The sequence below is a fragment of the Nyctereutes procyonoides genome, unplaced genomic scaffold (genome assembly GCF_905146905.1).
Source record: "Nyctereutes procyonoides isolate TBG_1078 unplaced genomic scaffold, NYPRO_anot_genome, whole genome shotgun sequence".
NCBI lineage: Eukaryota > Metazoa > Chordata > Mammalia > Carnivora > Canidae > Nyctereutes > Nyctereutes procyonoides.
Window position 1 is genome coordinate 44,595,903 of NW_026575047.1, and position 144,179 is coordinate 44,740,081.

Here is a 144,179-nt window from a genome sequence, read left to right on the forward strand (position 1 = left end):
GTAAAAGAGCACTGTGGCATTTTAACTTACCTACCTGCTATCTCCCTAGCTCATCAGCAGCAATAGGGATGGTGGCACACATTCCTACTGTGGCTTGCTGGTGTCAGAAGAGGAAGAAATGTTGGTCTCATTCTCCAGGAATTGTGGTTGTGTGATTTGATCCGGCTGGTGGATCCTTGAGGAATTAGTCTTGGCAATTTCTCATAGTTAAAGCAGCCTTCTGGGTGGTGGTGTCAAAAGCACCCAAAGGTAAATGTTCTAACCACAGCTGCCAGGGGCAGGAAATGGCAGACGAGTAAGCAATGGATGGACTGAGGAGCTTGGGAAGAAAAAGCTCAGAATGCATGGGGAGGATGCAAAACTATTGGAGCTAATAAATGAATTCAGATAAGTTACAGTTTACAAGATTGACACACATAAATCTACTGTATTTCTATACACCTGCAATGAACAATCTGTAAAGGAAAATAAGAAGACAATTCCATGTTTAATAGCATCGAAAAGGATAAAATACTTAGGGACTAAATTTAACCAAGGAGGTATAAGAATTGTATGCTAAATACTACAAAATACTGCTCAAAGTAATTAAATAGCTAAATAAATGGAAATATATCCTATGTTCGTGGATTAAAAGACAATATTTTAACATGGCAATACTCCCTGAAACAATCTAAAAATTCAACTCAACCTCTACTAAAAATTTCAGTGAACTTTTTTTGTAGAGATGGAAAGGATGATCCAAAAATTCATATGAAATCACAAGGGACTCAAAAATACAACCTTGAAAATAAAGAAGAAATTTGAAGAACACATGCATCTCAATTTCAAAACGTAGTACAATGCTAAGAATAGTCAAAATAGTGTAGTAGGCATAGAGATCAATGGAACAGAATTAAGAGTCCAGAATATAAGCCATACATCTGTAGGCAACTAATTTTTTTACAAGGGTACCAAGACCAATTAATAAAGAATCATTCTTTCAACAAATGGTGTTAGCTAGACAATTGGATAGCTATATGTGAAAGAATGAAGTTGGACCTTTACCTCACATCATAAACAAAAGTTAACTCAAAAAGGATCAAAGACCTAAATATAAGAGCTAAAAGTAAAACTCTTTGAAGAAAACACTAATAAATCTTCATGATCTTAAATTTGGCAACAGATTCTTAGGACAGCAAAAGCAGCAATGAAATAGAAAACAAAATAGAAAAAATAAATCAGACTTTATCAAAATTTAAGACTTTATCAAAGAACACTATAAAGAGAGTAAAAAAAAGACAACCCACAGACTGGGAGAAAAATATTTTTAATCATATACCCAGTAAATGTCTAGCTCCAGAATACATAATAAACAATTACAGGTCAATGACAAAGAGTCAACCCCATTAAAAAATGGCCAAAGGACTTGAATAGACATTTAAAAAGATATACAAATGACCAACAAATGCATGAAAAGATGCTCAACATCATTAGTCATTAGGAAAATGCAAACCAAAATCACAAGTTACCACTTCACACTTGTAGAAACTAACAAGCGTTGGCGAGGATGTGGAGAAATTGGAGCCCTCATACATTGCTTGCGGTGATTTGAAATGGTGAAGCCAAAATGGAAAACAGTGTGGCGGCTCCTCAGTAAGTTAAACATAGAATTACCATATGACCCAGACATTCCACTCCTGTATATACACCCAAAGGAATTGGAATCACATATTTAAACGAAAACTTACAAATATTCATAGCAGCACTACTCACAATAGCCAAAAGGTGGAAACAACTCAAATCCCATTAACTAGTAAATCAATAAATCAAATGCGGTGTGTCCCTACAATGGACTACCACTCTGCCATAAAAAGAAATAAAATACTGACATGTATTATAACATGGATAAACCTTGAAAACATTACACTAAGTGGGAAAAGCTAGACACAAAGGCCATATATTGTATAACTCAAGTCACATGAAATATCCAGAATAGGCAAATCCACAGAGGTAGAAAGCAGCTGAGTCATTGCCAGGGGCTAGGGGCAGAGGGGAATGGAATGATATTGGCGATGACTTACAATCAACAATTGTAAATGTAGAAAATGCCATGGATTGTATATTTTAAATTTATTAAAATGGTGACTATAATGTATATTCTTCCACAATTAAAAAAAAAGCAACTAAAAAGAAAACACAACAGGTCTTAGTAGTACAGCAAACATAAAAGGTGAAGGAAATGGGATAGACAAATATCACGCTCAGGTTGTCAGCCACCACAACTTGATGGAAGATGCATGTGGAAGTTTGAAAACATGGCAGCAAAATGTGTTAATACTTACTAGTAGGTGAGGTCTTTGATGCCTCCACCTGAATCTGGACTCTGTGACTGTTTGACCAATAAAATATATCAGAAATGAGGCTGTGCCAGTTTCCAGGCTCAGGTCTTAAGAAAATGTCAGTTTCCACTTCCTGGCTCTTGGGGCACTTGCTTTGGAACCCAAATGCTGTGCTATGAGGAAGCACACTGCTCCATTAAGAGATCTATGAACTGAAAGCCACCACCAACTTGCCAGCCATGTGAATAAGTTATCTTGAAAGCGAACCTTCCCATCCCAATAGAGCAGCAGAGCTGTCATACAGAACAGAGACAAGTTATCCCCAGTGAGCCCTGCCCAAATCACAGACTCATGAGCAAAATAAATGACTGTTATCCTAAGCCACTAGGTTTTGGACAGAGCAATAGTATCGAAAATGGTGTGACTTTGTCTTATGATTCAGAGACAGAAGAGTTCCCACTGCTCCCTAAAGAAGATCTCTATTAAGTACATCACTCTTCACTTCATCATCTTTATTGGCTTTTATTTGGGGACTACCTAAGTCAAAGGATCGGAAATTCTGCCTTTGCCTTGACCGCTTGGCATTCTGGTTTGGGTTTATGTAGTTTTGAGTTTTCCTATACTGATTGTATTTCTATTAAATACAACCTCTGGTTGGTGTAAAAAAAAAATGGGGTGGGGGGTCAGATCAGACTCTGGGCTGGGAGGGGGAATGTCAACTCCTAGCTCACCAAAGCCACAGGAGGGATGGGAAGGATGCACAAAACAGTCAAGGATGTCCCAGGGCATAAGGGCAATACATTGAGAATGCCTACTGCATTCAACTTGTGATGGGGGAGAAGAAAGAAGTTCATGATATAGACCCATCAAGTATATTCTGTGCACCCAGAATATTGGAGAAATCAGTGAAATTCCACACTAGTGGAAATGGTCCAGATGGGCAGCCAAACACAGGTCCCCAATCAGCGGGGCACTAGTCTTACCTTGTGACACCACTCTTCTTTCCCCATCTTGGAAGAAAATGCCTGCTGCCATTGGGTTGTGCCACTTTCATCAAATCTTCTTTGAGCCCTTCTTGCCTTCCCAGAACCTTTAGCCATCAGCTATAATCCCCTTAGAGGGCCTTAGAGGGACTATAGCCTGCAGCTTGACCTGTTCACTTGTTGAAAGTGGGCCTCCTCTACCTGCCACTAAGGGGTTCAGTTTCACCTAAGCCCTTTGGCTTTCCTACAACACACACTAAAAGTCATCACCACTAAACAAAAAACTTAGAAAAAGGAAATAAAGAAACCCAATGCCAGCCTCTCTTTTCTGAGCTGAGGAGGAGAAAAGAGGTCCATTTCTCTTAACCTATTTTTCTTATAATCCACCCTGTTATATCAACTTCATGCCTGCATTTTTCAATAGTACAACTATTGCAGGCACTAAGCTCTTAAGACAAAATTTATATATATATATATATATATATATATATATATATATATATATACCACATTTTTCTCAAACTGTGTGCCAGAGAAACAATTTTCAGATATTTAATATCAGAATAAAAAAAGTTTCCTACCAAAAACTGGATTGAGTTCTAAAAAGATGTCTATACCTTGAAGTAATCAGAACACATTTTCCCCAAAAAAAATAATGCGATTGGTTGTGTTAAGGTTCCAAGTCTAGCCCATAGAAACTTATATAAACTAACATCAATGCATTTGAAGAGTAGAAAGTAATACTACAAAAATTAGTAACTAAGTCACAACACCACAGAATGGATAGAAAATCATTTATTAACTTGAATTCAGTTACTTCAGGAAAGGCAGGTCTAACCAGAGGATGCACACAGAGGATTTCTGGGACTTCTGAATCCTTTGAGGTGTTTTTAAATTCCTAAGAAAGTCTATAGAGAATTGATTTTTAATTTAATCATTAAATTTACTTTTATACATCAAAATAAAATGCTTTTACACAATGAAGGAAACCATCAACAAAACAAAAAAAAAGTAGTGAATGGAGAAGATATTTGCAAATGATAAATGATAAATATATCTGATAAGGAGTTAATATCCACAATATATAAAGAACTTCTAAAATTCAGCACCAAAAGCAAACAGACAATTTGATTAAAACGTGGGCAGAGGGCCCAACTAGACATTTTTTTTTCAAAGAAGACATACAGACGGCCAACAGACACATTAAAAGGTGCTAAACATCACTTATCAGGGAGATGCAAATCAAAACCACAATGAGATATCACCTCATACCTGTCAGAATGACTAGAATTAAAAAGACAATAAATAACAAGTGTTTGTGAGGCTATGGAGAAAAAGGAACCCCCATGCAGTTGGTGGGAATGTAAATTGATACAGCCACTATGGAAAACAATATGGAGGTTCTTCAAAAAATTAAAAATAAAAGTACTGTAAGATCCAGCCATTCCATTTTGGGGAATATATCCAAAGGAAATGAAAACATTAATTCAAAACAATATATGCACTTTTACATGTTTATTGCATCATTATTTACAATGGCCAAGATATAGAAGCAACCCAGTGTTTATCCATAGATGAATGGATAAAGGAGATGTGGTATATCTATATGTATGTATATACAATGGAATACTGATCAGCCATAGAAAAGAATGAGTTCTTGCCATTTGCAACAACATGGTTGGACCTAGAGGGTGTTCTGCTAAGTGAAATAAGTCAGAGAAAGATATATATCATATAATTTCACTTATATGTGGACCCAAAGAAGCAAAACACAACAACAAAAAAAAAAAAACAAACAAACAGACTCATAAATACAAACTGGTGGCTGTGGGCAAAATAAATTAAGAGGTACACACTTCTAGCTGTTAAAAAATCATTACTTTTAAAGGAGCACTGAAGAATAAGGAAAAGCTCAAGACCCTGCAATATTGGCCCTAAAAGAGAACCCCTCCCCCATGAATGCATTCATTATAGAGATCAGGGTTTGGGGTGCCAGGCAGACCAGGAGCTTGAGCGAAGAAACTCATGTTTCTACCATTTACCAAATGTCTGCCATTTACCAGCTCGTGCTAGGGGACAAACGACCTCCCTCTGTGTGTACCTCCACTTTACTGGCCACAGAACCAGCATGCGGCAAACACATGAGAATAGTCGAGGCCATGAGAAAGTGCAAGCAACACACATGACTCTACAACATTGTCCTCCACCCCTTCTCTTCTTTGGGCAGTGGCCACTTAACTGCCTTCAGGGCTGAGTTATTAGGGACAAGGTGCAAAGAGAAACCAAACACGGTCTTTGGAGAACGGATTGGAAGGCCGAGTCCTGCCATAAAAATAGTTTTGGAATAATCTTGCTAGAAGTATCCCTATACCTGCCTCTACCACATCTACACCTTGGAGGGGGAAGTATTGCCAGGGCAAGGCCAGCACCTAAGCTGAGAGCACAGTAAGAGTGACCCAAAGCCCACATGGGCTCCTGGGGACCAAGGCAAGTAGCCAGGCCAGAGAACATGCCCACAAGCCCAGAGCAATACTGTCCAAGGGCTGAAATGGACACAGAGGGCCTGCCATCTCATGGAGGTTTAGGAGGGGGAAGCCAAGATGATCACAGACAGAAGTGGCAGGGAGAAGGCCCACAGGCATCCCAAATTTGTCAGGGTTGGGACCCAAGGGAATAGCTCCCAAAACTACCACTCCCCTCTCCCTGGCCATTCCCCAGCCCCAATGACTGTTAAGGCTCTCAGATCTCAGGGGCAAATCCCTAGAGACAAGGGTGATAGGCTGCGAAGGAATAAAGCTGCTGCATCCCAAGCATGCTCAGAAAACTCAGAGTGGCTGAATCATCATGAATGAAGTTTCCACTATTCAACAAAATGAGAGCTCTAGATACAAATTGAGTTGTAGGAAGTGTTCCGTAATCACCTGGGTTTGCGACTTAAGAAATCCATACCCAATGAGAGCACTGGGTAGCCAGCACCAGGTAGGTAATAAGCACTCAAAAGCCATTATCATCTTTACTATCATCTGGATGGTACTCTCTTTTCTTATTCCACTCTAGTCTCCTTTAAAATAAACAAGCCTGTCTCCGCAGCTTCAACTGTTGTCCCGTGTCCCCGCTGCCACCCAACATCCATTTGGGACACTGGAGAAGCAGAGTCTGTTTCTCACAATGGGAGTGGATCAATTGGGCCAACAGCTACTGGGGAGTCCCCATGCCATTAACTCAGGGAGAGGACATCCCAGGACAGACTGGGTCTTGGCCAGTTTTTGCACAGGACCCTAAGGTCCTCCCCTCCTCCAGCCATCAGAAGCTCAGAAGTTGTCCTTCCTGTATCTCTCCATTCAAAGGAGCACCTAACAGCCCAGGGTTTGGGAGGATGGAGAGTTGCGGGTTAAAGGAGGGAATCGAACAGGTTCCATTTGCAAGCCGCAAGATAAGGACCCCTGTTCCACACCCGCACCCCACCTCTCTTGGGGGTGAGGTACAATGAGTTGTTAGATGCAAATATATCAAAAGCTTTATATAAATGAAAGCTTCTTTATTATGATAACAATCCCCCCCCCCCAGGATCATAGTAAAACATTTAAGGTGTGTAAATGCCAAGAAATTTGTCCTGAAAAAGAAAGCATTAGAGATAGCTTTTGTTCATTGAGATTTAAAATTTTGAAATATGTTACATTAAGTTCTGTTTATTGTGAAGGCCAATTTGCCACTTTTCATACTTTCAAGACATTTTTATAGACACTATCCCATCAATTGGAAGAGACAGGCAGGGAAGTGGCTCCAACCATCAGGCTCTCAGCACAGACCTCAGGCTCTATTCGATGCTACTATATCCTTCACTGTTGATAGGAGAACAGGTGGGCCTCTCTGCCAGGGAGGATGTGAAAAGAATTTTGAAAGAGACAGAATATACTCCATTGCAGCTTTAAAATCTTATTTTTATATGCCAGTTTCCCAGCTCCAGAGGATACCTGAATAGTAGAGGGAGGGAAACTGTGGGATCTCCATGCTAGCTACTCTCCAATGACATTTTTCCCAGACTCTGGACCTAGAAACAACCAAAAATGATTTGGTGAATGTACTGAAATGATTTATCGACCATTTACCAAGTTCACACTGTCATAAAGGGCACAGGGCTTAATGCTGAGTATTGATTAAAAGATACTGAAAAATTCCATTCCCATGTATTATCCCTAACATCTTGCCAGAATCATCTGTCCCAAAACAAACCATCTTGTTTCCCAGGCATGCTGTCAGGTCAGGGAAAAGGAGTAAATTTTCCTTAAAAAAATATAGAATCCCACAAAGGGAATACAGTTTTTAAGAACTGAAATAAAATTAGGGATAATAATTAGTCATTAACAAGGAGTCCTCAGCCCCGCCAAGCACAGTGCTAACGTTTCACATCTATTAACTCATTCAACCTTCACAGCAATCCTATGATTCAGCCCCACTTTACAGATGAGAAAACCAAGGGACAGAAAGAATAAGGCATTTGCCTGTGGTCACAGAGGCCAAGTAGGGACCCAAGCCCAGGCAGTGGGGCTCAGAGTCCATGTGCTTAACGGCTACCCTCTGCCTTTTTACACAAGCTGCTCTGGATTGAAAATGCTGAATCCAGTGACAGTGGCTTCACCTCCCAAATGAATCTCTATGTGTGATGTGGTTACAAATGATCCTGATGGCTACGTTATAGACCTTGACAAACCATACTCGAGCTTATCTAAAACAATAGCCAGTTGGATACATGCTAGAACTTTAAAATAGTGATGCTGGTCTTGGCAGACCAGGTTCTCAGACATACCACCTGATGACCATTATCAAGCCCCTGTGCCTATAACTGGGCGAAAAACCAGGATATTTAACTCGTGCTTTGGGGACAGAAATTCTAGAAATGAATTCTTTCTCATAAGTTCTTAGTTCACAGGAGACCAGACGTAACTTGATAGCACCATGCTGACCACTGGGATGTCTCAGCCAGGCCCACTCCAGCTCCCAGAAATGCCCAACTTCATCCCCTAACTTTGGAGATTCTCCTTGTGCCAGGCCAGGACCTGCAGACATTCTCTGCTCAAGATCCAGTCTCCACTCATAGGCAGTGACACCGGAGTGGCCGGCCAGGGTCCCTCTGAGAAACACACAAATACATGTGTGATGTATTACTGATGAACTCATCAGTCCCAAAGAGGCCACCCTCTGCCCAGAGGCCATGGGCTTCCTTGGTGGGCTTTCCAGGGCGCCTCCAGCTCTCATCCACCAGGAAGAGGGTCTCAGAGGCTGCCTCCGTCACAGTCTCGTTACAGTTACAGCCAGAAACCTTACCTCTCACTTTTCTCTCCATTTCTGCTGAGTTCTCTTATGCCAGTTTGCCCATCTCAGAGACTGTCAGGAGCCCCAAGAGAAAAAGAAAGAGCCATCATAGGTCACTGCATACTTTCGGGCCAAACACCAAGTTCCCAAAGGAGAATCTTAGTTCTCAGCCTTCCCATGCCAGGAACTGCTGGCAGAGGAGCCCGGCAAGGCACCAAGTAGCTGCTACTGAGCCTCTGAAAGGGCACGGGAGCCTCAGGTGGCTACAAGTCCAGGGTGCTTACAGGGTGGTGATCTGCCCTTTCTTTAGAACTCATTTCCACTAGAAGGGCTCACCTCTGAGAGCCTGTCGAAGGCCCAGGCAGGTAGGAACCAGGGGCTGCCCTAGGGGCAACGGCTCCTGTGCTTCTCAACTGACTCTCCTTGGGAAAGGCAGGCGCCCTGCCATCTTGTCTGCAGCTGGAGGTGTAGACAAAGTGTATCAAGCCTTTCTCCTCCCCAGGGCTGGCAGGTTTTCAGCACCATTGTGGAGGCCAGGCTCCATCGCCGGGCTCCATCCTCACTGCCCGGTGAGCATCCCTGGCCACCCCGACCCAGGCACAAAAGAAATGTCCCTCAGGCTGATGAATACCCCCTCCTCGTTCTTCCTTGTCTCCTCAGAAGCACCTCCTGCCCCTCAACCCTCTGTCGTCCTTGACTACCATAATCACCAGAGCAACCAGCCTCAGCCTCAGCCAAATCTCTGGCCCATTTCCCAGTGTTGTCCCTGGGTTCATCCACACACATTTTCCTGCAAGCTCCCTCTGCCCTTTTGGGCCCTAAGCTCTGTCTCTTTTGGGGATGCTAGGGCTTATGGTCCATATCAGGCTAGAGACTTTCTCTCAATGAAGAAACGCTTATGGTCATCTCAACATCCCCTGGCACTTGAACACAAGGACTTGGCCTCTTGCCTGGGTGGTAGGCACTTTCTCTCTTTACTGCCACCTCTGGGGATCAGGTCAGGGTTCTTCTCACCGCCTATCAGCCACTGGGGATGGAGGGGGGCTCTGGAGTCCCACACTGAGGTGACTTTCCCAGCCACACACTTTGGCCCCTGTGTGCTTCACAGAACCACATCAGCCACCTCCAGAGGCCTGGCCTGCCTTGCTCAGTGGTCCTGTCTACCTACCCTTCAGCACCACCCCACCTTCCTCCCAAGACTGGCAAGTTCCCAGAGTTCTGAGAAATTCACTTTCCAAGCAAGGTCCTTAGGCCCTCATGTCCTTGGCCAAAGGCCAGGGTCTTGTTGGGTTTCCAGCTCTTGTTATATGGTAAGGGTAAAGGGGGTAGCCTTCAACATAGAATGGAATGACATGGAAGGAGGAGACTCTAAGAACAAGACCTGAGCCCCTCCCCTGGTCATCCGCTCCCCCAGATCATGATTTGCTCTTTCCAAGTAGATGTCTCACACAGTAAGTCCTCCTGTGTCTTCTCCTCTGGCCCTGACCTTGAAGGGAGACCTGCTCTTGTGCCTCCTGGACTACCTACTGCCATAAACTTGAACACTGATGCCAGAATCACCAGAATTTCCTCAAAGGACACTCAGCAGCAGGAACTCTCTTTTGCCAGGAACTGGCCCTGGCCCAACAGTCTCCAGGCTGAGAAACCCATAGCAGCTCACCTGGCAGCAATATCACTGTCAGTTGTAAACCAACCAGTTGGGGATCACCCTCTTTCTCTCCCCTTGTGGATGCACTAGGAAGGAAATTCCAGGATTTCAGACTCTTGGGGCCCCTGCTCCCAGAGTTCAATGCCCCAATTAGGTACCTGGCAGCTGTAAGAGCTCACACTTCTGCCAAAATGACAGGGCTCTTATGGATGGGTCCAATCCATTTTCTGACCCCATGAAATGACCACTCTGCATTCAGTCTGGACATGGGTCAGGTGTACCATACCTCCCAACACACACACACACACACACACACACACACACACACACCTTGGCAACACCCACCCACCCCTCCTCCACCCCGAGACAGGGCAGGAAAGCAACAAGGCACAGGTGTAGAAGGAAGACCTGGAGGAAGAGAAAGCCAGTGGCCTCCCACTGAGTCTGGCTTAGGGCTCTAGGTGCAGATGATTTGGCCTCAGAAAATTACCCTCCCATGGAGGAAACAGTTGGAATTCATAGGAACTCTGTGAGCTCGAGTTTCCTCAAGAGTAGCACGAGGACACTGGACTCTATGACCCCCAAGTGTCCTTCTGTGGTAGACAGAATAATGCCTCCCCGCCAGAAGCCCTCCATGCCTTACTCCCCAGAACCTGTGAATATGTTACATGGAAAGAGGGAATTACATGGACATCTTAGATGGAATTTAGGCTGCTAATCGGGTAACCTTGAGATAGGGAAGTTATCCTTGATTATCTGGTTGAGCCTAGTGTAATCTCAAGTGTCCTTATAAATTGAAAGAGGAAGGCAGGAGTAGGGTCAGGGTCAGAATCAGAAAGAGATTTGAAGATGCTAGCCTTGAAGGTGGAGGAAGGGACCATGAGTCAAGGGATGCAGGGGTCTCCTAGAAAAAGGCAAGAAAACTCTTCTTCTCTAGAGCCTCTGGAAGGAACACAGCCCTGCCAACACCTAGATTTTAGCCCAGGGGGAATCCACTTTGAACTTCTGACTTCCAAAACAGTTAAGATGGTAAGTTTGTATTGTTTTAACCCACTCATCTTGGTGTAATTTGTTACAGCTGCTGTAGGTCCCTAACATCCACACCCCAATTTCCCATTAGCTTTACCCTTTCCATCAGAATTCCATCTCCTCTCTAAGTCCTGGATCCCCAGGTAGCAGCACCGCTAGGAGTCAGGGTCCCAGTCCTGGGGCAAACTCCTACCAAACATTCAAAATAGAGGCGTATAATGTCCTACATTTACAGAGGACCTTGCTTTTTTTTTAATTACTTCATTAAAAATTTACTGTGTTTTATCAGAGTGTTTTTATGAGCCAATTACTGAGCTGGTCCCTACAGATGCAAAGCCAAGTGGACATCATCCTTTCCCTCAAGGAATTCACTGTCTAGTTGGAAAAAAGAAACACAGAAGCAACTACCTAGAATCCTTGGATGTTTCGGAAATAAGACTAGAGTTGGATCAGCCCAGCCCCCATTGATGGAAACAGCTATTGGCAAGAGAGCGATGTTAATGGACTACGTGGGCTTCAACCTCCTAGGGTAGAGGAATGGCACTGGGCTATGCTATGGAGCCTGCCTAGGCACGTGCATTCTTTTTAAAAAAATCTAATGAATAATCCTGAGTCACAACAGGGACACTAACCCACTGAAAGATCTTTTCATGTTTTACATTGTGTCAAATGTTCTTTGTACTTTTGTCCCAGGTAGATGGTAAATTCCAGTATCAGGGAGCAGTAAAATAAAATCACTGCTTAAGAGCACAATCATCCTTTTCCTTTTCCTATTCTCAAAACATTTCAAACTCATGTATATTCTTTATGTACATGGACAAGAATAACTCAAACTTGGGTCGTTCTTTGTTTGATTGGGGTTTTTTGTTTTATTTGAACCTGAGAAAAATTGCCTTTAGAACCTGGAAGCAAATATGCTGCACAAAATACTTAACTGACAAAGGAAATTTGACTAAAGCCATCCCCTTTGTAGAATGTTGGCTGCCGAAATGCCAAATTGGCAATTTGTCAGGAAGAAAACTGGCAAACCTTTTAGATGAGATGTCTAAGAAAATATAATTGTTTAATGGAAGCAAGGGTTTACTGCTTTTACAATAACATAGATATTTTCTGAACCCAACCAGGTGAAACCATGCATGAGGAGTTAGGAGTCAACAGAGTAAGGAGCAGAGCTACTATTACAAGCTGTCCATAAACGTTTCCAGGGGCAGGCATTCTTCCTCGCCTCGTGTTATTTTCTTTAGCCTCAGTTTCTAAACCTACAACATGAAGGAGTATTGCCAAGACCCAGCAAGAAAGGGCCCTGGTGGTTTCTACGATTTTGATGTTACAAAATATCCTGGTACCTGAAATGCAGATTGTCACAGGTCAGAGGGCTCGGCCTGCCACCCACACCTTGAGCATCTGCCCAAACTCTCCAATTATTTACACCTCCACCATATTCTTTTTTGAGTGGGTCACTTCTTGACCCCCAGAGACAATGCCTGTGGGGTTTTGATGCAACTGAGGCATAAGCAGAAGGGAAAAGACAGAGTACAGGAGCCATGAAAGTTTAGAGGAACCTGCTTCCAGATGAACTACATTTCTCATGTGTCTCCAGAGAGACCCAGTGCTTTGGAAGAGAAATGGAAGAGCCAGTTGCCAATGGTCGATCACTGCCACTTAGGAGAGGCTAGAAAAAGACACTAGCATCAAACATTGGAGTGAAAACCTCCTTGTTACTTTCAAGTTTTCGGAGCATCCGTGAAATCTGATAGTGAAAGGAGTTGGAAGCTCTGCTGTTCACTGCGCTCTAGGTCTCCTTTTTACCTCCCTCCCCAGCCCTACCCCCATCAAGCCATCTTGCTCACCAGCCCCCCAGCAGGGAGGCTGGAGGAGGGTACCCGCTGGATACTGGATAGGGCTACAGCTCTTCCCACTGAGCCTTGTGCCCCTCGGCACCCAGCCCCAGGGAACGGTCCTGCACCAGTTCTGCCCGTTGTCTCTTCCTTTGAAAGACCACTGCCCTGGACTCTCAAAGCAGCAGCCATTGTCTCCTTCCCCTCATTTCATCTCAGCATAGAGCTCTTCATCTGTGTCACACATCGCGGGGTTGCAGGCATGGAGTCAAAGCACTGAACCATGAGCATCCCAGTCACTTGGGGTCTAAATCCCTCGTGTGCTTACAGCAGCCAAGAAGCCACAAGACTCAGTACATCATTTTCAAATCCAAGGACACAAAGAAGTATAAGACATGGGCTCCTCTTTGGGTAAAAATGCCACCCCGGCAGAGAGTAGCATCGTTCCACACTGAGGGGTGGTGAAGAGTGGGGCGGTGGCTCATCACATCAAGCCAGTCTGTGGGTAGAGCTGAGCCTGTGACCTCGACCGGCTAGCCATGTCCTTTTCAGAGTAAAAAGGTTTAACATGACTTGGATGCTTGAGAAGGAGAGCATCTAGGCAAGGGACAGAGGCCTGAGCAGGAAGCGAGAGCCCCTCCAGCACGTGCCATGGCATACGAGACCTTTCAAGTATGACTGCAGAGTGTGTGTAGGACAGTGGGGAAAAGGAATGTGAAAAAAAAAAAAAAAAGCTGGGACCAGACTAGGGGGAGTCATATAAAGCTGAGCTAAGGAGATAGGACTTTACTCTGTTGGCAGTGGGAAGTCACTGGAGGTTTCAGAGGGAGGGTTCTGTTCTCCTGCTAAGCGCAGTTTGAGAAAAATGGCTCTGACAAGGTGTGTGGAGTGGATTGGTGGATGGAAGGGTCTGAAGACCGAGACAGTGTGGTGGGTAGACTGGTGATCCTCAAAAGTCCATGGGCACCCAGAACCTCAAAATGTGACCTTATTTGGAAATAGGGTCTTTGCAAATGTAATTAGCTAAGATGAGATCATACTGGATGGGATGGGACCTAAATCCAGTGACTCTTGTCTTTATAGGAGGAAGAGAGGACACCTAAAGACACATACAGAGAGGAAAACACCATATAAAGACAGAGGCAGAGGCTGGAGTGACGTATCCACAAACCAAGGAAAGCCAAGGGTGGACGGCAGCTACCAGGAGCTAGGAGAGAGAGGAGGGGCATGGAATGTTCTCTCCCTCAGAGCCTCTGGAACGAACCAACTGGCTGACACCCTGACTTCTGACTTCTGGCTTACAGAACTTTGAGATAATACATTTCTGTTGTTTTAAGCCACCTGGTTTGTGCTAACTGGTTATAGCAGCCCTGGTACCCTCAATGCAGAGACCAATATAGAACTTAGCTGGGGTGCAGGCTCTGGAAATGATGCCTGAGACAAAAAACAGGGCCTCAGAGAAGAGAAAAAAAAAATCAGTATTTGAAAAGACTTACCCACGAGAATAACTGGGGAACAAGTGAGCTGCAGCAGCAAGGTCCTACTCCAGGTTTGCAGAGATTGAGGACTTGCAACCTTGGCCAGCTCCCTGGGGTGTGAATTTCAAGGGAGCTGACAGTCCTTGAGGGTAGTTGGGTTGGGTGGGGGGTGGGCACGGGTTAAATGTGGCCTCAGAAACTGAGGAGTCAAGCTGGCAGCCAGGCAGGGCAACCTCCAGCAATCCTAACCCAAGACAAGTAACTTCATACTGTAAACCAAATTATATTATTTCTTTGTATCTCTTTTGGGGAAAAAAAAAAGAAAGAAAGAAAACACTAGTCTGGAAAATGGCCTGGCGTCCCCAGTGTGGAAAAAAAAAAAAAAGGCCAAAGAGAAGCAACACCCTTTGGGGGCAGCATGGTAGAAGCAGGGACTTTCCAGAGAGTCTCTAAGGCAGGGTGAATGCAGAAGGATATACAGCCCCTCCAACAGCCCGCTTCCCCCCCCCAGTGCCGATTTTTCAAGGCTGGGAACAGATCAATGAGGCAATGGCAGGTTTCCTCAGTGCTCTAGCTGGCACATGTTGCAAGCAGCCCTGGCCTCCCTTCTGCAATCAGGAATCATGCAGCCCTGCATCTGAGGGCACAAGGACACATGCTCTCCCCTCAAAGCCTATGTCAGGGGCAAAGTCTAGGGAGAGGGGGATTGCACTCACTCAAAAGACCATTCACCCCCCCTTCACCCTGTTCCTGGAAACCCTCCCAGTGCACCCAGATGCTGTCAGTAAAGAACCCGCAGTATTGCCTCTTAAAAGGAGGAGAACAAACAGAAGCCCAGGCCATGTACCAGTTGTCCCTGGACCTCGCCTACAGGTTCCTCCAGTTCTCTCAAAGCTTCCCGCTCCACATGGTCAGGGAGTTTCTGAAAATTCTGAGAATGAAGGGCCTCGTCCCCAGGCTTGGGGCTCACTGACCATGCAGCCACCTGTGTCTTGACTCAGTCCTATTTTTTTTTAATAAATTAATTTTTATTGGTGTTCAATTTACCAACATACAGAATACCACACTGGATACCCAGTGCTCATCCCGTCAGTCCTATTTTTTCTCCAGCGCTTCCCAAACTTGGGACTGCCCTTGTGACACCTGCCCCTCCCCCGACTGTCCCCCATGGTGCCATTTGTTTCTCCTAAAATGCAGCTCGCAGCAAAGGCTGGGGGCTCTCACGCAAAGCTTTCACCCACTGAGTGGAGGAAGTGAGTGTGGATACGACAGATGGAGGAGGGTCGGGAAGTGGGGGGAGAGGGATGTTCTCATGCTCTACAGCATGACCATGACCATCAACGAACATTGATTTCCTTGGAGTTTTGTAAAAGCTGGCATTGCAAGCTTTCTGTTGTGGTTCTACATCCTGACCCAGAAATTCCACTTTTGGAAACGTAGTTCTAAGAAAATAAGGTATGTGTGCAAGGATTTAGCTAGAAGAATGTTCATTATAGCCTTATACACGATAGCAAAATAAAACGAGGTAACGTCTAAATATCTAAGAGGAGAAGTTATTTAAACAAATTTTGAAATATGCATGCATTGGAATAGCATTGAGTCACCAGTTTGGAGGTAATACCCTTATTGGCATACCAGTTGCCTCCAGGGCAAACTGAGTGAGCAGCTCAGAGGCAAGTGATCACTTTTGTATCTTTCGTGTTTTGAACCATTTGGACCATTTAGGTAGAATTTTAAAGGACGTTTTGGAAGAAAAATAGCTCAGACAGAAGAAGGCATTCAAGAAGTAGTACGTGAAGAGGGTATGATGCAAAATAAGAACGTACCGTGTGATACTTTACTACTAAAAAACAACAAAAAAGTCAGGAAATGACTCCAAGGCTCAACAGTATACATTGCCAGTGGATGGAATTACAGGTGATTTTTATATTTTTGCTTCCTTATCCTAGCTTTTCTATAAGCAACAGGCAGTGTTTGGGGGCACAGGGGAAGCCAATAGAAGTTATTTTTAATTTCCAAAAAATGCTTCAACCAAGAGTCTTGCACTCTCTCTCCTTCCTGTCATGGCCAAGCTGCTAGAAGGAATAGAGACTTGCCTTCTATTTCCTCACCCATCACCTAACCCACCTCCACCCAAAAAATTGGCCTCCTCCATCCCTCTCTTGCTCGGCTGAAATCTGGCTTCCGCTCTCAGCTCTCCCACAGAAACGCCTCCGCTGCTGGATCCACTGGATGTTCTCAGCCCTCCTCTCACGGGGCTCTGTGCTATGTTTCATTCAGGGGACTGAACAATAATTTAGTACCTACTGTGTGTCAGGCACAGTGTGAGGCAGGCACTGTCGGGGGATACCAGCCCTGAGAGCTCTTGCCCTGGCTGGTGGGACAGACTGTCTGAGTGGGCATATGAGGGACAGCCCACCCACCGTGCCCTCTGGATTCTCCACCAAGCCCTCCTCCCTCCGATTCTGGCCCCCTGCCATCACCCGGCTCTTCGGCCTGTCCCTGACGCACCTGTCCCCAGGGATCTCTCCTCTCCCCCTGTTCCTCTCACCCTCCCAGCTGCCTCCCTCCTTGGCTCTTAGGACAGAAACCCCGTAAGTGCTGATGCCCAGGGTTAGCCTGGTCTGACCACACTCCCATCCCCCCAACCCCACCTGAGGCCACAAAACACCTTGTCATGGTCACCCCAACTCCCAATTCTCTTCCCCACCTACCAATTCTGTTCCTTCCTTAGGCAGTGGCTTATCCCCAGGGGCCACCCCTACACATACAATCACCCATCTCCTCCCACTGAGCCCTACCCTGCCCTTCGCTGGCCCCTCACTTAGGGCTTCATCTGCTGCCCTGTCCACTGCCAAGGCCTGCACTCATGCCCTCACTTAGACCTGTCCCTGCAGATTGCAGCAAAGAGTTTCACCCAAAACGCCCACCAGATCCCCTTGCTTTCCTGCTGCTCACCAGTTTCTACAGGATGAGACCCCCACCTTCTCATTCCCTCTCTACACCCACCTCCCACTTGCTCCCTCGATACTCAGCATCCCCAGTTTCTCCACCCTTGGCTCTGTTACACTCTGCCTTGGCCCAAGCTGGGTGCCCCCATCCCTTGGATTCTCTCACAGCCCACTCCAGGCCTGGCTATGTCCTTTCTTCATCAGGATTCAGCTCGGGCTCCCTCTGTTCCAGAGCCTTCTCAGGAACCCCAGCACCGGGTGGACGGCCCCTCCACTGTGGTTCGGTCACAACTGGAGTAAAGCATTCCCTTGGTTATGTGGATGTGACTCACACACACTTCTTTTCTCCCACATCAACCTTCAGCCCATCCAGGAGAATAATCACTGTCTTTTCAGCTCTTTACACAATGCCTGGCCAACTGAGGTATGCCATGAGGTGAACTGATGGCTGCTATCATCACAGAAGGAAACCAGCAGAAAGCTGGCCCTAATGGTGAAGCTATTTCTTAGGTCTGAAAGCACCACAGGCCCAAGGAGAAGCCATTTGTAGAAGTTCTTTGGCCCAGTGATGAGTCTGAGGATCAGAGGAGGAGGAGATACCAGGAGAAGGAGGCACCGTGTCCTAGACACTGCTCAGGTATGTCCCTCTGTTTGATGTTCAGCCCAACCCAGCAGGGAGACCCTCCCTGTCCAGGCCAGGCCAGCCTGAGGGCTCCGCTCCCCAGCCCAGAGGCACAGGGTTGGTCTGAAGGCCTTTGTCTCCCCAGGAGAGTGGGGAGGAACCCTCCAGCAGGAGGAAACCCACCACCACCACCAAGGGCACCCATACCTAACATGGAGCTGAAGGGGAGCAGAGCACCAGGAGTGCCATACATTACAAATCTCTTTCACAAAGGACCTCAAACCGTACACAAGTGAACCTTCTCTCCAAATGAGGGTCAATCTAACCACTATATTTATATGAATGTTGTTGAAGCCTTTTTTTATTAAGTATTTAAATAGAATATACCGCCTACAATTTTTTGTACCAATTTTTGGCATTTTTTCTTTTTTCAAATATTTAAGGTACTTAAAAAATGGAGGTGGCCAAGCCTCTGTCCATCTCTAAAATGGTATGGGGAGATGGGGAGAAGGGGACACCTCCACCCTGGAGATGTAGGTCTCCTCTGTCGCCCTGAGGAGGGAAAATGATTATTGAATCAGCACATCAATCCCTGTGCATCCCTGCCCCATCGCTGGGCTGGAGGTACTCCACTGGTGGTCTGCCTGGAAAGATCCAAGAGCCCAAGGGGGGCAGGACAGGGGCCACACGGGGAGGCCAGAGTCCCCCGGGCCACGAGTCTTGTCTGCTGGGCCTGCCAAGGCTGCTCCATCAAGATTTTCTTCAGCTACGGCAGAGAGAGCCCCCCCGGAAAATGACCAGGCGGTGACGAGAGGGTGTGGCCTGGTGGCCTGGACCGGCCGGAACCCACGCTGGAGTTTTATTAAGCTCGTAACTGCGTCCTCGCGACCTCCCCGGGCACTTCCAGCACGCGAGCTGCCCGGTGCCCACAGGATGGGCGATGCGCTGGACCTCACCCTCGAGGCCTGGCAGTCCAGCCCACGCCGCTGCGGAACCAGGGCACCAACTGCTGAGAATTTTAGAGAGAGAAAATTCCAACGGCAGTTGAAGGCAAACGGTCAAGTGAAGCCCGGAGAAGGCAGAGCGCACAGTCCCAGGAGGGGTGCCGGGGTGACAGGCGGCCTCAGGGCCCGCAGGATGGGAGGCAGGGAAGAGCGAGCAGGGAGCCGGCTGGCATCTGTGGCGGGGAGGCCCAGTACGAGGGCCGGGAGGGGCTGCAGGCACTGCTGTCAGATGGCTCACAGGCAAACCCTGCCAACCTCTGCTGTGTCCATCTGACGCAGTTAGCCGCTGTGCTAAGTGGTTCTTCCTGGGCCCAAGAGGCAGGGGTCCTGGCGGCCTGTGGCCCTGAGCCATTGGTAGGTGCTGTGAACGAGGATCAAGCTCCTGCCAAACCACCACACAACCATTTTATAGAAACAGATCAGCAACGGCAAGTTCAAAGGAGCTGGCCAGGGATCAAACTGAGTGGGGGACACGCAGAAGAGGTGTCTGCCAGCGGGCATATTGCCACATGTCCGTCAGATCGTGTCCATGCGGATGCAACACGAAACCCTTAAAGGGCTGCTGAAAGTTCTCGGCTCAAGATGCCCTTATTGTCCCAGTGATACTTTGCCTTGCCCCCAGATGGTCCCATGAATAGGTAGCTAGGTCCAAACAACTCTACAGCATGGCGCCTGGCAAATGTCACTGTGTTCACTTCAAAAGTTTTCAAATATTCTGTGGTGTTCTTTGTGAACTTGCTGCAGTGCCCTGGGGCATCCTTGGCACAGAATTTGGGACAAAGGGACGCAAACCATTGATGAAGAATCCTGGTTGAGTCCTTCAGTACTCTCTACCCTACTACCAGAGGGGAGAGATGGCAGGCACGTGCTGTCTCAGATTTTTCTAAGATCTATTTCATAAAAGGCCACCAATGTTAACCCATGTGGTTTCTGAGTGAGTTTCCTTTCTCCAATCACTTTCCATGGGATCCTTTGCCCAGAAGAAATAGTTTCGTTGAGTCAAGTCCACACTTGAGGCAGCTGAAGGATGCTCCTAAGGGTCTAGAAAGCGTTTCCCGTTCACACTGATATCTAAGCTCCAAAGGACACCTCATGTTAAAGCAACACTAACAGTGAAATCCTATTTCAGACCGTTGGACTCTTGATGTCATCCCAGTTGGCACTGTCCATCCATCCCATGTCCGTTTCCACGTTTCCCCACTCCAGACAAGCTTCCCTTCTAGAGGGCAAAGGTTTTGGCCTCCGTCATCCTCGCATCCTCCCAGCCCAGGCATAGCACCTAGCCAACAAGAGTGCTCCGAAGTGCTTGTGGAAATAGTTGTGGGACATGGCTGCTCCTGAGCAGTCACCGCCACCTCGGGGTGTCCCTGTGGCTGATGGAAATGACAATAACGGGCTAGACACCTTACAGACAGCTTCTGCTGCCTTACATGATCTCAGTAATGAATGTGAGCCAGTGAGGATCCTTCCTTGTTACTCCCAAATGGGAGTAAACAGAAGTTCCCATGGGTTCAGGACCAGGCCCTGGGAAGTAGCCTAGACTAGACCAGAGCCACATCTATCTTCTTTTAGTCCAGAGAATTTTTCTACCTTTTGCCAGGGGTGTTGAAAGCTGGAAGATGGGTAGGGGTAGCCCTGGGAAGCAGGGAGGGGCATGTGAAGGTACAAGGGTGGGGAGAATGAGGGAAGAAGGTTTTCAGTGGGGAAAGAACCAGGGTTTTGAAAGAATCAAAGAGCGCACGCACTATATCTAAGGTTCAAAAGCCAGAGCTCTCATTTCACACTGGAATCCCAATTTTAGTTATTCTTGCCTGCTACCCACACCCCAGGCACCAACTTTGACTCACCCTCTTTCTCATCTCCACAGCAGCTAATAAGCACAAATAATTCTGCAGTCGTTGGTAAAATCATCCCAATTAGGCATGTAGTATATATTCAGGGTAGTGTGCTAGAGACTTACAGGATTTTTCCTTAGTAAAACATGCCAAGTCTTTGTGTAGCATCCCCACCACCCTGATCCAGGGATGCCCCCCACAGGGCATCATCCTCCTACCCATGCACCGTCACCACCAGCAACCCAAACACACGCACACACACACACTCATTCAAATTCTTTCTCCTCTCTCTCAGCATCCTGGACACTAGTCTCTAATCCTTAATTTGTGAAGCCTCCTTCCCATGCATGATCAAAGTCTTACACACTTTTTCTCTTTCTCCAATGCAGCTTGCTTCTAGCGGAGATGATGGATTTGTTTTTGTTTTTTTGCTTTTTTAAGATTTTTATTTATTCATGAGGTGACGGGTTTAACTGAGCAGTTGGGTGGGACCTGTCCAACCACCTCCCACCCTCCAGACCCTCGTGCTTTCACTAAGGGTCTCCCAGCAGGGCCCTTTGAGGTTGATCTGTCAGCACAGAGGTCTTCAGAACGGGCACCTCCAACTCTTCCAGCAGATCTTGGGTTTCATTATTTTAGCTGAGACACGTGCTTGTCCCCACCTGTCCCCTTAACTCAAATAGCAGCAGGACCCAGAGGGCTGCTGACACTTGCCCACAGACTCCTGTTTTCCCATTCTGCCCCACCACTACCCAGCTCTTCCCAGTTCTTCCCGGCTCTTTTTCTAGTCCGTACATCTCAGAAGCTTACGTGAATAGCCACAGTGATAGAGAGCCACAATATTTGGACAGCTAGAGATAACACTCAGAGTCCTCTAAAGGAGACTTTTCTGTCTCAGTCCTGCTCATCCAGTGGCCCCCACATGTCCTCACTCCAAGGCGAGATGGGGCCCAACAAGGTGGTCACCTAATCCCAGGCTGTTGGGTCCATAAGGCTACAATAGGACCTGAGCCTTGGGTTTGGTCTCTCTCTGTGCTCCTTCAGAGTCAGCTGGGTCCAGCAGTGACATCCTAGCCTAACCCAATGTTCTTCCATTTTTTTGACCCTCAAACCATGGAAATAGATTCATTTTTCATCTCCACCCAGTACAGATATTTACAATAAAGATACAGATATAGGTATAGATAGATGTACCATTGAAGGGAAGAAACCCACTTACCTTTTCTGTAAACGGTACATGGAGGGTTTTGTTTTTGATCTGTTGTTTAAACTGCTGGCTGTAAACCACTAAATTGATTTCACAACCCACTAATGGTCTGCGACCCACAGTATGAAAAACAGTGCTGTGTAAAACAGGTGGTGTGTCACATTTGGCTTACACCCTGACAATCTTTTATTGTCAAGGGATACCAAGGAAAGTTCCAGATCTGAACTGATCTGAGAGCTCCCGCCCTATGTCCCCCACCCCCTACCCCCCCCCAAGGGTGGGAAGGCTGTGAGGCATCCTGCTGCTCTCCAGTGTAGGGAGCTGGGCTCCCAGCAAAGTGTCAGAGGGGCCAGGCTTGGCGTGGGAGGGCTCGACCCGCATCCCTCTCTATGGCTGTCTTCCCTGAACCTCCCCACCTGCCTCCCCCCCCCCCCCCGCCGTTTATGACTTGCTGGCGTGAACGGCAGCTGAGCTGGGGTCCCCGCAGCTCTGGTGGGAGGGGAGCAGGCAGGGAGAGGTGAGCGTGAGCTGGAGGAAAGGAAGGTGCCACCCCAGCCCCAGGACAGCTGTAGGCACGGCAGCCTGGGGACCAGGCTTAGCTCCCCTGGCTTCCCGCCAGGCAGAGGACCTCATCTTTCAGATCCCAACCCCTTGTCTGCACCCAGACGACCCCTTCCGCAACAGAGGCCATCCGTGACCCTGAGAGTCCAGAGGAGGTCGGGTTATCACCCACACCCTGCATGGCTGGGGTTTCGGGACCTCTGTGAACGGCATTTGGTTCCAGCTTGAAGAGGGTGAGACCTTAGGAATCACTCGATAGTCTTTTAGTTTTGACAGAAGATATTTGCCATCTTCTGGCCCTCCCCACATTGCCACTGGCCCCTGGGGGTGGGGGGCGAAGCACTGACCCACATCTGCACCCCCCCACTCTTCTTCTCCATTTGTCTCTGGATAGTGAGGGTTGCCCTCTGTTGCTCTGAGGCATCCAGTCCCCTGAGAGCGACAGGATCTGTTGTGTCCACGATACCATTTCCAGCCACACCAGCTTCTCCGCTGACCCAGAGCCATGCCACCTGGTACCTCGTGGCTCCCGGGAAGCCCAGCTGCGTGTGATGAGTGCTCCTCCATCCAGAGACAGGGACGGCTACTTGGGCCACACTCTGGGGCTGGGGCAGTATTGGTATTCCCTGTTGATGGGTACTGAGAGGGTCCCCTTGTTCCTCAAGAACACATGGAGCCACCCCAGACTCCTCTTTCCCCTCATCCTTTCTCCCTACTCCTGTCATCTCCACCTGGGCTGCTTCTAGTCTGCACTGGATTTCAGTGCGCATCCAAAAAGCACCCCTCTCCGAATGCAGGTTGCAATCCCCCAGAACCAGTCCTGGGGCACAGCAGCCTTCTGAAGGCCATCGGTCAAGGCTGAGGCCAATCCATGCCCTCAAGGAATTTACAGTGTCTTTGGGAGAGAGATGGACAAACAAAGACAACCATAGAAGGCAGCAGGAGGGAACAAAGCCATCCCTAAGATTCCTAAAGAAAGCGGGATGACTACAGAGGTGGACTTCAAGGAAATCTGAGTGAAATTTGATGCTTAAGGGAGAAGGGGACGGTGAGGGGAGGGGGAGGTGGGGGGGGCACAAAGTGCTCAGGAACAGTGGAAGGAACATTGAGACAGGCATGGAGGCTGTCTGCAGAAGAAAGACAAGGCAAGAGAGCGGGGAGGCAGGGGACTGCCGACGGTCAGGCCACTCACACCAAGTTAGAGAGTTTGGACTTTAATCTGTGGGCAATGGGAAGCTGTCAAAGGTTTGTGAGCCTAGCAGGAGGGTGCTGATGTGGGGGCGGAGGGGGGGGGGCGGGGGGAGAATCGCTTGTCAGTGGTGCATGGAATGGACTGGAAAGGTTGAGCCTGGAGCCTGGGAGACCAGCTGGGAGCCTGTGCACAACCTCAGGTACCTAGCCACTGGGGTGGGAACTCTTCTGGAGACTGCAAGGTGGGCGTGAGGTAGTGAAGGGCACCTTGAAGGCACCGTGGAGTAGCAACCGACGTGATTTTGTTGACTGTCCTGGGGTCAAAGATGACATCGAGGTTTCTGGTTTGGAAGAACTGGATACCGTGACCCAGTGGGGGATCAGCCATTATTTGCGAGCACAGCCCAAGAGTTCTTTGCAGGCAGGTTATATGGAAATGCTACATCCTTGATGCACTCTTAAAAACCCCACTGGAGGAATGAGTCAGGTCGTGTATTCAACTTCCTCCCTCTCGAATCTTCCTCCACCTCTCACCCCCATCTCTTCAGGCATGAGACAATGTTTTTTCCTTGGACCTGGGTCATTCTGCCCTAAGCAATACTGGTGTCTCTCAGCTGACAGAGTTGCAACCAGCTGCCCCTCTACCAGGTGGCCCAAGCCGAGGTGAGGCCATACACCACCCCCAACATAGCAGGGCCTCACGGTGCACAGAGGACAACTAGACCCTGGTCCTGAGGACCCCTGGAAGTTGGTCCGCGGGCTGTGGGTTATTGTTAAGCTGAGGACCCCTGGACCCTGACACTGACTTGTCCTTGGGGAACGATTAGTGCTAAAAGCCGTCCCAGTGCTTTTTCTGTTGGCTCAGTGGAGTGGCCAAGAGCCCCACCACTCCCTCTCCTTGTGATTCAGTCCTTTGTTCTTGCCAAGTAGGTTGTGGAGAGTGACAGGGATCTCCACAGAAAAGCGTGTTATGCTGGGAACAAGGCTGAACCTATTTCCCCATGGTCTTGATCATCTATCTACTCTTGCTTCTCATCATGCACACAGCCAAAGTCTACCTTTACCCAGAGATCAAGGTCACTTCTTGTGACACCTGAGTCTGGCTGTTTCCCCCGAAGTGCCATTTCTATTCACACTCGATGGGTACAAGAGGCCCTTTGATTTGTCAAATCTTGCCCAGGCCCTCAGCCTCTGCCTCTGGAATAGCATCTGTGTGGTCCCTGGAACCACTCAGATTGGTGGGGGCAGGGGGCAGGCAGGGGGAGGCAGGCTTGGCGGCAGTGGGCAAGGTTGGAAGCAGGTAGCAGTTGCTCCAGAAGATGATCAGAGAGAAGGCCAACCTGACCTCTGGGGACTTCTTCCCCAGTCCAGGGCTTGTTCTCTGGAGGGTAAAGTGTTCTGGAGTAAATCCTCCTGTGTCTTCCCCTCTGTACTTTGGTCTTAAATGGCAGCCTTCCTGCTACCAAAAATGAGCTGCCTCTGCTGACTCAGGCTCTCAAAGTCCCTTATGCCTGGGCCTGAAGAGGTGAAAACCAGTTTGGCCCCACCTGGTGGGAGGCACGTAAGCCTTGGAAGCCATTGTAGGCTGTGACTACCCGGTCACAAGGATCTGCCCCTGTGGGCTACACCTGGTGTCAGTGCACACTGGACCCAGCCGCAGGATGGCTTGCTCAAGACTAAGGAAATGCACAGCCCCCGCCCCCCACCCCAGGCCACAGTTACTTCCAATGTAAAATGAGGTCTTTGAACTTGGGGGGACTGGAAGGGGCCCTCCTAGCACTATCAGTCCATGGTTTTCTGAAACCCATCAGCTTTTTCTTCACCCCACAACTCAATTTTTCCTACCTCCTACACGTCAAGCACAGAGACAGGAGTCCAAACACCATGGCCCAGTGCCATAGCCCTGGCACTGTACAATATATCATGATTGTATTTCACATTTGCCTGAATAGAAGAAACCAGGTGACAGCACTAGAAGGACTCCCACTCTGAAGGCACTTTAATCCCCTGCGCATTGGTCAAATGCATCTGGTGGGTATAGGGTGCTGGCCGTGGGGATGCAGAAAGGGACAAATGGCAGATCCCTCTTCCAGACACTTGCCACTCAGTAGGAGAAACAGACAAACCACAGTCTAAACAACATAGTCTTTCCTGGTGGGTCTGAGCCAGGCCCAAGGCCCTACCTTATCCCCAGTTAGCGTGGGATAATGGACTTTCAAGTCCAGCATTGGGGAGAGTTCAGCCCGAGAGCCAGAAACACCCGTTAAGCTTCTACTTTAAGCTTCGGTGCTTTCTTTCTTGGTTTGCAGGTGATTAGGATCTTTGACGTGAAGAAACTTTCATAAATTTGGCTGATGTACACTGATTCTTCCTGGAACCTAGTCCCAAGGCCCATGACCTGATTGATGGGCATGGACACCTGGGAGCCCCAGCTCCAGATGAAACATGAGGCCGTGGAGTCTCAGGGATGGGGCTCGCATCTCAGCACCAGGAAAGCAGGAATGGTGGAGATGGTGGCAGAAACTGTTCCCAGACTTCACCCCAGGACCTCCCAATTTCACCTTTATTCTTTGCCCTTCTCTTCAGCCAGCTTTCCTCTCAACCAGATGCCAAGCTCATCCATTCGGGTGATGTCTTTAAGCTATGGCAACTGCTCCCCTCGCTTGCCCTAACTCTCCTGGGGCCTGGGAGGCCCCACTGTTCTTTTTCTCTATCCACCTGTCCCAGCTGATCACGACAAGGAAGGCCTAGAAGTATGAACAGTCTAATAGTGAGGGGGGTGTACCTTCCAGAGATAGCTTTGAAGCTGCCATTGAGCACATGTGCCCTAACTCCATATGGCCCCTCAACCCCAAACGAAGTGGCTGTAAATGGCCCCAGACACCACCTCCCCACCCTGTGCCTGGATATCAACAGGTGATTGTCTCCCAAAAGTTCGCGGGGACACCTCAATTTTCTATGCCTTCGTAAAGATAAAAAGTGACTAGCAGACCGACAGGATCTCCACCCACAGGAAAGCAGTAATCTAGAGCGATGAGACAGACCTTCACGAAATAAGGACTCAAGTTCATACTTAGAATTCTAAGAGGTGGGAGGGAAAAATGCCCAGGGTTCTGTGAGCATAGTGAAGGTTAAAGTGGAGAACAGACCTCTAGAAATTTCTAGTTCCTGCTTGTCGCAGCTTAATTTACTAGTCTGATGCTGATGATTTCTGCCCTTCTTCCTTCCAAAATGTGAGCTAAAAGGGTTCCTCTCCAGCAGATAACTCCTGTGTTGACGCAAAACAGAAGCAGCCCCTTAGGGTCTGAATGGTCACTGGGCTTCCAGAGACCACGGGCCCCAGGCTGGCCAGACAGACACAGCAATCACACGACAAAGAACTGACAACCTTGCACAGGGAAGTCTGGGCCCCTTTACTGTTAGGTTAGCTTATTGGGGGCCCTTCTCCGTTCCACATGTCTTATCATTTGTTTTCGGAAGGCCAGGATGGTTTTGAGCCTGAATCCGGAAATGGAAGCTGAACTCACTTTGTGCCTGCCCCTAGTGCCTTCCCCTCCCCAGAGAGGCCCTGCTAGCTTGGATCTTTTCCCCCCAAGAAGCTTGGGTCCTTTGTCTCCAAGTAAGGGTGTGCTCTGAAATCTCTCCAGAGACATAAGCTCCTTCATGGTGTCCAGTTTAATAGCTTATACCCCCTTACCTGTGGCTGCACACCTAATCATGGGGTAATTTACAGCAGGAAGGCAACACTCCTTGGGGTGGATCTAAATGGCAGTCTGCCCCGTATAACTCCCAGCGAAATCTGTTGTGCAGCCTGCCTAGGACCCCAGGCAGCTCAGCGGTTCAACTCCTAGAATGTGCAAAGCTTAGTATTAGTCTTTAATTCTTGCCCAACACCCTTTCTCCAGAGGGAGTCCTTGAAAAACACCTCATCAGACAAAAAAGGAGGCCAGAAAGTTTGGCTTCCAGAAGTGGATTCAACAGGTGCCACTCTGACTTGCCCTTCTCTGGCTGATTGTCCTATGGTGGACTATGTGACTCTCAAATGTCACCGGAAAAGAAAAGTGGAGTGTAACCAGTTCTCTCTCTGTATTGGGTCTGACCACCACATGGTATCACCATTGAACATGGACCCTGTGGAAGGTCTCCAGGCTTGAGCTGGTCCAGCAGTGATGATGCCCTGGTTGGTCCCTGAGCAGGCTGCAGACTTCTTAAAGAAAAGGTGGCCTTCCTCCTTGGTGTTAAATCCCATCTTGGGTGCCCCAGCTTTGAGCATACACATGAGCACATGCACCCACACGTGCACTCAGTTGCTATTTCCAAAGCACATCCAGTGTGCCTGATTGGCTGTGCTAGGATCCGATTCTTTCTCCCAACTCACCCTCTCCTTGTGCCTTACTTGTATTGAGCCCAGGCCAGTAGTCTTTTCACAAGGTAATACTTTAATGCCTGAATTTGTCCCACCTTTATCCAACCCAAAAGACCTCAGGACTTCAGATATCAGGAATTAGGGTTTAGAGTCTTTCCCAGAAGGTCCTAGCTCTTCTGCAAGTAGATTTACCTCCTCACCTAATTAGCTTTGCATCCAGGAGACTTAGGACAAGTCAAGGAAGGTTCTGTTAAGAGTCTAAATCCATATAACACAACTGCTTGCTCCCACTACTCTACATAACTAAGAGGGACTTTCAAATGGGTTTTTTAAAGGGGAAAGATTAGGTTCTCTCAATTAAAAAAAAAAAGAAAATTGAAACCAGCTACATTTACACTCCTTCTGTTTGTGTGGTTCATTCTGTCTGCTTGGGGGAAATGGTCTCCTCCAATGATCTTTGATTTCTATTTATTCCACTAAAAAGTTAAGTATCAAAACCTAAATCTTAAGACTTTTTTTAACATAGGCAATGAATGGCCTTGCCTGTTTAGAATTGAGAAAGAGAATACTTTCCCATGAGCTGTTTTTCTAGAAACAGATTATGAATCTAAGCAGAAAAGCCCCCTTACTCATAAATAGCATGAATAGTCTTTGCTGCAATACATAGGATACATCTTTTTTTTTCCTGATCAAGTATTCTTTTTTTTTAATAAATTAATTTTTATTGGTGTTCAATTTACCAACATACAGAATAACACCCAGTGCTCATCCCGTCAAGTGTCCCCCTCCGTGCCCGTCACCCATTCACCCCCACCCCCCGCCCTCCTCCCCTTCCACCACCCCTAGTTCGTTTCATAGGATACATCTGAAACATAAAAACTAACCTTGTTTCTCCTTGGGGGCCAGCGCCATAGATGGTATCCCATTGGGCTGCATTTCCTTTGCTTCTTTAAACTTTTGAGGTATGTAAGTGGGATGATTAGAAACCACAATGCAGGAAAGAGTACTGGCAGTGTGCTGTTTTGTAGCAGATCCATACAGCTCTCTCCAGTAAACACGTAAGAGCTGGATTTCTTACCTCGCTGCCTATCTAGCAATGGTTCCTTGAACTAAACTCTTTGGCATTGGCTTTGTAAGAACCGTCGAGAACCAGCCTACAGCCAAGAAAAAAATAAAAATCTTCCTGGTCAGAAACTACATCTAATCTTATCACATTGGCATCATAAATTTCTCTTTGCCATAAAAAAAAATCTCAGATAATATAAGTCCTTGAAGGAGGACCAGCATCCATTTCTGAGATCTGAGGAGGAGAGTTGTAAGGGGGAGGGAGGGGAAGGGAGCCAGTCAACTAGAGTGCTCACATATTACATACAGTGTCAGATTACTTTGACATTTTTATAGTAAGCAGTCACTTCATGCTTTACTTTTAGAATTCTTCATTTTTTTTAAAGTTTCCATGTCATTTCTTAAGCCCAGGCATAGCTCTTTGGCTCCTGTCATACACAAGAAACAAGGATTTAAACAGTGGTCTAGAGACAAATTGGCTGATTATCATCCTGAGGAGACATCTCTTAGGAACAGCATAAGGCTGTAGCTTGAGTTGATTTTTGGCTCTATTGATAAGAAATGCTTTGATATATGCTGAATGAGACCAATTCAGACACCCGTACTAATGCATATAGGAAGTCTGTGCTTCACCATCAAAACAAGGCATACAGAAACTGTCATTTATCAGATAACAATTTCCAGTGTGGGTACATAGGATGTAGTCTGATGTCCCTATTTATGAATGACTTGGACCCACTTTGAGATGAACCAGATACAAGCCCCTCAGTGTAGAAGAGTAGGGATAGTTGAGCTCACTGAGCTCTTCTCTACACAGATTATATAACTGCATTGTCATGATTAGAAATACCTTGATAGACAACTGGTCCTGGCCCTACTTTCCATCAGCTATTACAAAATCTGCTCCCACACTTTGACAAATATCCCCATACCTCATGTCAACACTTTTATTTACTGGGGTGATATTTTGAAAACATGTAATTTCTTTTTGTTTTGTTTTAGAAAACAAATTTCTTGAAGATACAGGAAACCACTTTGCTTAAAGTTAATTGAGCATCTTAGAGTAATTTCAGAAATGTGTTTATAGGCTAAGGGGGCATCTGGTTACACCTGTTCTCAGAATGATTCCAGCTAGAAGAGAAAAAGCACAGTCAACAAATATATTTAAATATATATTGTGTTTGGTTTGGAGGAATCAAAAAGATGTAAACTGAAATCTAACTACATGTTACAGCCTGAAAAATAGATCAAAGCTGCAGAAAGATGTAATTCTTTTAATTGTGTGAATTTGCTCTCATAATTTTTGTTTTGGTTCTAAATGATAATGATCACACGTAGTCCACATTTCCACATACAGCACACTGCAGCAAAGGAAAGCCTTTCCCCCTGCCTCGCTGAAATGCATGTTCATTTTCCTTTTGAACAATGGTTTTTGAGGGGTCAGAGACTTCTTGGTGCAAGAGTACTTCAAAATGCTGTTCAAACTGAGGGATAGTGATGAGATGAATACAATGTGAGGACCTGAAAAGGATTATCCTGCATACATCTGTAGAATAAGTTACATGTTTGCGCTTTGCAGTAACTTGTAATCCAGCATCAGGATTCCCTTTGCTTCCTATTTTTAACTAACAAGTCTATTGTGGGTCTATTGCAAACAAGGAGGGACCAAAAAGAAGAGTAGCGACTGTGTGTGTTGGTCAGAAAGCACCATGGCAGCTGGCAGTGAGAGCCAGGCCACCCAAGTACATAAGGCCAGAAGGTGCTCATGGAGTCTCTCCAAGCTACCCCACAGGTGCAACCAATACATGCACAGAGCATCCACACTCTGCCTTAAAGGGGATTTGTTTAAAAATTCTTAAAGGTTTTTTAAATTGGGTATCTGTCTCCTTGATTCCCTCCACATGCCTCTCAGAGTTCATGAACCAACAGTTGGAAAACATCCTCTAGAACCAGCTGATGGTAAGGCACAATGATTAGAACTTTGAAAGGCTTCCAAAGGATTTGTTTGGGGTTGCTTTTTGCTGCATGGCTCTTTTGGGGACAGGGGAAAATTTTTCCTGCTGGCCTGTGCGTGCTTTCTCAATCCTGTGCTCTTCCAACCCATAGCCTTATTGTGATTCTCAGCTTTCCTTTGAAGGTCTCAATCCCACTGCCTATCAAAGCACCTAATGAGCATCGGTAGTAACCCTACCTAGTCCCATCATTCAGCAGAAACCTGCACAGTAGGGGGACTATCTGGAAATGACAGATCCTGTATATCTGGCACACTAGAACAGCACTATTCAAGCTTTTTAAAACCAGTCTGCATTTTGATAACCACCCCCCACCAAATCACATACCATTCTTTCAAGTTATTTGAAATTTCAAAATAAATTCAACCCCCCTAACTTTGAAATCCAACCCTCAAGGCAACAGGACCACACATCAACTTGCTTTCACACTCTACAACAGCTCAACAGCTATATACCTGTTAGAAAGGAAGAAACAACATGTTATCTGTAGACTATAATATGACTACGCATCAAGATAATAGAAGAGCATCAAATGGAACATTCTCGGTATTTACAGATGTTAAGGAAGTGTCAAGATACATGATAAAACATACCAAAATCTCCCAGATCAATACCTTCCCGATATTCCAGCAACAAGCAGAAAATCTAGAGGGGGAATTATATTTGTGAGAGGATTGAAAAAATTTAGAAACAACACTAATGAGAAATGTTAAAGGCCCATATTAAAAACATAAACCTTATGGAGATTGATAAAATAGAAAAGTGAACGGAAAGACATAACCTTGGATTGAAACATTCAATATATTTATGCTGTTAATCCTCGCCAAAGTAATTGTTAGATGAAATGCAAGTAACTAAATCCCAATGGGATTATTTTTTAACTTGGTGAAAGATCCTAAAGCTGATTTGGAAGGGAAAAAAAGATGAAAATAGCTAAGAGTTGTTTAAAGAATATCAAGGAGGTACTTTCCCTAAGAGATATGTGACTATATTGTTGTTGATTAAAATAATGTGCTGCTGATGCAAGATTCTGTAGTCCAATCGAAGTAGAACCACACAGTCCTGAAAGCTATTATATGTTTTTTAAAAACTTAAATCTGAGAAAGGAAATACCAGAAAGTAATGGCTAATGGTTGAATTATATCTAGGAGTGAAATTGGAAATCTTGCTGTTCGGGAAGGGGAAGGAACCAAATTTCATCCCCACCTCATAAAAACATACACTCAAAAAAAATTGAAGGCTCTTCTGCTGGCCCTGACCCTCCAGCTTTCCCATTCACACTGGAATTACCTCCATCCAAATCCATCTGGGTGCCTGCATCTCAGACCCCATAGTGACAGATAAAGTGACGTGGGCACTCCCCTATGCTGTTAATGAGGGTGTAAATGAGCACAGCCTTTTTGGGAACTACAAACAATGAAATTATAGTGCGCCCTCCTTCAGTAGGATATTGTGTGGTCAGTAAACATCAGGTTTGGGAAAGAGCCCGGACCTGGAAAATACTTGTGTTATAACCTTCCCTGGATAAGGTGAGAAACTATATTGACAGCATGATATCATTGTAACAAACTATCACATATAATAGACCCACAAAGAAAAGACAGACAACAAACCCACCAAGATGTACAGGATGGCTGTGATCGAGGACAGGATTATGAATGATTTTTTTTCCTCCTATTTTTCTGCGTTTTTTGTATTTTCTGCAGAAAGTAGAGATCATTTCACAATCAGAAGTTGTTGCTTTAAAAAAACAAGATTCCAACGTAGGCCAGAACAGGAGGTGGTGATAGAACTGGAGCCCAGAGTAATAATGTCCAAAAACCTCTGTGATGGACAGGAAAGGGAAAGGGGGCCCCTGCCCCGGCCTGATAGAAAGGCTGACATTCAGATGACTGGAGTGGCTGTGGCCACAGAGAGGAATTAAGGTGCCTAGGGCATGGCCTGAATCGTCAATGGGACCAAAGGTCTATGAGAAAAGTAACAGGAAATATTAAGAAATAAGTTCAAGTCAGAACAGCAGTCTTCAGGTGCTAAGCCAGTCAATAGAAAGCCTCAGAAGGTTCTTTGGTGTTGCCAGCTGACTGATGCTCCCTTCTCCCTCCTATTCCTCTGAATCCCCCAGATTAAATCCAGAGAAAGCACCCATATAGCCAGAAGCAGCTAGAAGTAGTTTGGGGCTTAGCTTAGCCATCATGTGCTTTTCTGTCTCAGCCAGTGGAGCCTAGGCAGCCGTGGGCTCCCCAAGGAAACAGAAACAGGACTGTAGCACTGTCCCCACCTGCTAACCAAGGGAGGACAGGCTTCCCTTGTAAAAGCTATTTCTCGGGATTTGCTTTCCTTCTCTTTTGCTTCACCTGCGTTTCAGTTTTGAAGAGATATTTGGGAAGGATTCCATCAGCATAGGTCATGTTGTGGAACACATGTCCCAAGGATGTGACTCTGAACAGGCCACCCAGTTAAGGATGTGGCCGTGTCATCACATTCTGGGATGAGGAGAAGCCCTAGGAAGGGTTACTTTGAGAGTGTAATGTAAACAGAGTCCATACAGATGCCTACCTGGGGTGGTAGCCCTTTGGAGTGTTCTCTCTGGTACAAGTGGACAAGCAGGGCAGGCACCCATGCTTCTCAGTGAGGTCAGGTTCCCTTGCTAAAGAATGGAGACAACATCTGAGAAGGAAATGGTCAAGCACATTTCCACTCTCTCCCTCTTCTCACAAACACTGGGCCCATGGAGACCGCTTCTCACTCAAAAATGAGCAAACCAAAAAAAGAAAAAAAAAAAAAAAGAAAAGTGGGAACAGAAGATAAATCCCCAACTTGGACCTTGAAGACTTGGAGAAAGAACATACTTCTGGAAATTATCCCAAGCAATGTTTCTCATCCACGTGTTAGCCTCTGGTTTGGGTATACCATGACTACTGACCTAAAGATGCTTCAGTCTGGAAAAATAACAACAAAGCCCTGGTTCTCGCTGGCATGTCTATGCTGAGAAGACCTCCCCAGCCTCTGGGACCTCTCTCATGGCTCCTTTTTGACTCATAGGGAATCGCACAGAGCCACCCTCTGTCCACTTGGCTTTTTACTTTTTTATTCCTGTATCTTATGGCAAGCCTTACCTGCTGCTCTTAGACATGAACCATGAGCTCCGGTCCAGGAGGAGGGTCCCAGCTCCCCAGAGGCTGGCCATTCTAATCTGCCTCCCCCTGCGGAGGAAGACAGGAGGGAAGCGTGGAGCAGGGGAGGCAGGAGGCAGGCCTCCTCTTCCTTCTTCCTCCTCCTTCCAAGCTACAGCAGACCCCTCTTCTAGTTTGTGCATCACAGAGATCCACGGGGATTCTAGAGATAAAGAAAAGCCTGGACATGTCATTTACACTGAATCCCTCTTAATCAAACTCCCAAAGGGCAGCCCCTCTTACCCAGGACCCGCTCCAAGATGTGATGGAGCACAGGGCTCCCGGACAGTCCCTTGGGCCCAGAAAGGCTGTGTCCAAGGATCTCAGATGCTCAAGGGGTGAGGAGGCATAGAGGGCATGCTACACCTAGTCGAGGAAGCAGATGGGAAGGCTTGCCCCTTCTTCTGGGACCTGCCCCACACCCTATTCTGGGCTTGGCACTCACTCTGCACAACACCAGGATTAATCAGGGTCCACTGAGACCCTCTAAGAGGCAATCAAGATATTTTGTGAACCAGGACCACAGTAAGAAGCTCTATTATGTGGGTAACCATTACGCCCACTTGTGTACTCACAGCCGAACCATAAGTTTCACAAAACAATACTTACCCTACTTTGTGAGGTGCACTCTGGTACTTTCTATTACCATTTCAACATTATTAAGACCCACTAAACTCTGTCATGGCTCCCTGTTGGGTGGTAGCTGGCGGTTTAAGGAGCCCTGCCCTAGGAGACAGGGCCCCGAGCACTCTGACAGCCTCCTCTTGGGTGTTGAAGAGGAACCATGAGAATTGGGATTAGAGATGGGCTTCCCATACTGCTGTTTCTCTGTGCTAAGTCATTGTAAGCAGCCAGGACTCCCAACAGAGCTGCCAGGCCAGGGGATTAGATGCTGGAAATTTTGATAATGGAATCTGGACCAGAGGAAAAAAAGGCACAATATAGATTGTCTCAGCAGCATACATTCTGTGGATATCATTCCAGGATTTTATACTTTGCCAACACTCATCCCTGAATACTTCCTGTCACTTTTTAGGTGTAGGGGGGCCCCAGGTGGGGGTGAGGGGCCAGTGCCTGTGGGAAAGGCTCTGGGAGGAGACGGAGACTCTGAGGGAAGCCACTTCAGAGTATGTCCCATACCCAGGCCAGGGATCAATCTGCACAGCAGGAGCATGGGCACCTGTGTTTTCCAGACCATTTCTGTTCCCATGCCAGGCACCCATCCTCCTCCCTACTAAGGAAAGATTATTTACCCTATGGGATGTCCTTCAGGAAATTCTGGGCTCCCAGTCCCCAAGTCTCAAATAGAGTCGAGCTTGTCGCCCGTCCCTAAGTGACCAGAGTTTAGGGGCAGATGGGACTCCTTTAAATTCCAGCTGGAGGAGGACAAGAGTGAGTTCAGCTGATACTCTTTCACTGGGGACACAAGAGCTAAATGACTACTCCCTCTCCCGGCACCCGTCTTCACTCTCTCAGAGCATGAAGCATCATCTAAAAGGCAGAGAATGAAGCAGAGAAAGTGGCACAAAGCCCTGCCACCAGCCCTGCTTCAGGCTGAGGGCCATTCTCATCATCCTGGCTTTGCCTTGCCTACCCATCTTTCTGGGAAACTGGTCCTACCCACTGAGCTGAGTGTTTTCAGTAATGTGGTTGTCAGTCTCCAGCAACATCCCTCAGACTGCTGGCCCCAAGCCCCGGGGTGGGGTGGCAGGTGGCACACTAGGCTCTGACCCTGCCAGAGCTGGGCTCACTACTGCTGAGCCACTAGGCTCTGACCCTGCCAGAGCTGGGCTCACTACTGCTGAGCCCAGTCAGAAGCCCTTCCTTCTGTCATGCTCTCCTCTTCTGCTCCTAGCCACCAGGGGGGCCTGCCCATGGGAGGGCTGTCATCAGTCCCTGACATCCAAGAGTCACTTTCATCTCCGGCTCAAGCCAGTGCAGGGTCCCCCAAGTTCTCACAAGCCACCATCATCATATTAAGTATTTACAGAATATGTACTATACTGCGTGCAAGCTCAAGGAAACAAGGAAACAAGACAGATTCCAAACACTCAAGGAGCTTACAGTGCCACCGGGAAGACAGCAACCCAGCCACGTATGAGTGGGGGTGGGAGCTGGGCAGGGTGACTGGAAAGCCATGCATGGGGGATCGGCTCTGAGCACAGGTCCAGTAGGGCAGGAACACACAAGTCCAAGAACAATCAGCAACCCCATGAGGCCAGAACTGAGGGTTTGTGGGAGAAAGTTCATGGGAAGGTAGATGGGGATAGGGGGGAGAAGGAACACAAGGGGAAGGGGGGGGGTGGGCGGCCATGCCTGAAGAAAAGATGCTGCCTTTTCTTCAAAATAACAAAACAATAGCTAGCCTTCTAGAAACGCAACCACAGCCAGCCAGAAGCAGCAATTACAAGTCAAATCACTGCAGGGCCAGGGATCCTGTCACGTCATCACTGACACTTCTGTGAGCTCTAGGATAACTCAAGCATGGGGATAGCACCAATCCCAGTCTCCCGGGGCTCTCCCCCATGCAAGTACCTTCTCCCTCCTCTGTGTTATCCTTTTTTGTCAAGTGACAAAGAATGTGTCTGAAAAAAAGAGATCCTTCCTGTTTCCTTCCCATAGATTGATGCCTAGCCTTCCTCAATGTTCCAGATCAGGAAGTCAGCTTCAAATCATAATAGGGGCACAGAGCCCTGTGAGTCTGAGGGATTAGTACTTGTAACTGGGTTGGCCAACAGACAAGGAGACACTGAAGATCTCTTCCAGATCCTCTGTTTCCAAGATTATAAGGTGTCTGGTTGACGAGCTGCCATCCTGCTTCCCAGTCATGATGTTGGGTGCAGCTGCGTTCTTCCCAATGTGAGCAGAAGGGGTACATGACTTCCAAGTAGCCCAGGAAAGCTCTATGCTTTCCCACATCCCATGAACTGGAATGATGATCAGAAGAGCAACCTTGGAAGTCATTTGTTGAATATGGCAGAAGCATTCTATGCCTGGGTCCTACGGGAATGCATTGAGAACTTCCTTCCACATCTCCAACTCTCCAGGACGTGTGCCCTGGACTATCATGTGAAAATTAAATGTCTCTTGCCCTTGGGCCATGGTATTTTGGGTCTATTTGTTATAGTAGTTTGGCCTATCCTAACATAATCTCAAAGACCTGAGTTTTCCTTTATCAAACAAGTGGCTCAAGAAAAATTAATAAAACTCAATTACTTATAATTCTGGGTACTGTTAACCTACAGAAAGAGAAACTTAGGTGGTGATTTATTTTATTTTTTGGTGGGTGATTTAAAATGAAGGGTTACACATTCACAAACTTGCTCTAAAATATTTTGGAGGTGTCGACCTTAGCTTTGTATATCTCCATTTGAATTTGAAGGCAGATCTGGAAGTTGGTTCTAAGGAGATGTGTAACTGAGGACTGTTGATTTCAACTCAACAAACATCTCCCAAGAGTCTCCCAGGTAAAGGCAGCTCCTGGAAAGGGAGCTGGATACAAAATGGAAGCAGCAGCCAGTTCTTACCCCAGTGAACTTGCCATGTAATAGATAAGTATCAACAGTTTATTGTAGGACTCTGCCCTTTCTTCCAGTTTGAGCCAGCTGCTTCTTGGCTCTGGGCACACCTTGTTTGATTCTGTCTGAAGCCGTTTATGGGAATCTTTGAAGCTAGAGCAGGGCTCTATGAGGGCCGGCTTCACCCTAGTCCTTGACATTGTGGTTGCCAGAGAACCACATATATGTTTCAAGTGACCTCCTAGAAACAATGGGACCCTTTATTGGGCTCCAAAAAAGGCACTCAAATAAATACAGTGACCCAACCAGTTCTCTCCTGCCAAACTCTTCCTCCAGGCCCTGGAGAATACTGACACCATGCAAATGTGTTGTATAGAAGGGAAAAACCACGGCATTCTGGAAGGAAAGGCAGTGCTCTCCACCCTTAGAATTCTCCTTTGGGGGAGAATTGTGTCTTAGGAAGAAAACTACTGCTGTCAGCACAGCACCAATCAGGACCAGTAGGAATGCAGGGGGATCCCTGGGCTGGGGACAGAGCTGCTAAGATGTCCTCCTGAACCCTCAGGATACTTTCAGAGCTTACATTTTAAAGCACGCACAAAGTGTGCGTTGGCATGTATGCTGGAACCTGATATACACCGTCTCCCCAAGTCTCAACTAAAATATCCCAAAAATGTGCTTGCACTGGGGGAGATCCTCACTACCCTCTGTATTCATGGTGGCAGATGGAGAAGCGTGTCCCTGGAGACGCACCGATGGCCCTCTTACCTTACCTTCCCCTAGGAAGGCGCAAAACAACCCTTGCCTCCTCCTCACCTGTCTGCGCCTAACTCTGGGACACAGGAGCTTCACCAGACCTGAGGTGACTCCTCCCTACCCTGGAGACTGTGTTCTGTGGGGGGAGAGGATGGAGCCCCAGCCTTGCCCTCATCAGACCCATCCCTCGTATCCCATCCAGACCGCAGAGAGTGGCTGCCGATGCGCTGGCTCGCAGCCAAATTTGGCAGGCAACAGGTGTATTGCGTCCTGGCAAAGCGATTCTAGCTGAGCACCCCCTGGCCACCTTTCCCGACCCTAAAGTTCTAATCATTTTTATTACCTCCTCAGTGGAGCTGGCTTGATGAATGGAAAGCCCTCTACTTTCCCGTTAAGGGCGAGGATGAGCAAGCTGGTACCTAACACAGGAGGACGTTCCCCCTCCCCTCCTGTAGTAGTGGGGGAGGGGGAGTCGCCATGGTGTGGGGGAGGCGGGCACTGGTGACATTGCCGGAAACTGTATGTGGCTCAGCGTGACCCGCCACAGAAGCAGCCACATCTACAGAAGAAACCAAGAAATATCTTGGTGTGGCGGGTGGGGTGGATCGGCTTACCCGGGGCAAAGATGAAGGGGCTGTGTTTCACGCTTGTTGACATGGACAGCACGAATTCAAGTGGAAGTCAGAGGCCAGGGGACAGGGAGAAGACCCTTTCCAGAAACTGGCAGGAACACTTACAAGGGTGTGCTTCGGCCGTCTGTAGAACTGTGGCCTGGAGCAGGGCTGATAATGCGGTCCCCCAAGCTACAGCTAGTGCCCCTCCTGGTCTGGGCAAGAGGGAGGTGTCCTGCAGACCAGCCCTCCTGCCTCAAGCCCCCACCCCCCGCCGTCCCCATCCTGCAAGGCAGCCTCATGTCTTAAGTGACAGGCATGTCTTAAGGACGCTCTCAGTCACTTACACATCTTGAGAAGTGCTAAATTGCAATCATGCAAATAGGTTACACATCCCATTTCTTAATCCATGTAATGGAAAGAAAATGCAAATGAAAGTATCCAGAAGAGAAAAAAAAAAAAAGAAGAAAGAAAGTATCCAGAAGATATTGTGACTGCATCACGTCTTTTTTCAGTTGCCAGCCTTCTGAAGAGAGACCTCTAAACCCCAGCAATGCCACGACCCCGAGTTCTAACCGTCCAGCTAAATGAGCTTTGACTGTAGTTCTCTTAACTGGCATCTGAGCCCCCGGCAATGAGTAGCTCACAGCCCACCCCCCGGCCCTGAAGTCCTCCCTGGATGCAAGCCTGCTGGTGCCACCCTGGAGCTCTGCTCTACCCCACTGAGGGAGCTGCCCAGCCCCACAAGGCTAGTGATAGAAGCTAAAGAAACTTTACCCACCTAGACTGGCAAATACAAGTCCTGGAGGGGATGGTAGTTTCTCAAGAACAATTAACCTTGGGTGGGAGGTGATGGGAAGGAGCAGGATTCTAGCACAAAGAGGGGGGAATCCAACTCTGATTATTTAGGAGAGTGAAAGATTCCTACATGCATCCTCATGCAAGAATATTCCTGAGAATGTTAAATCTGCAGGGTTTTTTGGGGGGGTTGTTGTAGGTTGGTTTGTCCTCAGTGCCCCAAACTGGACTTGGCACATAGTAGGTGCTCAGTAAATATTTGTGAAATGAATGAATGAATGAATGAATTGATCACGATGGGTTCCTTACCAACTGAAAGTAGAAGTGTGGAATTATGAAGTTGAAGAGGGTCCATGCCAGTTAAGCAGTCCAAGGCAGGTACCAAAAAGGCCAGCCGACTCACCACCAAAATTCATGTTTCCCTCTAGAGGCCATGGGAGAATGGGAGAAGGAAGGAGGACCCAGCCTCTGCAAGCTCAGAAACCTGGTTTTCCTGGGTATCCAAAATTGATAAATTCCAAGGCCAAGGGTAATCATTAGAAAAAAAAAAAAAAAAAGACTTCTGTCCCAGGTGACATGAGCATGTCCTGCAGGCATACCTCCCTAGTATCTGCACCCTCCTCTCTGATCCTCTGAGGTCTGTAGCGCCTCTACCGCCCTGGAATGCCCCCCCTCTCCCCTCTTGGGCTATATCCAGGACAGCCAGGAGGTTTACCTTGGGGGTGGGAAGTGTGGAATCAGGACAAGGTACATTAATGCGGGGCACTTGGGCAAGCTTTACATCATCGTATGTGGCTCCTTAGAGTGCGGAGTGGTAGGAGGAACTGCCTAGAAAAAGCAAAAGCGATGATTTTATATACCAAGAATCTTTGCCCTCCATGAACCCACTTCCAGGAATCTATCCTTAGAAGTGATGAGAGAAGGTGGTCGTAACACACCTGCAAAAGGATGTTTTTCAAAGCATTAATTATAATGAGAAGTTGGAAGCTACATGAACATCCGGGAGAGAAGGGGTAAATCAGAGTCTGGTCCTTAGGAACCCACCCATGCCCCCAGCATGCCAGAGGACCAAGAGATGACAGGAACCTCCAAATGTAATTAAACCATGCCTGCAAAGAATTTTCTAAATTTGCAGGCAGTGTAGGGGTTTGCAGAGATGACTTATATTGCAGCTTGCACAGCATGTTACTCCAAACAGGAAAGAAATTCCTATAGTCAGCTTTTGGCCCCGTGTCTCCGGGCTCACCTCCAGCTATGGCTGGACTATGGGCTAGACTCTCTGGACTCAGCAACCCCCATGGCCTCTCTCTTCTTCCTTATTAGATATTTATAAGAAGAGAGACCTAAACACAATGTGCCCAGGGCGAATTGAGGCGGGGGATGGGGGTCATTGGCACATCACTTACAAGCCATGACAGAAACAAGCCACAGTCAGAAGGCACTATATACATATATATATACCCTTTAGTACATGTAAAAGACATAAATATATGAGAAAAGAATTGAGGTGAATCTGAAGAAATATAAATGTAATTTGATTTCCACATGGGCCTCTTTTTCTATACCAATGCCTAAGTTCAGAAAAACACAGAATACCCTACCTAAAGGCCTAGGTAGGAGTCCCCTAGAAATATGCCTGCCGGCTCTTTATATCTGCAGGCAATTTAATCCCTCCTCACTGATCCTCTATGGTCTGCAGGACCCTCCAGCTCTCCTCACTCCTCCTCTCTCCTTGGGGGCTGTCCTTGTCCCCAAGAACCCTTGGAGAAATACATACTCGCCAGCTGGTGAATGAGGATGCCAGTGCTGGAGGCTCCCTTCCTTTGGAGGCCCCGATGCCAGACCCTCCAAGCCTTCCCGGCAGGTTTGGGCTTGAGGCTCTACCTCCTTAGCTCTTCCTCCTCTCAAAGGCCAGGATACACCAGGCTCAGCCCCTGCCCCAGAGCCCAGCCAGCCTTCCTCCCAAGTTCCATTTCCCCAGGGTGAGCATCTCTCTCTGAAGCTGAAGAGAAGCCCATGGCCAGGAGGAGCCTAGAGAAGTCACTAAGGATTCAGCTGCTGGAAATGGCCCACGAGGCCATTGAATTAACCCCAGAAAACAGTTATTTAAAAAAAAAAAAGATGAGATATTATAAAAGAAAAACTCTTTTTAAAGGCATCAAAGAGATGACAAGATAGTGAGGAATTATTGAGCAGAGTCGCGGAGAAGAAAACCCAGAACAGTAAACTCAGCTCTTGAAGCTGCTTTTGCCTTGAGGGCACCGGAGGTTCCAGAAGAATCTGCTCAGAAACTGACCTGTGCTTCAAATGGGCTCAGGGACAAAAGTCACAGGCCAGCGACACCCACTGTAGCCTGGGGCCCTGACGAGCCCCCCCCTTACCACCACCACCTCCTTCACACTGACCCCAAAGGGTTACATCCCCAGAGCCAAGGAAAACTAGGAGTGAGTCAGACCTCCTTGGCCTCTGGCTGACCAGGAAACCCCAGGCCTCAAGCCACCATGGTGGCGGCCCCACTCCTGTCCTGCCAGCAGGCATTTCTCAGGAGCAGAGAAGAGTCTTCTCTGAAAGAAGGTAACATCACCCTGGGCCTTCAACTGTTCCTACAAAGAAAGAGCCAGCCGTCTTGAAGTCTTTCCTCCCCAGGAACTAGTGACAGGCCACCTCCCTAAAAGGACATGGCGGTCACCTCACGAGGACACTGGGCTGTGTGCCCCACAGGAATGGACAGACACAAACAGAGCCCCTCCCCACGCTACAGTGAGCTCTCACTGTGCCCTTTTCTGGGATGAAGCTGGAACCCAGATGCAGGCTGTCTGTGAAATCAGCTGCGTCCATGCTGGAGGCCTCTCCTCAATGAGAGGATGTCAAACACTTAAAAAAATGAGAAACCGCTAAAACCCATGACCATCTTATCCCCCGGTTTTCTTTGCAGGGAGCCATGAGGATCTCTTAAGAATTGGGTGGCTGTGCCTGGGGAGAGTGTGAGACCCTGGGAACGGGCTCCAAGCTCTTTGATGGGATAGTATCCCTATGATAGGCTGGGGACATTTCTCCAAAGCCTCACTCCCAGGCCTCCTCCCCGTCCCTTCCCTTCTCCGCCTTGCCTTCCACTCCCATTCGGGGCTGACCACCGCCTTCAGCCCTTAGTGTTCTCACCGACAGGAGGGACTTTTCCTGGCTCAAGGTCTGCCTTTTGCTTAGTCCAAACCCCAAGGACACCCAAGCCAAGTCTATTTTGTCCACGAGGGTGCTCCCAGCCCCTAAAACAGCTCCCTGACATGGGAGTAGAGCTCAGTCGCTTTTTTTCCGAGTGAATGAATGAAATCACAGCATTCCCTATGAAGCCCAGAGACTCGAGACAGTCAAGCTTACAGGGCTGCTCCCCTCCCTCTCTTTGCTTCAGTGATGGACTTCCTCCTCCTTCAGGAATACTGGGGGGTCCTTCTCCTCACCCCCCTTCATTTTCCTCTTCTTTTGTCTCCTCCTTTTATACGAGGCTTTTCAGGGCCCTGGCTCACTAGGTACTTTTAGAGTACTCTTTATAGTAAAGTGCTAGTTGACTCGTTTCTGGCTTAAGAACCCTCCCAGATCCATTTACCAGCGAGGTCCTCATACTACCCTCATTGTCACTATCAAAAATGGTCACTGCCTCGCTGTCCCAAGTGCAAGACCCCCATTCTGAGCAGAAAGACAACTAACGGTCTGGGTTCACCCTGCAGAAGCTGGAGGGTTGAGGGGGAAGGCTGGGCCAGTGAGGGCTCTGATGATGTTGCAGATGCATTGTCAAGGGCCTGGGGAAGAGCAGACCAGCTGGAAGCAGGCTATTTGCTGGGGGCAGGCACGGGAGTTTGGAGAGGCTTCGATCCGTGCTTGTGGCAGCAGGTGAGGTCCCAGAGCCTGCTGTACAAGGAAGAGGGTGAGCACACAACAAACAGGGGGACTGGGGACATTTTTTGGTTGGGGGAAGGGATGGGAGGAGTGAGCAGGGTGAGGCAAGAGGGGCAGGGGAGAAAGAGGACGACTGTTGGCAAGAGTATGAGGCTGGATGCTGCAGACCTGGGCCAAGGGGACATTCCAGTGGCAGAGGGGCAGAAAGAATGCTTCCAGGCAGGAATGCCCAAGGCACCCCTTGTAAAAGTGTGTGCATGTGTTTGCGGTGCACAGTCAGGCCTCTCGGGAGCCTCCCCAGCTCCTCCAGGAACGTTGAAACCTTGCCCCCAACTATTTTACATGATTGGGTTTTGATGGCAGCTGACACCCAGGATGATCTGGTAAAGAGAGCACAGAGGGACAGAAGACAGAGAAAGCAGGAGGCAACCATGACCCCATGGTCACAAGCCCCTGGGCCTCCAAAGAAAGCCCATAATGGTGGTAGGATTGTGTCTGAGTTCCCTAGATCTTAAATCTCACCGGGGAGAAGACAGCTCTCAGGAGATAGGGCCCTGGGGGGAAGCCAGGGCACCCCGTAAAAGTGGGGCTGGGACCGGACCTTGCCTGGGAGGGGCGGGGCATGTGGCATGTCCAGGACCCCTTGAGGACAAGGCCTGCACAGAGACTAGGGGGCAGCTAGCTGATGAATCGGACCGTAGAAACCAGAGCAGGCTGCAGATCGCTTCCTAAGCTAAGTTAAAGAGTTTGGACTTTTAATCTGTTGGCAATGGGGAGCCAGTGAAGGTTTATTGACCACAGAAGCGCCTGGGTCAGAGAGTGCTTGAGACCAACCCCCCACCCAAGGGTGGAGGTTGAGAGACCCTGGGGCCAAGCTGAGCTGGGGGGAAGGGGTGGTGTTGGAGCCCAGAGAGCAGTTGGGAGACTCTGCATGAGCTCAAACTAGGGGAAAGAGGGCCTGGAGGGGAGGAGGGAGACTAAGGCTGACAATGGCAGGGGACGAAAGGAAGTGACAGGAACCCAGAGGGAGCAGCTGGCTGAAGGCTGGAAGATGGGGGAGGAGGGCAGACATTGAATCAAAGATGATGTGGATGACCTTGAAGCCTGGGAGAGGTCTGGAACCTCAGGGGACCCTGGAGAGAGGCAGCTGGGGCTCGGGGAGATGTGCCAGGTGAGCACACTGGAGGGAGGGAGGCAGGGAGATCTTGACTCACGCTGCTTTTTCTCAAATGCAAACTTCCTCTCACTCATCCTGTGTCCTCTCAAGTGCACAGAGACTTCAGGCCATGTGGCCTTGCCCTAGGAAAGGCCTCTACGTCTTGATGGAGACACACGCCACCCCAAAATGCCCCACTGGGTGCCACCCACACACCCCAGCCTACAGCACTAACAGCGGAGTGAGGCCTCACCTGCCCTGTCCAGTAGCTCGCTTCTTCCTGGGGGTCAGGCCAGGGGCCCACCACCCTGCTGTCCTCCCGACCCCACTCACAGTCTGTGCAGCCACCTGGCTGCCCATTTGCCTTTTCTTTTGCACCAACAGACAAAGGAAGCACGGGGGCGCAAGTGTCTGAAACTCCCTGTGACATTGAAATGTTGAAAATCTCCCCAACAACTAGTTTACAGTCCTCTAGCTCTGGGTTCATGATTCTTTACTTCTACTTGCAAAGTTTGAACTCATAACTTTTCAACTATCGTGACTGAAGTTTTGGGGGCAACTTCTCTTTCTCCCCTCTACATCTATGTCTTCCTCTGGCCATTTTGTGTGGCTACTTGGCTAGTTTCCAAATTCTTTGCTCTGTTCTTCCTCTCCATGCTCAGCATTTCCCTGGACACGGTGGGAAACCACACACTGTCTTCCTCTCCCAAAAGTGAACTCTTCGCACCACACGCTTAGCATCTTGTAGCACCTTTATACATTTTTAACTCTTCTCCCGCCCAAGTGCCGATCTGTCCATGCCACAGCAATGACTGCAGGTCCCGGCCGTGGCCCCTGTAGCCTGAGACCTGATCGTGTCACACTTGGAAGGCACTAGGACTGGAGCTGGGACACCAAGGCGAGATCGATCACCTCTTTGACAATCGTGCCTGCCATGTCCAGGGGTCCCTCAAGGGCTAGACCCTCGCTTCCTGAATGGGAGAGGTTTTTCACTTGTAGGTTGCTAAGAAGAAAAGGAAACTAATATATATATGTATATGTTCGCCAAAGAGAGCCACATATCCGCGTGGGTTGACAACAAACCCTCCTCTTGGGCTGCTTCTCAAATGTCAAGGTCTCTTCCTGGAGCAGAGAATTCATCGCAGAGAATCCATTCCTCCAAATAAGGTGGCCCTCCTGGGCATAGGAAGGAAACCGTCACCCCACTCGATTCCTTGGTCCCTGCGCTCCTTCAGGGCACCAGGGATAGCCTCATAACCTTCTGCCCTTGGGTCTTGAGGATGGTCTGTGGAGTCAGCACGTGGGACTGTCTGGCCAGAACCTCCGTGTGATTCTAATACAGCAGGCTTCATGGTATCGGGGACCGTTGCAGAAGCAGGGTCGGGTCAGGGGTGACCTCAGAAAGCTGCGGAGCAACAATGAGGCAAGGTATGGGGGAAAAACAACCCAAACCACTGCTCTTCAGGACGTGTTTCCCTGGGCCAGCATCACTGGCCTCTCCGGGGAGCTTGTTGGAAATGCGGAGTCTTGGGCCACAGGCCTGCTGAACCTACCTGGGCTCCTGCAGCAGGTTCCCATGCATCTTCAATGCTGTGTGGCCTTAGCCCAATGGACCTCACAGCAGTCCCCACGTGGGCCTCCTGTGGGACCCACTAGGCTGGCTGTTGGCAGTCCAGGGCCTGGCTGTCATCTCCTACACAGAACACCCAGCCCTAGCACCTCCTCCTCCCGGCGCAGGCACATGCTGGTGGGGCCTTCAGACTGCAAAACCTGCAGCGGAGCCCCAGCAGCAGAAGCCAGCATTGGCCACAGCCAGTGGGGCAGGGTCACTACTCTCCACAGTGCTTCCTGGTCCCCCTCAGGATGAAGTTCAAGGCTTTCAGACTCCTGGGTCCCTTGGCCACTGAGCTGCTTTCAGGATACATCTGACTTCTTTTGGTAGCTCCACATTGTGAATCTGCGTTTTTTTGTTGTTTTTTTATATAGATGGGCCCAAATCCACTCTCTGCCCAAAGTACAGTGGCCACACCTTCCCGGTCTGGACTCTCATGAGGTGTGCCCACCCAACTGACTCATGCGTCTGCACCCTCACCTAAATGGAACAGGAAAAACCACGAGGCACAGGTGTAGCCTGGAGGAAGAGGAGGCCAGTGGCTTCCTGCTGAGTCTTGCTTAAGGCTCTGAGTGTAGATGATCTGGCTTCAGAGGGAGCCTTACCCTCCTGTGGAGAAACAGTTGGAATACCCATAAATTCTGTGAGCCCCAGTTTCCTGAAGTGTAGCACGAGGACCCTGGACTCTGTGACCCACCCCCCCCCAGTACCCCATCTGACCTGAATGCCCACACAACAAGTCCCCGGGTGTCATCCTGCACAGCAAGGCTCCATCTTCCAGTATGGAGGACTTCGGGTTGGACCTTTCCAGGCCCTGGACCCAGTTCCATGGGTAATTATTAATACCACAGAGCCCAGATGCAAGGGCTTTAAACATAAAACTTTGACTCAGAACGTAGGGTATTAGAGATGGTGTCTGAAGTCCGTGCTGCAGGGACAACTAGAAAACGGATAAGATTGAATCCAAATTTCACACGATGGCTGTTTCAGGCTGGGCAGAGAGCTCACTGGTTCTGAACCCCATCTGCACATCAGAACCCTGGAGGCTCCCAGGAGAGAGAAAGGGAACCATATCTATGGGGAGTGGACAGAGTTGGGAGGGTTCTGATGGGTGTGGAGCTCCAGCTCACTCCCTGGGCCTGCACCTGCCCTGGCCAGCAACTGCCCTTTATGGGCTCCACTCCATGCCACATTGAGGGTCACTGAGTGGCCATATGCCAGGGGAAGGACAGCAGGAGGTCAGAACTGCACACAACCTAGCCATGACCACCAGGTCTGGCCACCAGCAGAAGCTCCCTGGTCACATGGAAGCAATGACGGACTGCGGTAGGCTGAGCTCTTTGCTCACACAGGCTCCATCCTCCTCTAGGCTCTAGCCAGAAGTAGTGAAAGGGACATAACAGGGAGAAGAGAGGAAGAGGAAAGGGAACTAACCATCATCTGAGCTTTACTTGGGGGTGAGGTCAGACCCCAGAGGCCTCACTCCTTGTACTTGGCATGGGGCCTCTCCCCTCCTGTAGCTTCTGCCAATATAGGTTAGAGATGGGGTCATTTGGTGGCAATCCTACAAAATACAATTCTAAGGCCCTCATTTAAATAATTGTTTTAAATATTTATGGATGCCAGAAATGCACATAATAGTAACACTGGAAATGCTCATAATAATAAGCCGAAATATCAGTTAATATGACCCAATTTTGTGGAGAAGACTGTGAAAGTCACCCATGCAGGAGTCCAGAAATCACTCGCCATCCAAGCAGAGCTCGTCCCTTGGCCATCAGGGCTTCTGAGCCCCTACCCCACCTCATAGTGCCTATAACAATCCTTTCTTCTCTGTCACCCCTGGAGGTCATGTGTCTGGTCTTTCCCTAGACTCCACTTCCTGAACCTCTCAACTAACATAGAACCTGGCATGAGTGGTCATTCAATAAATGTCTGCAAATGATGAGTGAATAACTGATGGATGGATAGAAGGGAAGGAGGGAGGAAGGAAAGAGGGAGGGAGGAGGGAAAGAAAAAGGGGGAGGGAGGTGGAAGGGGAAGAGTAGGAAAGGGGAGTAGGAGGAGGAAGAGATTATGTTCAGAGGGGAACACACCAAAATGTTGAGGGTTATTATTCTCTGGGTAACGTATTTTATCTTCTTTATAATTATCAGTCTTCCAAAATTTCACCAATCAAAAAAATCACTTTTATAATACATCCACTTTTTATCAAAATTCTATTTAAATCAGTTTGAAATGTTTTCTTGTAACTTCCAAGTCCTAGTTTAGGTGAATCTAGAAGACACCAGAACAAGGTTGTATCTATAATACAGTCACTTCTTCCAGAGCCAACACTGGGACATAGGATCTCCTAAGTTCCCAAATGCTCCTAAAAGAAATGGAACTGGGGCCCGTTGAGTGTCTGCCTTCAGGCTCAGGTCATGATCTCAAGGTCTTGAAGTGGAGCCCCACTTCAGGCTCCCTGCTCAGCAGGGAACCTGCTTCTCCCTCTCCCTCTGCTATTCCCCCTGCTTGTGCTCGCTCACTCTTTCTCTGTCAAATAAAAAATCTTAAAAAAAAAAAAAAAAACTAGAACTGAGTAGTTGGAATCAGGGTGCCTAACAAATCTGGGCAAGATCCCCACATCTAAGGAACAGGCAGTAACACTGAGGGTGTGGTGGGATCCCTTGGGACAGTGGGCCCATTTCCCCCTGAGTCTGGCCCCACTGTAAGATCCACAGTAAGGATGGGAAGAGGGAGACGTAAAGGAGAAAGACACCCTACCCGGGTCTGATCTTCCTTCCAACCTGACTTTGCTTCTCCACTGCTGAACTCCTTCTGCTTTTAGGAAATAAATCTTGTCACCCCAGAGGAGGAGCTGCATTTTCCAGATCAAGAAAGGTGCTTCTGCAGCCTCCTGCCCCAGCCCCATGCTCACTTCTCCTCTCTGCCCAGGGGCTACATCTGTGGACCACACATTCCCAAGCACCAAGCACCTGTTGCCACAAACGTTTTGCCCAGGGGAAAAAGAACAGCCTGAGGAGAGCCCTCCATGGACAGCATCCTCTGTGCCTCTGAAACTGTGCTCTAGCAGGGCCTCCAGGCAGCCCTGCTCAGACCGAGACCCAGCACCTGGTAGTGATTCAGCACTGTGCACAGCACCCAGGGCTTTGGAGTTGGGCAAGTCTATTACCATACCCTGGTTTCCTAGCTTGTAAAGCAGAAATAGTAACAGAAGCTACTTTCGAGGGGAGCCATATATGTTAACATGTGAGTGCTCTGAGCCTGGTGATGACCACAGAACACCCACTTCACAAGGCCCAGATGAGGCGGATGCTATTATTATGCCCCTTTTACAGGTGAGCAGAGGGGCTCACAGGGAAGTAAGAGCCATCCCCCAGGTCCTATGCATGGTAAATACTAGAACCAGCCCTTGTGTCTGGCTTCAGAGCCTGAGTTCATAAGACAGTGTTGCCTGGAAGCTATTTAAAGCACAAAAAAATTGTAGCTGATGCTCTATTGCCACAAACATCTTAGAGGATGTGTGCAAACCTCCTCTCCTCCTACTCCAAGCCTTACAAGTCAGAAGCATACCTGTTCCATTCACCTCTGTGGCCCAGCAGACCCCGTGTCATGCCTTGTGGTTCCCTGAACACCTGTTGAATGTGTAATACAATGACATCCCATTTATCAGGTATGTACCATGGGCACCTTATCCCATTTAATTCTTTCTCTCTCTCTCTCTCTCTCTCTCTCTCTCTCTCTTTCACACACACACACACACACACACACACACACACACACACACTGGGCAGCTGAGAATTGCCTCAGCCAAAAGGCCCGAGCCAGGTGCCAAGTGTCCCCAGGATGGCCTGCCTCCCCTCGCAGCCTCTCCACAAGGATGGGTGAACATGGACAAAGGGAGACTGATTCTCGAGGCAGAGCAACATGCCCCTTGGGTAGCTTTCAAATGAAGAGAGATTATCCATTTCCTTCATTACTTTATGCAGTGCTAGTACAACTCTGTTCTTGTTCACTTTCTATTCTGGAAGATTTGTAGCAATTGTTTCCATGGATAGTGACTCCAAGTAAAATAAGGAAATAAAAGTACCTGATGCCTCAGCAAGACCTCGAGAGAATTGGGAGGGACAGCAAGAACATCGGAAAATGAGGGTTGATGTCAAGGCCAGGTGAATTGACCATGGCCTCACATCATGTAAGAGAATAATCACAAAAAGAAAAAAAAAGCAATCACAAAACACTGACAAACTTAAAGCACACCCCTACTATATCTTTGATTGGAGAAAAAAAGACACAGAAGATCCCCCTGTGAACCAGACTCCACAATCTGACAAATGGTTCTTCCTAACCACACAGGCATCTAGAGTGGGCTTGTCGGACCTGCTTATCTCCCCACCATCAGTTCTAACATTGTTGTACAACAATGCTGAGGAGGTCAGAACTAGAATGAAATCCAAACACTATCTTTCCCAACGCACAGCCAAAATCAAGTTCCATGGATGGAGCCGATCCACTGCCCAGGTTTGTCACACACAGGTCAGGATTCCAGTGCAGGCCCCTGTTCAGCAGCCCACTCCCCTGCTCTTACCATATCCACCTGGTCTGCATTGTGGGGGGCCCCTGTGGACACACCAGCCTGCACACCCTTGTCCCAGGCACCCCCCTGGCCACTCTTCGGCCAAGGTACAGGCACACATGTGGCCCTATGCAGGATGTCCTGGGAGCCAGGGACACTGAGGCACAGAATTCTAGCAGGGGATCTGGAAAGGGAAGAGCACGGGTCCCCTGAGGAAGCCACAGCCAGAATGGGGCTCCCTAGACTGTGGGGTGCCAGAGTCCTTGACCTAGAGCTCAGATGTCTTATGCCATCCCACGAGTAAGCTGCTATGGTCTCTGAAAACACGCCCCCTTGCCTCCTTCCTTCAGGGAAAAGTGCTGGAAAGGGGAGGAGATTCAGACCCAAGACCTGTCCCTTTTAACCAGCTAACCCTGCACAGCAACAAAACCATCCCGGTCCTGTGCCTCCAAGTAGAAAACAAAGACCATCACCAGCCTTACCACCTGGTTGGCTGGACTCCCAGGCTGTGAAAGTGCTGGGCCAAAATGAAATGTGTTTTCTTAATGGGGAACCAGGGAGGAGGTGCAGCTCTGGATAGGAGCAGCCCAGGACCTATGGAAATGACAGAAGAACCCCAAGTCGACTCTACACCTACAGAGAGGCCTCCAGAGGAATGGAACAAGAGACTGGATGGATGCAAACACACCTGGCCCACAGGGAGGACTCAAACGTTACCATTGATGGGGGTGGCAGCAGTGACAATTTCCTGAGTGAGTCCGTGCCAAGCACATGCAGCATGTGCTTTGCTAGATTACTCTTTTAATGATCACAATAATCAAAGAAGCAGACTTGCTCCCAGGTGGCCATTGAAGGAGTGAGGCCAGGCCCATATAGCTTGTTGGCAGCCAGGCCAGGAACCCCTCTACTGGTCTGTCTACCTCCTGATTCTTCTCACCAGGCTCAGCACCTGGGCTGGCTTTCCTGTAGACACGGAGGAAAACTCACTACCCTCCCTACCTGCCCGCAGCTCCCATGATGGGTCAGTGGTTAGACCTTGCAGCCAAGATTCTGGACACCCTGCTTTGCCAACACACTAGAGCTCTCTCCGTTCCCATCATGTCTACATAGCTCATCAAAGACCCATCCCTGGGAGAACAGAGCTTGCTGATAAGCCAACCAACCACACCCAGAGAAGACCTAACACAGTATCTCACCTCAGCACATTTAGAGTACACTTTCCAAGGAGACCTACACCCAGCTACTTGGTGGACCAAAGACTCAGGTAGTGATGTAGGGTGTGGCTCACGATAAGCTCAGGAATGTTGGAGTCTGTCTGGTTCCCCAAAACAATGCAAAATAGAGGCACCTGGGTGGCTTAGTGGGTTAAGTATTTGACTCTTGATTTCAGCTCAGGTCATGATCTCAGGGTCATGAGATCAAGACCCACATCAGGCTCTGCACTGGGTATGGAGCCTGCTTAAGATTCCGTCTCTCCCTCTGCCCCTCCCTACTCTCAAAAAATAATAAAAAATAACAATGCAATGTGTGCATTATTGCATTTCACATGTGCACTTGAGTCCACATGTTCTGGAGTCCATTCATAAAGCCACAAGAATGTTTCAAGATGCCAGCACTGCCAGGCCCAAGGTCAGCCCTGGCCCCACCAGTCTCAGCAGGAGCCATCTGGGGGGTTTGCTGGGGCAGACCTTTTCTCTGCCCTGGTGGGTTGCAGCAGACACCTCCCCAACCCCAGAGCTCACTCGCCCATCGCCCTCAAAGGATGAAACCACTTAACTACCGAAGACAAGACCTAACTCCAACACCCTTAGAAGACCCAGGAGACCATTAATGGTGAGAAATGTAAGCAATGTTGGGTCCTGCAAATTCATGACTCTGCTCCAGGAAGAAATGTGCCAGGGGGAGGCGGCTGCAGGGGGCACAGTCAGAGAGGCAGCATGGTGTCCTCACAGAGCCCAGTACTACCTCTGGCTCCAGAGCTAATCCTCTTCCCTCCCCTCCCTCCCAGTCCTCCCCTATCCCTCTCCCCTCTCCCCTCCTCTCCTCCACTCCCCAGTCCTTCAATCCCCTCCCCTATTTCCTCCCCTTACCCCTCCTGTTCCCCTCCTCCTTTCCATTCTCCTCCCCTCCTCCTCTCTCCTCCCTACTCCCTCCCCTCCCCGCTCCTCCCTTCTCTTCCCTCTTCAGGACAGGGCAACACCAATGTCCAATCTGCTGACATGGTCACCACAGTCTCGCTGGCAGGCCTGGGGCACGGGTATATCCCATCCCTCGGATCTTGCTCTTCAGGGCCATCTCCCTCTGATTCCACTTAAATGGAATCCAAACACAGGACTCCCACTGGAGAGGGCAGGGAGAGGAGACAAAGACTTTCAGGACAATGTGCCAATTCCTTATAAGAAGTCCTTTGGCAGGACTCCTGGGTGGCTCAGTGGTTGAGTGTCTGCCTTTGGCTCAGGGCATGATCCTGGGGTCCTGGGCGAGTCCTGCAGGGAGCCTGCTTCTTCTGCCTGTGTCTCTGCCTCTGTGTGTATGTGTCTCATGAATAAATAAAATCTTTTAAAACAAAAGTCCTTTAGCATCAAGACTCCCATCTCTTCCCCATCCCACACCCTGTGGGAATAGCTCTGTGAATATACTCCTGAAAGAACACTCAGGCGGTAGGGGGAAGGGCTCTGACACTAGGAGTCACCTTTCCCCTCAGGCTCTCTGCAGGCCCCACATGACACACTGGGAAAGACCGGTTTTGTCTGCGTAAAAAGGGGCACTGTGGGGGCTGATCCCCAACTGAATTCCCCAAAAGGCAAGGGTGCAGCATGGGCCAACTCTTGGAGCCCACCAACTCTGGAACACCCTTCCTCTCCCCCAACCAGGCTGGCCCCTCCCTGGGTATCTGAAGTCCCCTACCCCCAGGAGACCCTACCCAATGGGACCTTCCCACGGGGCTTGCTTCCCCACAGCCCCACTGGGATGAGGAGCCACCCTGACAATTCCAGCTGCGAGAGAAGTGAGTGAGCTGCTTCTCTGGGGAGAGTAAGGTAGAGCACACCGCCAGCTCCTCCCTAAGTTCCAAGGACCCCACGCGGGATGGAAGCAAATGAGCTATCCTTTCTGGCACTCACCCACAGGCCTGCTGACCTGGCTTGGACTCCGCCCATTCCTGCTGTTCACAAGCTGAAGCCAAGCCAGGTAAAGAGGAGGCAATAATCAGCTGGCACTTTGACACAACTGGTTCTTTCTTCTCCGGAGATACCCCAAGATTCTCCAAACACATTAGGTCTCAGTATGTTCTTGCCAAAGCGGCAGCCTCCAAGAAATGATCAGATGCACCTACACATGCATCTGGAAGCATCCACCATGTGTCCTCCTCTCCTCCAGCCCAAGTGCATTCCTAAGCTGTCCTCTAAACCACCAGGACCGGGATGCCTGGGTGGCTCAGTGGTTGAACATCTGCCTTTGGCTCAGATCATGATCCTGGGGTCCTGGATTGAGTCCCACGTCGGCCTCTGTGCAGGGAGCCTGCTTCTCGCTCCGCCTGTGTCTCTGCCTTTCTCTCTGTGCCTCTCATGAATAAATAAAATCTTTTCAAAAATTTAAACACCAAGACCAGGCATCTCCCCCTGAGCCCCCCACCTCTGCCCTCTTCCCAGCCTTGAGCCCACACCCATGAGCCCCAAAAGGCACCTCGCTGGTGCCTCCTCAGAAAACATCCAAACTGATGCACACCTGGGTCACGCCAAAAGGGTTTTATTTAAGAGCTTGTAGTGCTGAAGCTCAAGAATTTGGAAGGTCACTCTCGGCCAGCCAGCAGGTGGCCCGGTGTTGATGTGTAAGGCGGAAGAATCCAGCTTTCCGGCATGGGGTTCCAGTTCCAAGGTTCGGAGGGTGCCCAGCTGCTGGTGGTTGGTCCCCCTGAGTCACCACTCTGGCCCAGGAGTACCCTGTGGAGGGGAGGCAAACAGGGCGGAGGAGAGCAGAAGGAAAGCAAACCAACACATGAGACAGAGGGGGCAGAGGGACAGGCAGTCGTACAGGTGTGTTCTGCACTGCACTCCGCTCGAGCTGTCTCCCCGGGCACCCCTCTTTCCTGCAGAGGCCATCACGCCTTCCCAAGAGTCGGGGCCCCAGGAACCCAGGGACCCAGCAGACCTGATGGCCCTTCTAAGAACAGGTGAATCAGAAAAGCCTACAGAGTTTTCATCCAAAGCAACAGGGCAGACTACCAACAGGCAAATGCACAAACCCTGCACAATGCCAGAAAAGAAACGAGGGGATAAAAAAAAAAAAAAAAAAGCAAAACCCCTCTCCAGAACAGAGTGCCAGGACCCCAAAGGCACTGCTAAACAGAGCTTTAGCAGAAGCAGCTTGGCTGCAGCAGATAATCTCAACCCTTAGGAAACAGCAAAATGCAAGGTCTCCACCAACCTGAGAGGTCAGCTCTGCTTTTGGAAGCCCACAGACGTCTGGGCCCACAAGCTCTGAAACAAGCCACCGCCCACCATCCCCACCCACACCTGCAGGAGGAGGCTTGCTGCTGTAACCTCCTGGGTCCAGGAGGATTTCCAGGATAGCCTGGCCTACACCAACTTCAAACCTGGCCCCCAACACTGTGCCTTTCCCAGCCAATCCAACCCCCATTCATCTGAATCACCACAGTGATTTTTTAAAATTCCATTACCAAGAGCAACAGTGTAGAACAGGGCAGAGAAACACACAGAGGATGTTCCTAACGAAAGATTGCCTTATACTGCCTCTTCTCCCCCCAGAAAGGGAGAAATTCTAGGTGTACAGACACACACACCCCCACACACACATGCATGCACATGTACACACGCATACATATAGGTTTTTCCCTGATATTCAAAATTCTTTGTGAATTAGCTCTGTCTGATTCTGCTAAACCCTTCTTTTTAAAAAGGAAAGAAAAGGAGCCACAAACACCAGTATACTTCTGCAAGGGCTGACCAGCTCACATTTCAACTTTGAACTTTCACACAGCCATCACCAAAAGCAGGCCAGAATTTGGTCAAGCCCGGAAAACCACCAAAAGGTCAGACATCTAGAATGTTGTAGATCCAGGAGAGCAGAATGTCAGAAAATTAAAAGCTGAATCCTTCAGGCTTTTTTTTTTTTTTAAGGTTCCTGTTAACTTCTGATCTTTACTCTTTATTTTTATCAACAGTTACCTTATTTTTTAAGTCAAAGTGTTTTGACCTCTGCCCCTTAGCAAGGCAAAAGCCATCTTGAGGAGGAAAGGGTGGCATTTTAAAGGGGCTTCCAGAGCGTGGTAGAGGAGACTCCTGCAGTGATATTCTGAGCTGATGTTCGACACAACTGTGCCAGTTTCATCAACAACATTTGTTTTGGTTTCAACACCTCCAACGAGACAGATTCCAGATCCTTCACACCCCAGGCTGCAGGTGACCAATGTTCCACAGGATGCCAACATGCTGGAAATAGGTTTTACCTGAAAGAAAAGGAAGAACCAGTCAGTGCCCTCAGCAGAATCCTGCATCCACTCTGAGCCTAAAGTCTCCAGCCTGCAGGTCACACTCACCAACCACAGGATTTTTGAACATGCTGTCTGGAAGGTAACTCCTTCATTCCCTTCAGCTCCTAACTCAGGATCCTAGCTCCCTATGCAGACTCCCTAGGACATAACTTCTTTTCTCCTTGCATCCTTCCTTCCTAGCAATTCAACCAGTGTTTACCATCGGGGCTCAGCAAAAGTTTTTTGTAAAACTCCAGAGAGTAAGTATTTTTCACTTGCTAGGTCCTACATTCTCTGTGACAACTACTCAACTCTGTTCTTGTGGATCAAAAGCAGCCACAGACAGCATGAAAATGCTTGAGGTGCACCTGGGTGGCTCAGTTGGTTGAGCATTTGCATTGGCTCAGGTTATGATCTCAGGGTCCTGGGATTGAGCCCCGTGTCTGGCTCCCTGCTCAGTAGGGAGTCTGCTTCTCCCTCTCCCTCTTCCCCTGCCTGTGCTCTCTCAAATAAATAAAAATCTTTGATGGGATAAGCACTGGGTGTTACACCGTATGTTGGCAAATTGAACTTAAATAAAATATTAAAAGAAAGAAAAAGAAAAGAAAGAAGCTTGAGCATGACAGTATTCCAATAAAACTTTATTTGTGGACACTGAAATTTAATTTGTTAACAATTTGTACATGATGTGAACTGTTAAGTTTTCTCTTAATTCTTTCTCAACCATTAGAAATGTAAAAATCTTGGCTCGTGAGCCACACAAAAACAGGCAGACCACCAGATCTGACCCACAGGCCATAGTTTGCGAACCCCTGGTTTACATCATTACCTGCTTCATGTCTGACTCGTTTAGGCTGAGAGCTCCTCGCAGGCAAAACCCTTGTCTGAGCTCCCTAACCTTTAACCTCCAGCACCAAGCACACGGTACCAGGCAATGTGGGGATACGAGAAACATTCATGCAGCAAGTGAAAGAAAGCTTGGAAACCAGATCCACTCAAGACCTCATTCATCCAAAGAGATACAAGAAAGGAGGGGAAATCCGCAAGGTCAGAGCCACCAACGTTCTCTGTTCACGCTGGATCATGGGCATCACAAAATCGCACGTATAAAAACAGCGGGGATTTAACAGAAGTTACAAAATAATGAATTTCTTTTCAAAATGTTACATGACCCCAAATATAAATATCATCATTATTGGGTGACTGTCTTTTAAAGGACATGGACATCCTAGTTTTAGGAAATATTTGCTGGAAAAGGGACATGATGTATGTCACTTACCCTCAAATGAGTTCAGAAAAAAAAAATCCATATGCACACACACAGAGCCATCACCAGGTAAATGAGGCAAAATGTGAAACCAGGAAAATCTGGGTAAAGAGTATACTATTTTTGTTCTTGCAACTTTTTTTTAAGTTTGAAATTACTTCTGAATAAAAACTTTAAAAAAAAAAAAAAAAAAAAAAACTTCTTTTAAGAAAAAAAAAAAAAAAACAGATAAGGGTATCCTCATATTGGCCACTAGGGTATCTCCCTCAACAGACTGGAGGGTGAACAAGGCAAATTGCATAGCCATGTCCAAGCCGTGCAGGGTGGCTTTCCTCCAACACCCACAGGCACTGCCCCCCAGGCTGGGGTGGGGGTAACCTCCTAACGGGCTGACATCCAGGGAGCCCAGGTATTCGCCCCCTGCCCCCATTCTACAGATGTAGCCTGCAGACCTCAAGTATTCAGACTCCCACCAGGCCTCCCCATAATTATCAGGCTGCACCACTGCAGGTTCAACGTTGAGGATGGGCGGTGGGGGCTAGGGGAACCGGGGGACAGAGGAAAGAGTTTTCATAGCTTTCAAAGACCAAACCATGAATGGGCATGTCAATATTGCTGATGTGGTGACAGCACATCTTGGGGATGCTACAAGAGCCTGTCCCCGGGTTTTCCGCCAGGATCTCTATCAGTGCACATCCTCCCAGGCAGCTGTTTACACCCCTGTACTTAAATCTTTTTTTTTTTTAAATAGATTTTACTTGAGAGAGAGCACAAGCAGGGGTTGAAGCAGAGGGAGAATGAGAAGCAGACTTCTCAATGAGCAAAGAGCCGGATGCGGGACTCGATCCCAGGGCCCCAGGATCATGACCTGAGCCAAAGGTAGATGCTTCACCAACTCAGCCACCCAGGCACCCCACACTTGTGCTTACAGAATAAATGCACACAGTGGATGTAGAATGGAGCAGACACAGGGATCCCCCCTCCCCACGAATCACCACACTCAGCACAATTCCTCTGTTCCTCCACAGCAGAGCTAAACCTGCAGGGCTGCCACCAGAAAGGAGAAAACAGAGCTTCCACACACCTGCACAGGGGAGCAGTCACTCTGGACACATGCAGTTGCCTTTAGGGGTCACCAGCTCCTTTGCCTCTCAAGAAGGAGGGAAGCCCCATGGCGAGTCTGAGCAGTGGGTTTAGCTTCAGACTCTCCAGTGATGCTCTGATTCAGGAAGTTCCAGGGGACCATGGACACAGACACTACGTCTCTTCATTTCATCCTGCTGCCTCCCTAAGGTCATGCAGCTTTGGGGTTTTCCTCTGGAGAGCTCTCGGGCTGGGGGGGGCAGAGGCTCACAGCTGCAGCTCACCTGGTGCTCCCTCCACTCACTCAAACTTGCACACTTCACACATGCTATTAATTCCTCCTGCAATGCCCTCGCTCCTCCCTGGCCCTCAATCTGCTTTGGGGTGCTTCCTTTCAAACCCACCACCATCTTCCTCTCCTTTGGAAAGAGCTTCTTGCCCAAGAGAGGCACCCCTCCTGGCTGTCCACAGCACCCCATTCTTTCCTCCCCTGTAGTTCTCAGGCTGTCTTATAAGTGTCAGTGCTCCTGCTGTCTCCTCATCTCAGCACCAGCTCCCCAAGAGCAGGTTGGGCTCAGCCTGCCTCACTCATGGCCAATGGAATAAGCAGGCTCCCAAGCTGGACACATGGAGTGCAGGGTAAGCAGAGATTTTTTTAAAATCTAAATTCAATTTTCCAACACAGAGTATAACACCCAGTTGAGGAAAGATTTTTAAAAGGACTCTTTTAGCCTCCTTCTCTCCTCCAGAAGAGCCAAACTGCTACTGACACTCCTGCTTCATCATTAAAATAAACCCAACAGTCTCGATGCTGAGCCCACCCCCATCCTCCTTTGAAGCTCCCTGAGAAGTGAAGGCATGGTTAGGCGCCATGCCTCATGCCTGTTCCCTTCAAAAACTTCCAAGTGTCCTTCTTGCCCAACAACACTGGGTCATAACCATCATGGAGAGAGACGTGTCCCAACCTGTCCATGTCCCTCCCAAGCTTTGTTTGTCAGCAGAAAGAGTCCTCAACACAAGAAGCCCCTGGCCAGCACCCTGGCAGCTGACCTCTCAGTGCAGCAGTGAGGGCCACCTCAGGAAAGGGCACACCGGCCACAAGAAATAAATGACAAAGGAGCAAAGGGAGGAGCCCAGGCCCTTGCTGTGAGGATGTGTGAGATGGAGACAGACAGGAGGATCACCACTACCTGCAAGCACTCCTCCAGCTTTCAACCCAGGACGCCAAACAGAGAAGGGAACAACTGAATAATGTGGCTAGTTATTTTTTTAAAAAGCACTGCTCATGAGAATTATTTGTGCTGGGTTCTTGTTTTTGTTTTTTCTCTGTGCCTGATTCTTACATAGATCTATATAAATTCTGTGTGTGCGTGTGTGTGTAGGCAAGAAATGGAGTAAGTCATGTTCACTTAACGGTAAATTTTCATTGCTGCACAAATTCCTGGGTTTTTTTTTAAGATTTTATTTATTTATTCATGAGAGACACAGAGAGAGAGGCAGAGACACTGGCAGAGGGAGAAGCAGGCTCCATGCAGGGAGCCCGATGTGGGACTTGATCCTGGGTCTCCAGGATCAGGCCCTGGGCCAAAGGCAGTGCTAAACCACTGAGCCACCCGGGCTGCCCCACAAATTCCTGTTTGCATAGGTTCTCCCCTCATAGACCTGAAACTCAAAGAGTTTTGAGGTGCATGATACATTACCAAGAACTGACCCCAGACTCCCAATATGGCTTTTCAAAGAAACAAAAATGTCTCATGATGTGCCCATTTTACACATATAAGCTCGGCATCCTGTAAGGAAGAGGGCTGACAGAGCTTCATTCAAACTGGTCCGGGAAGGACTCCTGTTTGTTGTTTCAGGTCCAGGTAGGATACCCCCCCAGCATCCTCAGTGGGTGGTAGGGGCCTACGGGTCACCGATGCCTTCCAGGCCTCAGAAGTTCACAATACCCATCGCCTCCACAGCTGTCCACATGTTGATGTTCCTAACAGTGCCATTCCTCACTCTAAAATCTTCGTTCCAGAAGATGAGGAAGCACAGGATAGGCAGAAGGGCCTTCCGAGTCCAACCTTGCAGAAGTCACTGCTCTGAGTGTGCTTAGCAAGTGCCATGGGTGTCCATGGGGACTCTGAGCCCTGGGGTTTCAGTCTAGGACAAGCAAGTCAATCTGTTTCCTCCTGCTCTCAGCCTAGCCTCCTGGGGCCTCTTGCTGCAAACAGCCACCAAATGCCCTTTGTTCCAAAGACAAGATGCCAGGCACAGTGCCCGGCATCACAGCAGAAATCCCACTGGTTTCTAATGAGATTCCCACAGGAAGCTCTACCCACAAGAGGGTGGGAAGCAGGCATTTCTAGGATGTATGACTGTATTCCCACAGGCCACAGCTTTTCCAGACCTAAGAGGCAAAGGAACAGGGAATGGAAGCATGCAGGTAGGAACAGTGTGTCTCCCAGCCTCCCAGCAGCCTCCCTTCGGGCTGCACCTGCCACAGCCACTTTTACCACCCACGGAAGACAGGACAAAGGGCAGCATCTGCCTCACCTGGGGGGGTGATGAGGGGGCATAGAAGTCTCCTGTAATAAAACACAGGGGCACATGGGATCCCAAAATATCAGCCACAGCTGCACACCAAGCCAACCAAGCTCAAAGCACAAAGAGCCAGAACTCAAAACACCACGTGAAATCCAGAATCATTCCAAAACCCCAGGGTTCTCCATAATCTGTTCAGCCATCAGTTCTTCCCTCTAATTAGGCTTCTGAAGTGCAGAGTTGGAAAGACACTTCTACAGACTTTTTTCCCTCCCCACCCCCCCAAACCAACCCCCACCACCACATCGGGGGTCTTACCTCAAGGATGAGCACATCCCAGTTGTGTCAGAGCCTAACAACAGGGCTCTGCACAGAAGCCTCACTTGGCCACCTCCTCTTCATTCCCTGCCTGGCTGATGCGCCCAGGCTCTAAGTCACAAAATGTTACCAAAGAACTGGCCATGCAACAGCATGGACCGAGTTACTGCCTCACCGCTCTGGCATGAAGAACACAACTCTCCTCTTTGTACTCACACAAAATAACCCAAGGTCCCCATTCAGCTGCACCAATTTAAATATGGCCTGTTTCCCAGAGGGAACCCCAATACTTAGATGAGCTACATCTACACAGAAAAAGACAAGTACCTGTGAGCAGATTATTAGGTGCAGACCAGGAAGTTCTCAAAAATGCTAAAGCGAACATAAAACTGGTCTTAAAATTCTTGTTCTTTCAAACTTACTGACCTATAAAGTTGTTTGTAATATGCTGTTCTGATGGAAAATGGTTTCAAAACAGCATGTGTAACCTGGGCCAACTTCTACAAAAAAGAAAATTCACAGATACATACTCACACACACTCTAGTGGTTACCATTAAGCAGTGAGATTACAGGTGATTTTATTTTCCCTTTCTCTTATCGGCCACATCTACAGCATACATTACATCTATACTAGGAAAGGTCTTGCTCTGACTTCCTGAACCATCCGTCACCTTTGGGCCTGAGGACCAGAGCAGGCTTGTGTCTAGTGACCTGGCTCCAAGTTCATGCGCATCCTGGTATCATTTCAATCACGAACAACACAAACTTCTACCCGGAGCTGCTTGAAGCACAACACACAGGGAGGCAGGCGAGTACCTGGCAACAAAGAAAGCCTATGGGAGTCAGCAAATGGAGATATTACAGGATAAATGCTGACACCAGGAAAGTAAGCTGCAAATTAAGAGCTAACTGCTCGATGGAAGACACTGGAAAAGATAATGGAACACACCTGAAGAAAGCTTAGGAAGGGAGGCAGAGCCCCCATCCCCTTCTGTCTTCTCACCAGGAGCAATTCTCCTGCCATCCATCCCTCAGCCCTTGAAAACAGACACCTGTGCCAAGTTCACCTCCACCTGCTTCGAGGATGGGAGCACCTCTCACTGTTGGCAGTGGTGCTAAACAATGACAGATGAGACAATGACAGATGAGAGCCCCAGCAGCATGATAGCCTCATGTCCCCTGACCTCACTCCTTCCCAACCAGTGCCATTTCAAGGACATTGCACAGCCACCAAGTGCACTGGGCCCGGGGCCACCACGGTAGGGGTGACTGGCTCTGGGGCTGGATTCAGGACTGTGTTTGGGAGCCTCATCATAGGTTAGGCCAGGAACCCCTCTCTGAAGCAACAACTCTTCTCCTATGCCATCCTGGCCTTTGCCCTCCTGGAGGTCATGGGGCTTTTCTGCCTGATGGTGGCCTTTCTCATCCTCTTCGCCACGTAAAAGAGCCATCCGCGCTTCCCATCGGTCTTTCTCCCATGTCTCATCTGCCCAGTATGTTCCGTTCTCTCTACCTCCCCAGGCAGCCTGGGGAAAGTGCTTGGCTCAGCATTTGACAGAGGGAAGACAAACAAATACTGTATTAATAAAAAGAAGAAGGAGGAGGAGGAGGAGGAGGAGGAGAAAAAGAAGGGAGGCATAAACCAACTAAAGTTGCAAATCAAAGAAGCCAAAACATGGTTCTTTGTGTAGATAAATAAAATTAAACTTCCAGTAAGACTGATCTAGGAAAACAAGAAAAGGCAAATATAATCAAGAATTATTAAGAATGGAAAGAGGATTGTGTCTGTACATTACCAAAATTAAAAAGATAGGAGAATGTTGTGAGCAACTTTAGGGCAATACATTTGAAAACTTAGATGATGTGGACAAACTTCAAGAAATACAACCCATCAAAACTGACCCAAAAAGAAACAGATAAAGACTATATAGTCCTATCATGACTCAAAGAACCAAACATCAATAGTTTTTTAAAAAGTCTTCGCACTAAGAAAGCATCAGGTTCCAGTGGGTTTCAGCATGTTTTACTAAACATTTAGAAACAAATAATTCTAATCTGACACAAACTAGTCCAGAGACAAGGAAAATAAAGAATGCACCCTAACTTCTTTTATCAGGAAAACTTGTTCTACTACTAAAACTCTTAACAAAGCCTACCCAAGACCTTGCAAAGTAGGAAAAAGACAAACCCATCTTGGTCACTCAGAGAACCAACGGCATCCTAAACAAAATATCAGCCAACTGGAGATAGCAGCGTGCATGACTGGGCACCACAACCACAATCAAGCTCATCTTATCACATGGATGCAAAGCCAGTTTAGTATCAGAAAAGCCAACAAAGATAATTTCATCACCTTAACAGACTGAAGGTAACGATATGACCCTCTCAATAGAGCTAGAAACGGCATTTAAATAAAATTTGACATTAGCTAACCAGGAACAGAGAGAAGCTTCCCAGAAAAGAAACTCTACCTGCCACCCTACTGTGACCACCACTCTTAGTGGTCAGTATGGAAAGCATGTGCTTTAAGGTAAAGAATAAGATGGAATAGGGCGCCTGAGTGGCAGTCAGGTAAGGGTTTGACTCTTGGTTTCTGCTCAGGCCGTGATCTCGGCGTCAGGAGATCAAGCCCCTTGTTGGGCTCTGCCTGAGATTCTCTCCCTCTGCCCCTCCCCACTCCTCTCTCTCTCTCTCTCTCTCTCTCTCTCTCTAAGTAAATAAATAAATCTTTAAAAAGAAGAGCCAGAATGTCTATTATCATCACTTCTATCTAAGTGACTTAGAGGCCAAAAGTGAGTACAAAAAGGTTTTAAAAAGAAATGAAATGTTGAAGGATTTTGGGGGGGGGGGGGCTCTCATTAGTCCAGGTTGAAAACCCCCAAATCCCCATTTATACTACTAAAATTAATGAGAGTTTGGTGAGGTTTCTGGATTTTTTAAGAAATCAGTGTTTCAAAAAATCAACCATAATTCCAGACACCATGAACAAAAAGTGAGAAAATTATATTTTTTAAGCAATATAGGAGACACAGTCACAAATCATGTGACAGTGGATTGCAGAAGAACCTGTCTAGAAGCTGTCCCCAAAGTGGCAGGAGAGAGAAGCCGGCAGCCCTGGAAATAGAAACCCAAGCATGGACAACAAGCTTGCCAGACACAGGCTCATTAGGGCTAATGATCTGGGACAGAAGGCTAACACAAGTGGATTGGCTGGGACCTGAGTCCAATGGGACCTTAGGTCCTTCCTGATGTCTTTCCTCTACCCCCTAAAATGGATTAGAATGGTGGTGGAGGAGAGAAATCAAGGTGCCTTAGGTACTTAAGGTAATTCCTGCATTAAAAATTACTGGGACATGTCTTTTGCCCATTTCATGATTGGATTGTTTGTTTCTTTGCTGGTGAGTTTAATAAGTTCTTTATAGATCTTGGATACTAGCCCTTTATCTGATAGGTCATTTGCAAATATCTTCTCCCATTCTGTAGGTTGTCTTTTAGTTTTGTTGTCTTTTGCTGTGCAGAAGTCTTTTGATCTTGATTAAGCCCTAATAGTTCATTTTTGCTTTTGTTTCTCTTGCCTTTATAGATGTATCTTGCAAGAAGTTGCATGGCCAAGTTCCAAAAGGGTGCTTGCCTATGTTCTCCAAGTTCAAAAAGGGTGTTGCCTGTGTTCTTCTCTAGGATTTTGACGGATTCTTGTCTCACATTAGATCTTTCATCCATTGTGGGTTTATCTTTGTGTGTGGTGTAAGAGAGTGGTCCAGTTTCATTCTTCTGCACATGGCTGTCCAATTTTCCCAGCACCATTTATTGAAGAGACTGTCCTTTTTCCAGTGGCTAGTGTTTCCTGCTTTTTCGAATATTAGTTGACCATAGAGTTGAGGGCCCATTTCTGGGTCCTCTATTCTGTTCCATTGATCTATGTGTCTGTTTTTGTGTCAGTACCACATTGTCGTGATGATCACAGCTTTGTAGTACAACCTGAAATCCAGCATTGCGATGCCCCCGCTCTGGTTTTCTTTTTTTATGTTCCCCTGGCTATTTGGAGTCTTTTCTGATTCCACACAAATCTTAAGATGATTTGTTCCAACTCTCTGAAGAAAGTCCATGGTATTTTGATAGGAATTGCATTGAACATGCAAATTGCCCTGGGTAGCATAGAAATTTTCACAATGTTAATTCTTCCAATCCATGAGCATGGAATATTTTTCCATCTCTTTGTGTCTTCCTCAATTTCTTTCAGAAGTGTTCTGTAGTTTTTAGGGTATAGATCCTTTACCTCTTTGGTTAGGTTTATTTCTAGGTGTCTTATGCTTTTGGGTGCAAATGTAAATGGGATTGACTCCTTAATTTCTTTTTCTTCAGTCTCATTGTTAGTGTATAGAAATGCCACTGATTTCTGGGCATTGATTTTGTATCCTGCCACACTGCTGTATTGCTTATGAGTTCTAGCAATTTTGGGTGGAGTCTTTTGGGTTTTCTTTTTTTTATTATTATTTATTTATGATAGTCACAGAGAGAGAGAGAGAGAGAGAGGCAGACACACAGGCAGAGGGAGAAACAGGCTCCATGCACCGGGAGCCCGACATGGGATTCGATCCCGGGTCTCCAGGATCGCGCCCTGGGCCAAAGGCAGGCGCCAAACCGCTGCGCCACCCAGGGATCCCTCTTTTGGGTTTTCTATGTACAGTAGTATGTCATCTGCAAAGAGGGAGAGTTTGACTTCTTCTTTGCCAATTTGAATGCCTTTTATTTCTTTTTGTTGTCTGATTGCTGAGGCTAGGACTTCTAGTACTATGTTGAATAGCAGTGGTGAGAGTGGACATCCCTGTCATGTTCCTGATCTTAGGGGGAAAGGCTCTCAGTGTTTCCCTATTGAGAATGATATTGCTGTGGGCTTTTCATAGATGCCTTTTATGATGCTGAGGAATGTTCCCTGTATCCCTACACTCTGAAGAGTTTTGATCAGGAATGGATGCTGTATTTTGTTAAATGCTTTCTCTGCATCTATTGAGAGGATCATATGGTTCTTGTTTTTTCTCTTGGTGATGTGATCTATCATGTTGACTGTTTTACAAGTGTTGAACCAACCTTGCATCCCAGGGATAAATCCCACTTGGTCATGGTGAATAATCTCCTTAATGTACTATTGGAGCCTATTGGCTAGTATCTTGTTGAGAATTTTTGCATCTGTGTTCATCAGAGATATTGGTCTATAATTCTCCTTTTTGGTGGGGTCTTTGTCCGGTTTGGGAATTAGGGTGATGCTGGACTCATAAAATGAGTTTGGAAGTATTCTTTCCCTTTCTATCCTTCAGAACAGCTCCACCAAAGAAGACATACACATGGCCAACAAGCACATGAGAAAATGCTCTGCATCACTTGCCATCAGGGAAATACAAATCAAAGCCACATGAGATACCACCTCACACCAGTGAGAATGGGGAAAATTAATAAGACAAGAAACAACAAATGTTGGAGAGGATGTGGAAAAGGGGAACCCTCTTGCACTGTTGGTAGGAATGTGAACTGGTGCAGCCACTCTGGAAAACTGTGTGGAGGTTCCTCAAAGAGTTAAAAATAGACCTATCCTATGACCCAGAAATTACACTACTGGGGATTTACCCCAAAGATACAGATGCAGTGAAAAGCCGAGACACCTGCAGCCCAAACTGTGGAAGGAGCCTCGGTGTCCATTGTAAGATGAATGGATAAAGAAGATGTGGTCTATATATACAATGGAATATTACTCAGCCATTAGAAATGATGAATACCCACCATTTGCTTTGACATGGATGGAACTGGAGGGTATTATGCTGAGTGAAGTAAGTCAATCAGAGAAGGACAATCATTATATGATTTCACTCATGGGGAATATGAAAAATAGTGAAAGGGATTATAGGGGAAAGGAGAGAAAATGAGTGGGAAAAATCAGAGAGGGTTCAAAACATGATAAGACTCCTAACTCTGGGAAACGAACAAGGGGTAGTAGAAGGGGAGGTGGGCAGGGGGATGGGGTGACTGGGTGACGGGCACTGAGGGGGGCACTTGATGGGATGAGCACTGGGTGTTATATTATATGTTGGCAAATCAAACTCCAATAAAAAAATATACAAAAAAAATTACTGGGATGGGGTGCCTGGGTGGCTCAGTGGTTGAGCATCTGCCTTTTTGGTTCAGGTTGTGATCCTAGGGTCCTGGGATTGAGTCCTGCATCTCGCTCCTTGCAGGCAGCCTGCTTCTCCCTCTGCCTATGTCTCTGCCTCTCTGTGTCTCTCATAAATAAATAAATAAAATCTAAAAAAATTAGCATGCATTGAGGGGCTCCATGCTATTGTCATGTCAGATAGAGGTGGAGTGCGCATTATTAAAGTGGCCAATGACAATGCTCCAGAGCATGCCCTGAGACCTAATTTCCTACCTGCTCTTGCCTTACATCAGAATCAGGGAGCAAACTCAGACTTCCAAAAAACAAAAGTATTAATCTGTTACCTTAACATCTACCAGGTGGTTCAATTTAATCATTTGCTTTTAGAAATAAAATCATTATGTTGAAGAGATATCTGCCTCCCTGCATTACCGCATCAGTATTTACAATAGTCAAGACATGGAAACAGCCAGTGTCCGTCGACACATGTACAGATAAAGAAAATGCAGTATAGGAGCGCCTGAGTGACTCAGATGGTTAAGCCTCTGCCTTCAGCTCAGGTCATGGTCTCAGGGTCCTGAGATTGAGCCCCGCATCAGGCTCCCTGCTCAGCAGGGAGTCTGCTTCTCCATCTCCCTCTGCCCCTGCCCCTGCTCATGAGCTCTGAAATGAATAAATAAAATCTTAAAAAAAATAATAAAGGAAATGTGGTATATATACACAACAGAATATTATTCAGCATAAAAAAAAGAAGGAAATCAGACCATCTGCAATAACATGGATGGACCTTGAAGCCATTATAAGTGAAATAAGCAAGACAGTGAAAAATTAATACTATATGATCTGACTCATGTGTGGAATCTAAAACCAGAAAACAAAACAAAACAAAACAAAAAAAAAACACCTCATAGAGAAAGAGATCTGATATGTAAGTGATCAGAAGCAGAGGGCTGGGAGTGGGGGATTTGGGTGAAGATGGTCAAAAGGTACAAACTTCCAGTTAGGATATAAACAAGTCCTGGATATATAATGCAGAGCATGCTGGCTGTGGCTAGAGCTACTTTACAGTATATGTGAAAACTGCTAGCAAGGTGCCAGTGTCAATACAGCACAAAGTGTCAGCCTGGGAAAGGCACTGGCTCCATTGTCTGAAGAACCAAGATGAGCTGGGAAATGTTCATAATCTGGAGGTGGTTTCAATATGCACTTTCTTTTCATGATCCCAGCCTCAGTATCAACCCAGCAGTCTCCAGACCACAATAACCCCTGTATCCAAGTACTCAAGAAAGGGCCCCTTTTTCCACCTTGCACTAAAGTGTGAGTCTAAAGATAGAGTATCGGCACAGATTGATTGTTATATTTCTTTGTTAGGGTCTTTTTCCTGTTTGGTGAGGTGGAAGGCTTCCACCTTTGGTTCAATCACTAAGCATGGATGAGATTCTATTCAGTGTCTCAGAATCAAAACAGTACATTGATCCACTTAAGCCCTCAAGTGCTCTCTATTGTATGATGCTCCTGGCCTGTGGGATGCAGCAGGACCCTCTTCATCGTGGCTAATAATGAGGACATAGTTTGCTTCCCATTAGGTTTCATTTCTGTGCAATGAATGTGAGACAGATAAAATGGCTAAGCAATAAAACCAGGACAATCACTGACTTTCTGATGTGTCTATTATGTGCCAGTATGAATGAATACCACCAATAGTTTTGATTCTACTCAAAGAGTGCTACTGTTTACCTAACACGCAAACTACAGTTAACGGTTTGCTCTGCTGCTCACAAAAAGCAATCCATGTTTTAATGTCTGCGCGTTCTTAATAAAATTTAGGTGTGATTCATTGACAAACTGTTTCTAATATTGGTATGTATATAAACATGATAATGCAGCCTTTTTTTCAGACGTGAGGATAAAGAAAATAGTATTTTTAAGTCAAAAATACACACAACACATATATATACTTACACCTGCTTCTCCCCCTCCTGCTCCCCCTGCTTGTGCTCTTTCTCTCTCGCTCACTCTCTCAAATAAGTAAATAAATAAAAAAAATAAAAATAAGTAAATAAATAATCTTTGATAAATACCTAAACAAATGACAGTCATTTCATATTCATGGATTGGAAGATTCTCATAAAGGGACCGATTCCCTCTTAAACTGATGCATGGAGTCAAAATCCCAAACATGTTTTGTTGAATCTGACAATTGATTTATACAGGAAAGCCAAGAACAGCGGAGGCTGTGCTGATGGAGAACAAGTCAGGAGAGGTATGGAGGACCTGCTTTCTCATGTATAGAAAAGCTGTGTGTGCTGGCTAACCTTTCATGTCACCTTGACCGAGCGAACAGGTGCCCAGATATTTGGCCAAACACTATTCTGAGTGTGCCTGTGAGGGTGTTTCTGAGGAGATTAACAATTTTATCAGTAGCCTGAGTGAGGTAGATTGCCCTCTCTAGTGTGGGTGGGCCTCATCCAATCAGTAGGAGGCCTGAGTAGCACAAAAGGTAAGTAAGACGAATTCATTTTCCTTGCTGACCATTTTCAAGCTGGGACACTCGTCTTCTCCTTCACGTGGACCTGGTTCTCAGACCTTCAGGCTTGGACCTTTATAATACCTCTTTCTATTGGTTCTGTTTCTCTGGAGAACTCTGGCGTAGAAAGTTCAGGATGGGGTCCAGCCCAGATTTGCGTCTCCCCTTTGTTGGTAATAACTGGAACATTGGGCAAACAGCTTCCTCTTCTCTGAGGCTTTGAGCCCTCATCTCTAAACTACACTCACCCCCAGCCTTACAATGAGAATCTCATTTATCAAGAGGACACTCCTAAAGGATCCCAAAACCTAACTACAACCCTGAAGTCACAGTCATTCTGACTTTCCTATGGGCTACCTTTTTAGGTCACACCCCTACCTTTGGAGCTTATTGGTAAATGCCATCCACCGTTTTATGTCCACCCCATCCCATGCTCTCAGCCATGAGTTTTAGAGCAGCTGAAAGAAAAGTGTCCATTTGTGTGCACCGTGTGTAACACATACAGCTGCTGGGACCTGATCCCCCCAGGCAGCATGTGACAAGTTCTCTGTCTGACACTGAGCCCTCCTTGTCTTCATGCAAAGTGGATTTCTCCAGCGTTCATATCTGGGGAAAGTGGGAATAACCACATCTCTGCAAGCATTTCTCTGCTGGCTTTCTGGGTGCTGTATGTTCTAAGAGGGGATCAAAGGGGTCCCCTCCATACACAGAATGTCCCAAGGTTAAACAAGTAACCAAAGCACAAGGACACACAGACACCACACCTGGCCTCATGTTGTTTTCCAAGGTGAGCCATCCACCACCCTAACGCCTGAGAGCCCAGGAAGAAGCTTCTGTCCCCACCCGATACCTGTATTTGATGTCAAATACTGTGGAATCCTCATCCTCATCATCCTCCTCATTCAATGGGGCCATTTCCACTCGCTCAGCTGGAGTAGTGATGATGTCATACTTACGGGTCTTCTTCAACCTCTTTCCCGACCTGGAAGAAGAGAAACACATTCCTGAGAACTATGATCACCCAGGGTAAGTCACGTAGCCACCTCCAACCCGCTCCCAAAAGCCCTGGCAAACCTCCCAGCTCCCGCCCTTTCGGCCATGGGACTTCTCCAGACTCCTGACCCCCTAGTCCTCATGGTCCTCACCTGCAAAGTAGAGATGATTATGCCTGCCCTGAGTACTGCAAAGCCCCATCATCAAGATAAATAATATCCCCAATGCAATATTTTTAAGAGGCAAAATTAATGCAAAGAAAATCTGAGATGAGCAAAAGATCAAATTGTTCAATGAAGGCAGGATCCAGTGCTGCATTTGCAGGGGTATAACACACCTGTCCCCTGGCCCCCTTGCTCCCTCACCCTCATCTTGGCCCTGCTGTGTCAGTGTGTCACCACTGCATGCACAGATGACACAGGTGACCCAGGCAGCATTGAGAGCAGTGCCCGCAGGTAACCGGGTGGGATCTGGGTCAGGGCTTGGGCATCCTCTACCTGTGTGATTACAGACAAGTCAGTTCATCACCCAAAGCCTTAGTGTCCCCCTAAATAAAAAAGGATAAGGATAGTATTTATCCCTCACAGGCAAGAGAAGATTAAATGAGATCATGTATGGAAGGAGCCTATACACAGGAAGCTCTTGGCAAAAATTACCGTTAGTAATAATAATAAACAAACAGAAGTGCTATAGCCTCTCTCATATGACAAGGACTTGTAAAAACAAGTCAATACTGTTTCTATCATGAGGATTTACGAGGATAGTGAGTTACAACACTACGCTTTTACATCTGGGATGGTAAAGGGCCACCGTGGGCCACAGGGAAAGTGCTAAGACAAGCCTTTCAGCCTCTGGCATTAGTTGCTCTGCACAAAGGATACAATATTTATCAGGGCATGGCTGAAAGCATATGACGCCACTGGGAATAATACTATTATCCTGACTACCGATGTTCTTTGCATTTATTTCTTCACTATCTCAAATGTTTTCCCAAATGCCTTGTATTCAATGGTGTCCCTCCTCCTTTTTGAGTACATTTGATACTATGAGAAACCAGCCAAGCCCCTTGCCCCACCAAAAAAAGTCATAAATGGGGCACTGAAGAATCATATGCTCCTGCTGACAGAATAGCTCCTGTAAGCTATTCCCAGGTGGCCGCCACATCCAGGACACACACAAGATCTCCTTGTCCCCAGCATATAGAAATCCTTCGGTGAGTTTATAAAAAGATGAAATGAGAAGCTTGCTTTCAGGTTTCTCAAAATTTCTTCGTGACAACAGATTGTTCTTGTCTTACCTAATACGCTTTACCAAAAACATGAAAGTGTCATTTATGTAGAAAAATATGTTTATCTGTATGTGCATCTGTATCTTTGGCATAAAGCACCCTATATACCACCTATAGTACCTGCTCCTCATGGTTCTCTGGGCAGAGACTTTGAGAGACAGGAAGAAACCAGCTATAGGGGATCCCTGGGTGGCGCAGAGGTTTGGCGCCTGCCTTTGGCCCAGGGCGCGATCCTGGAGACCCGGGATCGAATCCCACATCGGGCTTCCGGTGCATGGAGCCTGCTTCTCCCTCTGCCTGTGTCTCTGCCTCTCTCTCTCTCTCTCTCTCTCTGTGACTATCATAAATAAATAAAAATTAAAAAAAAAGAAACCAGCTATAAAGCCTGATGATCCCCACACCTGATCATAAAGCTATCCGTCCTACCCCGAGGCACGTGCACTCTGTGCACGCGCACACACACATGCATGCACACACGGGCATGGGTGTGTGTGAGTGCCTGGATTTCAAATAAGAGATAAAGCACAGTGTAAATGTCAAGCTTGGAGTCAGAAGGTAAGAGGGGGGGATCCCTGGGTGGCGCAGAGGTTTGGCGCCTGCCTTTGGCCCAGGGCGCGATCCTGGAGACCCCGGATCGAATCCCACGTCGGGCTCCCGGTGCATGGAGCCTGCTTCTCCCTCTGCCTATGTCTCTGCCTCTTTCTCTCTCTCTCTCTCTCTCTCTCTCTCTCTCTTTCTCTCTCTATCATAAAATAAATTTAAAAAATTAAAAAAAATGTAAAAAAAGAAGGTAAGAGGGGCAGAGCCTATCGCCTCCCCAGTGGCCCTGGGACAGTGGCATTTTAGAAGTAGGTTCTGTGCAGGAGTATAAATACTAACCTTGTAAACCCCACTAGTCCTACATGCTCACCATCAACAGAATCTTCTTCTCTGTCCACCTTTCCGCAAAAGAGCAAAATAAGCCTTTGCATGCTGCCCTGGCTGACTCATAATCCCTGACCATCTCCAATACTGAATGGGAGAAATGAGAAACTGCTCCATATACCACAAGTCCCCCAAGACAAAGCCATAAGGAACCACCTACGTCCCCAAGCCCTCAAGACTAGAGTCAACACCCTCTCCCATGGATGCAGACCCGCATACCACACCTTTGTCAAGAAAACAGCCCACATCTCCACCCAGATGATTCACAACTGTTCGGAGCTGTTGGCAAAATGTAGCTTTGTAAAGGAGCAGGGCTTGCCCTTCTGCTGACCCCACCTGTTCCTGGGACACCCATTCCAAACACACATCTGAACATTAAAAAAGGAGATGTCCCATAAACCTGAGGACTTGCAAAAGCCCCCTGTGGATGCCAAAAGGGACAGACACACTGATGGTTTCAGACAAAGGAATCACAGTGCTGTTTGTAACTCTTTTCCAGGGATCGTGAAGCCTAGAAAATGCAAAATCTGATTTGAAAACCTCATTGCACACTTGGAACTTCAAACCTAGTTTAGTCATTGGCCCTGGGGCAGGACTGACAGCTGACCCAGAAGAAGGTCCAGGAGCTCTGACTTTAACTCTGCTTCATGGGAGTGGGTCCCTATCACCTATAAAGTAACCTCCCTTCTTTCTGATTGTTTATAGTCTTGTCATGAGAAAATTAACCTATTTAGGGGGGCGGGACCAGATGCGGAGGAGTAGGGTCCCCAAGTCACCTGTCCCCACCAACTTACCCAGATAACTTTCAAATCATCCTGAAAACCTACAAATTCGCCTGAGATTTAAAGAGAGGACAGCTGGAACGCTACAGAGGGAAGAGTCTGCGCTTCTACCAAGGTAGGAAGACGGAAAAAGAAAAAGAAAAAGAATCCAGTGGGGGAGGGGCCCCGCGAGGAGCCGGGCTCAGGGGGCGGCGAGAGCCTCGGGGCAGGAGAGCCCAGCCCCGGGGAAGCAGGAACTTTAAAAACCAGAACCGGGTTCTTCCCGGAGGGAAAGGCCCTTAGCAGGGAACCCGGCAGGACCCCAGGAGGGGCAGTGGAGCCCCCAGGTTCCCGGGTCACTAACAGAGGAGGTGCGCCCGGGGAGGGCGCGGCTGAGGGCTGGAGCGCGCCCGGCGGGGCCTCGGGAGAAGCGGGTCGGGCAGGCGGCGGCTCCGCGGAGGGGGCTGCGCACCCCGGGGGGGGGTTCCAGGCGCAGGCCCCGGAGCCCAGGGCGCGGGGGACACAGCCCAGGATCCGGCGCTCCCCCCGGGACAGGCAGAGGCCGGGAGGGCCCAGGACAGCGAGGAGCTCCTGCCACCAGGCGCCCCCGAGCTATGCAGATCGGTGCCCCGCACCCCAGCGCCCCCCCACCCCAGAGCATCCAGGCTCCCGCAGACTGGGAGCTGCGGGAGTTACTGGGGAGCTGACTCCAGGGCTGGAGAGCTGGCCGCTGCCAGGGGAGTTGTCCCTCCTGGTGTCACCCTGACCCTGGGACGGAGCAGGGCCGCAGGGAACAGGGGCCTCATGGGGTAAACAGCTCTCACTGAGTCTGGCACCTGGCAGGGGCAAGGCAGCTCCCCAGGTGCACACACCTGAGAATCAGCACAGCAGGCCCCTCCCCCAGAAGGCCAGGTGGAAGGACAGGAGAAAAGCAAGTTCTTGGCTGAGCAGCCCTGGAAAGCTCCAGGGGAAGTCGAGGGATTTATAGTATATAGAACCAGAGGATACCCCGCCTTGTTTTTGTTTCTTTTTTTTTCTTCCTTTTTCCAATACAATTCGTTTTTAGCCACTGTGCACTAAGCAAAATGACTAGGAAGAAGAACTCACCACAAAAGAAAGAATCACAAACAGTACTCTCTGCCACAGAGTTACAGAATTTGGATTACAATTCCATGTCAGAAAGCCAATTCAGAAGCACAATTATAAAGCTCCTGATGGCTCTGGAAAAAAGCATAAAGGATTCAAGAGACTTCATGACTGCAGAATTTAGATCTAATCAGGCCAAAATTAAAAATCAATTAAATGAGATGCAATCCAAATTGGAGGTCCTAACAGCGAGGGTTAATGAGGTAGAAGAGTGAGTGACATAGAAGACAAGTTGATGGCAAGGAAGGAAGCTGAGAAAAAAAGAAAAAAAACAATTAAAAGACCATGAAGAAAAGTTAAGGGAAATAAATGAGACTCAGAAGGAAAAATCTATGTTTAATTGGGGTTCCAGAGGGCACTGAGAGGGACAGAGGAACAGAAAACATATTTAAACAAATCATAGCTGAAAACTTCCCCTAATTTGGGGAGGGAAACAGGCATTCAGATACAGGAGATAGAGAAATCCACCCCTAAAATCAATAAAAAACTGTTCAACACCTCAACATTTAATAGTGAAACTTGCAAATTCCAAAGATAAAGAGAAAAATCCTTAAAGCAGCAAAGGCAGGAGATCCCTAACTTATATGGGGAGAAATATTAGATTAACAGCAGACCTCTCCACAGAGACCTGGCAGGCCAGAAAGGGCTGGCAGGATATATTCAGGGTCCTAAATGAGAAGAACATGCAGCCAAGAATTATCCAGCAAGGCTCTCATTCAGAATAGAAGGAGAGATAAAGAGCTTCCAAGACAGGCAGGAACTGAAAGAATATGTGACCACCAAGCCGGGTCTGCAAGAAATATTAAGGAGGACTCTGTAAAAGAAAGAGGAAGTCCAAAGAAATAATGCACAAAGACAGGGACTGAACAGGTATTATGATGACACTAAATTCATATCTTTCAATAGTAACTCTGAACGTGAATGGGCTTATGATCCCATCAAAAGATGCAGGGTTTCAGACTGGATAAAAACGCAAGACCCATCTATTTGCTGTCTACAAGAGACTCATTTTAGACCTAAGGACACCTACAACCTGAAAATGACAGGTTGGAGAACCATTTACCATCCAAATGATCCTCAAAAGAAAGCAGGGGTAGCAATCCTCATATCAGATAAATTAAAGTTTATCCCAAAGACTGTAATAAGAGATGAAGAGGGACACTATATCATACTTAAAGGGTCTATCCAACAAGAGAACCTAACAATCATGAATACTTATGCCCCTAATGTGGGAGCTGCCAAGTATATTGATCAATTAATAGCCAAAGTTAAGACATACTTAAATAATACACTAATACTGGGAGACTTCAACATGACGCTTTCTGCAAATGACAGATCTTCTAAGCACTACATCTCCAAAGAAACAAGAGCTTTAAATGATACACTGGACCAGATGGATTTCACAGATATTTACAGAACTTTACATCCAAGTGCAACTGAATACACATTCTTCTCAAGTACACATGGAACTTTCTCAGAATAGACCACATACTGGGTCACAAATCAGGTCTTAACTGATACCAAAAGATTGGGATTGTTCCCTGCATATTTTAAGACCACAATGCTTTGAAACTTGAACTCAATCACAAGAAGAAATTTGGAAGAAATTCAAACACATGGAGGTTAAAGACCATCCTGCTAAAAGATGAAAGGGTCAACCAGGAAATCAGAAAAGAATTAAAAAGACTCATGGAAACTAATGAGAATGAAGATACAACCATTCAAAATCTTTGAGATACAGCAAAAGCAGTCCTGAGAGGCAAACACATCGCAGTGCAAGCATCCCTCAAAAAAAATTGGAAAAAACTCAAATACAAAAGCTAACTTTGCACCTAAAGGAACTGGAGAAAAAACAGCAAATAAACCTACACTCAGCAGAAGAAGAAGAGAGACAATAAAGATTCGAGCAGAAATCAATGAAATAGAGACCATAAGAATTGTGGAAGAGACCAACAAAACCAGGAGAACAACAAAACCAGGAAAGAATTAATAAGATAGATAAACCATTAGCCAGCCTTATCAAAAAGAAAAAAAGACTCTAATTAATAAAATCATGAATGAGAAAGGAGAGATCACCACCAACACCAAGGAAATACAAACGATTTTAAAAACATATTATGAGCAGATATATGCCAATAAATTAGGCAATCTAGAAGAAATGGACGCATTTCTGGAAAACAGCAAACTACCAAAACTGGAACAGGAAGAAATAGAAAACCTGAACAGGCCCATAACCAGGGAGGAAATTGAAGCAATCATCAAAAACCTCCCAAGACACAAAAGTCCAGGGCCAGATGGCTTCCCAGGGGAATTCTATCAAATGTTTAAAAAAGAAACCATACCTATTCTACAAAAGCTGTTCCAAAAGATAGAAAGAGATGGAGTACTTCCAAACTCATTCTATGAGGACAGCATCACCTTAATTCCCAAACCAAAGACCCCACCAAAAAGGAGAATTATAGACCAATATCCCTGATGAACACAGATGCAAAAATTCTCAACAAGATACTAACGAACCAATAGGATCCAACAGTACATTAAGAAGATTATTCACCAAACCAAGTGGGATTTATCCCCGGGATGCAAGGTTGGTTCTACACTCATAAAGCAATCAAAGTGATAGATCATATCAACAGGAGAAAAAACAAGAACCATATGATCCTCTCAATAGATGCAGGGAAAGCATTTGACAAAATACAGCATCCATTCCTGATCAAAACTCTTCAGAGTATAGGGATACATGGAACATTTCTCAGCATCTTAAAAACCATCTACCAAAAGTGCACAGCAAATATCATTCTCAATGGGGAAACACTGAGAGCCTTTCCCCTAAGATCAGGAACACGACAAGGATGTCCACTCTCACCACTGCTATTCAACATAGTACTAGAAGTCCTAGCCTCAGCAATCAGACAACAAAAAGAAATAAAAGGCATTCAAATTGGCAAAGAAGAAGTCAAACTCTCCCTCTTCCCAGAAGACATGATACTGTACATAGAAAACCCAAAAGAGGGCAGCCCCAGTGGTGCAGCGGTTTAGTGCCACCTGCAGCCCAGGGTGTGATCCTGGAAACCCTGGATTGAGTCCCACGTCAGGCTCTCTGTATGATGCCTGCTTCTTCCTCTGCCTGTGTCTCTGCCTCTCTCTCTCTCTCTCTATGAATAAATAAATAAAATCTTTAAAAAAAAAAAAGAAAACCCAAAAGACTCCACCCCAAGATTGCTAGAACTCATAGAGCAATTCAGCAGTGCGGCAGGATACAAAATCAATGCCCAGTAATCAGTGGCATTTCTATACACTAACAATGAGACTGAAGAGGAATTAAGGAGTCAATCCCATTTACAATTGTACCCAAAAGCTTAAGATACCTAGATATAAACCTAACCAAAGAGGTAAAGGATCTATACCCTAAAAACTATAGAACACTTTTGAAAGAAATTGAGGAAGACACAAAGAGATGGAAAAATATTCCATGCTCATGGATTGGAAGAATTAATATTGTGAAAATGTCTATGCTACCCAGGGCAATTTGCACATTCAATGCAATTCCTATCAAAATACCATGGACTTTCTTCAGAGAGTTGAAACAAATCATCTTAAGATTTGTGTGGAATCAGAAAAGACCTCAAAGAGCCAGGGGAACATTGAAAAAGAAAACCATAGCTGGGGGCATCACAATGCCAGATTTCCCACTGTACTACAAAGCTGTGATCATCAAGACAGTGTGGTACTGGCACAAAAACATAGATCAATGGAACAGAATAAAGAATCCAGAAATGGGCCCTCAACTCTATGGTCAACTAATATTCAACAAAGTGGGAAGGACTATCCACTGGAAAAAGGACAGTCTCTTCAATAAATGGTGCTGGGAAAATTGTACAGCCACGTGCAGAAGAATGAAACTAGACCACTCTCTTGCACCATACACAAAGATAAACCCAAAATGGATGAAAGATCTAATGTGAGACAAGAATCCATCAAAATCCTAGAGAAGAACACAGGCAACAACACCCTTTTTGAACTTGGCCACAGCAACTTCTTGCAAGATACATCTATGAAGGCAAGAAAAACAAAAGCAAAAATGAACTATTGGGGCTTAATCAAGATAAAAAGCTTCTGCACAGCAAAAGAAAGTCAACAAAACTAAAAGACTACAGAATGGGAGAAGATATTTGCAAATGACCTATCAGATAAAGGGCTAGTATCCAAGATCTATAAAGAACTTATCAAACTCACCAGCAAAGAAACAATCCAATCATGAAATGGGCAAAAGACATGAACAGAAATTTCACCAAAAAAAGACATAGACATGGCCAACATGCACATGAGAAAATGCTCCACATCACTCACCATCAGGGAAATACAAATCAAAACCACAATGAGATACCACCTCACACCAGTGAGAATGGTTAAAATTAACAAGACAGGAAACAACAAATGTTGGAGAGGATGTGGAGAAAAGGGAACCCTCTTGCACCATTGGTGGGAATTTGGTGGGAATGTGAGCTGCTACAGCCACTCTGGAGAACTGTGTGGAGGTACCTCAAAGAGTTAAAAACAGAGCTACCCTACAACCCAACAATTGCACTACTGGGGACTTACCCCAAAGATACAGATGCAGTGAAACGGCAGGAATCCTGCACCCCGATGTTTATAGCAGCAACGTCCACAATACCAAACTGTGAAAGGAGCCTTGGTGTCCATCAAAAGATGAATGGATAAAGAAGATGTGGTCTATGTATACAATGGAATATTCCTCAGCCAACAGAAATGACAAATACCCACCATTTGCTTCAACGTGGATGGAACTGGAGGGTATTATGCTGAGTGAAGTAAGTGAATCGGTGAAGGACAAACATTATGTGGTCTCATTCATTTGGGAAATATAAAAATAGTGAAAGGGAATAAAGGGGAAAGGAGAGAAAATGAATGGGAAATATCAGTGAGGGAGACAGAACATGAGAGACTCCTAACTCTGGGAAACAAACAAGGGGTGGTGGAAAGGGAGGTGGGTGGGGGGTTGGGGTGACTGGGTGACGGGCACTGAGGGAGGCACTTGATGGGATGAGCACTGGGTGTTATGCTATATGTTAGCAAATTGACTCCAATAAAAAAATATATATACCAAAAAAAATCAACCTATTTAGTTTAAAATAAGACCTCTGAACAGTGAAGCTGGGAGAAGGGAGAAGGGGGAAGCTGGAAAACACCACCAGTCTCTAGAATGCCACAGTCTACTTGCTTTCACACCAACTATTCCAACCACAAGACCTCAGAAAAGAATTTTAAACCCCAAGATTATATAGAAGATATTGTGGTTAATTTTATATGTCAACTTGACTGGCCACGGGCTGTCCAAACATTTCATTAAACATTATTTCTGGGTGTGTCTGTGATGGTAATTCTGGATGAGATTAACATTTGAATTGGCAGACTAAGTAAAAGTAGACTGCCCTCCTTAGTGTGGTGGGCCTCATCCAATCAGTTGAAGGCCTGATCGGACTATAAAGCTGCTCCTCCCACAAGTAAGAGTTCCTCCTGCCTGACTGCCTTGGGGCTGGGGCACTGTTTTTTGTTTGTTTCTTCCCTAGCCTCAGACTTAAAGTGAAACATTAGCTTTCTTGGGTCTCAAGCCTGCCAGCCTTACGATGGGAACTTATGTCATTGTAGACTCTTGGGTACTTAGAATGCAGATCTATTCACCCTACAGATCTTGGAACTTGTCAGCCTCCACAAACTCATGAGCCAGTTACTTAAAAGATATGTATTAATCTATTGATCATATTAATATGAATGATTATATTGATATAATTCATTTGTTACATATTGATATATACCCATTTATCTCTCAATAGATAGATAGAGAGATGTACAGATAGATAGATGGATCTATGGATATATACATCTTCTTGGTCCTTTTCACTAGAGAACCCTGACAAGTGCAAAAGGCCATTAGCAAGAGCCCTCACATGTGCCAGTTTTGACCTCATGAGCTGAAGAAATTACATTTCAAACAATCAACTCTCTGAGACCCAAAAACCCTTCACAAACAAGTAGCAATGTCACTGTCCACTGCTGGACGTGTGATCAGGGAAACTGGAACCTGTGTAAAGTTGGAGAGCCTCAGACTCACTGGCAGAGGCCTCCGTGGACAAGTACCATCATGGGCGGGCAGGTGGGTGGGCAGTCACTGTCCGACATATGTATGCCCTGCATCGGAGGCAGCAGGATGGGAGGCTCCCCACATATTTCTCACCATAGAAGGTGACCCCTCCTTCCATAGCTGCACAAAAGTAGGAAGTGAGGAAATGTCTGAACCATCAATGAGCCTTTCCCACAGACTGTGTCCTGGGGCTGCAGAACAGGGCCATCCAGAGAGAGAGAGAATGTGGGAAAACAGAAAATGGACAGCTCTCCAGTCTAAATAACCTCGCCAAGTCCTGCTCTGTCCTCTCCGAGTGTGGACACCCTACCTCATCTTTTCAAATTAATGCTAGTTCATGATAGTTGGGCTCTTACTGGGTGCCAGCTAAGTCATTCACATATACAATCACGTGTAAAACTTAAAAATCACTCTAGAAGGTGGGCTGCTGTATGCTTCACAACTGAGGAAAAGGAGGCTCAGGGTGGTAGATATCACCATGGCCCCAGCCAAAGGCCACCCCAGAACAGAGCTCCCTGATGGTCACCTTGAACCACCCATGCCTGCCAAGAGGCAAGGTGCCAGCTGACTCTTGCTACTTCTCCATCCAACTGCAGCCCCACTCTGCACCCCCACCAGACTCCACACCCACTCAGCCTTAACACCAAGAAACTCTCTCTCTCATCGGACTTTCTGGAACTTGCCACTTAACACAGCTCCCACATTTCTACTTGGAATTGATCAGTGCACACTTTTAATAAACTCTTTCTGAATCATGGATCCCTGAGGACAGGAGTTCCCTTGAGGCAGGCCACCTCTGCCTTCCTTTTGGCATCTGTGTCTTCAGTGGCTTGGGTGAATCCCCTTCCCACAAGGGCCCCATGGTGGAGGAGGCCTGGCCACTGACCACACGCCCAGCTCCAGGGTAGACACGGGACCGAAGCCGGAGCCAATAAGTGTGTCACAATCCCCAGGCCAGGGCAAGAGAGTGGGGAGTGGGGGCCAATCCAAGCCAATGGGCCTTTGCCAGCAAGGCTAGGACAGGGCAGTAAGTGTTCTGTCCACTGGCCTTGAGACCCCAATGAAGTAAGCCATCCTGCCACTTTCTAGAAATGGAAAAGAAAGCCAACATAGCAGAAGGCAGATAGGGAGATAAAGAGACCAAGTTCCAAATCTACTAGAAAGCCAGACCTCCTTGACAGCTCCCAAAGCCAATCTGGGCCAGGGTTTTTATGACACACAATGTAGAGAATCTAGAATGCCACAGGGTCTGGAAGGAAAGCAGGCAGCAGGCACAGCATGCTGGGAAACCAGTGCTGTCACACTGCACACCATCTTGGGATTTTCTGACATTCTAATAGTAAAACTTCCACATGTAAGTATCATTTTCTCACTTCATCAAACCCTTTTAAATTTTGGGACTCATCCCTGCACTAGACACAAAGAACCATACAAAGTGCTTCAGTGACAATATCACAAAATTTTTTGCTTTAGGGCCACCAGGCAACAGGTTTTCCAAGAAGACAAACATCCCAGTGACTCCTTCCCACAGGGCTGTTTATGAGGCCTGAGGAAAAGGCAAAGGGGCTACATGGCCACAAAGACTCTGAGGTCCCCTACATCTCTTCAGGGGACAGCGGGTCAGCCTGTGGACACGGCCCTCCTCTCAGTCACCAGCCCAAGGAAGAAGGCTCTAGACACCTGGTTCTAGGGCCCAGGTGTAGAGTCAGACCTGAGTTGGTAACCCAACCATCATGGTGGGGGGGACACCAGGCAGGACAGCAGTTTGCCCAAACTGTCGGCCATATAGCTTCTGGTTAAGGAAGGAGATCTGGAGAATCAAAGAAGGGAAAAGATACAGTTGGCCCACGCCCCCCAGCACGGCCCCTTGACACTATTTCTCCCTCCTGGAACAAGGTCCCTTTAAACTGAGTGGCCTCAAAGAAGAGATGGCAAATGGTGGCTTTAAGTCAATGCTCACATTGTGCTTCACAGGAATAGGCAAGACCAGAGAAGTTCTAGGAGACAAAGGACCCTTCCACACAAGCCAAAACACACATTTTTAACAAGACACATTGTCCTCTGAAATGTAATCTGAAAGGCAGAGGATTTGTTTACTCAAAAGCCCTTTCAGCATCTGGTCAGAAGTGGGTTTCCCAGAGAGACTGAGCCTGCCCGCCTGTGCAAACACGAAGGCCAGGAGCAGAGCATCGGAGCCCAGCAGGCCAGCAAGGAGGGAGGCCTTCTGTCCCAGCCCTGCCCCATAAGAGGAACCCAACCACACAGACCTTTAAAGGGTTAGCTTGTAATGAGATGTGGCTTGGGGGCACAGAGGGAAGATCCACAGACTACACGTCCCGAGGTGGGGTTTGGACCTCAGCTCTGCACTTCCTTTGTTAAGTGCCTCTGGGCGACTCACTCACCCGAATCCTAACTCCATATCAATTTCTACCACTTGCCAGGTTCAGTTGGGGTTCCAGAGATGAATCCTCATGGTACCTCCCTACCCCAACCACCAATCACCCCCTGGAGCCACAGCTTTCCTGTTTCCCTGACAAGACATCCCCAGGACACCCGACACGAGTCAGGTTTACCCCTTCTTCAGACTCCTGGGATCTCCATTCATGGGCCTCGCCCCCACTGTGGGGCACCATCTACATGCAACTCTGAAACCCATGTGGCCCTCTTGCCTCATCACTGCACCGAGGTGACAATAATGGCAGCCACCACGATGGGGCACACTCAGTGCCAGGCATCACACACATGGTCTTAACGGAGCCTCCAGCCAGCAAGGCATCGTGGAGTCAAGGACACAAAAGCCAGAAAGCACTGAGTGACCTGGCCCCCAAGGGGGACTCAAATCTAGTTCTACCACATGCCAGAACCTCCAACAGGAGAACAGGAAATGCAGCCGAGACACCTGGTGTCCCCACGTCATTCTCAGGCAGCTGATCATCCAACAGTGAGTGCCCGCCACCTCCTGCCACCGCCAGAGGCCACCAGCAGGATGACCGTGTCAACGAAAAGAGGACACGCTGTACTTTTCACAAGAAAGTTTCAACCTCCGTACTGATGTCAGGGCTCCTGAAGTAATCTACAGGTTTAATTAAATCCAATAAAATACTGACAGATTCTTGCTGGGGAATCTAGGCAAGTTGATCCCAAAGCTCAGAGAAGGAAAAAATTTTAAAACGTAGTAAGAACAGCCAGGAAAATTCTGAAAAAGAGGAGTATGAAAGGAAACCAATCCTAATTGCATGTTTACCCAAGCCTGGGGGTTGGGAGGTAAATGGGGGTTCTGCTCATGGCCTTAGAGCTTTTTTCTGAGGTGATGAAAACCCTCTAAAATCCACTGAGGTGATGGTGACTGTGCATACACTAAAAACCATGACTCGGACCCTCTAAATGGGTAAACTGTATGATATGGGAATTATATCTCATAACGCTATTATTAAAAATAGGGAAAGGGGATGCCTGGTGGCTCAGTGGTTGAGTGTCTGCCTTGGCTCAGGGCATGATCCCAGATCCCTGGATCAAATCCCACATCAGGCTCTCTGTGGGGAGCCTGCTTCTCCCTCTGCCTGTGTCTCTGACTCTCTCTCTCTCTCTTTGTGTGTGTGTGTGTGTCTTATGAAAAAATAAATAATAAATCTTTAAAAAAAATAAGTGAATAAATAATTAATTAAATAAATTAAAATAGGGAAAGGTACATATATATTTATATGAGTATGTACACACGTTACATTCATTTCTACACTTTAAACCTCTGGAAAGATTCACAGGAAACTGATAGCATCCAGGGAAGGAGGCATGGTGGCTGAGGGAATAAGAGGTGAGAAGATTATTCAAATTATATTCTCTGGCTTCTCAGGAATTTTGAACCATGTGAATATACGACCTATTTTTAAAATGAACAAACAGGGAAGTAAAAATTTGAAGTCACTAATGGTATAACATTTTTTTTTTAGATTTTATTTATTTATTTGACAGAGAAAGAGACAGCAGGAACAGGGGAGCAGCAGGCAGAGGGATGGGGAGAAGGAGATTCCCCACTGAGCAGCGAGCCCAATGCAGGGAGCCCAATGCACGACCCTGGGTTCATGACCCGAACTGAAGGCAGATACTTAACCGACTGAGCCCCCCAGGTGTCCCGAAGATAATGTTTTTCAATGCAGCAGCCATGAGTCAGGCCTGCTCTTCCCTGGAGCTGGCCCAGGCCCCTCTGCTCAGCCCAGAGGCTGCAGGTCACCTCTGCACATCCCATGACTTTAGGAGTCAAACCCAACAGCCACACCTTCCCTCCACCCTGGCTGATTTTGTGCCAATTTGTTTTAAGTGGTCCTTTGGCTCAAGGACCAGTCTGTGGCCAAAACCACACTACTTGTCACAGAGGACATATGTCCCCTTTGACATTTAGAAAAATTAATAAAGAAAATGAGAACAAAATGAGGGGGAGGCCAGATCAAGCAGCTGCTGGTGGTTGGCTGAGCGGCCACGCAGCCTTCATGCCTGGTGGGGCTTCTGCTCTGGGGTCAGAGGCTTTTCCCATTTTTCACTCTGATCTCTACCCCGCACCTGCGGCCCCAGAGCCTAAGACGTAACTGAGCCTTCCCTAGAAGACGAAGGAAACTTGAAGAAAGAAAGAACCCAATTCTAAAACCACCTTGCAGCTTCCCTGCAGGGAAGCAAGTGCCAGGAGAGGCAGGGATGACAACGGGGTCCCTGGAGAATGGGCAATCAGTAGGGGTGACTCCAAGCTCCAGCGGTGAGGCCACCACTGCCTCCCACCACGGCAGGTAGTCAGGATACAATTCCCAAGTCCAACCTTCCTTCCCACCCTGCCTTGGGGGGGGGGCCTCTGTGCTCCACCCCACACCTTCTTTTTAAAGTAGTTTCAGCGAGGGCAGCCCGGGTGGCTCAGTGGTTTAGCACCGCCTTCGGCCCAGGGCGTGATCCTGGAGACCTGGGATTGAGTCCTACATTGGGCTCCCTGCATGGAGCCTGCATCTCCCTCTGCCTGTGTCTCTGCCTCTCTGTGTGTGTGTGTCTCTCATGAATAAATAAATAAAATCTTTAAAAAATAAAGTAGTTTAAGCCAGCCACTGAATGCGGTGAACCCAGTGCAATATGAACCTTGTCTCGTCCTGCTCCAGATGGGCATCTGGAGACTGCTGTTCAGTTACAGGAGACACAGCTTTTCCTCCAGTTGCAGCATGAGCTTCAAGGTCACCAGGGACCCTGCCCTAGGACGGTTCTGGTCAAACCATCCGGAACACAGTGAGAACCACCCAGACATGGTCAGAAGCACCTCCACACCTTACCCCTGTGCCAGCACTGCGCCCTCCCCACCATGCCGGGGCTCCTCCATTCCAGCACCCAGATCCCAGGTGAGCACAATGCCTCAAAGCACCACATCAAAAAAAAAAAAAAACCCTCAAGTGCCCCAGAGCCCCACAGGCACAGGAAACCCAGGAAGCAGATCTGGTGTGACACAAACATTTGAACAAACAGGACAACCAATCCTCTGTCTCAGAGCCAAAGACACAAGGAACGGTGCTCAAGAGCCCGGCCGAGACAGATGCCCCCCATTACTGTCACATGGAACACAGGCCCTGTGTTTCTAGATATTCTGATCTGACCAGAGAAGCAGACCTAGATTTTATGCAAAGACTTCTGAACCATCTCAGTTGTTAAAAACACTGTGCACGGGATCCCTGGGTGGCGCAGCGGTTTGGCGCCTGCCTTTGGCCCAGGGCGCAATCCTGGAGACCCAGGATTGAATCCCACGTCGGGCTCCCGGTGCATGGAGCCTGCTTCTCCCTCTGCCTGTGTCTCTGCCTCTCTCTCTCTCTCTCTCTCTCTCTCTGTATGACTATCGTAAATAAATAAATAAATAAATAAATAAATAAATAAATAAATAAATAAATAAATAAAAAAAAAAAAAAAAAAACACTGTGCACATCAAAACAAAAAGAACTCATCTGGGGACCATGAGTTTGCAACCCCTGACTCTTTCCTGGCCATAGTCACAGACGCCAAGCATGGGTGATATTGAACAACTCAAATAAAGATCATGAGCCCAGCAAGATGGAATGATACACCTGTTCACCAGAGGTCTTCCTCGTACTTGCTCACCAGCAGTTCATTTGATTAAGGGGACCAGTCATTTATACAACCCATCTGCTTCCCTCCCCTTTGGGCACCATCCCCTTGGGGTTAACAGAGAGGTGCCATTTCTGACTGAGCCTGACACTGGCATCCAGCACACAATGCACATTGTGCCCTGGGCGCGCTTACAGTTCCTATAAGCACAGATCATACAACATGGACCACGAAACCCCAAAGAGCTCAATCACAAGCCTTAGGGCTTTTCTCCAGTAACAACGCTACAGCTTCTGGCCTCCATCTGCTCCCCACACTTGTTTCTCTTTCCCTCTGTCAATACCTGAGGGACACATCAACTTTCATTCTTTCAAGACAAAATAAGCACTCCCCGGATTTAAACCTGTTTGAGGAGTCACATGCAACATGACTACAACAAATACACCAAGACCTGTTTCTCCGGCTCCCAGGTGTGTTTGCAAAGGGCTGGGTCCTCCTAGTTTTTGTATGAGGTGCCAGGTGAGGGAAGCAAGGCATGCAACACGTGCCCTCTAGAAGCGGCTCCCTTGGTTCAAGGGCAGTGGCAAGATGGCCAAGAGGGACACTTTTGGACCCCGCAGACCCAACCACAGCTTGGAAACTCTGAGGTCACTATGCTTTGGGACATATGTCATGAGCAACCCTTTCTGCATCCACTTGTCCCTGTCACATGGTAGAGGAGGCATGGGAATGTCACTCCTCACCGCCACCACCCCCACTTCAGGGACAGTCACTTCTCACAGAAGTTCCCAACCTCCTCACCCCAGGCCCAGATGTCCGGATGTGTAGCTGGCATTTCTGTGAGCAGTTCCACAGCACACCATCCTCTGCTTCCCCTTCTGCCCTATCTGACCACTCCCTTCACCCCAGCCCCTCCTCCAGGCCCTCCAGGGGACTCCCTGACGCTCCCCTCTCCCTCTTTCTCTTCATCCACTCAGGCGTCCAGTCCTCCCCACCTGTCCTTCCGGCACCTTCTACCTATCTCCGTGGCCATCCTGAGTCCCCACTATAAGCCACATCTTGATTCACTCACTCACTCAGCAAATACTTATGAAACCCCTAGCAGGGTTGGCAGTATTAAAAGCAGCACTTGGATTACTCCATCTGCTCCTCTGACCCAATACAAGTCCCCCTATCCTGCAACTAGAATCTGCATCTTCCAAAATCAAAATCCACTGCGAAAGGAAAGGGCGGGGACCGCTGGCTCCAAAGTCAGACCCCGGCCCTTCCCCAGCTGCATGGCCTTGAGCAAGACTCCATCCTCTGTGCCTCGATTTACTTATCTGTAAATTGAGGAGGCTCCAGCAGCACACTGATCATAGGAATGAGGAAATGCAGAGAAAACATTTAGTACATAGCCTGCTATACAGTAAGGGCTTAATAAGGATCAGCTGCTACTATTATTAACATTATCACCATTTCCTTTTTTAAGGATTTTATTTAGTGATCATTTTGGCAGCACATATACTAAAGACTTTATTCTTGAGAGACAGAGAGAGAGAGAGAGAGAGGCAGAGCCATAGGCAGAGGGAGAAGCAGGCTCCTCGAGTGCGGAACTCAATCCCAGGACCCCAGGATCACGACCCAAGCCAAAGGCAGACGCTCAACCACTGAGCCATCCAGGTGTCCCACATAATCACCGTTTCCAAGCAATCACTTCCCTCAACCCTCCCCATGGCAAATCCTGCTTGGCCATCTGGTCCTGGAAGAACTTCCTCATCCTATCCCTGCACCAAGCCTAATCCTCCTCCTCCCGCATTTTCCTTCCCAGACCATCCTGTCCCCAGTCAAAGCACCTGAGGCCATCCTTTTGCAATTTATACTTTTGTTTGCAAATAATACTTTTGATACATCCTTCCCCAATTGAATTGGAGTCCTTCTTACCTACCCAGTAGAATCATCCAAGAGCATTATCCCACCTCCCAGATTGAACTGGAAGCTCCTTAGCCTCTGGGGTATTCCCCATAGCATGTGCCCCCTATGCTCACAGTGAAAAGAAAGCTCCATCCATTCAGCCACGTTTTCTCCTGGGTCCTTGGTGGAGAGACCCAGCTGTACCAGACCAAAACCCAACCCACCGCAGCTTAGAGGCCCAGAAAGGACCAAGCTGAGCATCAGAACACCTGTGCCTTAGTTCTGCTTTTCCTACAAACTCACTGGATGACCTCAACAAACCCTTCCCCCTCCAGGGCCTCAGTTTCTTCATCTGTACAAATGGAGTGGAAGGAGGGAGGTCAGGAGAACTCTGTGTGCTACAGCCTCTCTCTGCTCCACACTTGCCAGTGGGCATGGATTTCCTCTCCCTAACCCTCGCCCCACCCAGGGGAAAATAAATACCAAGTCCAGGTTCCTGGCAGATCACCCTTAGATTAAGCACAGATTTTTTTTTTTAAGTGAAACCATGACAACATGATTCTAAATTCATGGTCCCAGAAATTCCCTCTGCAAAGAATAAGAACTAAAGCATCAGCCATAAGACGAAAATACCAGCACAACCCCTGAAGCTTTCTCTCCTTAAACCCAGGAGTGTGCTATGTAGACGCTAACAGGGAGAGTTCCACCCTAGGGGTGCCTCGTGTGCCAAGAAGGATCTGCGTTTGCAAAGCCCCCTGAAACCAACGCATTCATGGGCATGAGAGTTTATGGGTAAAGAAGCCATATAAGGCAGAGGGCTCAGGGTTAAATTAAAGAGGGATTTTTTTCTCCCTTTCCAATCTGATAGAAGAAAGAGGTGACAGGTGCCAGATCCTCACAGGCGCATTTATAAGGGTAGTCAGGAGGTACCTCCTCCACCCAGGGTCCGCCGTGTCCAGGGAGGCTCACGCAGGTTAAAGAGTCACCAATTACATTTGAAAGAGGCCCAGAGGCAGATGCACCTGCCTGACAACTTTGGCCATATGGCCGTATCCTCATTTACAGGCAGAAGCAAGACCAAAAGGTCTGGTATAAATTATATCTGTTTTCAGGTCCGTATTTTTAAATATAATAGGACACTTAGCTGTTTAACGGGGAGCCAGGGGCTTGGTTGACTCCATGTCATTCTAAATAATCCCGATAGGCCTCAGAGGCATGTACTGCAATTAGAGCTAGCCCGTGAAAGGCTCAGTAAACTGCTCACGTCAGACAACCAACAGCCTGCAGCCCGGACTCTCAGGGAGCACTGGCACTACTGACATCTCAGGCTGAACTGTTCTTTGTTAAGGTGTTGTCCTGTGCACTGCACGATGTTCTGCATCAGCCCCTGGGTTCTAAATACTAGATGCCAATAGCATCCCTCATCACAAGTCATGATGATCAAAAATATCTGCAGACATTTGCCAAGTGACCCCAGGAGGGCAAAAGTCCTCCCTGGTTGAGAACAATTTGAAGGAACCTCTGTGTGCTATGACTTTGTTTTTTTAACTTGGTGGAAAACAGAATCAAAGGACCACTCTACACTCTTTTTTTAATCTGTATTTCTGCTGTCTTAGATTTATTTAATGTTCTTTCTTCTCTGTGGTATATAAAATTAAATGTGGGAGGGAAATTGGATGAAAGCAGCCAAAAAGTATAAACTTCCAGTTATAAGACAGTAAGTCCCAGGGGTGTAATGTAAACATGATGTTGTACTTTGTACCCAAGAGCTGGTAAACGAGTAGATCACCAAAGTTCTTATCATAAAGAAAAATAAATGTTTTTGTTTGTTTAGTACCTCTGTGAGGTGACAGATGTTCACTAAACTTATCGTGCTAATCCTTTCACAATAAATGTAAGTCAAACCACTAGGCAGTCCACCATCAACTTATAGAGCACTAGGTCCATCTTATCTCAATGAAATGAGAAAAGCAATCAAGCAGAAAACGCACTAAAAATTAAAATCAAATCAGGATAAATAGGTTTCACTTCTATAGCTTTTCCCTCAATTCAAAACCTTGGTCACATCATCAAAAAATAACCTGACACTACACAAGCTCCCGAATCTCTCTTGAACTCATAAAAAGTGACTTCGCTTGCTAACCACACTCCCCTTCAAGCTCTGGTTTATTAAAATAATATTCTCGGGACGCCTAGGTGGCTCAGTGGTTGAGCATCTGCCTTTGGCTCAGGTTGTGATCCCAGGGTCCTGGGATCAAGTCCCACATCAGGATCCCCATGGGGAGCCTGCTTCTCCTTCTGCCTATGTCTCTCATGAATAAAATAAAATCTTCTAAAAAAATAAAATAATATTCTCATATTAACAAGCCATAACTAAAAACATGTCAGAATGGTTAAGTCTCCCCAAATCCCAAAAAGTATGAAGCTGTTATGTTTTCTCTCAATAACATTTGTTCTTATTATAAGTGTAAATACACAGATGATGGGAAATTGGGAGAATCTGGGATAAGCAGGAAAGTCTCTATTCCTTTCCAAAGTGCTGGCATAGGAAAGTAAATGAGCTTCTGCAGTCCCAACACCTTCAGGACATGGCGGTGCACACCTGCCACCAATGCAAGTGCGACAGCCAGGCAGTGTCAGACCACCTAGGATTCAACTGCCCGCCCATTCCCCAGGAAGCACCAAAACCCTCCTTCCACATAAGAGGATTTTACAAAGCTTTTGAAATTAAGAAGTGGCTGGGAAAGCAGCCAGCAGAGATCTGGGAGAAATGTGGCCTGGGCAGCAGAGCTCAGAGGCTTGCCAGGATGGAAAAGGAAAGTCGTGGTGGAGGTAATGGTTTCCCTGCCTTGTCTCTGCCCTGTTCTGTTCGTAAGGTACTAGAGAGTCAAGTCAGACTCCTTCCAGATCTCGAAGGGTAAAGCTGGACCCCAGAGAGCAGGTAGAGAGGGGCACCTGGGTGGCTCAGTGGTTGAGCATCTGCCTTTGGCTCAGGGCATGATCCCAGGGTCCTGGATCGAGTCCCACATTGGGCTCTTGTGGGGAGCCTGCTTCTCCCTCTGCCTGTGTCTCTGCCTCTCTCTGTGTCTCTCATGAATAAATACATAACATCTTTTAAAAAAAAAAAAAAAGAAAGAGAGAAAGCACCTGGGGCACAATCCTGGCTACATTGTAGCATCCCCAACTCCACACAATCCACTGGATATTTCTAAACATCAAAAAATGAGAGGAATTGCAGTTTTCTACTTCCTAGACACAGCCTCCTTGTTGATTTCCTTCTAGCTCTCAGAGAAACATATCAGGTAACAGACCTGGGGGGGGCAGCCCCATTGCCAGCTGTGCAGAACCGCGTGCAAAGACATGGGTGAGAGGGGCACGTGAACACATGCATACGCACACACACACACACAGAGGGTACCCTGCATACAAACTGCCTTTCTCTCCTTCCATTTTGCCACCAGCCTTAAAACAGTATTCCTTAATTATTCAGATACAGGAAAAGGTGTCAAGGATTCTGCAGATGGAGAGATGTGCTTGATTAATAAGTACAGGAAAGAGGGCGCTGCTCAATCTCAGTAAAAAATGAGAAAATGCCAAGCAAACCAACATGGGACCAAATTACACCTACCTAACTGGAACAATGAGAAAGTCAGATGGTACTAAGCATCTCCCATCTCTGACGGGAGAACCCTCGGGCACTGCAGGAGGGAGGGTGGACTGGTACAGGCTCAAGAAAATCAAGGATGAGCAGCCCTGAGACCCAAAAATTCACTTGTGATGTATAACCCAGACTCTTTCATACAGGTCCTCAGGAAGGCACATCCAAAGACACAGCCAGGAGCCAACAGTACAGACAGGGAGAGCAGTAATGAACATATGCCCATTGTACAGAAATTCAGATCATGTAAAAACATGACCTGAAAAATAATAATTACCCACATCCACAAATGTGCATGCACACATGAATTTCTTTGCATATTCATCATATGTTTATTATTTAAATGAAATCATACTAAATATGCTACTTTGGGTTTTTGTTGTTTGTTTTTAAATCTTAGATTTTATTCATGAAAGGCATAGAGAAAGAGGCAGAGACACAGGCAGAGGGAGAAGCAGGCTCCATGCAGGGAGCCCGATGCGGACTCGATCCCGGGGCTCCAAGATCACATCCTGGGCTGGAGGTGGCGCTAAATCGCTGAGCCACCCGGGCTGCCCTAAATATGCTGCTTTGTAACCCATTCCACTTGATAATATATAGTATCAGATCAATGTCATTTCTTTTAAGTAGGTGCCATGCCCAGGACGAAGCCCAACACGGGGCTTGAACTCATGACCCTGAGATCAAGAACTGAGCTGAGATCAAGTCAGACACCCAACTGACTGAGCCACCCAGGCACCCCCATAGTCACCATATTTAAGAGCTGTACAGTATTGCGTACTTTCCATAAATTATTTAACCAAGACCCAATTATTAGATACTTAGGTTATCGAAATATTTTCACTACCAAACAGAACTTCTCTGAACTTCACTAGCCATGCATCTTTGCTTCCTCTCCTAAATAATAAAATTGGAAGAAAGATATAGTACATGAAAAACATGTGTACCTGGGGGATGGAACTGCTCCATTAAGAAGTATACATCTTGGGGCACCTGGGTGGCTCAGTGGTTGAGCATCTGCCTTTGGCTCAGGGTGTGATCCCGGGGTCCTGGGATCAAGTCCCACATCAGGTTCCCCGCATGGAGCCTGCTTCTCCCTTTGCCTATGTCTCTGCCTCTGTGTGTCTCTCATGAGTAAATAAATAAAATCTTTTTTAAAACGTATATATCTTTTTCATTATTACATATATTCTGTGCTTTCAATTTTAATAGTTTCCTTGGATCCACATTGTTTCTGTTGTCTGGCAAGGTAGCTCCTTCAGGGAAAAGACAAATGGGCTTGGGTTGCTGCTTTATAAGCAGTAACCTGACTATACTCTTCCTCCCTGGTCTGCGTTGCTAAGGAAATGGAGGGTCACCATCCAAGCAAATTCCTACCTCGCAGGCTTCCGGCATCAGCCATGCATCTGGTCACAGAGGACTTTCTGAGGAGTATCGGTAACATAAATTACTTACGAGTTCAACATTCATTTGCTAAAAATATCTTCATTAGATGCCAGCATGTGCTTGGAGGCTACCTGGCGTTAGAGAGACACAAAATGATCAAGGTCCAGCTCTGCTCTTGGGAGCCCCCAGGCTGGAAAGCAGAAGGACACATGTTCAGTGGCTGTTACAACTACACGTGGGAACTTCAAAACTCCAGTATGCTCTGGGAGCACTGGAGCCCTGGCTGTGGAAGCTTTTCTTGTTTTGTTTTGTTTTGTTTTGTTTTGTTTTGTTTTGTTTTGTTTTGTGGAAGCTTTTCAGAGGGAACAGAGAAGGGCAATGAGCTGGCCCTGTAGTCATGGTGGCAGAGGGTCAGAGTGGGGCAAGACATGCAGGTCCCGGGCCACGGGATACCACTGGAGTGCCTCTGGAAGCCCAGCAGGGCTGGAGCTGCAGGCAGAGCCGACTTAGGGGGCTCGAGAGCAAGGCAGGGCCCTGTTGATGAAAAGCCAGCATCGTCCGTAGACTAAGGAGCTGTGCTTGGGAGTGCAGATGGGCAGAGGAAGGATGAGACCAGGGATGGAGGATGGGCAGGGACAGGGTTGGCAGCAAGAACAGCAGTGTACATGAAGGCTCTTGCTATGACTTGGACACAAGAAGTGGGGAGACAAGCCAGGCCGAAATGCTGGCAGGTGGGGGCACTACCATAGGGGGAGAGATGTGAGCACAGGCCAGAAAGCCTCCCGGTTACACCAAGGGTGGAATGGCCAGGACTCAGTGACTAAAGGAAAGCAGGACACCCAGCCAGGGCAGCAGGTGGTCCGGAGTCCTGATGAACTGACCCTGCTGAGGACCATGGAAGAGGAAAGGCCACAGTACAGACCAACAGCAAGATGGGGCATGGGCCCTGCCTCAGCCACAGATTTATGGCACGTTCTAGAAGATTCTCTAAACTAGTGGGTGGGTAACTAACTCTGCTCAATGTGTATCATTGAGGCCCCTCCCAGCTGTAAAATGCTGGGAGTTCCTGTCTGCATCAGAAACTAGAGTGGCAGCGGTCCACCTGCACACTCACCCCAACAACAGCATCTTCCCTGGAAGAGGTAGATCATGTACATAACCAGCTTCTGTGAAATCAGAACCTCTTCCCAACACTGTGCCAACAAGTCAACGAGGGCTGAGTATCAGCTCCCCCTGCCCCCCTCAAACACGCAACTCACATCTGGCCACATGCTGCTTGCTTTTCTCCTCCACCCCTGGGTAATAAGGAGCAGACTGGCAAAATAGTTCAAATACCTTCTTAAAAAGCACACTGCCTTATACGCTGGGAGGCCTATTTTGAGCTAAATGTTTCAAACCTCCATGCTCAGAGCTGCTCCGGGCATCAAAGCTCACCTCCAACTGAACAATCCGGAATCAGTAAAGGTGCCTCCACTGAATGCCAGGCCAGCATCAGGCACCGAGACACGAGGAGGACAGGACACCCGTGTCCCCCAGGGCTGTCTGCTGAGCATGGGAGCTTGGCACTAAACCCAGCCACCCAGCACAGCGTGAGAAGGGTTGTGCAGAAGATGCGCAAGGCTAGGGCTGGGGCAGGCCAGAAAAGGAAACAAGGGCCTCACTCGGACGTCCCAAAAACCACATAGAGGAAGGAGCATGGGAGCTGGGCCTTGGTGCCCTCATGGCAGATATGCAACAGAAACTGACCCGGGAGTGGGAAAGCACAGGCTTACGCCATGGAGCATAAGGAAATAAGCAAGTGGCAGCAAGGAGGCTGAGAAGGGCTGGCTGATGGCTGCCAGATGGGCTGGGGCGGGTTTGTAAGAGCCCTGAATGCCACACCCAGGTGATAGCTACACCCGGAGCTACTGAAATTTTTAAGTAGAGGAGTGAGGGCAGTGGAAAGGATGGGGCAAAGGAGGGGGGCAGCAATTCAATGCCCAAAGCACATAGAGGAGGCCAACACAGTGAGGAATGTGAGCTGTGCCAGGGCAGGGGATGGGGGGATGGGTGTGGAAACACAGCACCCCCTTCCCCATTTTCTCAGGACCTCTGACATTTAATCCTACAGACCCACAAGGAAACACCTTGACTCGGAATCACATGGCAACAGCAAAACCTCCACAGATAATTCCAGACCCTGCCTTTCCAGGTCTGGTTTCCACTGCTATGCTGAAAATGTTCCCCCGGGGAGAGCCAGCCCCTGGCCCCAAACCTCCAACAGCTGATCAAACAGCAAAGGACGCTGTGTCCACTCGGAATGGGGCGGTGGGCAGTGAATAACAGACACACACACCCAGACTTCCCAGCAGCACCGCCTAAGCAACAGGATACATTTGGTTCATTTCCTGCAAAAACAGGATCTCCCAGGCATTCTGGGACGCCCTCCTGACATCCCAGGTAGCTCTGCCTCTACTCCAGGAACCCAGGTCCTCCTTCCTCATTGCCCAGACACTTTCTCCCTGAACTTGAGCGACCCACAAAAGCCTCTCCAAGACCCCTCACGCCCTTGTGAGTCTCGAGGGGGGCAAGCTCTCAGGCAGGAGCACGGAGAGCCTCTCCATCGGTATCCCCCACCAACAGAAAGTCGCTGGGACCACCCAGGGTCACCAAGCATCCTGGAGTCCAGCTGGAATCCCCAGCGCCGAGCGCACTTCCAACACAGGTCCGTCCTGGGCACATCACCGGGCGCCAGACACTGCTTTTTTTGGTAGCAGAGCGAAGGGAGAGGGAGAAGGCAGCTGGGGCCTTGAGGGGCCTCAGAGGCAAGGGAGGGAACAATAGTAAGGTGGGTAAGTTAAAGGCACACGGACCTGGGTCAAATTCTACCACCACCGCTAAGTCTGCTTGCATAAACCACCCCTCCTCTCCCGGGCTTTTTTTTTTTTTTTCCTCCATCTGTCAAATGGGTATAAAAATAAATTCCGTGTAAATATGAATGCTTCGTTGTCAGAACTGGCGGCGCTACTGTCAGCACCAAGGATCGGCAGAGCTCACAGGATCCAGGGTTCACGAGAGCCGTCGCTAAGGGGGCGAAACCAGGCGCCGCGGTCCCGCGGGCCAGGAGCCTCGGGGCGCGCAGGTGCGGCGGGCGCGCGGGGACGGCGGGCGCGCGGGGCAGGCGGCCGGGCCGGGCCGGGGCGGGGCGGGGCAGGGCGCGCGCGGCAGACCCACCTGAAGACGCGGAGCAGCAGGCAGGCGATGAGCAGCGCGGTGAAGGCGCACGCCACGATCACGGCCGCCTTCAGGGTGGGCAGGTCGCGGAGCAGGCTGGACAGGCGGGTCACCAGGGCGTCGCCGCTGCTGTTGGAGCCGCCGCCGCCGCCGCCGCCGCCGCCGCCGCCGCCGCCCGCCGGCGCCGCATACCCCGTGCGGGTGGCGTTCCCGGGCCCCGGGCCGGCCGGCGGCCGCGGCGGGCGCTCGGGTCGGGGCTGCGGCGCCGGGGCGGACTCGGCACTGCGGGCGCGGGCGCGGGCGCGGGCGGCGGGCGCGGCCAGGAGCGCGAGCAGCAGCAGCAGCAGCGGCGGGGGCGGCGCGGCGCGCATCGTGCGGTCGGCGGCCGGGGCCCCGCGGGGGTGCGCGCGCGGCTCAGCCCGGGGCCCCCCGCGCCGAGGCCTGCACCCGGGGCTTCCGCGGCGGAGGCGGCTGCGCGGTGCGCGGTGCTCGGCAGGAAGCTGCGGCGCCCGGAAGAACCCGAGCCGCCGCCGCCGGAGCCGCCGCCGCCGCCGCCGCCGCCACCACGTTGCACCGAGTCATTCGACGGGCCGCGGCCCCACGTGGGCGGGGCAGGCCACCGGGCCCGGGTGCGCGCTGCGCCCGCTCCCCCGGGGCCCCAGCCCTCCCCGCTGCGCCGCCCCGGGCCCTGGGACCCCTGCCGGGCAGCAAACCGCGGTCGGGCTCGCTATCGTGCGAGCGCTGTGCTGCGGGGTGTACCTCTTCTTTCTTTCATTGCAGCCTAAAACCCCTTTAGGAAACAGGTATTTCTTCATTCTCGTTTAATCGTTGATCACAGCAACCTAGATTGTGGCGGACTGAGAACCGAAGTCCATGGGACCTGGAGGTAAAACCCCGCTTACAGACGACGAAACAAGCCTCCCGAGGGAGGGGGTTGCCCCATGTCTATGCGTTGCATTTTATTTTAGCATCTCCCCATTTTCCTTCTTTCCCTCAAAAGAGTTTCTTGTCAATTTTCAGACATGTTGCACCTCTACTTATGAAATGGCTTGGGAGGTGCATTTCTGCCTTCATACTTTTGCTGCGGGACAGCAGTTGGGGGCATGAATAATCTCCATCCCAGGCTGAAGTTTTAAGGACTCAAGGACTAATTCACTTGCTTCCATCTTAAGCTAAATGATGCTTAAGTGGAGAAAGACAGTGGCGGAGGGTTCCTATGTGGGTACTGATGGAGGGCACAGAGGGCTTTCCTAGAGCATTAGCAACTAGGCTGAGAACCTTCCACCTTTGACCTTGAAGATGGATCCTGACAGGATACTTTGTAGTGGTGGCCGAACAGGTAAAGACTTTGAAAAGAACTAACTTCAAACAGCTCTCTCCTGATCCTGCTAGAGAAAGACACAGATAAATAAAGCTACTAATGTGTATCAGTTACCTGCTGCTGCCTAACAAGTTACCCCAAAACTCTGAGGCTTAAAACACACAATATATTATCTCACAGTTTGTGTGGGCCAGGAATCTGGACATAGCTGAGTTCTCTGTTTTAGGATCTCTCGCATGGGTGTACTCTGGTCCTAGCAGGTGCTGGGGTCTTGTCCAAAGGTTCCACTGGGAATAAAGGAGCTGCTTTGAAGCTCAATCAGTGGCTGTTGGCCAGATTCGACTCTTCCCAGGCTGTTGGACTGACAGCCTCAGCTCTTCCCTGATTGATGGCAAGAGGCTGCCCTCTGTTCCTTACCACATGGGGCTTTCCTATGTGGCAGGCTGCTTCATTAAAACGTACAAATATGCAAGCCAAGAGTCTGCTAGCAAGGAAGAAGTCAATATCTTATGACACTTATCATAGAAGTGACATTCCAACACCTTTGCTATATTCTGTTGCTTGGGGGCAAGTTACAGCTCTTGTCCACGGTCACAGGGGAAGGGATGACACAAGGGTGTGAATATCAGGAAGCAGGGATTATTTGGGCCATCCAAGAAGATGCTTGCCACTGTATGTGATTCATTTTGATTTAGTGGAATGAGCAATAATCGGGTTAGCACCCAGGGAATGCTATTTGAAATGTGTGTTGAGTATTCGGGCATGCGCCAGTGGTGATAAATTTGGACAGAATCTCTCCCAACTCTAAAATACAACTTTATGGTATGTCAGAAATGTTGCTTTGGTAGAAAGCCAGCATTATCGTATCACCATGAGAGAATTTATAAAAGAAGTTCCTTAAAGTACTATCTCTGACGCCCATGACTTTGCAACACCACCTTCAAAGGCATAAACCGCCTATGTCATGGGCTCATATTTGTGTCCTTATCAGAAATTCCTATGTAGTAGAGCAAAGAGGTCCTGGGCTTTAGAATCTCTCAGCCAGGGTGAGAGGTTTGACCATAAGTGGCCTTGGCCAAGGTACTTAACCAGCAAATCTAAGTTCTTATTAATGTCTAAAATAAGGACAATAATACTTAGCTCAATAAGATCATTTGAAGCACTCATTAGAAAGGTGAAAAATATTAGTACCCTTATCCTTATTTTGCCACAATTCCTGGACCTATGTAGACTTATTTGATTATTTAACATTGATTTAACACCAATACTGTAAAAAGCATAAATGTTAGATTTTTTTAGTAAAATTAAACTTTAGAATCTTTCATCCTTCCTAATTATTTGCTGTGCAAATCATTATAACAAAGGACACATTTATAAATTGCCCTAAATTAGAGCTCCTTAAACATTTAGATTCAACCATCCATAAACAGTGACATTTTTAACTTGGAACACTGGTGACATCAAACAGAAACCAACTCTGGTTGATTTCAGAAAAAGGGAGTTAATTGGCAGCATATTGTGTTGCTTCTAGAATCAACTGTAACCTATAGTAGAAGTTCTAAAAGTGTGGTCTGTGGACTCCTGGGGTCTCTGAGACGCTTCCAAGGAATTTTCTAAGTGAAAACTAATGCCATTATGATAGTAAAATGTTATTTGAGTTTTTCATGGAGTTAACATTTGCACTAATGGTGCAAAAGCAATGATGATGAAAACTGGTGGTGTCTTATTTCTCCAAAGAGGACATCCAGATGGCCAATGGACACATGAAAAGATGCTCATCATCACTTATCAGGGAAATGCAAATCAAAACTACAATAAGATATCACCTCACACCTGTCAGAATGGCTAAAATCAACAACTTACAAGACATGACAGGTGTTGGTAAGGATGTGGAGAAAAAAAGAACTGTCATGCACCTGGGTGGCTCAGTGGTTGAGCATCTGCCTTTGGCTCAGGTCATGATCCTGGGGTCCTGGATCGAGTCCCATGTCAGGCTCCCCGCCTTCTTCTCCCTCTGCCTATGTCTCTGCCTCTCTCTGTGTGTGTCTCTCATAAATAAATGAATAAAATCTTTTTTTTTTTTTTAAAAAGCAACCTTTATGCACTGTTGGTGGGAATGTAAACTGGTGCAGCCTGTGTGGAAGCTCCTCAAAAAGTTAAAAATAGAACTACCTTACAATCCAGCAGTCACACTATTAGGTATTTACTCAAAGAATACAAAAACACTAATTCAAAGGGATACATGCCCCCCCAATGTTTATAGCAGCCTTATCTACCATAGCCAAGATATGGAAGCAGTCCAAGTGTCCACTGATTGATGAATGGATAAAGAAGATGTGAGATAGACAGATAGATTGATTGATACACAATGGAATAGTATTTTTCCATAAAGGATGAAATCTTGCCAATCTCAAGGACATGGATGGAGCTAAAGTATATTACGCTAAGAAAAGTAAGTCAGGTAAGAAAGACAAATACCATATGACTTCACTCATATATGGAATTTAAGAAACAAAACAAAGAAGCGAAGGGAAGAAAAAGAGAGACAGGGATGCCTGGGGTGGCTCAGCAGTTGAGCATCTGCCTTTGGCTCAGGGCGTGATCCCGGAGTCCAGGGATCAAGTCCCATATTGGGCTCCCTGCATGGAGCCTGCTTCTCCCTCTGCCTATGTCTCTGCCTCTCTCTCTCTCTCTCTCTCTCTCTCTCTCTCTCTCTCTGTCTCTCATGAATAAGTAAATGAAATGTTAAGAAAAGAGAGACAATTCAAGAAACAGACTCTTAACTATAAAGAACCAGCTGATGGTTACCAGAGGGGAGGGGAGGGGGGATGGGTGAGACAGGTGATGGGGATTAAGGAGGGCAGGTGTCATGATGAGCACTGGATGATGTATGGAAGTGTTGAATCACTATATTGTACACCTGACACTACTATAACACTGTCAACTAAAATAAAATAAATTAAAATAAAATAAAATTTAAACCTTAAAACTGATGGTGTCTTATCATGTATCATGACAAACTATACTCATAGTAATTGTATTCTTCACAACCTGCACAATTGCTAAAAAAAAAAAAAGCCAGTTTCACTTTAGAATATCCTTGATTTAGTCATTAAATTATTAAATCTTGACCCCTGAGAACAGAACATTTTAATACTACATGTGGTTAAATGGAAAGTATGAATAAATCACTTCTGCACACTGAAGCATAATGATTGTCTTAAGAAAAAGTACATGTGCAGTTCTTAGAGTTGCAAACCAAACAGCCAGTTTTTTCACAGAATACCACTTCCAATCAAAAGAGTGCTTGACAAACTTTCAGACCTAGTCTTTGGCAGGCATTTTCTCAAAAATGAACAGGATGAGCCTGTCACTTCAAGGACAACTGACAGTATTGTAGCCAATGAAAAAATTCAAACCTTCAAGTGAAAATTTGAATTCTTAGAAAACTTGTCAATTAGGATGCTTTTTGCAGTGAGCTAGACTGCTTCCCAATCTTTCAAGACTTTTTCTGATTAGCTTTCTGACTTAGATATTATATAAGGAAATATGTAAAAATTTAGAAGATCTGCATAAATCAACAAGCCAACTTTTCTAAATGGCCAATGGGCAATGTTCTAAAAATGGTGTGTGGGTAACAGATCCATTCACAGTGTGAGGTACAGAAATGGATTTCAATGAAACAAAGCACAGAAGTTCATTGTCATGGTTTTAGATTTCATGTTGCAACTAATCTCTAAGAAACTACCAGTTGCAGGGCACCTCGGTGGCCTAGTTGGTTAAGCATCTGACTCAACTTGGGTTCAGGTTTTGATCATGGGATCAGCCCCACATTGGTCTCCATGCTGAGCATGGAGACTGTTTAAGATTCTCTCTCTCCCTCTGTGCCTCCCCACTGCTCCTGTGCTCACTAGCTCTCTCTCTTTCTCTCACTCCCTGCCTCTCTATCTCAAAAAAAGAAACTTCTAGTTGCAAGTTTTGGTGTAGTATCAAAGAAGAATGTTCATACTCTCTGAAAAGGCTATTAAAATTCTCCTCCCTTTTTTGACCATGTATCTGAGTGAGGCTGGATTTTCTTCATATTCTTCAACCAAAACAACAAATCATAACAGATTGAAAGCAAAAGTAGATATGAAAATTCATCTATCTTCTCTTATGACAGACATTAAAGAGATTTGCAAGGAATAAAGTTAAAAGAATGCCACTGTTCAATTTTTTTTGAGAAAGCAGTTATTTTTCATGACAATGTTATTGATGTTAACATGTTAATGTATTTGTAGTTTTGTTTTTAAATGAATTAGTAAGTATTTTTAAGTTTTCTCCATTTTATTTTTTAAAAGATTTATTTATTTATGGGACAGAGGGAGAGGGAGAAAATCTCAAGCAGACTCTCTGCTGAGTGCAGAGCCAGGCACAGGGCTCGAACTCATGACCCTGACACCATGACCCAAGCCAAAGGCAAGATTCAGATGCTTAACCAACTGAGCCACCCAGACACTCCAGTTTTCTCAATTTTAAAGTTCTAATGCAGTTTCCTGGCTGACTCAGTTCATAGAGCAAATGACTCTTGATCTCAGGGCCATTAGTTCAAGCCCCATGGTGGGGAGTGGAGATTACTTAACATAAAATAAATTTCAAAAAAAATTTTTAATTTCTAATGCAGTAAATATCAATAAGTATAACCTACATCACAAAAGCTCTTTGAGGTCGTTCATCTTGATTAAGACTGGAAATCAAGGGATCCCTGGGTGGCGCAGCGGTTTGGCGCCTGCCTTTGGCCCAGGGCGCGATCCTGGAGACCCGGGATCGAATCCCACGTCGGGCTCCCGGTGCATGGAGCCTGCTTCTCCCTCTGCCTGTGTCTCTGCCCCCCTCTCTCTCACTGTGTGCCTATCATAAATAAATAAATTAAAAAAAAAAAAGACTGGAAATCAAAAAGAAACCAAAACAAAAAAAAAAAAAAAAAAAGAAAAGAAACCAAAACATTCTGAGACTAAAAAACTGTTTGAGAAAGGTTGAGCCTAGAGATTCAGTTCTGGGGGGGACAAAAAACAAGATCAGTTAGGATACTTGCTGCTATGGAAAACAGAAAACTCAATTTGAACTGATTTAAACAAAAAGGAAATCTCTTCTCACATAAAGGAAGTCCCAGATAGGGATGCTCCAGGATTAGCTGATTCAGCAACTACATGATGTCGAGGACCCTGGACCTAACAATCGCTCTGCCCTGTTACCATAGTTTTGGTTTCAACCCTAGGAAGGTGGCCTCCTGAAGATCACTAACAGTGATCAGGGGGGCATGTCCTCTTGTCCATATAGAGCAGAGAAGAAAGAAGAAAGAGAGCACCTTCTTCCACCATGCCATATAAACCCTCCTCTAGGTCTGACTGGTCCATCGTGAGTTAGTGCCACCAGGGGAATGCCGTGCACTCACTGGACTGGACCTGCCTTGGAGCTGAGGTTGGGGCAGCCCCCTGAGATAAACTAAAGGAGAGGGAAGTTTCTTAAGAGAGGAGCAAGGGAAGAAGTAGATGCTGCATCAGCTGCAACTCTCATTCCAACGGGTAGGAAGCAGAGGAGTGATTCTGGCTGGGCTGCTAGCACCAAAGTCAAAATCAGACTCCAGGAAGGATCCAGTTAGCCAGCCACTCATCAGTGGCACTGTCCAGCAGATGTTGTGCCGGCTCCAGCACAACTACTGGACCATAGATGCCACTGCCATTACCACTGCTGGAAAAGTGAATTCTAAACTGCCCTTGAATTGTATCACTTGCTTGGAAATTCAAAGTCCTGGGCTGGAGCATCTGATTGATTTACCTAAGCCACATATCATTCATTGTCCAAGCTGCTCCTGGTGCTGGAGAGGGTATATCCCACAGCTTCCTACTGAAAGGTGGGATCCTCTTCCATCAAGATACACAATGCTGGGAAGCCCATCAAAATAAGGACATCCAGATGCGGGGTAGCCAAAAATGACAAATGCTCCCTTTAGACAGATGAAAATTCTTAGGAGATAACTCAGTTCAAACAAAGATAGGTAGATAGATGATATTCTTTCTTTTTTTAAACATTTCATTTATTTATTCATGAGACACACAGAGAGGGAGGCAGAAACATAGGCAGAGGGAGAAGCAGGCTTCCTGTGGGGAGCCTGATGCAAGACTCGATCCCAGGACCCCGGGATCACAACCTGAGCCAAAGGCAAATGCTCAACCACTGAGCCATCCAGGTGCTCATAGACATTCTTAATATACACATGCTTTATATATACACACACAGATCTATGCTTATTTGTTTATTTATTTATTTATTCATAGCAAACGCAAGAGAAGTCATTTAATTCCAGTACACCATTTACTAGCTGTGTAACCTTGCTTAAGACTGCCAAGCCTCAAAAAAAAAAAAAAAAAAAAGACTGCCAAGCCTCTGTTTGCTATCCGCAGTATCGGGATAATAAGAAAACCTACCTCATAAGAGTATTGCAAGGACTAAAGTATTCATAACGTGCTTAGCACAATATCTAAGATGCTAATTATTAATATCAGAGCAATGAAGAAGAAATATTGACAAGGTAGAAAATATTTATCTGTAAATTGTTTTTCCAACCTTCCAGGCACAACGATAGCCACGGGGGGTAGTTTCTGATTTCCTGCTGGGGACAGTTCCAGAGTCAGTAGCTGAGAGGCAAAGCCAGTTACCTTCGTTAATAAGTGTGTATATCACCTTTAATTCAGAGCAGAAACAACCTTTGGACATGTCTCACCTACTTACATGTCAGCCCAGAGGAAATGGGTCTCAGACAAGTAACCAAACCCTTTGGAAGACAGGCAATCTCAGTTCTCTGGTACTAACAGCTAACTTAACATGGAAGAGCACCAGAGAAAAAAGACTAGAAGGAAAATATACCAACATATTAATAGTAACTACCCCTAAGTCTGCAGCCACAGGGCATGTATATTTTCCTTACCAAAATTTTCTAGTTTGTAAAATAAACATGTATAAATTTTGTAATTTTATATGTAATAACATATAATTATGTATTCATATATTGTGTATCACATATAAAATATGTGGTACACATTTTCACTCTTTTATTGTCTAAAACTGATCCCGATAATCACTCTTGTTAATATAACTTTGGGAAAATGTTTACACAGATGACCAGAGATCAAACATCAGGGTGAATGTAAGGAAAACGTGAAAGGAGGGCTCAGGAACCTGAGGGCTGCCACTGCCCCTTCCAGCACCACCTCATCCCCACAACACTCCTTAGTGAAAATAATTTTTAAGGAAAGATGTAATGAGGGTAAAGAAGTTCAAAATGATGGCCACTGTGGATTGAGCTTTACGTGCATAGCTGTACTTAACTTCCAACCCCCAGGGTAAATAAGCATCAGCAACCCTATTTTGCAGATGGTGATTCATCATCTTGAACTTCTTTACCCTCATCTCAGTTTCTCAATTTAGGCACTTGAGAGGGGTACATACACTTGGGCTGTGGGAGAAAGTTCTGGCTTGGGGAGGGGTCCCCTGTGGGCCTTGGGGAGTGATTGCTACTCCCATTTGGAGAAGCAGCTCACCAGCTGTCCTCCTGATGGGCATGCACAGCAAAGGACTGGAAGCCAATGCGGCTCAGCCAAAAACCCAGAGAAGCAACCCACCCTGTCTCGGCCAGGCTTTCCCTTCTCTTTATTCTGCCAACAGAGCTCATGTCATCTGGAAGGCTTTTTTCCACAGCAGATTTGTGTGTGTGCTCCTGTGATGAGCCAGCCACTGTAGGGAATGAAGAAGCTTGTGACATGTGGCCTTGGGTCTTAACGAAAGCCATTCTGATTTGCAGATGAGACCTTTTGGTCACTAATCTCATCACTAGTGAATGAAGTTTCCAGACCTAAGAGAAAGGGGTCAGGGAGAGAGGATCATAGGCTTCGAGTGCAGTAGACAACCACTGCAAGAGGTGAACAGGAAACCAATTATCGAGTGCTTACTGTGTGTAAGACTCGCCTCACTCGCAGTGTCTTCCAATCCTCGCAGCCACCTCTGTGGTCTGCGGTCTCCCTGGGGCCTGAAGCCCAGAGGGGTCGGGCAACCGTCTGAAGCCACACCAGTTGGTGCCAACGGGCAGACAGAGCCTGATCTCCCCCCCACACACACCAGTCTGTCCCACTCCTAACCAAGGCTGACACTCTCCAGATTGTCTGCTAGTCAATTAGAAATGTCCTGTGAGCCTCCATGGTGCCATGAATATCAGAGTGCATGTGGCAGAGCAATACTGGCTTAGTGGGAGAAGGATCTGGAACCCTGTTCAAAACCCCTTCTGCACAGGTCTCAGTCACTGGCATAAAACATACTCCTGGAATACCCACAAATGTCATGTTCAAATCATATTCAACAATGGGCTCTTTTATACACATTTCTGTCACCCATGTAATAAAAGGAACTGTACTTCTCTCGCTGTTACATCCTTTTTATTTTTTTAAGATTTTATTTATTTATTCGTGAGAGACACAGAGAGAGGCAGAGACATAGGCAGAGGGAGAAGCAGGCTCCCCATGGAGAGCCTGATATGGGACTCAGTCCCAGGACCCTGGGATCATGCCCTGAGCCAAAGGCAGACGCTCAACCACTGAGTCACCCAGGTACCCCCACTGTTACATCCTTGCATGATTTCCTCCCACTTCTCCTGGGTGGGCTGGGAGGCTTGCAGTAACCCCACCAGGGGGCAGGGAGCTGGCTTCACAGCCATTCTGTCACAGAACCCCACAACCAAGTGGCCAGGAGGGGCAGAGAGCACACTAGCTGGCTCTCCCCTTCACTTCTGTATGCCAGGTCAGTTAGTGTCCTCGAAACTGGGCGAGCCGGTCACCAGAACAGATAACGCATGTATGCTACAGCTCTAGCACGGTTACAGTCCCCAGGTGAGAAGAGAGGGAGGATAAAAGTGGGCACCCAACCTAATTCAGGAGGGTGAGCAGCTCTCTGGAGCACCTGCCTCTAAAAGGGCTCTCAGCATGCAAGACTTTGCATTTTAAAGTCAAGCAAGGGGTGCACCTGGGTGACTCAGTTGGTGAAGCATCTGCTTTAGACTCAGGTCATTATCCCAGGGTCCTAGGACCGAGCCTAGCTTTAGGCTCCCCGCTCAGCGGGGGTTCTGCTTCTCCCTCTCTCTCTCTGCCCCACCCCCCACACTCATGCTCTGTCTCAAATAAATAACATTTTTTTTTAAATAAAATCAAGCTAGGGTCACTTCCCAGTTGTCTCATTTCATCCTGGCATAGGCCTACCTAGGGGGGGATTACAATGATCACCTCCTTTCCCAGATGGAGAAACTGAGACTTAGGCAGGGAAACGAGGTGTCTACAAATAGCCCCATAAAACAGCTTCTGCCCACGATCAATTTCAGAAAGGGGCTCTGAACTCTGCTTTCTGAGGTTTGCCAGAGTGATGGAGGGAGGGCAGGAAGAAGTCAAAGAGGAAGGAAGAAAGGAAGGAAGAGGAGAGGGAGGGAAAGAGAGGGGGATGGGGGGAAGGGGAGGGGGAGGAGAGAGGAAGAGGGAGGGGAGAGAGAGAGAATGCGTGAATGGGGACACCTGACCATCCTCCCACAGAACATGCTCCACCTGGGCAGTCCCTTCCGGAGGATGCAGCCCAGCCCTCGACTTGCCCGGCACTCCGCTTTCCTGTGGAGCTGACCAAGCACCAGCTGCAGCTCATTTTACTCCCCCCTAGAAACGAGCATATCATCATATGATATTCATGCCTATTTTTATAAATAATTCATCTTTTTTTTTTGCACGAAAGTTAAACAGCCTGAAGCTAGAACATTTAAAAGGAACGTTGGTGCTTATTCATAAAATAATAATGTGCTGCTTTGCCAGACAGTTTGTGAAAGTCCTGAAGCTAAAATACACGGAGTTCTGGGTCTATTTTTAGCCTGGAAAAGGCCTTCCGATGTCTTTCTCAGTTCACACTTGATAAGGGCAGTGTTATGCTTTCTCTGAATGTGGGCTTTCCCAAATCAGTTACATTCACAGAGGGAACTCTAAAATAAAACTTGGCCAATAGCGTATTTATAAAATCTGAGCCCCTGGTACACAAATGCTTTTTTTAACTCCACCAAAAAAATAAATTATAAACAAAAGGATAATGGAGTCTAGGATCAACCACAGCTATGGAAAATGGGGCCACGGATTGTCAATGTTTCCGTGAGTCTTCTTCCCAAACTGACAGGGAGATTTCTTTTGCAAAATGACAGCAAACCCAGAGCTGGAAATGCTTAGAAACAACTGATAGACAATAAGATTTGAGCCTCCAGGTTATGATGGGTTCTCCCTTCCCCTTGAAGTCATACAACAGTGTTTTACAAGGTCCTTGTCACCTGTGATGATCTTTCAACTACAAATGTGGGGCGCCTGGGTGGTTCAGTCAGTTAAGTGTCCAACTTTTTTTAAAAAAAGATTTAATTTATTTATTCATGAGAGACACAGAAAAAGAGGCAGAGACATAGGCAGAGGGGAAAGCAGGCCCCATGCAGGAAGCCTGATGCCCACATCAGGATCCCTGATGCTGATGCTCTGATTCCTCAATCCGGGGACTCCAGGATCACACCCTGAGCCAAAGGCAGACACTCAACCATTGAACTACCCAGGCATCCCAAGTGTCCAACTCTTGGTTTCGGTTCAAGTCATGATCTCATGACTGTGAGAGTCATGTCCCTCCCCCTCTTCTCCTGTCCCTCCTCCCCCCATGAAAAATATAAAATCTTTTAAAAAATAAAATACTAAGATCCCTCTTGCCATATTATCTCCAGAAGAACACACCAAGACTCATAATGTTGTTGTCTATGACCTAGGACAACCAACTGGTTTGCTAGGGACTCTCAGGTATAAACTAGAAAGTCCCAGGCAAAGCAGGACTAGTTGGTCACCCTACCTATGCCGAGGGATGCTGAATCGCTGGGACAGAGGCAGGGGAGAAAATGGTGACTATGCCCTTTCACATGTTTGGAATATTGAACCTTGTGAGTTTATGACTTGTTCAAAAAAAGTAAGTTAAAAATGTTCTGTTGAGAACTAATCAACAGGCTGTGTTTTACAGTGAGGTGATACCCTCCACCCTGCCATAGGAGTGGAGACCACTGAAGTCCAGCCAATGGTATGTGCTCCTTTGATCAAATTTAATCCATGCAGCTAGGTAGGACTAAACCCAAAACCACAAAAAGTAACAGCTGGGAGACATCTATTGAAGCTATTGTCTCTAAATCTGACCCCAGGTGAAACATTGACACATTATATCATTACACCTCTGGGAATTTGTGATAAGGAAATAAGAATGAACACAGATATTTAGCAGCCAAAACATCTGTGGCAGTGCTATTAGTGATTATAAAGAGACAGAGACAACATAATGTTTAACAGCAGCAGATTGCTAAAATAAACAATAGAATACCAGGACAGTAGAATAATATGCAACTTTTTTTTTTTTTTTTTTTTTTTTTTTTAGAGAGTAAGCAGGAGTGCATGAGCAGGAGATGGGCAAGGCGGGGCAGAGGGAGAGAGAGAATCTTAAGCAGGCTCCACTCCCAGTGTGGAGCCGAATGTAGGATTCCATCCCACGACCCTGAGATAATGACCTGAGCAGAAATCAAGAGTCAGATGTTCAACCAATTGAGCCAGCACCCCTACTTGTAACAATTTTAAATACATTTTTTTAATTTTTTTATTTATTTATGATAGTCACACACAGAGAGAGAGAGAGGCAGAGACATAGGCAGAGGGAGAAGCAGGCTCCATGCACTGGGAGCCCGACGTGGGATTCAATCCCGGGTCTCCAGGATCGCGCCCCGGGCCAAAGGCAGGCGCCAAACCGCTGCGCCACCCAGGGATCCCCATATGTAACAATTTTAAAGATTTTCTTATCCACTCATCTTTTGATGGACAAAGAAGATGTGGTCTATATATGCAATGGAATATTACTCAGCCATTAGAAATGACAAATACCCACCATTTGCTTCAATGTGGATGGAACTAGAGGGTATTATGCTGAGGGAAGTAAGTCAATCAGAGAAGGACAAACATTACATGGTTTCACTCATACGGGGAATATGAAAAATAGTGAAAGGGGTTTTAGGGGAAAGAAGAGAAAATGGATGGGAAATATCAGAGAGGGAGACAAACCATAAGAGACTCCTAACTCTGAGAAACGAACAAGGGGTAGTAGAAGGGGAGGTGGGCAGGGGGATGGGGTGACTGGGTGATGGTCACTGAGGGGGGCATTTGATGGGATGAGCACTGGATGTTATGCTATATGTTGGCAAATCGAACTCCAATAAAAATACATAAAAATAATAAAAATAAAATATGCAAGATGACATAAGCCATAGCTGGACTTCTAAACTCTGGCTTTTTTATGACTGATATTTAAAATAATGTATCAAGAGGTCAATCTCCCCAAAAAATAATAAAATAAAAAAAATAAAGCCTCATACTGGGACACACGGGTGGCTCAGCAGCTGAGCTTCTGCCTTCGTCCCAGGATCGAGTCCCACATCAGGCTCCCTGCATGGAACCTGCTTCTCCCTCTGCCTGTGTCTCTGCCTGTGTGTGTGTGTGTGTGTGTGTGTGTGTGTGTGTGTGTGTGATCTCTCATGAATAAATAAATAAAATCTGTAAAATAAATAAATAAATAAATAATATAAAGTTTGGGTGTTTTTCTTAAGATTTTATACGTTAAGGGTGCCTGGTTGGCTCAGTGGTTGAGTGTCCACCTTTGGCTCAAAGTGTGATCCCGGAGTCCTGGGGTCAAGTCCCACATCAGGCTCCTCAACAGGAGCCTGCATCTCCTTCTGCCTATGTCTCTGCCTCTCTCTGTGTGTCTCTCATGAATAAATAAATAGATAATCTTAAAAAAAAAAGATTTATATTTTAAGTAATCTCTACCCCCAATATGGGGCTTGAACTCACAACCCCAAGATCAAGAGTTGCACACTCTACTGACTGAGCCGGCCAGGCACCTGAAGTGATGCTTTGGAAGAATCTTTCATCCTGAAATATGTTCCTGATATATTAAATGATACAATAAATAATAAATATGTTAGAAGCAGATTACAAAGTATGTATGTTTTGATCCCACTTTCGTTAAGAAAATAGTACAGGGTCTGGATCTCTTAAATATTACAGTAATAAATGAATGAACCAACAGTTATTACATGTCCAATTTTCCCCACACAGCAGTCTGCGCTATCATGACATGTGATCAAAATGTTTTAATAGCATTAAAAAAAATGTTCTGTTAATATCAGATGAGAGGGCTGTTTTTCTTAAATGAGTGTACCTCCAAGAATGGCAAGTGAGAGTGTATGAGACCCATGCAAAACTAACATCATCACATGTAAGTTCTGCTTTATTATTTCATTAGTGCCTAAAATATATACTCCAAAGGATTTTATCATTATTCACCTTAAAAGCTCAAAATTTTGTGGGCACCTGGGTGACTCAGTTGGTTAAGCATCTGCCTTCAGCTCAGGTCATGGTCTCAGGGTCCTGGGATTGAGTCCCAAGTCAGGCTCCCTGCTCAGGGGGGAGACTGCTTCTCCCTCTCCCTCTGCCTGCTGCTCCCCTTGCTTGTGTTCGCTCTCTCTCTCTCTCTCTCTCTCTCTCTCTCTCTCAAATAAATAATATCTTGGGAAAAAAAATCAACTCAACATTTTGCCAAGTTCTGTAAATACTCATTCTCACAACACCAGAAGGTAAGTGGGGCTCACATGGTTGTTCCATTTCAAAGATTAGAGAACAGAGGCCTAGGGAGGCCATCTAACTTGCCCCGAGTTGGACATGAACATGTGTGGGCCTTCTCCCCCTGGGGCAGGTCTGTTCTTTGCTGGCCTACATCTGGTTAGTATTGTCAAACCATGGAAACAGTGGGCCGTTGCCAGAGAGAAATATTTCTATCAAAGTTTCTCAAGTGTCCCCTAGGAGAAACCGCCAACAACCAGTGATGACATAATACTGGCTGATGGAGGTCCCCGCCCCGCCGCCCGCTGCCCTGCCCCCACCAGCCAATCATGCTGCAGCACAGAGTGCCACCCACAGAGAAACTTTTTATGGGACTTCAATGGACACAAAGTCTTGAGGTGCACGATGTGGGGAGGGCCCCAACCTCTGAGCCAGTGCTGGACCATCTGTCCCCAGCTCCTTTTGTAGTTCAGCATTTGTCTCATACACATTGAGGTCACACTCATTTGTTTTCTTCTCAAAATGAAGATTCTGGGGAGGTGAAGACCAGCTGGCCAGAACTGAACAAGCCAGGAAAGCAGGGGGGCAGGGGGGGCACCCTCAGGGTGGCTGTTTATAAAATAAATAGGGTCCGTGGGGCAGACTCCAACCTGCTTGATGAGAACACACCAGCCATTGTCTCTGTGTTTTTCAGGGTCTGCAAGTGGGAGTAACCCCCCCCCCCGTATCCAGAGACACCCCGCTATGCCTATCTCACTGTGGTTCCCACAACTGGCATCAGCGACCTCGCAGTGAATGCCTGAATGAGGTTTCACATTTGCAAAAGTTCCTCTTTCCATTCCCAGGCAGAGCTATTTGAATGACAGGGACAGGGAAATGATCAGTTTTGAGATGGTCCCAGGTGGCATCTCTCCCATTCCCCACAGCGTGAATTCCAAACCTCCATCCCTCTATGGATGCCCCCTCGCTCCACTCTGGACCCTTCTAGCTTCAAAACAACCTTTCGACCTGTTTCCAAACAAACTACTCTACAAACTACTCTACATCCCCACCCACCTTTCCTGGCTCCCCTTGGGTCTCAGGGCTCTGCCCTCCTACTCAGGAGCCCCACTCCACTTTGACTCTGGATCCTGTCTCCTCCGTGCCCTCAAAAGCTTTGTTCTACCAACTGCCTCCACTTTCTCCAGGATCATCAGTCCTCTGCTAGATACTCCTGCTTTAAAAAAAAAAAAAAAATCCCTGATTTTTGAATGTCTTCCTCCTTGTTCTTCAACATCTCTTGTTGCTCCTTCTCTGAACCTCTAGGCAGCATTTGAGGATGCGAGGCTCTTGGAAGTCTCTGCTCCCTGGAGGGCTGAGACCTCTTTCTCTCCAGGTTTCGCATCTTCCCTGTTACCTTTGTCTCCCTCTCTGGAGCTGGCACCTCTGCCTGTGGCTCAATCTGCAAGGTTTCTACCCAACACCCTATCCCTGGGTCCTCAATCATGGCACGAGCATTAAATGACTCTCTTAATTTTCCCTATGACCATCCTTAAGATCTTCTGATTCTAAAAACCTCAAACATGTCTAAAGCTAGACTCTCATCTTTCCCCCAGACCTCTTCTGCCTTCTGAGCTCCCTGTCTCTGAGGATTCCCTGAAGCTAAAAACCCAGGGGGGATTTCCCATACTCTTCCCCCTCCTCACTGCCACACTGCCAAGCCCCTTCTCTTCTCCCTCAAAATGAAGTCCAAAGCCATGCACATTCTTCTGCTTATCTGTCTTCCCAACACAAACGTGCACACATACATAAATGCAAAATCCATCAATTCAGGAATTGTGTCTGTTTTGTTTATAGCTATATCCCCCCCACCCAGAAATATGCCTGGCACATAATGAGTGCTCAATAAATGTCGCTCAACTGAATGAACAGATACGCACTGAGTTTATATCAGGTAACATCGTGGTTTAGCATACCTATTTAAAGTCAGAAGGCAAGAGTTTGAACCTCGGCTCTGCCATTTACTCTTTGTGTGACTTTTTAAACTAGATTAACTTAACCTGAGTCTGAACCTCCTGATCTATAATATGACCATAAAAACAGCAGATGACTCAAGAGTTCATTGTCAGGGTTAAATGACGGAACACATATAAAGAGCTCATCACAGTGCCTGGTACACATCAAGGCATCAACAGGCTTTAGATATGATTGCTGTTGTCATCATACCTTCCTGTCTTCGGATCCCACCTGTGTCAGAACATCCTCCCAACTGGTTCCTCAGCATCTGGTGGACTCCTGCCCTCTGGTGAATCTCCATTCTACTTTCAGAACCAGAGTGACCTTTACGAATGTAATTGAGCATAACACTCCCTTGCTGAGTAACCTTGTAAACTTCACCTCTTAAGTCTGAATTCCATAGTTTGGCCTTAGCTTCCCCATCCCCAGCTTCATCTACCCACAACTCCATGCACCCCGAACTCTACTAATCCATGTGCTGTCCCTTCCCCTCCAAGCTATTGCCTGAGCTATTCTCTGGTTCAACAAGGGATACTTTTCTTGACACTAATCCCCTCCTAATCATTATACAAATAGACATAAACTCCTTTGTGAAGCTTTTCCTGATCTTTTCTCCATACCCCTCATCATCCCATGCAAACTTACTACAGCCTGCTTACATTCTTCTATGACAGCTAGGGCAACCAACTGTCCCAGTCTGCCCAGGACTAAGGAGTTGCCAGGAATGTAGGACTTTTAGTGCCAAAACCAGAGGGTCCTGGGCAGATATGGTGTCTGGTCACCCTAATAGCATCAATCACACTGTTTGGGAATTAGCTGTCTCTCTGATAAGATTGTAGGGCACACATTTTGTCTTGCTTATCTTCATATCCTCAAACATCTAACCTCATGTCAGACACATTACATGGTTCATATTCGATAAATATTTGTTGAATGTGCTCATTGAGATAACAGTTAATTGGAGCAGCAGAAGAGCTTACTGGCTGTAGCTCAAATCCTGTCCCCCTTCCTGCACGACCTTGGGCAGGTTATCACTTTTACTCATGTATTTGTCCCTAAATGATTTAAGGCAAATTCCTTGGTCTTGCTGAGCCTTTGTTTGCTCATTTGTGCAACGGAGATAATATCCATTTCATAGAGATGTTACAAAGATGAAATGGATGTAAGGGGGTTAACAGTGCTCCTGGCACACAAGGAGCTTTCAATAAATGCTAGTCGCTATTACTATTGTTCTATTTATTATCATGGAAAGGGTTAACACAGGGCCTTCAATAAAGGTTGTTCCAACTTCCACTCCCCTCTGCTCCATTAAATAAATTAATACAGGTGGCCTTAAATGTAATTATAACACAGAAAAAGCAGCCCTTGAAACAGTGGTCAGCCACCTTGCTGCACATTAGAACCCCCCAGGGGACTTTTATAAAGATTGATGCCCAACCTCTGACCAGTTAATTCCAATCTCCAGTGATGAAACCACACATCAGCCCCTTTAGAGGGTTCCCCTGGAGATGCTAATAGGCGGCCAAGTTGAGAACCTCTGCCTTAGGGCACCTGGCTCATCACTCTTTAAAACTCTTAATAGCTGTGCTAGGTCTTTCCAAATGAGTATCCCTAACTGTAGCTGTCATCAGCAGTCAAGAGTGCTCCATTCCCCTTGTACCCCTCCATTGTCCTCAGGGCAAGACCTGGAAGATTCTCAGCTGACCTGAGAGCCGACAATCACTTCTCCTGTTACCCTGCGCAGGCTGGTAACCCAGTTCCTAAAGCCCCAATCTCTCAGGAATTTAGAGATGTGAAAAAGAGATCACTTTATCCATGTCTGCCCTAAGGGTACAGATGGGTTTTTTTCTTAACCAGCATTTCTCAAACTGGGCTCCACAAACATCTTGTCAAGGACCAATGAGTTCTTTTTTTTCTTTCTTTCTTTAAGATGCTATTTATTTATTTGACAGAGAGAGCACAAGCAGGAGGAACAGCAGAGAGAGGGAGAGAGAAAGGAAGAAGCAGAGTCCCATGCGAGACTCGATCCCAGGACCCTGGAATCATGACCTGAGCCCAAGGAAGATGCTTAATCAACTAAGCGACCAGTTCCACATGAGAAAAGTTTTGTTTGCTTTCTCTGTTGATAATCTAAGATGTAACTATTGTGCATTCTAAGAGACCTACTGCAAGAACTGAATGCGTTTGTGTTTTGTAACATAAAGGCAGTACACACATACAGATACAGAAGTAGTCCAACAGGGCGATCGGTGGGAAACTGAGTCCTCCCATGGCACCAGGCAGTAGAAGCAGAACAGGCTCAAAGTCACCAGCAAGTACCCTTAGTATGGAACCAGCTGTAGAAACATTGCAGTTTGTGTTTTTCACAACAGTTGTAGCATCTAATTAGCACCAAATATACAGTTAGGATATTTTTTTCCCATTCCAAAAACAATTCCAAAAATGGGTAGAGAAATCCCATTTAAAGGAGATTTTAATAAGGCTAACCATATCTTTTAGTGACTGTGAGGGATCTACAGTCTTACCCAGTAACACCTCATTAAAATCAGCAATTGGGAATTGTTCACTGGCTGGTTATATAGTGTCTGATTGGCCAGCAATTGCTAATGCTGTAATTAGCATTTGCTAATACAGCCTTGATGTGATTGATACCATTTGTGACTTACTTTTATGAGGAGAGAGTCTTTGCATGGGTAATATTAAAGTGAAAATACAGAAACAGATTCTAGAACTAGACCCAACACTACATCTTTCCATTGTTAAGCCAGCAACTGTGGTTTATTTGTAGTAGAGCCTTACGTAAATCCCATCAAAATAATGCAACTTATTTAGATGTTGTGCCTATGCACTTTCTTTTGTTTTTAATTTATATTTTTTTGGTTTTATAGGTGCAAAAGAGCTGTAAACATAAACAACTTATATCTAGTTTTATTTTATGCCTAATTAAGAGATGACGGGATCCCTGGGTGGCTCAGTTGTTGAGTGCCTGCCTTCAGCCCAGGGTGTGATCCCAGAGTCCTGGGATCGAGTCCCCCGTCGGGCTCCCTGCATGGAGCCTGCTTCTCCCTCTGCCTGTGTCTCTGCCTCTCTCTGTGTGTCTCTCATGAATAAATAAATAAAATCTTTTTTTAAAAATGACAAAAATAATTCTAGTCTTTGTTGTCAGTCCTCAATGGTCTTTTCCTCCTGGTTTGGACACTTGTCCTGGTTATAGATCAGAACCACCTGGAATACTGACAGGTCTTGCCTTGATCAAGCAGAGGTCCAAGACAGCAGTTTGGAGTAGAAGACACTTCCCTGGGCACCAGGTCTGCTTTGTCACCACAGATGGAGACTACTTTATCACTTAATGGCCAAGTCATCTCACCACCACCAATATCCCTCTCTTCCCACCTTCACCCCACCTTCACCCCACCTTCACCCTACCCCCCCAGATCTCAGTCTCCCCATCTCTCTGAGGTCTACCATCCCTCTGACTCCACCTTTCCATGGCTCTGTGATCCTCTCACTTCATGTGACAGCAACTCTTAAGTAGAGGATAAACCATAACATGGCTTGGGATCAGAGCAGGGTGAGAATTCTGACCCAGACATTGTCTTACCTTGAACACAACATCTCTGAGCTTCAGATTCCTTGATGTAAAACAGAGAGAAGAATGCAATTGTCATGAGGTGGTACGTAGATTAAGTGAGATGAGAAACATCTGGGAGGCACAGAACATGCTCCTTCCAGTGGGGTGCTCAGGGAATGTTCCTTGCTGCCATTAGAGTTCCCACTAATCTCCAGGGGGCTCTGGGTCTACCAGGAAGGAGAATGTTTTTTGGTTTTTAACCTCAGCCCATAACCTCCTTTCATCCAAATGAGGTTGAGACTTCTCTAGATTTCTGAATATGTAGCCACAGGATGCACAAAGGGAGATGGGGTATCTTGGGAAATGGGAAGGCTAAAGCTGGGGAGTGTTGGAGCCCAAGGCTGGCCCTGTTATCGCTGCACAGTGCAGGAGACAGCAAGCCCCCTTCAGGAACAGGGAGGGTTTGGACCTGTCCCACCATAAGGCCATTGGAGGTGAGGCCCTCCTTTCCTGTGTACTTTACAGCCACTTGTTTCTTGGGTTTTTTTTTTTTTTAAGATTCATTTATTTATTTGCGAGAGACAGAGTATGTACGAATAGGGGTAGGTATAGATGGAGAAAGAGGGAATCTCAAGCAGACTCCACATTGAGTACAGAGCTGGATGCTGGGCTCAATCTCACAACCCTGAGATCATGGCCTGAGCTGAAATCAAGAGTCAGACACTTGACCAACTGAGCCACCCAAGCATGCCCTTTTCATTACTTGCAATTGAGCAAACCAGATTTGCATTTTGATCTTAGTAAGGTATAAATGACTGGTCAAACACACACATCTGCCATGCTTTTTCACCTGTGGGAAACTAATTAGTGGACTCCCAAGTCCACCCAGGAAACAAGGTCAGGGGCAGCACTATTTACTGGGTCCCTCCCCAAATGTCAGTCTTGGGATGGGGAAAATCCCCTGTTCCTACTATCTCAGGCAAGAGAGGCAACTTCTACTACTCTGAAAAGCAAGAGGCTGCCCCATCCCTAAGCCCAAAAACCCCAGATTTTTCTGAACCCAGGTTCCCAGCACCTGGTAGCTGGGTAAGAAGGGGCTTCCCATTCAACCAGAGTTTACAGAATCCCCAGACTATGAGTCCTCCTCCCTGGCAAAGAGTTCCTGCCACCTAGACTCCTGAGGGGACCCAATGGCTCTGGAATATCAAATCTCATTTCCTGTTCTTCTCAACTCCTCCCAGCTGCTCCCAGAAATCCCACATAAGGGGATCCCTGGGTGGCGCAGCGGTTTAACGCCTGCCTTTGGCCCAGGGCGCGATCCTGGAGACCCGGGATCGAATCCCACGTCGGGCTCCTTGTGCATGGAGCCTGCTTCTCCCTCTGCCTATGTCTCTGCTTCTCACTCTCTCTGTGTGTGACTATCATAAATAAATAAATAAAAAATTTAAAGAAAAGAAATCCCACATAAAAGATCAGTTCTGTTCGGTTTCTGCAAGCTATTGTAATAGTTCACCAGTACTGCCGTAACCCAGTACCACAGAGCAGGTGGCTCAAACAACAGAATTTATTGTCTCACAGTCTGGAGGCCACAAGTCCGAGATCAAGATGTTAGTAGGTTTGGTTGCTCCTGAGGCCTCCTGCCTTGGCTGGCAGATGGCCACCTTCTCATCTTGTATTCACAGTGTGGTCCTTCTTCTGTGTGTGCACATGTCATGTTGAAATGCTCTTATAAGAACACCAGTCATATTGGATGAAGATCCACCCTAAAGACCTCATTTTAACTTAATTACCCCTTTAAAGACATTATTTCCAAGTATGGTTGGAGACAATGAGGTATGGGAGGTCAGAACTGCAACATAGGAATTGGGAGGTCATGAGGGGTGGCGGGGGTGCAGGGACACAATTCAGCCTATACTGTGAAGGTTCATTTTATGCATTGACTTGACTAGGCTCTGATGCCCAGTTGTTCAGTCACACATCAGCATAAATGCTGCTCTGAAGGTATTAGATGGGATTGCCATTTAAATCGGTAGATTTTGAGTAAAGTAGATTAGCCTTCACAACGTGGGCCTCATCCAGTCAGCTGAAGACCTTAGGCATGGGCTGAGATCCCCCCAAAGAAAAAGGAGTTCTGCCTCCAGAGTGCAACACAAAAATTCTGTCCGAGTTTCCAGCCTTGGACTCAAGATTTAAACATCTCCTCCCATCTCAATTTCCAGCCTCCCAGCTTGTCAGGCTCCCTGCGAATGTCAGACTCTTCATCTACCACGAGCCATTGGCTCTTCATCATGAGCCAATTCTTTACAACGAATCTGTCTCTCACCCTATTCAACAGGAGATATCAATAGATGATAGATAGATGATAGATAGATAGATAGATAGATAGATAGATAGATAGATAGATAGATGATAGATAATCTCCTCTTTATTCCATTTCTCTGAAGAACCCTGAGACAGATATTCAATTGCAGTACTCCTGTATTACAATAATTAGAATTACATTAGCATGGGGTTAATTTTACAGTAAGCTTCCTTTTATAAGAATACCAAGTCCTGTTTTTATTTGTTTGGTCTTCATCCTTAGTACTCAGAGCAATAGTCAGTGAGTCCTAGCAGTTCCCTCACTTGGGCTTGAGCACAAAAGGATTTTGTTAGCTCAAACACAAGAAAGTCTAGGAGAAAATAAGGCATCAGACGCTTCTGGATTCAGGAGGTCCAACTGTGTCACCATTGAAATCCCACTCCATCTCTTACCTCTGCTTTCCTCCACATTGGATGTATTCTTCAGCAGGCTCTGCCTGCCATCTTGCCACCAAGATAGCGGGCCACAGCCTTACCCCCAAACTGGGAGATCCTACCCTCTCAGCAACCCTATTGGAAAGAGCAATTCTTTAATCTCCAAGAGCTCTAACACAAGTCCCCAAATCAGATCTCAGTAGATAAACTTAGGTCATACACCCATTCCTAAAACAATCATGGCCAGCAATGGGTTTAAATGGGGGCACTGGATCTGGTTCTGGAATGGCCTCAGAGGATTTCTGAGAAAGATTTTTCTCCCTCCATGATAAGAGACAGGCTTGTGAGATAAAAGCTTTTGACCCCTTCTCTGCTTTCCTGCTTTGGAAAGCAGGTGAGAATGGGACCCTTGAAGCTATAGCAGGAGACTAGCCTAGGACACAAGCCATTACAGTGAGAGGACAGCAGGGGAAAGGCAGAGAGGGTGTATTAATGATATTGTTGGGCCTCTCAACAATCTTGAGATCTAGCCCCTCCCCCACTGGGTCAGGCTTTTGGCTCAGCGGGAAGTCTGCTTCTCCCTTTCCCTCTGCACTCCCACCCAGCTCATGCTCTCTCTCCTGCTCTCTCAAATCAATAAATAAAATTTTTTAAAAATATATAATGCTACAGATTTCAATTAATTTTTTATTTCATTCAGATCTAAGTTGAACGATCCATGTTGCTGTATGTGCATCTAGTTGGTTTGTTCTAGCTGTGACATAGAATTCCATGATGTATGTTCCACTTTGCATCATCCATACTTCCATGGATGTTGCCTCCAGCTCCCCACAACCACAAACAATACCATCATGAACTCTGCTGTCCATGTCCCCATGTGGACTTGTGGGATCATTTATATACATATGGAATGCACAGCCTTACCTTGGTTGAGACTGTCAGGTTAACACTCCCACCAACATGGCATGAGTCTCTATGTCCCCACACTCCTGCTAACAGGTGGCATAATCTAGCTGTCTACTCTTGCCTCGAATAGATGTCCACTTTCAGCTCTTTCTATTTTTTTATTTAAAATCAATTTAATTAATGAATACTGTATTATGAGTTTCAGGGGTAGAATTTAGTGATTCACGATATAACACCCAGTACTCATTCCATCACATGGCCTCCTTAATGCCCATCACCCAGTTACCCCATCCCCCCCACCTCACCTCCAGAAACCCTCAGTTTGTTTCCTATAGTTAAGAGTCTCATGGTTTATCTCCCTCTCTGTTTTTGTCTCATTTTATTTTTCCTTCCCTTCCCCTATTATCACCTGTCTTGTTTCTTAAATCTCACGTATGAGTGAAATCAGATATTTGCCTTTCTCTGACTGACTTGTTTCACTCAGCATAATATACTCTAGCTCCATCTGTCACTGCAAATGGTAAGATTTCTTTTTGATGGCTGAGTAATATTCCATTGTATATATACACCACATCTTTATCCAGTCATCTGTCAATGTACATCTGGGCTCTTTCCATATTTTGGCTAATGTGGACATTGCTGCTACAAACATTGGGGTGAATATGCCCCTTTGAATCACTATGTTTATATCCTTTGGATAAATACCTAGTAGTGCAATTGCTGGGTTGTAGGGTAGCTCTATTTTTAACTTTCTGAAGAGCCTCCATACTGTTTTTCAGAGTGGCTGCACCAGCTTGTATTACCACCAGCAGTGTAAGAGTGTTCCCCTTTCTCTCACTTTCAGCTCTTTATTGTTCTAGTTTACATTTGTAACTAATGATTTGGAGCATCTTTTCATAGTAGCCTTTTTGGCTTCCACTTCTATAAATTGCACATTTGGATCCTTTTCCCATTTTTCTATAGAAATTCCTACTATATTTTTCTTATTGTTTTGTAGGAATTCCTTGGATATTTTAGATATTAATCCATTGTCACCCTTAGGCATTGCAAATATCTCCCTTCACCCTGTTATCTATTAACTTTATAGTGATGTCCTTTAGTCTGATACGATCAGCTATGTCTTAAGCTGGAAAGTATGAACTATAAGGTCCTTCTCTACTCCTGAATCACAAAAATATTCTCCAACATAAATTTCTATTAACTTTGTAATTTTACCTTTAAATAGTATATATTTCATTCATCTGGAATCTATCTTTGTATGTGATGTGATGTGATGTGATGTGATGTGCAATCCAGTTTTTTTCTCTATGTAATGAGCTAGTTTTTCCAATACCTTCTATCAGACAGCCGATCCTCTTCCCCTTGATTTCGTGGATTAAGTTCCCAAATAAACCTGTACACCTGGGTCCCTCTAGAGCTTTCCACTCTGTTCCAGTAGTATATCTGTTCTTCCATAGTTCCATTCCATATTGTCTTTATTATGGTTTTGAAGTTGTCCCAACATATGGTGGGCATAACTTCTCCCCATTCTTTGCTCTTTTTCAGAGCTTTTTCACCTTTTTGTGGACTCTTATTCTTTAAATTTTTATGATTTATATTAGTTTAAATTTACATTTATAGATTATTGAATTAATCAAAAAATCTGACTGGCATTTTATTAGCATTGCACTGAGTTTACAGATTAAGAGAAATTTGACATCCCTGTAATATTAAATTATCCCATCCAGAGCACTGACTGTGTCTCCATAGAAGATCCTCTATGATTTTTTCCAGAAACATCATGTGTTTTTTCAGATATGCTAATACCTAGATATTTGTTGATCTTATGAATGATATCTTATTCTTACTGAAATTTCTAATGGGATATGACTGGTATAGAGAAATATCTTTTTTTTTTAATTTGATCTTCTATCCAGCAAAATCTTACTGAGTCCACTTATTAGTAATACTGGTTGACCTGCTGGATTATCTAAATAGATACTTACATCATATATAAAGTTTTATTTCTTCCTTTCCAATCCTTTCTTCTCTTATTTTCTTATCAACTTGATTAATAGCTCCATTCTCTGTTTTTATTTTATTTATTTATTTATTTGAGACAGAGATATAGTGGCGGGGGGGGGACAGAGAGAGAAGGACAAGCAGACTCCCCAGTGAACAGGAAGCCTGGGATCCCAGGACCCTGAGATCTGAGACAAAGGCTGATGCTTAACTGACTGAGCCCCCTAGGTGCCCCTCCATTCTGTGTTAAACAGCAGCAGAGTAGGAGTATCTTACAGTAATATCTCTAAATACTTTAGTGATGAAATCTTGAGCAAATTTCCTCACCCATCCTGATGCTCAGTTTCCCCAGCCAATAAACCTTCCTTAGGGAGTTGTGATGATTGTGATAATAAACCCAAGTTACTGGCATTCAGTGGGTGTTAAAGCATAGAGTATAGCTTTACTAATCCCCCTAATAAAGACATGAGCCATCCATTCCTTGTATGCCATGTTACAAGGAGGTCTACCATTTAAAATACCTAGGAATTCTAGGGGCACCTGGATGGCTCAGTCAATTAAGTGTCTGACTTCGGGCAGGTAATGATCTCAGAGTCCTGGGATGGAGCAGGGGCAGAGATGGGGGGGTGGGGGGTGTCTGAACCCTGCAATGGGCTCTGTGCTCAGCAGAGAGTCCACTTGTCCTTCTCCCTCTGCCCCTCCCCCCATTCATGCTCTCTTTCTTTTTTTTTATTTTTATTTATGATAGTCACACAGAGAGAGAGAGAGGCAGAGACATAGGCAGAGGGAGAAGCAGTCTCCATGCACCGGGAGCCCGACGTGGGATTCGATCCCGGGTCTCCAGGATTGTGCCCTGGGCCAAAGGCAGACGCTAAACCGCTGCGCCACCCAGGGATCCCCATGCTCTCTTTCAAATAAATAAATAAAACCTTTTAAAAATAATGAAATAGGGGGATGCCTGGATGGCTCAGCAGTTGAGCGTCTGCCTTTGGCCCAGAGCATGATCCTGGAGTCCCAGGATCGAGTCCCGCATCAGGCTGCCTGCATCGAGCCTGCTTCTCCCTCTGCCTATGTCTCTGCCTCTGTGTCTCTCATGAATAAATAAATAAAATATTTTTGAAAATAATGAAATAGGGACACCAGGTGGCTTAGTGGTTGAGCATCTGCCTTTGGCTCAGGTCATGATCCCAAGGTCTGAGGATCAAGTCCTACATCAGGCCTCTCGCAGGGAGTCTGCTTCTCCCTCTGCCTATGTCTCTGCCTCTCACTATGTGTCTCTTATGAATAAATAAAAATAAAATCTTTTTTTAAATAAATAAATAAATAAATAAATAAATAAATAAATAAATAAACATCAGATATCTAAAGTAGAGACATGGTTATTTTTACTGGAATCTAAAATGAATGTTTTATAAGACTGGTAGAAAGGATTTCAGCCCCTACCAACTGCAGTTGTTCACTGATAGTATTAACTAAGTATAACTGAGTATATTAGCAATAGCAACACTAGAGGTATAGATCACCCCAACTTTTCATTCTGATTTCATAATGTATGTGTCAGCAATTATCAACACATTTTAAAATAAGCTCTCAAGATCACAGTGATGGTGGTAGAGACTCTGGAATAAATTGAATTTCCTGTGTTCTAAACTGACAGGCAATTTTTTTTATAATAAATTTATTTTTTATTGGTGTTCAATTTGCCAAGTTACAGAATAACAGCCAGTGCTCATCCCGTCAAGTGCCCCCCTCAGTGCCCGTCACCCATTCACTCCCACCCCCTGCCCTCCTCCCCCTCCACCACCCCTAGTTCATTTCCCAGAGTTAGGAGTCTTTATGTTCTGTCTCCCTTTCTAATATTTCCCACACATTTCTTCTCCCTTCCCTTATATTCCCTTTCACTATTATTTATATTCCCCAAATGAATGAGAACATATAATGTTTGTCCTTCTCCGATTGACTTACTTCACTCAGTGTAATACCCTCCAGTTCCATCCATGTTGAAGCAAATGGTGGGTATTTATCATTTCTAATGGCTGAGTAATATTCCATTGTATACATAGACCACATCTTCTTTATTAACAGGCAATGATTAAGAAAAAAATATCAGTGTGCTAATTTTTTTTATTTAACCCCAATATTTTGGTGAGGAAAACACAATTGTCTGTTATTTATCATATGTAAAGTTTTAATCAATATAGTAGATTAGTGCTTAAAATATGATAATGTAAGTGCATAAATAAATTCTAAGTTTTATTCAATCCTTAAAAAATGGTACAAGCCATCAGGCAATTTTCTTTATTAAATTAGATTTTTTTAATTAAATTAAGAAAAATTAGTAGCTCCACTAATTGTTGATACATGCTTCTGCTGGTAGGTTGGTCTTTCCCCCTGAAGATGCATACTGAAATGCAGACAAACAGATCACTAACAGTAATTATAAATATTCTGGGGATGTATTTTCAAAGCCCTGATTTTCAGAAAATTGCGTATTCTTTGCTCTATTTGGGTGAAAGCATGTTTGTAGTAACAACTTAGCAATAAAAACCATCTTTGAAAACTATTCTATTCTTTGATGTGACTGCAGGGACTTATCTCATCACTGATGGCAAGGATTTTAAATAACATTTGCACAACTTGGACAGATTTTCTATTCTGCTTGGAACTGGGTGATTTCGCAATCCCCCTTAGTGACATCACGCTGAACAGAACAGCAATAAATACAATTCACTCCCAGTGTGCTCATTCCTCACTGCGGCTGACGGGTGGTTACAGCTGTGGAAATGGAATTTGATTCCCCTACACTGGCTGTCTGATTCTCTGATCTCAGCACTTTTCCCCTGTGATCCTAAGCTGGAAAATTGTTTTGTATATGAACTACCACAGTGCATTTCAAGTGGAACTGTAGAATTAGTTTTAGAAATTCCCTTTCATATCAACTATGTGTATCCCTACCACCTACACCATCTCCACAAAACACATATTGAATGAGGTACACAAAGAATTGCTAGGTATTGTAAAGCTTGTATTAAGTACCTACTGTATGCCTACCACACTGAAAGGGGATTTAACATTATTGTATCATTAATGCTCCTGTGAGCTAATAGAAAATGTATATGTTGGTCTGTGCCCCTGGTTCCTGGCACAGAGCTCCTAAAACCCTTGTGATTTCCACAGGGGATAGGAGTGTCTTTTGTTCTCATGAGGTAACTTTGGGTAGGCTCCTGGGTAAAAACAGGGGTGGGAGTCATCAGAGCCAGCCATGATTAGAAGCTTGGACTTTTCATTCTCTTGAGACGGGACAGGGGCTGAAAATTGGAGTCAATGTTCGATCATGCCTATGCAATGAAGCCACCATAAAATCCCAAAAGTACAAGGCTCAGAGAGCTTTTAGATTGGCAAACACCTCCCCACGGGAAGGTGGTGAACCCCAAATCTACAGGGACAAAGTCCCTGTGCTCTCAACCCTCCCAGACCTTACCCTACGCATCTCTTCATCTGGCTGTTCATCTTCTCCTTTATCATGTCCTTTAATAAACTGATAAGCATAAGTGTTTCCCTGAGGTCTAGGAGCCGGTGTAGCAAATAATCAGATCCAAAGTGGGAGGAAGTCACAGGAAACTCTGGTTGGTGGCGAAGTCAGACAAAGATGTGGGTAACGTGAGGACTACCACTTGTGATTAACATCTGAAGTAAGGGACAGTCTTATGGGGCTGAGCCACTAACCCGTGGACCTGTTTCCCTGTGGAGCATGTCAGTGTTAAGTTGTAGGACAGCCCACTGGGGTCACACAAACCTGCTTGGTGACGGAAGCCCCACACATCTGGGGTCAGAAGTACTGTGCAGGTGGTCGCGTGTGACAGGACAGGAGACACACACAAAAGGACATCTCCTGGTGACCCTGCAGATGGCCGACAGCAGTAACCATGACAAAATCACCCATGCAGCTACGAGAAAGCACATCCCCACAGTTGAGAGCATGGTCTGGAGTAAGAAACCTTGTCTTCAGTCTCAGCTTTGCCACTTGGGCATGTCACTCAAGTCAGGTTCCTCAACCTGTCTATTCTCTGGTCTCCTTGTCTGTAACACAGGAATGATACTAGTGCTACCTTAAAAGGCCCTTGTGGAGATTAAATGAGATGATGGAGGTGATACTTTCTGTGGGTTATACATTCTTTCAGGCTGGGAACACGTGCATGAGATTGTACTTTCCTCCCGTGAAGAAACTCCCAGAGGGGAGTGCTAGCTGGCACCCGCTGGGCAGCTGAGGTCCCTGGGTGACTGCTGCTGTTCAGCAGTCATGGTCAGGCCCCAGGAGGAAGTCGGAAGGTGGGCTAAGGCAGGACAAAAGGACATGGCTCACTCCAGTCATCCACCCTCCGAGAACCTTTCCAGAATCTTCTCATGGTCTGGGCTCCTCACCTCCCTCTCTCCTAGGCCTCCACAGTGGCTCCGGCCCATCCCCTCACTGAAATGACTCTTTCTCAGCTTACTCACGACTCCATGTGTCTAAATTTAGTAAACAGTTTTCATTCTTCCTCTGTCCTGACCTCTCCCTTTCTCTCAGCAGACCAAGGTTCCCTCCTTGAAACACATTCTTCTCATGGCCTCCATGACATAGTGCTCTCTGCCTCTCTCCCTACCTCTCTGGCAGCTCCTTCTGTCCCCTGAGCATATTCTTCTCCTCAGCTCAACCCCAAAGCACAGGTGTCCTCAGGCTGGGCCCAGACCCTCTGCTGACTCACCGATGGCTCTCCTTAGGGTGCCTCAGCCACACTCAAAGCTTAATTTCCAACTACATGCTCCTGATACCCAACTTCCCCTCAGCAGCCCAGACCTCTCCTTTGGCTCCAGATCTGAGCATCCGCTTCTGGCACAAATCTTTATGGTTTGTTCCAAAGGCTTCTTGTACTCAAAAAATCCCAGAGAGTGCCCATGGTCCCCTAGGCCCTAAACACTCCTCTCCATCACCACCACACTTCAAGCCTGGCCCATTCCCTGTGGTCCCCTGCCCAGGGAATAGCCCTTGGGCTATCCATCAGGTAAGCTAAAAAACTGGGAATCACACTTGACTGCTCCCTCACTCTTTCTTTCCATTTCCAAACCAGCAAAAGGCCCTGGAGATTTTTTTCCCCTAGAGATCCCACAAGTTCACCAACATCTCTGTCCTGCTCTAAGCCACCCTCATCTCTCACTGGGATATGGCAATAGTTTCCTCACTGGCCAGCAGTGTCTGTCTGTCTTCTTCCAGCCTATTCTCTATGTGCGGTATGGAACCAAATAAAGGAAACCTCATTTAAAATGGAGTCAAGAGCAGCCTGGGCGGCTCAGCAGTTTAGAGCCGCCTTCAGCCCAGGGTGTGGTCCTGGACACCCGGGATCGAGTCCTACGTCGGGCACCCTGCATGGAGCCTGCTTCTCCCTTTGCCTGTGTCTCTGCCTCTCCCCCTCTCTCTCTATGTCTCTAACGAATAAATAAAATATTTTAAAATAAATAAATAAATAAAAATAAAATGGAGTCAAGATGGGCACCTGGGTGGCTCATTGGTTCAGCGTCTGCCTTTGGCTCAGGTCATGATCCCAGGGTCCTGGGATCAAATTCCACATTAGGCTCCCTGCAGGGAGTTTGCTTCTCACTCTGCCTATGTTTCTGTCTCTCTCTGTGTGTGTCTCTCATGAATAAATAAATAAAATATTTTTAAAAAATATAAAATGGAGTCAGGAGCAAATCTAATAAGGGGTTAGTATCCAAAATATATAAAGAACTTATAAAACTCAATACCAAAAAAAAACAAATAATCCAATTAAAAAATGAACAGAAGATATGAATGGATATTCTTCCAAGGAAGACACACAGACACATGAAAAGATGCTCAACATCACTCATTAGGAGGGAAATGCAAATTAAAACTACAATGAGATACCTCCTCACACATGTCAGAATGGCTAGAGTCAAAAACACAAGAAACAACGCGTTGGCAAGGATGTGGAGAAAAGGATCCTTTGTGCACTGCTGGTGGGAATGCAAACTGGCACAGCCATTGTAGAAAACAATATGGAAGTTCCTCAAAAACTTAAAAATAGAAATATTCATGATGCAGTAATCACACTACTGGGTATTTACCCAAAGAATACAATAACATTAATTCAAAAAGATACATGCACCCCTGTGTTTACTGCAGCATCATTTATATTTACTGTACAATTATGGAAGCAACCCTAGTTTCTGTTGATGGGTGAATGAATAAAGATGATGTGGTACATATACAATGGAATATTATTCAGCCATATAAAAGAATTAAATCTTGTCATTTGCATCAACATGAGTGGATCCAGTGAGCATAATGCTAAGTGAAATAAGTCAGAAAGACAAATACCATACAATTTCACTCACATGTGGAATTTAAGAAACAAATGAGTAAAAGGAAAAAAGAGAGAGACAATTCAAGAAACTGACTCTTAACTATAGAGAACAAACTAATGGCTACCAGAGGGGAGGGAAGTGAGGGGGTGGGTGAAATAGGTGATGGGGATTAGAATACACTTATCATGATGAGCACTGTGTAATGTATACAGTTGTTGCATCACTATATTATATACCTGAAACTAATACAACACTGTACATTAACTATGCTGGAATTAAAATATTTCAATAATAATTTTAAAAAGGGCACATGGGTGGCTCAGGTTAAGCATCCAACTCGACTTCAACTCAGATCATGATCTCAGGGTCCTGAGATCAAGCCCCAAGTCAGGCTCCTCAGTCAGTGAGGACTGTGCTTAAGATTCTCTATCTCCTTCTCCCTCTGCCCCCACCCTCTCAAATAAAGAAGTCTTTTTAAAAATGAATGAATGAATGAATGAATGAATAAATAAATAAATAAATAAATAATTTTTTAAATAAAAAAAAATGGAGTCAGGAGGCCAGAAGGGGGAGCTCTCATGCCAACTCAACTGAAGACCCAGCAGGAAGAAGTCACCTTCATCCTTCAGCAGGAGAAAGAACTTCTCCTTGCCCAGCAACAAATTCAGCCAATGAGAAATAGTCACCATCCTGAACTCTTACTTTCCTCCAATGGACTTTTATTCAAATTAGCCTCTCCAACTTCTTCCTTTTCTCTACAAAGTAACATTCCTCTCCTTTGATCTCTGGGCTTGCCTATGGCTTTTGCTATAGCTTGATTGTCCTGAACTGCATTCCTCTGCTATTCCCAAATAAACCCATTTACTGAGAAAAATAACTAGCTGTTTCACTTTTAAAGTCAACAGTAACCATGGAGATCTTTTCAATCTACAAATTTGATCATGTCACCATCACCAACTCATAACATCCTGTCTGCTGTATTTAAAATCTTCCAGTAGCTTCTTATTTCTTTTAGGACATAAGCCAGAATTTGTAATATATACTACAAAGCTGGAACACCTGGGTGGCTCAGTGGTTGAGCAGGCACCTTTGGCTCAGGTTGTGATCCCAGGGTCCCGGGATCGAGTCCTACATCAAGCTCACTGCAGAGAGCCTGCTTCTCCCTCTGCCTGTGTCTCTATGTCTCTCATGAATAAATAAATAAAATAAAAAAAAATAACCTACAAAGCTGACTGATGGGTTCCTGTCTAATTCTGGGGCCTCATCTAGCATTATGGGCTCTACATTCCATGCTGTAGCCATAAGGGTCTTCTTTCTAGTCACCAAGCTTTCCTTGTTCCCTCTGCCCTTGGAGTGGAAATGAGAACAGGCACCTGAAGTGGAAGAGAGTGAAGAGAGTTGGGACAGAAGTGACCCATTTGCTGAGATACTACCATGCAGAGTGGGTCATCCATATGGATAATGAAATTGGCCAGGATGATGGTAAGAAGTGGACTGCAGAAGGCTCGGGGTCACCTGCCCAAGGCCTCAGTGAATATACAGAAGAAACCCCAAAGTACAGACAATAAACACAGCCATAGAACTGTGAGATATTCCAATGGCATGAGCCTTAGAGCACTAAGAGCTTTTCACTAATGAAGAGAGGTGGGAGAGCAGCCATGAGGAGTCAGGAGAAGGCTGGTCCATCCCCTGCCCTGTCCTTCCTCTAGAACCCATGATACCAGGACCACAGGAGAATGAGAAGCCTCCACTCAAATGACACACAGGCAAATATAGTTCCTAAGCTGTCCCACTCTGTCCTAGGCTTCATATCCCCTTTCTGCACCCCCTCTCTCCTCTTTCCCCACGTTCTTTATCACTCCTACTTGCTTGGTGACCTCCCTAATTAAATAGGGATCATAACATTGGCCTTAAAAAAAAAAAAAGATTCTCATACAGGTCAATGAGTGAACATGTTCAAAAACACTCACTGTAGTGTTGTTTTGTGGTAGCAAGAAGTTGACAGCCATCCAACATTGGAGAAATTGGTTTGTGCCACACAGAGAATACACACTATGGAATATGGTACAGCACTTGGAAAAAGCAGACTGGATGTGCACAACAATTTAGATAAAGTATAGAAACGTAATGTGCCTAGCACCCACGCTGTGGGCTCTAAATACAATCTCCCACTAATCAAAATAAGGGCTCCTTGAAGATGGCTGACTCCAGGCCTGGGGCAATAAATATGTAAGATGATCCAGGAATAGCTTATCATACCAGACAACAAGGAACTTTCAAAGACAAATGAGGTAGTGTCACCAATGACTAAAAAAGGAAATCTCATAGAGGCTCCCATTTGCCAAAGATGGGACAATTTGAATATCAGTATGAAAACTGCAAACAAATGAAATAATCAAATATGTTTAAATACATGAGTTTATAATCTTATTTTTAAAACTTTATTGATTTATATTTAGGGGAATAGCTCATTATTTTGAAAATTGATAAATAGGGGAAGAGAGAAAAAATAAAACAAGACAAAATCAAAGAGAGAGATAAACCATGAGAGACTTTTAATCATAGGAAACAAACTTAGGGTCATTAAGGGGAGGTGGATGGGAGGATGGGATAAGTAGGTGATGAATATTAAGGAATGCATGTGATGTAAAGAACACTGGGTGTTATATGACTGATAAGTCACTGACCTCTACCTCTGAAACCAATAATACATTATATGTTAATTAATTGAATTTAAATAAAAAATTTTTAAAAGAAAATTGATAAATAAAAGGAAAGGATCAAACACTGTCTTGCTTTTCCTATACAAACTGTATCTCAAGATAGTTAAGCTTCTCTTTACAGAAATAGTGTAGCTAATAAACAAAGATGGAATGACAGGATTAGATTATCATTATTTTGAAATCCCTAAGGAAACATGGACCTAGGCATTGCCCACCAACACCACTAACATTACAGAGACAACTAGACACTAGGTATCTCTTGATAGAAGTCCCTAACTTCACCTATGAAGTATTTCTTGCCAATATATATATTTTTATATATAAAATATATATTATATTTTTATATATTTATATTATTGTTTATATATATTATATTTTATATATTATATATAATTATATATATATATTTTATATATATATAATATATATATATATATATCCCCTGAATCTGATCAAGTTTCTAGGTCTCACTGCCAATTAGCAGGAAATACAGAGGGCAGAACAACATGAAACAACATCACAGGGATACAATCACCAGACTTTGGAAAACTTCATGAAGATAAACACTCTGATCTTCAATAAATAACTATTTAGGAACAGAGGGGAGAACCATAGATAAAAAGAGACAAGAGATATATCAACCAATCACAATGTAAAAATCTTATTCGAATTTTGATTCAAACAATTTTTTAAATTTTTGAACAATGATGAATAGTTGATGATATTAAGTGATTATTTCTAATTTTTAGGTATGATAATATGTATTAATTATATAATTTAATGATTATATTTTAGAGGTACATACAAAATATTTATCAGTGGAATAGTACGATGCTGGAACTTACTTTAAAGTAATCTGTGGGCAGTGAGAATGGGTGGTGGTACAGATGAAACAAAACTGGCCACAAGTTGAACTTGACTCTGTGCACAAGTGGTATACTTCACTTTGAGTGATGGGTACAATGAAGTTCATCACACTCTTCTACTTTGAAACTCTTTGAAATTTTTGCACAATAAAAGGTTTTTAAATAATGCTCAGAAAAAGAATGAAAGAGGTTATCTATGACACCCATTAATGTAAATTTAAAATATAAACACCAGGGTGTCTGGGTAGCTCAGTCATTTAAGCGTCTACCTTCAGCTGAGGTCATGATCCCAGGGTCCTGGGATCAAGCCCCATGTCAAGCTCCCTGCTCAGCCAGGAGGCTGCTTCTTCCTCTCTCTTTGCCCCTCTTCCAACTCATGCTGTCTCTCTCTGAAATAAATAAATAAATAAAATCTCAAAAATGAAATAAAATATAAACATAAAAGAATAATACAAATAAAAGAACATATGTCAAACATATTAAAATGGTTGCCATCAGGAAGATTGGGGAGTGGACATAGGGGATAAAATAGAATGGTATAAAAATAACTGAACCAAAAAGGGACATTGCGTTGAGCAACAATAAGGTGTCATTAACTCAACCCTCTGCCTCTGAGGTCAAAAAAAGTTCTTCCACATATTTTTGAGGATTCAGTGAAGTATGTGGCTATTATTGCTGGCACAGTGCCTGGCACACCAGAGGTCCATAATAAATATTAATTTCCCTCTATTCTCTCCATCTCCCACCATCTCCTTGCCCTGCCAAGGAATAAAAGTGATCAGATAAGTTAATTCTCTTTGAGATACTAAGCACTGGTAACAATGTCACGTCTCCTCAGCAGAGGCTTTTCAGACAGGACAATACTTAAGAAATTAATCTCCACTAAGTGAAATTCCTACACACCACAGAAATTTCCATTTACTTAGCGCTGACCCCTAAAACAAGATGGCCAACAGTGTCCATTGCAAGTGTGATTTCGAGAGGGCTCAGATCTGCCTAAGCAGCCCATAACTCTTCGGAGTGGCATTCTGGGTTCATTTCCATCCCCCATATTCTAAGTCAAACATACCAACGCTGAAAAGCACACCACCTGCTAGCTCATCCCAGGAATCAGAGAACTCTGGGTTGCAGCTTGATCTTACATGAGCATCAAAGTGAAATATTTATGTGCTGAACTTTGCTCTTCCATCTAGCTGGAAAGATTTCTATTGCATGCCCCACTCCAATCACCACCAGAAGCCAACCTCTACCATTTCTCCTTCTCTGCCTCTATGGTCACAACTACCATGTTCCTTCCAAGCAATATATAAACTTTTAATTTGAAATCATGTTCTGGGCAACTGGCTCACTGGGAATCATCCAGAGGTTGCCAATGACTCAGCCAATAAATTTGAGGCCCAGAAATTGAGTTGGAGTCAGTGGCGCCTGACAACTGTTCAGCAGCAGAAGGTGTAAAGCAGCAGAATCCTACATTGGTTTATAATAGATAAAATGCTCCTGGTCCATCTCACAGGAGCAGTTGGAGTGAAAAGCAATCAATTAGCAGTATTCCTGGCTGCAGCTTGGCCCCAACAGGTCAAAACTAAGGTCAGCTATAATTAGATGGAACGACATTTCACCATCTGAATAAAGCATAGCCAATCAGTGTACACATCTTTATCTAGCTCATTCCATGTATCCATCACCATACCAGAAAACCGTAAGAGTCACTCACTCTAAAAGACCTCTGCTTTCAAAACTGCAATAATCTTGTGAGAAGATACAATATAGAAAATTATACAGAACAATGTGAGATGGTACATTTAATTAACCATATAACTACCGGGCATCCATCTCTGTCTGGAATTCCTTTTCCCACCTTTATCACTAGGCTGGGATTCTACAAGTTCCCAATTCCATGGCCTACACAGAATCCTCCCCTGATGACTTATCTTGGCACTCGCTTTTCTGGCACCACCCCTCTAAGCTAGCAGCCTAGGAGACCCAGACTCACTGGGCCTCCTGCCCTTTGGAGTTCAGCAGGAGGAGCCAGCCCTACTCTCAGCCAATTCTACATGTATTAGACAAGGAAGATGAAAGAGGAGTCAAGGTGTCTTCTGAGGGCATCTCCACATTGGGTGATGAATTCCTCTCACCAGCTTCTTGCTTCCTGCATCCAGTGTTGTTTTGAACAGATGCCCCTATGCACGTTATCAGGAACACATAATTGACAGTATCGTCTAGGTGCATGGGCGAGAAGGTCTGCCTTCTACCACTGGACACAGACCACATCCCAAGTCATCAATCCCCTCACCAACAGGTTAAGATTATACTGTGCTGTGTCTGGACCACTGGGCCACATCTGTATTGTTGGGTACAATGTCAGAACAGCACAGCTCAGAGGTCTCATATCTGTCACAAATGGTTCCTGGACCGATTCTTCTCTCTCCTCGTTCCAAGCCTTCTGAGCAAGCAAATGAGGGCTTTCAGCCGTAAATGATTCAGTTACCTAACCAAACTGACCAGAAAAGGGTGGAAGCAAACACAATAAAAGCTAAAATTTGAATTCAGCCAGAGGAATTGTACAGCGGGGAATGGCTTTTCAATCTGAAAAAGCCGAAGGTTGATGTTATGAAAATTAACTCAGGTACCTTTTTATGGATCAGGGGCTCACTATTAGCTAAAAGAGGCTTGGGATCTCTAGAGACAGTGAATGCGGGACACCTGGGTGGCTCAGCGGTTGAGCATCTGCCTTTGGCTCAGGGTGTGATCCCGGGATCCAGGATCAAGTCCTGCATCCGGCTCCCTGCGAGGAGCCTGCTTCTCCCTCTGCCTCTGTCTCTGCCTCTCTGTGTGTGTCTCTCATGAATAAATAAATAAAATATTTAAAAACAAAAATAAAAAAATAAATACAGTGAATGCTGAGAGAATTCAGGACACCTAGCATGAACACATGACACAGACTGTGAAACTGGCTATCTCCAAGCTCAGTTACCTTGTCTTTGAATGGCCATGATGAAGCACAACCCAAGGACAAAGATTTCATTTTAAAAATCCATTACTTAGGATAACACTGTACCAGTTAGCATTGCTGTGGCTTTTGAGTCAACACTCCCATCCCCGCCATCTCCCAAACCTCTCCTCAGTCCAAACATGACCACGGCCTTCTCTTGGTCAGCTCCATCATCATCATCTTAAGGGCTCAGTGTACCCAAAGGAAGTGAAGCCAGCCAGAGAGTGCAACAGGGGAAGGAAAATGCAACTGAAAACAGAAGAGGAGAGTTTTCAATGGCCATGTGTGCATAAATGACCAGCAACACCACTACTGTCCTTTTGGTAAGAGACCTGGGCTGTTTTGGGGTCTGTAGAGTATATGCATATTTTATATATTTATAATTATTCACATATTTATGTATGCATTTGAATATACTTTATGTATATAGAAATACTTAGTGTTATTTATGTGAATCTGAGTTTAACAAGTCAGAATGGATGAAGAAATCAAATTTTGGTGGGGGAGGGGAGGAGCCTTGGGGTTTCAGGTAGGGGAGCTCCATGCTGGAGGGAAAAAAGTCACCAGGAGGACTGAAGAAGGTTGAGGTTACTAGGAAATCACACCCTTTCTCTGGTTTGTAGGAGTCTGTCTTTGTCTGCTCCTGGCTCCTGCTTCCACAGTCCCAACCCCTACTTTTCTATGGGTCCCAGTCATTCTGTCTCTTCCTCTACTGTTACTTTTCCTTCACACGTGCACGCAATCCATCATCATTCCACCATCGTTATGGACTTCATTGTCACTGGTTTTAAAAAACCAGTGCCAGTTGAAATTTTTCTTATGTAAAACAAATGTTTGTAAATTATCACATTTTCCCATTGATTTCCACCACCATTTCAGAAGTATGATTCCCACAGAGGACAATACTTAGGCATACGTAGTAAAAACCACAGATGGAAGTTACTATATCCTTAAAAGAATATCCTGCCTTTGACTGAGTATGATTTATGAGTATGTGATTCTCCCCCTGGACATCTGCAAGAAAAGTTAGGCAAACAGGCAATCAGAGTCCTCCATGTTAGAATTATATTTATTATTTATTAAACCACCTTTCTTGATTGATTGGCTTCCATTTTAATGGTTTTTCTCAAAGACCCAATGTAAATTGACCCCTTAAATCATTCACACTTGTAATCATTGGTCCAAATACTCAATGGAAACTTCCTGTAAGCCCAATGGGCAGCACCTGTGATTAACAGCTCTTTAATCCTTCCCCCTTCTTCATGGCCACTGTGTCCTGACCTGTCCTCCACTTCTCCACCCCTTCCTAACTCTTCTGGTCATGAGACAGCCCTCTCAGGACTGACCTTGGCCTCCTTTCAGCTGTAAGTCACATTTCCTCCCTGAATTATATCTACTCCTGCCCTCTTCCTGCCCTGAGCTTCCTGCCCCAAGCAGTGTCTTCCACCTGTTTGCTCAAGGTCCATGCATTTATTTGGCCAATGCTCACAGCAGAACATTACAAAGTTACTCTTTCTTGAAAACCATATGTTAGGATGGTGCTAGTATCTAGTAGTTTATGAACTTTTTGGTTCTAGCCTTTCTAAGCAGGAATACAGTCTTCCAGTTTTGGGTTTTGGGTTGTTTTGGGAGTTGTTGGGATTTTTTAGTCCAATATTATAGGTATATTGGAAGTTCTGTCATCGTGTCATTCCTGCCCTGGATTATCAGATGTGCAAGAACAGCATGTCCCAACAATCTGTCACTAAAATCTAACCTCCTTGAAACTCAGGCAGAAGCATCTAATGAGGCTTCACAGAATACAAAAATCCACATGGAAAGGAATGTGAACCTGTTCTTGACCAAGAACAGCCAGACCAAGGTAATCAAAATAGCAGCAGACTTACAACCTAAAGGTTTATTAAACAAGCCTTATCTCGGGGGATCCCTGGGCGGCTCAGTGGTTTAGCACCTGCCTTTGGCCCAGGGCATGATCCTGGAGTCCCAGGATTGAGTCCCACATCAGGCTCCCCACATGGAGCCTGCTTTTCCCTCTGCCTGTGTCTTTCTGTCTTTCTCTCTGTGTGTTTCTCATGGATAAATAAATAAAATCTTTTTAATAAATAAATAAAGAAGCTTTATCTCTATATGTGACGTGCTTTGATAACTATTCTATTCCATTTCATTTGTGAAAACTGGTGTCAACCATTAAGTTGATTTTACAGTTAGGTTGCATCCCACAGTTTGTAAAACTCCTGCTTCCATCAGTCTAGCTGAAGAATTAAAGTCAGATAATGTCACCAGTTTACAGGCCGGGAGTCAAGTTCAGAACCACTGGAGGCCTGAGCCAAATCCCTGCTCTTCTACTGCCTTGCTGACAGTAGAGGACAAATCACTTAGCCTCACTATGACTCACTTTCCATCTTACATCAAGGTTCGGCCTGCTCTAACATTTGTTAGAAGGATCTAATGAGATGAAAGATGTGCAAAACTTCAAAAATATTCAAGGACCACTCAGTGCCAAGGAGGCAGTGTCAGTCATTGAGAGCGAAGAAGTGACATAAGAACCTACTACTTTCCAGGGATCCCTGGGTGGCTCAGCGGTTTAGCGCCTGCCTTCAGCCCAGGGGGCGATCCTGGAGTCCCGGGATCGAGTCCCATGTCGGGCTCTGGGCATGGAGCCTGTTTCTCCCTCTGCCTGTGTCTCTGCCTCTCTCTCTCTCTCTCTCTCTCTCTCTCTCTCTCATAAATAAATAAATAAATAAATAAATAAATAAATAAATAAATAAATAAATCTTAAAAAAAAAAAAAAAAAAAGAACCTACTAGTTTCCACACACTGTTTCTCTATAACTCAGCTGGACTGCTTGGAGACCTGGAAGAGGTGGAAGACAGCCAGGACCCCGGGAGTGGGACCAAGAAAAGAAAGACAATGAAAGGGACCGACAAAGAGGGTGTAGCACATCCTGAAACAAGCATCACTTCATTGGCCAATGATTTACGCCCACCAACTGAGAACCAGTGGCTCAGTGTCATACTCCAAGAGGCATCACAAAACTCAGACAATACTATTATATACATACAGAGACATATATAACACTATATATAACAGTGTGTATATATACTAGTATAAATTATATAATATGTATGTAGTACAATATTAAACACATGCTAGTATATAGTATGTGTATATATATATACTTGCACATGTGCGCGCACACACACACATACATACTCTAATTCTCAGAGGCTTTATTGCCAAATTTCTTCATACTGTTACTGGTCCCAACAGTTCCCTCTCTCTAATGCTTCAGGAGTTCTCAAAAACACTGTCATTTTGTTAGAGAGAGCCCTCCCAGCATATGCGAAAGGGATCTTGGCACGTGTTCCACATTATTTGATCTAACTCCCACCATTGATCAAAGAACACTTCTAACTGAGCCAGATGATTTAGCCATCTATAAGCCATTAGCCACAGAGTATAGAAGCCTTCCGAGAAGGAGTTCCTATCCCAACAAGACTTCTATCTGAATTTTCCTTAGCCTGGAGATTTTAAACTCAAATGCCTAGAAAGAGGCAGGAACATTCCATAAATGAGGAGAGAGGATCTATGTGTAGGAGCATATTTGTCACTGTGGAGTGCTGGGACCACATCCAGCTGGAGTGTGCATGCCCACTCCATCTAAAGAGGACAGCTAATGCCCAAACTAGCTGATCGTTGGCCTGTACTACAGATCTTCCCCTGCTCTAAAAGAAGTAAAAAATCTGAATTTGTATGTAAAAATTGCCTGATTCTTAGTCGCTCAATTTTTAAGGCATATATATTTTTTTTCTATTTTTTTTCTATTTTTTCTATTTTTTTTCTATTACAATATTTCATTAAAAAGTGAAAAATCAAGATAAAAGCCAAATTCATCTAGTGTTTTGTCTTTAGACTTTCATACCATCTTAGCTCATATCCTCTAAGAAAAAAGAGCCTGAAAAAAAGAAAAATAGCCTGAGGCAAGGATTTACACATTTACACTTTATTTGGGGGATACCAAGCCTAGACTTTAAGAGTAAGGAAAAGGGGAAAGAACCAGAAGAAAGAGGAGGAGTATTACAGAGTGTTGCCTCTATTCACTACAAGCCACAAAGAGATGCAACAGGACACCAGGCAGGTGGATTCACGCCACGCATGGAGACACAGGTGTGCTACAAAGAGGAACTGACCCTCAAAGAGCAGTCTGTGGGAGAAAAGAACAATAGAAGTTTATCTGTCAATTCTGAGGGAGAGAAAAGGGAAACACCTGAAGTAGAGGTATGGCCCTGAGAGCAGGTGCCTCTTTACCTTGCACCTGCAATGCCTCACTCACCTAGTTCTGGCCCCAGCAAGGTCACTCCTGTCTCCCGTTTCCCATTGGCCAGTGTTTACCCCGCAGGATTACCCTGCCCTGAACTTTCAGATGCCAGACTCCATAACTACAGTGGTACTTCTGTTTTTCTAAATCCAGAGTGCCAAGAAGAACCAGAAAACTCAGGCACATAGCTGGTTGGCCCCGCTGCATGGCACAGAGAAGGTGGGGGGCCCCAGGGCTCACAGGGCAGGTGACTAGATGGCCCGGGGGGTGGCTGCGGTATGGTTCAAGAGGTGGTTGATGCCTTCAGAAAAGAGGAGGCAATTGAGAGAATCTAAGATGGAACAGATAAGTATAGAATACATGAACATCATCAAAGCATATATATTAAGAACCATTAAGTTAGTTTGAACATTGAAAAAGAGAAAAAGCACAAATTCCAGTACCAGAAATGAGAGAGGGGACATCACTACAGATCCTGCAGACAGTAAAAGGATAAAAAGGAAATGTTAGGGCAATAGTCAATAAACACAACTTGGATAAAAGAGACATGTTGCTGAAACAAATTACTAAGTCAACATGGCCTAGGGCTGTAGAACAAATCTGAAACTCAGTGTTTCCCACTTACTCAAAATTATTCAAATCAGAACATTCATAAATTTTACAAAGCCTCATAATTTAAAATCAAATAGCAAACTTCTTTAACCCAGGGAGACTCAACTGGAAGTTCACCTGCCAGGCTTAACATGAATACAGAAAAAGGGTTACTAAAACCAGTCAAGAAAAGTTGAGTGGGCAAGATAAATCTGGAGAAGAAGAATCTAAGAATACCAGCACCATGCTTCCCACTGCTCCAGAAAGCTTAATCCAGAAAAATACCTTGTCAACAGCTGGTTACCAGGTCTTTCATGCCAGAAATGGCAAACTCAGATGCCTTCAGGGGTCAGAGACCAGCCAAGACAACAGGGAATGGGATGGTAAGAGGCCTCTTACAACTTCATGGCTCTATCTGGTTTTGCAACTATGAGCGTGGTCATGGACTCCAGATTTTCTGGATAGTTCTTTGAAATCCCCCGTGTTTAAATGTTGGCTTGAATTATACACACACACACACACACACACACACACACACACAGTGTGGGCCAAATAAAACACATGAGTGAGCCAGATACAGCCTGCAGTCTAACAGTGTGTGGTCTTTACTTCTGGTTTGCTTTTTGGAGGTAAGATGCAGAGAGGGAAGAACCAGGAGGGGGTTTTATTTGTTTTGTTTCCTATTTTAAAAATCTGGAAGATTAAGTTCTGGAAATTTTCTCTCTTTTTTATGACCCCTGCAGTATGGGAAACTTCAAAACAGAAGGAAACAGCCACTGGCTCTTCCTCATCCTGCCCCCAGGATCCAGCAGATAAGGAGCTAAACCCTAAGATTTAAAGAGTCTGGGTTTCTTCTCTCCCTTTCAGGCTCCTGTACACCTACTGTCCCCATCCTCAATTTTTGAAACACAGTGATGATTTTATTGACTGCTATTTCCATATGACTGAGCAACACGGGGGTTGAGTGAACACTGAGGGTTCATTGCACTGTGGTAAGACGCTATCCCGTGTCAGGAAACAAGATGAAAAGCATGGCTCAGCGGTTTAGCGCCTGCCTTCGGCCCAGGGCCTGATCCTGGAGTCCGGAGATCGAGTCCCACGTCAGGCTCCCTGCATGGAGCCTGCTTCTCCCTTTGCCTGTGTCTCTGCCTCTCTCTCTCTCTCTCTCTCTCTCTCTCTCTCTCTGTCTCATGAATAAATAAATAAAATCTTAAAAATAAATAAATAAATAAGCACTTCTACCTGGAGATTCCTGAGAAGAAAGGAGATTAATTTCAGCCTCCGAGCCCAGGCACCGGAGCTTACAGCTCCTGCGGCTTCCAAGTTCGGCTGTCAGGACCACCTGCACAAGCGCCACAGAGCCAACCCAAGGTAACCACGACGTCTCAAGGAGACACTTCACACAGACAGACGACTCAGTGGAGAATGCCCGGCACTAATGAGCCATCTTCGCACCAGCACCCGGCCTCCCAGTGGCGAGAACTTTCCAGCTTACCTCTGAAGCACGGCGGCTGCAGTGCGAGCCCTGGGATGGAAGGGGCTCAGGAGGGCGAAGAGAGCAGGCCAGCCCTACATCCTCTGACCTGTCAGAGAGGAGGGTGAGCGCTCAGGATCCAGAGGGCACCTGCAGAAGCCCCTCAGAATGCAGGCGGATGCTGAGACCTTGTCCTCAGAGCCGCTC

At 46.3% G+C, this 144,179-nt stretch overlaps 1 protein-coding gene across 1 annotated transcript; it reads right to left on the reverse strand.

Annotated features, from left to right (window-relative positions):
• Positions 1 to 55,246: 55,246 nt before the first annotated feature.
• On the reverse strand, positions 55,247 to 98,753 carry FAM174B (family with sequence similarity 174 member B). Its single transcript, XM_055326503.1, has 3 exons — positions 98,383 to 98,753; positions 71,727 to 71,858; positions 55,247 to 56,982 (listed from the first exon to the last, which is right to left on the reverse strand). The coding sequence occupies exons 1-3, from the start codon at positions 98,751 to 98,753 to the stop codon at positions 56,979 to 56,981; spliced, it is 507 nt and encodes a 168-aa protein (XP_055182478.1). The 3' UTR covers positions 55,247 to 56,978.
• Positions 98,754 to 144,179: the final 45,426 nt, after the last annotated feature.

Excerpts from the sequence above, each read along its gene's own strand:
- FAM174B (XM_055326503.1), bottom strand. The coding sequence starts at position 98,753 with ATGCGCGCCGCGCCGCCCCCGCCGCTGCTGCTGCTGCTGCTCGCGCTC. Across the intron at positions 71,859-98,382 it reads CTGCTGCTCCGCGTCTTCAG|GTCGGGAAAGAGGTTGAAGA; the intron begins GTGGGTCTGCCG and ends CTCTTCTTCCAG.